The 123111-nt window shown below is 33.3% G+C and overlaps 6 protein-coding genes and 1 long non-coding RNA gene across 13 annotated transcripts; 4 read left to right on the top strand and 3 right to left on the bottom strand.

Moving 5' to 3' along the window:
• Window positions 1-5250: 5250 nt before the first annotated feature.
• LOC148623672 (uncharacterized) lies at window positions 5251-17376 on the bottom strand. Its single transcript, XR_015919471.1, has 3 exons — window positions 17211-17376; window positions 15762-15878; window positions 5251-8241 (listed from the first exon to the last, which is right to left on the bottom strand). It is a non-coding gene; the product is annotated as an uncharacterized LOC148623672 (long non-coding RNA).
• Window positions 17377-17984: 608 nt separating this feature from the next.
• On the top strand, window positions 17985-26397 carry LOC148623671 (acylphosphatase-2-like). 4 transcript variants are annotated; one of them, XM_088565678.1, is made up of 4 exons: window positions 17985-18279; window positions 20534-20550; window positions 24280-24373; window positions 25993-26397. In XM_088565678.1, the coding sequence occupies exons 1-4, from the start codon at window positions 18216-18218 to the stop codon at window positions 26067-26069; spliced, it is 252 nt and encodes an 83-aa protein (XP_088421804.1). In that variant the 5' UTR covers window positions 17985-18215; the 3' UTR covers window positions 26070-26397. The 4 variants fall into 4 exon arrangements, with proteins under 4 accessions (XP_088421804.1, XP_088421803.1, XP_088421802.1 ...); XM_088565677.1 differs by having other exon boundaries at window positions 18070-18291; XM_088565676.1 differs by having other exon boundaries at window positions 18104-18279; window positions 24280-24389.
• A 157-nt stretch (window positions 26398-26554) lies between these two features.
• LOC148623670 (T-complex protein 1 subunit delta-like) lies at window positions 26555-53320 on the bottom strand. Its single transcript, XM_088565672.1, has 14 exons — window positions 53072-53320; window positions 51555-51607; window positions 47003-47092; window positions 46600-46708; window positions 46137-46279; window positions 45369-45490; window positions 44152-44287; window positions 42128-42267; window positions 41115-41211; window positions 40220-40327; window positions 37673-37803; window positions 35606-35840; window positions 30143-30256; window positions 26555-26937 (listed from the first exon to the last, which is right to left on the bottom strand). Exons 1-14 carry the CDS (start codon window positions 53172-53174, stop codon window positions 26920-26922), a joined length of 1599 nt encoding a protein of 532 aa, XP_088421798.1. The 5' UTR covers window positions 53175-53320; the 3' UTR covers window positions 26555-26919.
• Window positions 53321-53404: 84 nt separating this feature from the next.
• Window positions 53405-64955, top strand: LOC148623669 (CST complex subunit STN1-like). Its single transcript, XM_088565674.1, has 2 exons — window positions 53405-53483; window positions 63696-64955. Exon 2 carries the CDS (start codon window positions 63743-63745, stop codon window positions 64832-64834), a length of 1092 nt encoding a protein of 363 aa, XP_088421800.1. The 5' UTR covers window positions 53405-53483; window positions 63696-63742; the 3' UTR covers window positions 64835-64955.
• Window positions 53414-88191, top strand: LOC148623668 (denticleless protein homolog). The gene is made up of 15 exons (XM_088565671.1): window positions 53414-53483; window positions 66527-66615; window positions 68711-68747; window positions 69964-70059; window positions 70624-70806; window positions 73337-73408; window positions 74249-74343; window positions 75057-75130; window positions 78102-78205; window positions 78626-78730; window positions 79369-79481; window positions 80413-80502; window positions 85099-85213; window positions 85725-86614; window positions 87745-88191. Exons 1-15 carry the CDS (start codon window positions 53441-53443, stop codon window positions 87793-87795), a joined length of 2157 nt encoding a protein of 718 aa, XP_088421797.1. The 5' UTR covers window positions 53414-53440; the 3' UTR covers window positions 87796-88191.
• A 944-nt stretch (window positions 88192-89135) lies between these two features.
• Window positions 89136-96071, top strand: LOC148623667 (tabkunin 2-like). The gene is made up of 4 exons (XM_088565666.1): window positions 89136-89191; window positions 89442-89522; window positions 95348-95434; window positions 95828-96071. Exons 2-4 carry the CDS (start codon window positions 89447-89449, stop codon window positions 95986-95988), a joined length of 324 nt encoding a protein of 107 aa, XP_088421792.1. The 5' UTR covers window positions 89136-89191; window positions 89442-89446; the 3' UTR covers window positions 95989-96071.
• Window positions 96072-100839: 4768 nt separating this feature from the next.
• LOC148623666 (ribonuclease Oy-like) lies at window positions 100840-122574 on the bottom strand. 4 transcript variants are annotated; one of them, XM_088565663.1, is made up of 11 exons: window positions 122434-122502; window positions 121448-121623; window positions 120872-120947; window positions 115753-115828; window positions 113480-113535; window positions 113161-113230; window positions 104485-104552; window positions 103394-103507; window positions 103111-103153; window positions 102148-102219; window positions 100840-101853 (listed from the first exon to the last, which is right to left on the bottom strand). In XM_088565663.1, the coding sequence occupies exons 3-11, from the start codon at window positions 120928-120930 to the stop codon at window positions 101662-101664; spliced, it is 750 nt and encodes a 249-aa protein (XP_088421789.1). In that variant the 5' UTR covers window positions 120931-120947; window positions 121448-121623; window positions 122434-122502; the 3' UTR covers window positions 100840-101661. The 4 variants fall into 4 exon arrangements, with proteins under 4 accessions (XP_088421789.1, XP_088421788.1, XP_088421790.1 ...); XM_088565662.1 differs by lacking the exon at window positions 121448-121623 and having other exon boundaries at window positions 122434-122573; XM_088565664.1 differs by lacking the exon at window positions 121448-121623 and having other exon boundaries at window positions 120872-120958; window positions 122435-122503.
• Between the last annotated feature and the right edge of the window lie 537 nt (window positions 122575-123111).

The raw sequence follows: 123111 nt of genomic DNA, 5'->3' as shown, positions 1-123111 counted from the left end.
CTAATAAGGATCATTTGGCAAATGAAAGAATTTGGCTTAACCTAACAGCCTTGGAGATATATGAGAAAAACTTCTAACTGACCTCCTTTGTTCGATTTTTAGTAAAAGCAGCCATGTTTTTTCACGGATCAAAATCCTCACATCAGATGTATAACAAATACCCTAAGGAATATTCATACCAAGTTTGGTTCTTATTAGTAACTATTCAAGCTGTGAGTAGCTCCAGAGAAGATTCTTGAAATAAAAATATGGATAAAATTTTGAAAAAGGACAATAACTTCAAGGTGGCTAAACAGATTAAAACAAAAATTTGATTACAGATAGATATCATGCTAAACACTTTACCCCTCAGAATTCTACTAAACCTAAGGGTTTTTGAAATATATGGAAAAAATCTTCTGTATGATCTCTATGTTCTATTTTTAGTAATGGTGGCCATGTTTTTCAATGGATAAAAAAAAGCACATCAGTACTAAGCAGGATACCACAGAGAACATGCATACCCAATTTGATTCTAATTGGTCCAGTAGTGTCAGAGGAGAAAATTTTTGAAAAATTGTTAATATGACAAACACCAAGTGATGGCAATAACTTATACAGCCTCCATCCAGGTGAGCTAAAAACGAAAAATACCAAAAATTGACACTATCACAATAGAAATGTTAACAGTAGACATGAAAACAACTGTTAAAGAATTACACCGGCTAATTCAGACAATCTGGAGAACAGGTATCAAATTTTGGTAACTGATGCGATATTACACTCATGGCAACGATATCAAAATCATGGGAAAAATCATCATTAAAAGAATAGCTCCAGTAATTGACAACATACTTCAGGATGATCAGGCAGGTTTCATAGCTAAAAGAAGAAAAACAGAGCAGCAGAGAAAATGTTCGTGTTTTACTATATCCTTTAGTAGGCCATTGAATGCAATGTAAGGTTGTATGTAGGCTTTGTCGACTTTGAGAAAGCTTTCTACAGTATTCAATTTGATATGTTAAGGAAGATGGTCTAGACTTTGCAAATGATACTGTCCTACTCTCAAGCACAAAAATCAGATGCAGAGAAAAGTCAACAGTCTTAACAGTCATGCAACATTAACAGGACTGAAAATTAATGATTCAAAAACAAAAGCACTTCATCTAAACGTAATTTAACCCTTCACAGTCATTGGAAAGGAGGTTGAAGACATTAACAATTTCATCTTTCTCAGAGCAACAGTCAGCAATACAGGAGACACAAATGAGAACATCCTGAGAAGACTTAGACAAACAAGAATGGCCTTCTTCAAGCTATAAGTATGATATAAAGCATGACCCAAATAAACAGAAAGACAAAGATAAAACCCTTCGAATTCAACTTAATATCCATCCTCTCGTCTGGCTGTAAAAACTAGATGATGATGAAAGGTTAGCTTTCCCATTCTTCTGAAATTTTGACTGATGAAAGGTCTTGTCTTCTTTATGATAATGCAACTAACCTTTTTAAACTAACATTGATACTTTCCACGTAAAAAGCAGGAAAAAAATTGAAAGGGGCAAATAGGATAATTGGATCAATTTGAAATCGAGAATATAGTAACCATTGAAATGAAGAGCATATAAGCCTTGGATTTCTTCTTTAAGTTAGTTTTTGAAATATAGGCAAAATAAAACAAAAAAGGTGGAAAACCAACATTCAAAACAGCTGTACAGACAGGATATGAGACAGGACAGACAAACACCAGTCAATAAAACAAATAAAGGGACATATAAGGGGATTGCAGTAAAGTCCCCCCCCCACACACACACACACTCTGAAATGGATATTAACTAGAGGTTCTAGAGAGCCTGACCCGCTCACCTAGTCAAAAAAAGTCTTTTTAGCTTTCTAAAGCTGGACTCCTGACCTTACTGTACTATTGTCACAAGAATCATTTGATCAATAAAAAGCACCTTACTTATCTACCCAGTTTGTATAAAATAAATCTCTCATAGTCATTTTTTTACTCTTCAAGGGCAACAACTCTGACTGGTCAAAAGATCTTTACGAAATATTTTGCCACCAGGCTGATCAATTTTATCCTGTCAGAATTTAGCTCAACACATTTTTTACAAGTTATTTCCCAAAAAAATGTAGTTTTCAATTTCCTTTCATTAAGGTTTTTACATTATACTGTTGACATAAATAATCAATTCTGACAAATAAATTGAAATCACTTGGGGCCCAGGTAACAAAATGGAGTAAGGAAACTACAACAGTTTATAATAAATGTATCAGATATATATATACGAACATAAGCTCTAACGAGAATGAAATCCAACATATAGCATCAAAATCCATATAACATACTAAGGTAAATATTAATCAGAACAAAAATAAATAAGACATATAAACACAGATAACCAAAGCACAAGTATGCAGACAACAAGCATAAAGTAACATGAATTGATAATAAAAATATAAAGCATGAAGACAAACAAGGATTTTTATAAAACAGGAAATAGAAAATAGGCCAAAGCAAAATTGAGAAACAACTCATGTCATAAATACATACATCATATCAAAGAAATCTGCCAAGCTGATACAAATATCAATTTAAAATATTTATGCTCAATATGCAATTTTTACGAAGTCAATATCCTGTAAAATCGTGTCTGTTGGAAATATAAATAGAAAAATAAACTTTTGATGTTGAAACACTACACTAAACAAGTATTCTGAGAATATTGCATGGCAATACAAAGTCTACTACTGGAAGACAAGTATGTTGAAAAGAACAAAGAGTAAACTAAACTTCATGCTTAATTTGCCAACGAAAAAAGTGCACAAAAACTTGATTTGTACCTTGTTATAACAAGAGGCTCCCAGGAGCCTGAATCACTTACAGTGAATCACCTGGTCAAATTTTGCCTTTCAAGGGCAATAAATTTAACAAGATGTCCAGCAATTTTGACTCAAGACTTTGGTAGGACTTATCATAAGGATCATTTCAGCAATTGAAAGTTTCTCTCTATCATAGTTTTCATAACATTGGCTGAAAACTATAAAAAAAAAAAAACAACAAAAAAAACAACAAAAAACAGTCATTTTTCACCTTTCAAAGGGCAATAACTCTCCCAAGGAGTCAACTGACAACTTTCATCCTTGGAGACTTTTGTAAGCATTATAATAAGGATCATTTCAGCAATTGAAAGACTTTGGCTATTTTAGTAACGATAGCCATGTTTTTCCACAGATAAAAAATCCTATGTCAGTTCTATGCAGGATACCTCAACAAATGTTCATACCAAGTTTGGTTCTAATTGGTCAAGTAGTGTCAGAGAGATTTTTGATAGAAATAACATTGAAAATAGCACAAAAATGTCGAAAAAGGACAATTACTCCAACATGGTTAACAGATTTAAACGAGAATTTGACCTCCGATATATCTCATCATGCTGCAAACTTTTACCTCTGTCAGAATTTAGCTGAACTTAACAGTTTTGGATATATATGCAAAAAACTACTGTATGACTCCAATGTTCTATTTTTAGTAACAGCAGCCATGTTTTTCGACAGATCAAAAATTCTCACATTATTTCTATGTAGAATACCCCAAGAAACACTCACACTAAGTTTCGTTCCAACTGATCCAGGAGTATCAAAGGAGAGGATGTAGGAAAGAAATAACATTAAAAATAGCAAAAAGCGTAAAAAAAGGGCAATAATTCCAACATGGCTTAATGGATTAAAACGAAAATTTGACCACAGATAGATCTCACCATGCTGACAGTGTTTTCACTAAGCTGAAATTAAAAATGAATAGAAAGAAACCCAAATTACGGTGAGGGGTATGAGGGCTGCTCAAGGCCCCCTGCCAGTTCAGGGCACCATCCTGGTAGGGGGTGCAGGGGGCAAAGCCCCAGCCGAAAACGAATTTAAGCATTTTCAGTTCATTTTTGTTCACCTCTCATTAACCATGGTGCCTCTATTCCAGCTTGTATTTTTTCTTAAAATGATAGGTATTGTAAAAGCCATAATGTTTATTCACAATAAACTGAAACATTGTATGTTTATAATATTTCTTGTGCTTTGTGCTTATTGTTGGACCTATATTCATTCTTAACTGTCATGTCTCTTCTTCAACTTTCCTTTCATCTATGGCAACATCCCTTTGGCTCTTGCATATGGAGTGTTCATATCACAACTCATACGTTATGCCAGAGCTTGCCGAAACTAGGCAGACTTTTTTGTATCGTGCCAGAAGTCTAACAAATAGGCTTCTGGAACAGGGATATGTTGCTACAAGATTGAAGTCATCACTACAGAAGTTTTATGGTCGTCATCATGAACTCGTGGATCGTTATGATGTATCCATCAGCACCATGAAAACTGATTTATTCAACGGGTCATAGTTTGCCTTTCCTCGTTTGTCTACCCCAGACATGACTTTTTATGAGCAACTCGGCAGGTGTTTCTAGAAAAGCAGAGGACGCTTACCCTACCAGTGCACCTGGTCCATGCTCCCAGTTTTTAGTGGAGTCCGAGTTGCTCCTTTACTTTTGTTACTTTGTATGTATGATTTTAGTTACTTTATGTTCTTTGTTGTGTGTGTCTGTTTTCCATGTCTGGTCTTTGTCCCTGGATTACATTCTTTTGATTACCGCTGTAACCTTGGTTCCCTTGATTACCGCTATAACCTTGGTTCCCTTGATTACTGCTATAACCTTGGTTCCCTTGATTATTCTTTGATTAGCACAATAACCTTGATTCCCTTGATTACTCTTTGATTACCGCTATAACCTTGATTCCCTTGATTACTTTTTGATTACCGCTATAACCCTGGTTCCCTTGATTACTCCTTCAAATTATAAACATAATGTTACTATTGTACTGTTCAAAGTAAAACAAAATCACTCTACCAAGATTCAATGAATAATCTTATTCATTTGTTATCTAATGCATTACTTGAACAAATTAATATTGAATTTTTATTTAATTTCTAAGGAGAATATAATTTTTAGTGCTTACAGGAACAAATTCTGGAATTACACTTTGTGTCTAATCTACACAGTCACAATATCTAATCTTGCATGTTTGTTGCATATGTACCTTTTGATCCTTAGTCACTCACTGCTTAATGCTAGTTGGCTTTGTAACATGTAAGCAAGGTGAACAGTTTTACACATATCAGTATGGATCATTAAGCACGTTCTGTAAGTGTAAGATAACCTGGGGGGGGGGGTTCCAACTAGTCCAACACTCTGTGCATTTATGTAGTAAGACTTTGACTGGATGGATACTTTATTGTTAAGTAATACAAAGGTAAAACACAAGTATAATGCAAAAAAAAGAAAATTTGTAAAAACTAATAAGAATATAGTTACCATACAAAAATATATTTACTAACTGAACAAACAAATCACAAAATGACTAGTAAAAACACTTACAGATAAAAAATAAATTAAAGAAAATAATATGACAAACAACATGACAATTAACATTCGATCTCACTGGTTATCACCTTCCATGCTGGACAAAATGTCTGAGACACATGACTGATTAAACACTGATCTGTATCCGGATTCAAATTCCGTTTTTACTAGCATCGAAAAAATTGCCCTTTAATGATGTTTAAAAATGTTTTTAGATCGGAAATTTCATAGCCAGAAAAAATTCAGCGATAGGAGGCTGATTTCACCAGCTGCCGGCTACTATTGACAACATTGGCTGAACACTTTAAACCCCATTAAAATTTAGCTAGATCTAACGGTTTTGGAGATATATGCAAAAAACTACTGTCTGACCCCTATGTTCTATTTTAATTAATGGCGGCCATGTTTTTAGACATATCAAAAATCCCCACATCTTTTCTATACAAGATATTCCAATGAGTATTCAAACCAAGTTAGGTTCCAATTGGTCAAGTAGTGTCAGAGAAGAAGAGTTTTGAAAAACTGTTAAAGTCAATGGATGCCAAGTGATAGCAATAGCTCACATGGCCTTCAGCCAGGTGGGCTAATAAAGCAATGTACAAAATATCAAATGTTTATCAGCAAGCATGACTAAACAAGAGGCTATAGAGAGCCTGAATCGCTCACCTGCTCAAAAACAGGTCTTTATAGCTTTCTAAAGCTGGACTCTTGACCATACTGTAATATTGTCACAAGAATTATTTAATCAATAAAAAAAATATTACTGATTTTTGCTAAATTTCACTAAAAGCAAATTAATATCCAGGGATTAATTGCAGTGCGTGTCTACTTAGATTTATAGATTAAAAAAAAATATCACAATTTTCCAGTAATAGAAAGAAACTCTCTGGAGTCACAGCTTTTGAATTCGTTTAAGTAATTCAAAGGAGTAAATTGAACATTTTTCTTTATGTTTATTGAACTTTTTAATTCCAAGGGCAAATCTCCTTCAATCTAATTTACTATAATCCAGCAGTCTTATTTGCTGCTTTCCTACAGTTGAATTTATTGTTTTCTTCAGCCTAAATCATTAGAGGGCAATTACTCCTACAGTCTAATACACATGTACATTCAACTCCTACAGTCCAGTTTACTTTTAACTCCTACACTAATTTAGACTCATTTAGACTCTTACACTCCTACAGTCTTATTTACTCAACTTCTACTGTTCAATTTTCTACTTCTAGTTTAGACATGAATCTGTAATGAACATTAAATAATTTCACCTTGAAGTCAATCTTTTAAGGTCAAAAGTCACCAACCCTAGATGTGATACATCATCTTGAGATTATCTGCCATCATGCCAAATATCAAAGACTAAAAAGTTACAGCTCAGACACAGCTTGTCATTGACAGAGGCATGGACAGACAGATTACAATAGGGTGTCTTTTTTTGGGGTGGGCCCTTATTTACTACACCACTACCATCTAATTTACCATTCTAAAGCCTAATTAACAAAATTATAGTCATATTCATTTAATTCCTTAAGTCTACTTTAATAAATTTCTCAAGACTAATATATTAAATTTCTTATTTTTACAACCTAATTTACCGTTCCTTCTGATTTATACTTAACTCCTACATTCTAATTTACTATGGGCAACAACTCTTTCAGGTAAACATCCATAAAACCCCATTGATCTATTTTTAGCTCACCTTGCCTAAAAGGCCATGTGAGCTTTTGTCATAAGTTGGAGTTGGTTGTCTATTATTAACTTTTCTTTCAAAATATTCTCCTCTGAAACCAATCAGTCAACTATTACCAAACTTGGTAAATGATCCTTATGATTAGGCCTGCTAATGTCTATATTGGGTCAAAGTTGATGAACAACTACTTGCTTTTGCCCTTGACAGATGAAAAATGACATTTTTTGCAATTTTCAACCAATATCTTTCAACATTAAATGATAGAAAATAACTTTCAATTGATGAAATGATCCTTATAATAAGGCCTACAAAGGTCCCTATTGGACCAAAGTTGTACGAAGACTCCTTGTTAGAGTTATTGTCCTCAACTGGCAGAAAAATGAGGCTTCTTATGATTAGACCTACTAAAGACTTCATAGGACAAAGTTGTTATACAACTCCTAAAGTAAATGCACTTGAAAAGTGAAAAATGATTTTGCTATCTTAAAAACTTTGCTAGATAGAAAATAAAAACTTCCAATTGATGAAATGATTCTTATGAAAAAGCCTACTCAGGGGCGGATCCAGGATTTTAAGAGGGGCGCACACCCGCCACGCCCCCGCCTGAATCCGCCCCTGCTACCAATGACTTCATGGGTCAAAGTAGTCAAATGACTCCTTGTTAAATTTATTGCCAATGGACTACAATGTAGGTGAGCCATTCAGGCTCCTGAGAGTCTCTTGTTAATCTTGCTCATCATCAGAGATGCTCAGCTGTTACTAGGTACCATCTTGAATGTCACCTTGTAGATAGATCAAAGAAAGAGTATGGAGGGCATACACTCTCCCTAAAATTTGCACACCATCTTCAATCTGCTCCAATTACAATCCATGTAAAGTTTGGTTACAATGGAACAAATTGTTTTTAAGGTTAAGTGAGAATTAGAAAAAGTTATAATCAATAATAACACTAGAATAAATTCATCCTCAGTGTTACCTAATAGTCTGTCTTCATGTCTTCATTCTTTCAGGTTACACCAAAGGGACATAAGAAACCAGTAGGAACTGTTCTTTGACAATCCTGGGCAGACACATGCAGATTTTTTATAATCATTATCAGGAGACTTTGGAGCTATAATTAGATGAGTAACAGAATACTACCAAAAGCAACAATATCTGAAAAAGAAAAAAACATCAATGACACCTTGAAATAAAATAAGCATGGGATGTATAAAATCTGCAACGATGGCAAGTTGATTATGAAATTTCTCACATCGAGAGAAATTAATTTGCAAGGCTTACCAAGATACTAAAAATATGAAAATTTATTTCTCCAGATGCAAGACGTTTCATAATAAGCTGAAAGTGTAGATTCTGTTTCTTTTAATCTTTTAAAATGAAAACATGGGTGTCATTCAACAAGTGTGTCATGGCAGAAATTCTAGCAACCGTCTGTCTATGACCTCACAAGTTCCTAACGGGAGAACAAAATAAGAAATGTCACAACTTTGCTTTCGATCAATGAGATTTCAAAGAAAATGTGACACAATCATACAACAACCAATGGCTCCTTTGTAATTCGACCAACCAGCATCCAAGAACTTGAATATCTCTAGAGATGAGAAATATTTTTCCCACATCAGTCAGGAGGTGTGAAAATCAATTAAAAATTAGAGAAATACATATACAGCTTGTATTGTAGCCATAAGTATCAAATGCTATTGGATTAATAATGTTCTCTTCCAAACAGTTGTATGAATGCTGTATCAGGACTTAACAAATATAAAATAAAATGGGATAAAATATTTGCTACATTGTGATTATTATTATAAAACTTCAAAAATGAATATATTAAGAAAACTTAGTGCTCAGCCCTTACTTTGTCTCTTTTGAGGGTTTTTCTGTCTATCTTCTATTGACATAACAATAAAAAAGAGGCTCCCAAGAGCCTGAATCGCTCATCTGGTTAGATTTTTGCTTTTCAAGGGCAAAAACTCTAGCAAGAAATTGTCTGACAGTCTAGACTCCATGAAGACTTTGGTAGGACTTATCATGAGGATCATTTCATCAATCAAAAGTTTCATTCTATCTATTATAATCTTCTAGATATTGACTGAAAACTGCAAAAAATGTAATTTTTTGCCTTTCAAGGGCAATAACTCTTATATGGAGTTGTGTGACAATTTTGATCCCTGGAGACATTTGTAGGCCATATAATAAGAATCATTTCAGCAAAGTTTCACTCTATCTATCATAGTTTTCAAGAAATAGGCTGAAAATGAAAAAAAAGTCATTTTTCACCTCTCAAGGGCAATAACCCTGACAAGGAGTTGTCTGACAACTTTAATCCCTGGAGATTTTTGAAGGCCTTATAATAAGGATATTTCAGCAATTAAAAGATATTGGCCAAACCTAATGGTTTTGGAGATATATGCAAAAAATTACTGTATGACCCCTATGTTCTATTTCTGGTAAAGGTGGCCATGTTTTTTAACTGATCATAAATCCAAAATGTCATTTTGTCAAGGATACCCTAAAACATAAAAATACCAACCTTCATTGAATTCTGTATAGTAGTTTTTGAGAAGAAGATTTTTGCAAAAAATAACATCAAAAACAGCAAAAAATGTCCAAAAAGGGCAATAACTCCAACATGGGTCAACAGATTTTCACAAAAAAATTGACCACAGATAAATCTCATCCATATCTGTCATATGAATCTTCAATGAGTACATGTGGTTTACATCAGGTGGACTTTCAATTTGAAATCTTCTCACAAAAAAGTCATAAGGCCACACCAATTTAATTTCTTGTTCCACAAATTTTTCCACCTTAAAAGTTGGGGCTAGTGAGCATTTAGAATTTTTTTTTTTAATTATTACTTTACAAATAATTTTGCCAAAACTCAAGAAGTAGAGGCGAGTGATTTATTATTTTTTTTTTTTTTTTTGCAAAACATAAAATTGTAGGCTATAAGAGTTTTTTATGAAAAAAGATTGTATGAATCTTCCTTTTACCATTTAAATTTGATTACTTTTAAGTTAAATATCATTTTTCTGAGGCATTTTATTTCAGTTCACAAAAAAAAAATAAAAATGTGACAACAAAACATAACGACTTTCATTTATTGATGTCCTTGCCATGTCTCTTTTGTTTTGGTATTCTCAGTTTTTGTGCTTTGTCCCTCGACTTCTACTCTTTCTGATATTGGATCCAAACAAAGAATGTAACAAAACTTTTAAAAGTCATTGAATGTAGGTCAAAGTGACTTGGAAGTTATTTAATTGTGGAACACCTCTCAAAGCCTCAATTGAAGACATATCATTGTTACACCATGGTGATACCAGGTCTGCTAAAAGAAATGGACCTAAATGAAAATCCACAGTGATTTAAAAACGTCAAATCAATCCAAATTATTTTATTAGTCAGTGGAACACTACAACATACGTTTAGCATCATTGATATACACATTGATAAAATGTCTACTTTCTTAGGTATAGGCTTACACCAAGAACTCGACTGCGATGAGGGGCTTTCTTTTATAGTTTTAAGCATTCCTCTTTATCATCAGAGGACAGACAAAGCTGTATTGTGTGAACACAAAATCGAAATAAATCTACAAAACTTCTACTGGCAAACGATATTGCCGTTGAAGGAATACTTTTCCAATTTGAGAGTCCTTAATTTTCACTACAAAAATCGGCATCTTCACAGTCAACAAACATCCTTGAGTTTGATTAAAATTAGTGTTAGTACTAAAACCAGTTTAAAGGACCATGATTTCTTGCTGAATCAAACAATCTGGTGATCATGAATTATATTTTTTTCAATCATAATAGAAAAAAACCAACGCAAGAAATGGACAAGATTTCTTTTCCGGATGTGGTAAGCTGGAACATTTAATTCTTTTTTTTTTTTTTTTTTTTGGGCCGAAAAAATTACATGCAGGTTCGTCAAACAAGAAATAAAATTGGTGTGGCCTAAGTATAAGTTATAACATCATTAGTAGTCCAGTTTTATGTTGACTTTTTTTGTTCATCTAATAAACCAAAGATAGCTCTAAATCAAACTTATATAATGGTATATATACTTAGGGTACACTTAAACTTTTAACCTTTTACATGGATTTTTGTTTGAAATAATAAGCAATTAGACAAATTAATAAGGTCCAGAATACTCCAATTCATCTTGTTCTGCTTTGTAAGGGTCCTACTAAAAAAGTTCAGAAGCACCTTGGGAGTTAAAAAAGTGTCCATGGAATACATATCTTGAAAAAAGACATGTTATCGTTTCCTATCCTAGCTTCAATGTAAGAAAAATGTTACATTGGTTGATCCATAACAAAAATATACCTCTGATAATCATGTTACGTCCGGTCAGCAAGAAAAAAACATGGTTAACAGGTTAGGGATTTGATATACAGTTCTTCAAAATATATATATATATCATAATTCATGCTTTACTAAAATCAAGAAATGTAATGAAACACAGTACTACTAGCCAAATATACACTCTTCAACACAATATCATACTGTACCGTAATGAGACTTAATTCCAGTCCCAATATACATTACTCCCCGTCATGTAAAATTGTCAGAAGCCGATCCACATATTCTCAAAAGAGGGGCCCCCTGATTGGCCTAAGAAGGGGTCCTGCTCTATCATGGCTCAGTGATTTTCTATATAATCAACTAAATTTTTCTGACCTAAGGGGAATGAGCACACTGGGGACCCTGGATCCGCCTATGATCATAGTTTACAGGTAAAAGATTTCTTGGAGAAGACAGCATGTTGTCTTATGAAGAAATTAAATAAAATGACTGTAATGAAATAGGATACATTTGTAATTCCAGGTCAATGGAGTTTGCATGGGGGTTGGAACACCTTTTGATTAAAAAAATTTTCATTGCAAACTAAAGTGCAAAATATGACCTCCCAGTATACACTGTACTCCATGACAATGTAATGTATTGACAGTTTCCACCAAATTGTGACTGTCCTTTTATTATATTAATTGCATAGTCTAAATAATCTTCCATAACGAGCACCAAAAATATATGGTGGCCTATTCCATTGCAAGTAATGGGAAAGAATCTTAACCCTAACATGGCACAGGATTATGTTATTGTAACTACAACCTTACTTCAATTTTCATATACCATTTCATCCTGAAAATAAGTTCTTCTTTTTTTTTAAATATGAAAACCACATATTTTCCAATTTTTACAGAAATAAATTAAGCTATGGCTATTGTCCATTATGACACTGTGTCAATATTGTGTTTAAGTTAATCTAATATGCACCTATGTTTCTAAAATCATCCAAATCTACTGTAGCAAAGGGCAGTATTTTGCGATTTGGAATCTACTTCACCATATTTTTCTTTTTTTTTATTTTATTTATTGTTTTTCCATTATATCCAACAGATTGCAAGTCAATTTGGCTCAAATATCTGACATTGATAAATGACCACTGCATGATTCTTAGGTGGACTGCTACTTAAAGATATTTCTTATTTCAACTTACATACATGTAACACATACATAAAGTGTATTTCAACAATGTGTTGCAAGAAGGAACTATTTGAAATTTATTGGTATGTAGTGCTAAAGCTAACTATATATGTGACACATATTTCCATGGGTATATTCTTAGTTTGAATAAAAAACGGAGTCAAACTGAAATTCATCATTGAACTGTATATCTTAAGGTACTAAATAATTGTACTAAGTTTGGAAAAGATCCTTTGATATCATAAGTTATCAGGGGCTGGACACTTAACTAGGATAGTTTTAGGGTATCATATTATATCTCACCACTTGGTGTGATGGGTATAAAAACTAAAGCACTTGCAATATAAACTCCAACGAAAAACAAGAGGCTCCAAGGAGCCTGAATCGCTCACCTGATTCCATTTTTGCCCTTCAAGGGCAATTAACAAGGAGTGTCCTACAACTTTGATGAGAATTATTTCATCAATTATCAGGTTTTTTTTTAACTACCATAGTTTTCAAGATATTCTGGCAAAAAAAGTCAGTTTTCACCTTTCAAGGGCAATAACTCTAGCAAATGAGTTGTGGTCTCACTAACCACTTCCGGGTCAAATGGCCACTCCCCCTATGTAGTACCAAAACACACTTAACCTAGACATATGCATTGTAAATGCATTATTTGTGTGTATTATGATTAAAGTAGTCAAAATAAAGCTGAGAATGTGTACGTAAAATCATATATATGTAATTAACTACAAAAGTGTATGAATATTGTTTACATGTGTGAGTAATTTGCCTCCATGCTGTCAGTTAGCAGGAAAGGAAAAAATGTGGATTTTCAGTATTATTTATTAAGTAAATTCTGTGAAGAATTTCCACAATTATCGTACCATTAGCATAATGATTTTGGAAGCCTTATTTTCCATGCTTCGCAATGGTATGCAACTTTAAGATGACATTTGTCCTGGGAATTCACAGTGAAACTTTGAAAATTACTTTTTTAACATGTAAAGTAATGGAAACGTTAGAAGTGGTTAGTGAGATCTGTCCAACAAATTCAACCCAAAAGACTTTTGTAGGCCTTATCATTAGGATCATTTCATCAAGTTTTTTTCTATTTATTAAAGTTTTCTAGATAGAGGGGTGAAAACTACAAAAAACGTCAGTTTTCACATTTCAAGGGCAATAACTCTAACAAAGATTCATCCATCACCTTTAAAACAATGAAGACATTAATAGGCCTTATCATAAGGATTTTCTTATCAATGAAAGTTTTTTCCTATCTATTATTGTTTCCAAGATATTGACTGAAAACTGCAAAAACTGTCATTTTTCCCCTGTCAAGGGCAATAACTCGAACTAGGAGTGGTCTAAAAATTTTAACTTGATGGAGACTTTAGTAAGACTTGTCATAAGAATCAGTTCATCCATTTAAATCTTTTTTTCTATCTATTATAGTTTTCAAAATAATGGCTGAAAACTGTAAAAACTCTTTTTGCTTTTCAAGGTCAATAACTCTAAAAAGGAGATGTCTGACAACTTTGAATTGATCAAAACTAAAGTAGAGCTCTTCAAACTGAAGAAGAAAAGACATATTTATTGTCAAATATCTTTTTCAGTCTTAGAGAAATTTGTGGAAATTGGTGACCTCACCCCTGTGGTCCAAAAATAGCAATGGTGCCCATGTTTCATGCTTGATCTAAATAATCAAAACAATTTTTAAAAGTTAATACCCTAAGGATGCGGCTGACCAAGTTTGGTAATGATCTATTGATTGAATGATTTCAGAGGAGAAGATTTTAAAAGAAAAGTTAATGACAGATGATGACCACAGACCCCAAGTGATGACAAAAAGGCCATGCGAGCTAGACAGGATTAACATAGCTACTCAGGAAGGATTTATATAAACCTGTCCTGCTCTGCAAACAGCATCCAAAGCATTGCAAGAGTGAAATCTAGCTGAGGATACACTGCATCTTGTTTAATCTGTGAATTAAAAACTTCACAACTTATAGTTAAACTTCTCTAGTGATAGTAACAACAAAAGCAAAACCCTACCAGGAGATGTTGGTATATTAGAACTAAGAAAGAGGAAGCTTTCCATTGGAAAGTCAAAATCCTCATTTTTGTCATAAAGTTTCAATTTCAAACCTTGTGTGTCATTTATGTATACATTAAGGTCTAGCTATGAAGCAAGCAGACAAAGGTGTATCAGTTGTCCCTGTAAATGTAAGTGAAGTCTGTAAATGTAAGTGAAGTCACTTCTATTTCTTGTATGTATGGCAAGCCAAAGTGGACAAAAAGTCATATTTTTTAATATTAAAAATGATTTTTTAATATTAGAAATTGATATTTTAATATTACGTGAGAGTGTATTGCAAGTAGCTAATACCTGGAACATAGTCCCGGGAAACAGGATACGATTAGATAGACTTTGAAATTATACCTGCTCTTACGGGAGGTAACTCTGCAAAAACAGGATAAAATATGGCTGTATCCCGAGCTCCGCAAGTAGGGAATATTAAAAATAGAATTTTTTATATTAAAAAATAGTTTTCTAATATTAGAATTTGATTTTTTAATATTTGAAATTGATTTTTTAATATTAAACATTCATTTTCTTATATTAAAAAGTCAATTTCTAATATAAAATCGTATTTTTTTGTTTTTTTTTATATCAAAATTTCTTTGATATTAGAAATTTGTACTTTTAATATTAGAAAATCATTTTTTAATACAAAAAAATAGGGCTTTTTGTCCACTTTGGCTGTGTATATGATGATTTGGCATTTGCTTAATTGGTAACTTTGGGGGGATTTTTGATCCATTGAAAAACATGGCCGCCATTACTAAAAATAGAACATGTATGAACACAGAAACAGATCGGTCTAATCTGGTTTCCTGGTCAATATCATAAGCGACAATAGGATCGCTAAAAATATGGACTCAGGTCACCAGCGACGGATGGACAATAGACAATTTTATTTGCACAAACACATTTACAGCAAATGGTTATGGCATGAACAAAAACAGAATAATGTAATATACATTACATATAAACTAAATTTATGACCATGGTGAGACAGTGGTGTAAATCTGATAGTTAATCTATAGTTTTAACGTTACATATTAATATAATTTCTATTAAATTAAATTGACCTTCGATTCCAACATTCACTCATGTAAGTACTTCTATGGAGCTACTGTTTAATATGTATGCTATGTCTCTTGGTGTGAGGTGAGGTTTTGATGAAGAAATTAAATTATGGTTGTCCAATTTCATTCTGTATTGATTTCTTTGTGGTGCGTAGTGGGTACACACTGAGAAGAAATTATATGTACAATATATGAGTAAATTGCCGCTTATGAAATAAAATGAAAAACAAAGAATAGACTATTTGAATTGACTTTACAATTGTGCATTTATATCTAATATAAAATGGGGTAGGCATTGCCTAAATCAGCGAGCACCGTAAGCTTTACCATACGTGTACCATCAGTGCGAGACTCATAAAAATAATAATGGACAATACATGGATGGGGGGGTCAACCTGGGTGAAAATTTTTGCTTCGCAAGTGCAATATTTGTATTTATACTTAAGCAGCAAGCAAAATCAATATTTCTATTTGAAAATCTGTCTTGTTTATTAATGGGGGAGTTTTTTTTTTAATAAATGAATAACTTCCAAAAATTCCAACTTCGCAATACTGTACATTTTTTATCCTTTAAGGGCATCTCTAGCAAAATCCATTTCAGTTTTGGCCTGTCAGATCAATCTGTACAGATGCGGGAAATATCACAGTTCTCCACGGACGGTGGGAATACTTCACACATATCATGTGACGTAAACAAAATGCAGACGACAGCTGCAAATTCCAAACAAGAAAATGATTGCCTTTCCTATCTTAGAAAAGCTATGCTTCGATTTTGATAATACAATCGGAAATATATTTTTTTCCAAGGCGGGTTAGGTTCTTGACAACAACAACGGTGAAACAGCGGAGATACACATACGTTCACATCCACGTGTTACCCAAAGTTTTTATAAACATAACATTCACTTCTTTAAATAAGTAAAAAAAAAATAGAAAAAGACTTGAAAACTATCAAAAAGATGAATTTATTTTTACTGAAACGTATTCTTAAGCTGTATTTTTTTATTTGTTTGATTTATTTGTCCGTAAGGACAGTCACTTTTTGTTACTTCTGCCAGTTCCGGGACATGACTTTTTTCGTCAGTATATTGGGGAACCTTAAGGGAAATTTAGAAAGTACATGACATAACTGTAGAGCTTACATCGCTTCACAGCGCTTGCTAATATCAGTAATTTGAAAAAAATTAAACGTATTTTTCTTTAAATTTGAATATTAGAACGTGTAAAAGTAAATAAAATAACGTCATATTCACTCAGTCAATAAGACAAAAGATATCACAGGTGACCCGGCCTTACATTTGAGAGAAACTTGTGGTAATGTGGAATGAAAATATTACCCGGGCTTCCAGCTTACAGATTGGCCATGAATGGCGTACAATTGTTCAAAACATGTCAGAAAATGTACCATGAAGAAAATCACAAAGGTAATATGGTTGTATTATTAACTTGGTTCTGTATACTTATGGCAAGAAAAAAGCATCAATATCCAGTTGGTACCTGCATTTTCAGGAGCTGAAAAACAGCATAATGGCAGCTTCATTTGCGTATACTTGTAAATGTTTGATTGAGAGCCAAACCAGTCTCGGAAAATATTTGCTAGTTTTGATAATTAAATACAAATCGAATCATAGATTTTCCAAGATAGGGTTGGCATAATAGTCTGCTGTATGGCGTCCAGATGTTTACAAAAATTACGTAATCAATATTACCCAGAATTCTCGGGTAATAAAAATTGCAAAACGAAAATGAACCAAAACGAAACAAAAATAATCGATAAAAGAAAGAATCGAAATGAATCAATTCGATAAAATGAATCAAATCGTTATAAAAACATAATTTAACTATACAAAATTGGAACAAAATTAAGCGAAACTAAATGCAACAAAAGAAATCTTTGAAATTTCGGACCATGACAACCAATAATTCCTTATGAATGCCGGACATTTCGCCCAATAGACATATCAGACCACGACAATCAGTATCATGCTTTAGGACAAATACATATCATTACAAAATTTGCCATACTTGAAGGTTATAAGTATAAAATATCTAATCAGAGCTGACAAAAATGATCAGTTGCTTTTCATTAATGTTTCTTCGGGAGCGTTAAAAGGTTTCACCTTCATCATATTATCAAAATAATGATAAGATGTTACCATTGTTGTACTTATAACCAATGTTATACTGTATACCTGACACATGAGTTTTAACACTCATATATATTTGCAACCAATAATCAAATTTCTGGGGAAAACAGGTTTATGCAAGAAAATGTGAAGCGTAATCATGTAACTGGTTGCAAATGTTACCATACCTATTATTGGGGTAACAAATGTTGATATATAGGATTTTGCCAGATTTTGCACACATTCGATGGATGTTCTATTAAAAAAAGAGGGAAACTGGTAATGCAAGACTGAAAAAGAGGACCAGTCGAACATTTTCTGATTAACACCAATCATAGAGGCCGTAACAACTCTAAGTCTGTCTCGATGTAAACAAATGGCCACCGGCAGCCGTGTTAAAACAGTAACTCGTTTGATATCTGTAGATTTTGAAGTGTTCGGTAAAGTACAAGGTATTATAAAAATAATATAGCCCACAGAGCAACTGGGTTCTGTGCCCCAGGTGGTGGAATGGGGTACCCCTGGCGTGTTTCATGCTGGGGTTGTCAGGCTATAATACGGAAAACCTGACCGCAAACCATAGTGGTGCACCGTGTTGGGAAAGATGCCACATTCCTTGCACGTTAAAGAACCCTGCAGTGGTATTCGATAGGAGTAGGAACTTATGCGCTCCGCCACAGGAGGATAAATTGCCCGACCTTACCCATCCCTCTCTCTCTCTAGTCACTAGTGGCAATCAAAATTTTTCGACCCTATTATCCTTGACCTTGTGTCCATCCCTTTTTTTTTTGTCAATATATCATCATTTCATGTTCATTATATCATCCATTTCATGTTCATTGTCTGAATATAGCTGAAATATTGCTGCTCGGACGTTAAACCCCAACAATCAATCAATCAATCATTGTTGTGATTGTCTGTTTTCCTTGTCTAGTCTTTGTCCCTCAATTACATTCTTTTGATTTCTGCTAGAACCTTGGTTCCCTTGATTACTCTTTCAGCAGTTTTTGTCAAACTTGGTAACACAGCATGATAGTCAGATACCTTTATTTACTTAGTTAATAGGGCATTGTTTGCCAGGTGAGTGATTCAGGCTCTTTGAGAGCCTCTTGTCATCAGAATTATTACATTTGTAATGAAAATCCCTGCCTGTGTTTTCAAACTGATTTCAGATATCTCTTAGGCTTTTTGAGTTATGAAGGGTCAAAGGGGACACTTCCAAAACATTCAACTGCTTTATTTTTTGTTGGATTTTGAAAAAAAAACAAATTATTGCTGTAGATTCCTTGTAAAAATGTCTGCTTTCCATTTGTCAATCAGATTTCAAATAACTTTTTTTTTTCATTTTTGGTCCAATTTTGATTTTTTTTTCCCTGCTTGTGATTTTAATCAGATTTTAGATATTTCTTACAGTTTTTGTGTTATTAGGGGGTCGAAGGGAACCAAGCCTTGAAAAATCACCTTTACATATTGGGTCTGATCTCGAAAAAAAATTGTTATTTGATTCCTTATGATTGTTTTAATAAATCAAATTTCAGATATCTTTTATAGGGATTTTAGGCAAAGATCTTAAGCAGAATGTCTTTCAACTTTAATTGAATTTCAATTTTATTCAATATTGTGTCCAAACCAGTTGTTGTGTCCATAAAGAACTGCAAGTCCCTATGCTATAGTGTGTCAAAAGCTAATATTGTGTCCACATTTGCCTCAAGTGAACAGAGTTTAACATACTGCAGTATTATCAATATGTGCTCAGTGAAGCTCTTTTTTAGCTCACCTGGCCAAAGGCCATGTGAGCTATTGCCATCACTTGGCATCCATCGTTGTTGTTATTGTTAACAATTTTTCAAAACTCTTCTCCTCGACACAACTTGACCAGTAGGAACCAAACTTGGTATGAATGTTTCTTCAGGTATCCTACATAGAACTGATTTTGGATTTTTGATCTGTTGAAAAACGTGACCACCGTTTCCAGAAATAGAACATAGGTGTCAGACAATAGTTTTTTGCATATTTCTCCAAAACGTTAGGTTTAGCCAAATTCTGACATGGATGAAAGTGTTCTGCATGATGAGATCTATCAGTCAAATTTTCATTTTAAATCCATTAAGCCATGTTGCAGTTATTGCCCTTTTTCAAAGGGTTTTTTTTTTGCTATTTTTAATGTTATTTTTTTTCAAAAATCTTCTCCTCTGACACTTCTTGATCAATTGGAACCAAACTTGGTATGAATGTTCCTTTGGATATCCTGCATAAAACTGACATAGGGATTTTTGATCCGTAGAAAAATATAAAAATATAGTTACTAAAAGTAGAACATAAGGGTCAGACAGTAGTTTTTCGCATATTATCTCCAAAACCGTAAGGTTTAGCCAAATTCTTTCAATTGCAGCAATAAACCTAATCATAAGGCCTACAAAAGTCTCCAGGGATAAAAGTTGTCAGATGACATCCTTGTAAGAGTTGTTGCCCTTGAAAGGTGAAGTGATCCTTATGATAAGTCTTACCAAAGTCATCTTGAGTCACAATTGTTGTACAACTTCTTGTTAAATTAATTGCCCATGGAAGGCAAGATTTAACCTGGTGACCGATTCAGGCTCCTGGGATCCTCTATTTTTTTACTTGAAAATTTTACCTTTATACTTTACAGTGAGTTGTTTAGAAGTTGATTCCATGTGTTTCATTGTTTTTCAGGTGTATTTTTCAGGAAGGTAAGCAATTTTTTATAATAATTTTCAGCCTGGTAGTAAATGCGAGTAATATGCATGTTGTTAATTTCTTCCCTTGATGTAAATCACTTGATGACAACTGACAATGACATTGACAAGTTTTGATTGAATGTAAGTCCCCGATAATTGTGAAGTAATGGTTATTCAATCAAGGCAAGTTCAATTTGATTCCCTGAAATTACTATACTATTGGCAGTAATTATACCCACGCAAATGAATTTTCGGAGTATATAAATTTCACCCTGTCTATCCATCTGTTTGTCCGTTTGCCAGTCTGTCCAAACTATTTTCTTAGCAGCTTGCAGCATTGTTATGAAACTTTATGGGATGTAATACAGCCACATGGAGATGTACATATTGTCAGGAATTATGTTTGGACAAAGATTTTAGAAATGAAGACTGTTGAACTTGCAAAACTTGGTATCATACGTTGTCCCAAACTCCTCCCTATCAACTAGCAGGATTGTAATGAAACTCAATGGAGTACATGTATTAGATTACCATAATGGGACGTGCATATTGCCTGGAATTTATGCTTAAATTTATGTTTAAACTAAATTTGCAGTTATTTTCTGTACTGAATGCAGTTTGAAGTTTGGTGTTTTAGAAATGGCAGCAAAAATGTGTCAAAAGTGCTCATTTATCCCCTATAAATATTGTGTACAATATGAATCTTGTGTCAACATTGGTCCTCAAGTGTACAGTGTTCAACTTGCTGAGGGGGTATTAGGGATATTGTCTAGTTCTTTATGCACAGATAACTGTTTTAATTAAGACTTGCTGGATTGGTGACTTGTAATTAGCATAGGTACTTAGTATAATTGATTGTAGGAAAAAAAGTCAAAGACGAAAAGTCCAAGATAAAAAGTGTCAGGATATAAAGTCACAGTTTATATATATGTAAAGTTTTACAGAAAAAATCAACTGTAAATGATTAAAATTGTATTTCATTATTCACATGTAATACTGAAAATAAATAATTTTATATCTTATTTTGTATATTGATGTCTGAGAAGTAATAAATTCATTAAAAATGAAATATGAAAACAAAAGTTTTAAAATAAACTTTTTTCAATTAGCATGGAAGCCATTTACATGTAGTTTCTTGATTCACATATTACATGTATTTAAAAGGGGGAAGCTACTAGAACCAGAGGCTCACGTGAGCCTGTATCGCTCACCTGGTTTAATTACTTGCTAAATATTTCATATAATTTTGTGTAAATTTACAAGGAATTTTCCTTAGATGAAGATTTTCTTGCAATTTAAAGCATTGGTAAACAGGAATTATTGCATGGGACAGGTTGGAAAGGGGACATAATGCATAGTTTGCAACCCCAACATACTAAAATCCGGAACCAGGCCTTTAAAAATGCAGAAATTGCCATTGTTTTGCGGAATCCATGAAATTTCTGCAAAACACAGCGTTTCTTAGCCTCCAACATGATTACTTTGCTAAAAAACTAATCTTATTAAATAAATTAATAGTATAAATGATAGACATAGCAAATATTTTTTTTTAATCTAACATAGCTTTTTGTATGGTCCTCCAATCTCGGAGCACCATCCTATAACTTTCTGAAAACTATGATTTTGTCAACGAACTTTCTAAACAAATGATAACTTACATTGAAGCATGTGTATGAGAATACAGCCATCCCATTGAGACCAACAAACATTGAATCAAATCTACAGGGAAGCTAGTTTTTATAGTTCCCAGTTAAGACCCTCTGATGCCTATAATAAATCAATGTTTATTGGTACATGACCAGCAATAGCAAGTACAGTCTTAACATTTAATCAAGTATACTTTGGACAAAAAAGTAAAACATAAGATGTAAATTCAACTTGTCTACAAGTATGGTTAGAGTTTTCCACCAATATAGTTCAGTACTATGAACATTCATTTAATTTTATGAACTGCAATAAATGCCCAGTCAGCATATAAAACCTGTCAAATTATTGTACCTACATAATACTACTAAGGACATACTTTCACTACATATTTCTATAAGGCAACTACCATTAAATTTTTATTTGTGTGTGTGTGGGGGGGGGGGGGGGGCTATTGCTTTTTTTTTACCCTTAGTAAACAATTGTTTGTTGTCAAGTTTGGTTTCATTTGGCCCAGTGGTTTCAGACATGTTTTTCCGATAGGCTCCAATGTTAAGTTAAGATCCACAGTGGCAGCCATTTTGAAATGGCAAAAGAATCACAAGCTTTCATCTCCTCATGCCAACGATCATTTGTCTAGTTTTGTTTCATTTGGTCAAGCGGTTTCCGAGAAAAAGATTTTTACATGTTTTTCTCATAGGGTCCAATGTTAAAGTAAGATCCTCGGTGGCGGCCATTTTGAATTTCCGATTGGCCCCAAAATCACAAACTTACATCCCTTCATAAAAGTGAACATTTGTGTCAAGTTTTGTTTAATTTGGTCAAGCGGTTTCCGAGAAGAAGATTTTTACATGTTTTTCCCATAGGGTCCAATGTTAAACTAAGATCCTCGGTGGCAGCCATCTTGAATTTCTGATCGCCACCAAAATCACAAACTTTCATCCCCTCATATCAGTGAACATTTAATAGTGTCAAGTTTTGTTTAATTTGGTCAAGTGGTTTCCGAGAAGAAGATTTTTACATGTTTCTCCCATAGGGTCCAATGTTAAACTAAGATCCTCGGTGGCGGCCATCTTGAATTTCCGATCGGCACCAAAATCACAAACTTTCATCCCCTCATACCAGTGAACATTTGTGTCAAGTTTGGTTTTATTTGGCCCTGTGGTTTCAGAGAAGAAGATTGAAATGTAAAAGTTTACGGACGGACGACGGACGCCAAGTGATGGCAAAAGCTCACATGGCCTTTGGCCAGGTGAGCTAAAAAAGGTGATTATACCCAGGGCTTGTTCTGCATTGTGAAATTTGTTTGTTTTAGAACTTGAACTAATGAATTATCATTACACACTACAATGAAAATAATTATGAGACAACATGGCTACAATTGATATGTGCATGGAACCATACCTACTAGGATATAAAGCCTATAGGTTGTTTTTGAGGATTATTTATGATTTCAAGAATTGTAGCACATCAATTAATTTTTGGTGACTTTTTCTTCCTGTGACTTTTGTTCCATTTACCTATAAATACCATCAGTAAAAGGAGATCAAAATGATCTGGAAGCAGAAGACAGAATAGGAATATAATACATCTTGTACAAAATTTACTCTCAACAATGTAATGATTTAAAAACATAAACTCCTTTTTCAAATTAATGCTCTGCAGGTTACAGCTTGATATGATCACACATGTTGGACCATGATCAGTTAGTAGTATTGGCACTATCCAGGCTTTATACTCAAACATTCATTTGGATTGTAGTTAAATATCGCTCACTGTACATTTATTTATTATAGATTGTGAAATTTATCATTATCTGTCAAAGTTTGAAATATACCAACTGAAATTTAACAATCAATAAATTCAGACTTCAACTTATTAAAGACTAATCTAATATCCATTCAATTTTAAGTCGATTGTTTCATTTCACTGTACAAAATAAAATGTAGACCAAATTGAGCCTCCAGTTTGTATTTATGAAGACTTTTTAAAAATGAAAACTAATTTACACTTTTTAAAACATTGCCTCAACATAGAATTAGTTCGGAAAAAATAATTCTGCTACTGTTTCTATAAGTAATGAATATTTGATTTCAGAATACTAAGAAAACAGCCTCTTCACATGGTCTTGTTGGATGGGTCAGAAATACACATAGGGGAACAGTGGAAGGGTCTTGCCAAGGGCCTGAAAGTAAGATTAAAATCATGTAAGTTATTCCTTTAGCTCGCCTGGAGCAATAATGACATTGCTGTGCATCCATCACCCATAAAATTTTCACATTTATCAACTACATGAATACTTTACCAATTTTAACAAATCTTTGCATAAATGATGTATGGAAAAGCCTCTATAAATAATCCACTTTTTCTGTTTGATTAAAGATGGCTGCCAGAAGCTATCTAAGCTTCTAAATGGCCAATTTTCAAAGTTCAACACCCACAGTTGCCAATGTTATGAAACTTGATAGGGTTGTTGACCTCAATGCCCTCTACAAACAATTCAGTTTTTGTAAGGCTTATTATGTGGCTGCAGCTAATGAAGTTAGCGTTGAAACAAACCCTAGGTTTTGGACTATATCTCTATAGCTGCTATAACTATGCCAACTGAAACAAACTTGGCAGAAATAACTTAATTAATTTTGGTTCTTCTCGATTAAGCAAGATGGCAGCCAGAGGATGGAAAGCTTCTGATTGGCGAATTTTTTAAGATAACTTCTCAGAAACCACAGGTGCTGAACTTGATAGGGTTGTTGACCTATATGTCCTATACTAAGTGTGATTCAGTTGGATGCATGAATGATGTATGTTTAGGGGCCTCTTAATTTCTTAAAATGACTTACTTTTTGCTTCATGGAAATCAAATAATACCTCATGATTTCAAATTTTCCATGTCTTTGAAGCTTCTAGTTAATTGTAATTACTATCTTAGTGCATATAGTCCTTAAGTAACTTAATTAGCCCAAGGTTACTAGTTCTGCTGAGGAAATCTATTGAATTAGAAACGTGAGGTCTGATCTATTTGGTCATTTTAATTGGCCCCATCACTGATACTGTAGATAAATTGAAGGAATATTTGTGTCTGAATGGAAAAAACTTCTCGTTGTCAACATCAAAGCATCAGAAACTATTACTAAATGTAACCCAAGAAACTATTCCATGTATAACCAAAGTTGATTTATCCACTCAAAAAGAATTTTCTGTTTGCCCTTGAAACATAGGGGTGCTTTCAGTCTTAAAAATGTGGAATCTCCATATAATAGTGCATTTTCAGACAAAAACTTGATGGACAGGTCACATTGCATTATTTTTTTTTCTGCATTGGCCATTATTCACTACAAATAAAGAAATTTTTAACACTTTGGCTTGGCTATAAACCTCTTTAGAAACTATTTCCAGGCATTTACATGTTACCCTCTACCATTGAATAATGAATATTGAGTAATGCAAATCAAAGTTGTGAAATTCAAATTTCAAAGACTGATTATAGAATTTACGTATTTGAAAAATGCTTGCAGATTTTTATATGACTACAAAATAATTGCTGATGTCATTTTGTATAATATAATAAAGAAAAGCAAGTATTTTTCATTGAATGTATTTCTCAGCTGAAATGGTCAATTATAACTTCGGCTATTTCAACACAAGAAGATTAGTTATCATGCATGAATCCTAAAAATAACATGAAATAACATGAGAAGTGTGCGCAAGACTGGATTCACTGGACAATGATGCATAAATTCTGAATCTCACTGGAAAAATAAACAATGTTATTTTATTTATACTAATGATCTGCTTTAATTTTCTTGATAGGAAGGAATGGCTGTCTAAGACTGGAAGTAAAAAATCTAGAATTGATAAATGTGACTTTAAAAATGAAAGAACTTTAGACTCGTTCGAGTACAATTCATTTGAAGTTATTGAAGATGCTTAGAAGGAAAGAAATCTCTTTATTGAAACCAAGTGCTATTGTGTTAGAGAGGACTAAATATGTGCCGGCTGGAGCTTCATTGTTATTTTATAGTTTTTATTTAATATTTATGTCGAGAAATGTGATACACTTTCATTCAAGCTGACTTAATGGTATATTAATGTTACTATAGTTTCACTAAATTACACTAATCAAAGTGCTGTCAGCACTGGAGGTTTTTGGTTCTTGTGAAAATTGTAGCATGAACAAAGAATACAAGATGTAAAATAAAACTGTATACATTTGCATCCCCCATATTATTCTTTAGAACTGTTTTTTTTCTAATATGTGTAAACTGAATGTGTTCAGAAATAGTAGGGAAGTTCCAGTGATGAACCGGTGACATACATTTTGTAAGGTATTTTAATCCTGAAAGATCAAAAACCCAAAAACTTGAAACCAGAATTTAGTACAAAATTTATTAATCACTCATTCATCCTCATAATACAATATAATATATATAAGGTCCTTTGAACAGAGATGAAGGCCTACTAAAATAACAGAAAAATCTAGAACATGAAAGCATCTCAACATAAATTAAATATGACATAAGAAAGTATGATTTAATTTTTTTTCTGTTCAGGTGATTAGCTTTGTTGCTGTAAATATTTATGTAGTTCAAGACATTTTAAAAATTCACACGAACATTTAGGGACATATTGATAAAGCTGGCTCTGAACACTTGAGTGGTCAATAGATTGTTATGACGATATATGTTTGATGTCTTTGTGTCACATGATCTTTTAACCACTTCAATGGTCCATTCACACTTATCTCATACACACAACCTGCAAAAAAAATTTGACACTATACTTTGATGTGTTACAGTGATGTCTGAAGTTTATCATGAGGACATTTAAACAATTTATCAAAATCAGCAGTTAGTCCAAACTATTTTTTATCCTGAGGGGGCTGTGATTTGATGTTGGATAAGCATTTATTTTTTGGGCAAGCACAAAATATTTATTTATATATTTCAGCAGCAACTGAAATCCATATTTGTCACTGAAAATCTGCTTTGTTAAGTAATGGGGAAAATATAGAATTATTTTCATTTTTTTAAATGGATGAGTAAAAAAACAAAATTTTCTCAAAATTTGGAACATTTTTATTTGTTTTCCCAAATGAACCCTAACACCCATTTGCTATTAAAATGGTGAAAGCTACAGTACTAATATCATGTCTGGACCTGCATCACCAACATATCTTTAATATATGCATTAACACTAAGCAAATTAAAAAAAAAAACAAAACCTATACTAATTAAATCATATACTGTTGAAAAAAAATGGCTATAAAGTTCCAACAAGTAAAGTTCATTTACACCATGTGAAATTTCTCAATATTAGGAACTATTCATCTTTAATATACATATAAACACTGTGCAAAGTTTGAATGTATTGGTTCAATGAGTAAAATAATACATGAAATAGGTTCCATCCTAAACTTTAAGTGTTGAAAAATGGCTAAGATCAAAAAGTTAAAAAAAGAAGAAAACATTTGTTAAATTTCTCTACTAAAGGATGTGCACATCTTCAATAAACACTGTGAATTGATTCAATATTCTTAATTAGATTGCACATAAAGTACCATCCAAAACAAAAAAGGATACAAAACAAGAGGCTCCCAGGAGCCTGAATCGCTCACCTGGATAAATATTTGCCTTTTAAGGGCAATAACTCAAGGAGTTGCCAGACAATTTTGAATCCATTTGATTCATTGAACACATTTGTAAAGGATCATTTCAGTAATTGATTTTTTTGTTTGTTGGGGTTTAACGCCCGAGCAGCAGTATTTCAGCTATATTCAGGCGATTCAGTAATTGAAAGCTATTGGCTAAACCTAACAGATTTGGAGATGTATGCAAAAATTGTGTCTGACCCATTCTTCTATTTTTAGAAATGACAGCCATGTTTTTTCAGAGATCGAAAATCAGTCATTTTATTAAGGATACCCTATAAAACAAAAATGCCAACTTTCATTGAATTTTGCAGAATAGTTTCTCAGAAGCAGATTTTTTAAAGTAATAACATCAAAAACAGCAAAAAAACATCCAAACAGGGCAATAACAACATGGGTCAACAAATTCTCACCAAAATTTTAACCACAGATAGATCTCTTCATGCTGAATAATTTTACCCCTGTCAGATTTTAGTTAAACCTGTTTTGGAGATATATGCAAAAATCTGCTGTCTGACCCCTATTTTCTATTTTTAGTAATAGTAGCCATGCTTTATAACAGATAAAAAATACAAATGGTCATTTTGTTAAGGATACCCTTTAAAACAAAAAATACCAACTTTCATTAAATTCTATAAAGTTGTTTCTGGATAGAAGAATTTTAAAATAGTAACATTAAAAATAGCACAAAACGTTCAAAAAGGGCAATAACGCCAACATGGGTCAACAGATTTTCACCAAATTTTGACCACAGATAGTTCTCATCACGCTGAACACTTTTAACCATGTCAGAATTTGGCTAAACCCATCACGCTGAACACTTTTAACCATGTCAGAATTTGGCTAAACCTAACGGTTTAGGAGATATATGCGAAAAACTACTGTCTGCCCCCATGTTCTATTTTTAGTAATGGCAGCCATGTTTTTCGACGGATCAAAAATCCCCACATCATTTCAATGAACGATACCCCAAGGAACATTCATACCAAGTTTAGTTCCAATTGGTCAAGTGGCGTCAGAGGAGAAGATTTTTGAAAGAAATAACATCCAAAGTAGCAAAAAAAAGTCGAAAAAGGGGAATAACTCCAACATGGCTTAACATATTAACATGATTTGACCACAGATAGATCTCATCATGCTAAACACTTTTACTCGGTGTCAGAATTTGACTAAACCCAACAGTTTTGGAGATAAATCCGAAAAAATACTGTCTGACCCCTATGTTCTATTTTTAGTAACGGTGGCCACGTTTTTCAATGGATCAAAAATCCTCACAACAGTTCTATGCACCAAATTTATTTCCAATTGGTCAGGTGGCGTCAGAGGAGAAGATTTTTGAAAGAAATAATATTCAAAATAGCAAAAAAACGTTGAAAAGGGGCAATAACTCAACATGGTTTAACATATCAAATTGAAAATTTTACCACAGATAGATCTCATCATGCTGAACACTTCAACCCCGTCAGAATTTGGCTAAACCTAACGATTTAGGAGATATATACAAAAAACTATTGTCTGACCCCTATGTTCTATTTTTAGTAATAGCGGCCATGTTTTTCAACTGATCAAAAATCCCCACATTAGTTCTATGCACAATACCCCAAGGAAAATTCAAAGTAAGTTTGGTTCCAATCAGTCAAATGGTCTCAGTTTTGAAAGCAAGAACATTAAAAATAGCAAAAAACGTTGAAAAAGGGCAATAACTCCAACATGGCTTAATAGATTAAAATGAAAATATGACCGCAGATAGATCTCATCATGCTGAACACTTTCACTTTCACGGTTTTGCAAATATATGCAAAAAACTACTGTCTGACCCCTATGTTCTAATTTTAGTAATGGCAGCCAGGTTTTTTGATGGATCAAAAATCCCCACATCAGTTCAATGCAGGATACCCCAAGGAATATTCATACCAAGTTTGGTTCTAATTGGTCGAGTAGTATTTTGAAAAATTGTTAATGAAGACGACGGACGTCAAGTGATGGCAATAGCTCACATGGCCTTCGGCCAGGTGAGCTTTAAAAAAAAATGGCTATGTTAAACATACTAATAATACAGGATGTTAATTTCCCAACAACATGTTTATTATGTACCTAAATACTGTGCAAAACATATAATATTGGTTACTACTCAAATAAGGTACAATGTACCTCTTAACATAATGGAGTCTAGCAACTACTGAATCTGCTTCATCATTGGTGATAAAATAATTAACTATGAAATGATTGACAACCTAGCATTCAAGTATAATGGTTTTAAACCAATAATATTTCTTATGGGAGAAATAAGAATGGTTCACAAATTTTACTTACAATATCATCAATTTTCATAATACTTCGAACAGTCTCTGATGCCAGATGTATAGCACTTGTTGATACCAACAGTGGCTGCAGAACATTTTCTTCTAAAATGTTGGTTATTGCACCCTGAAAAATGACAAGTCAGCCAGCTATATCTTATTAAATTAACTTAAAAATTCTATTACCTTGGTCACAAGTTAAAACCATTATATTCTAAACTTAAGGTTAAACTTAAGATTTGTCCTAAGTCACAATCTAGGATGACAATGTACATACACAAGAATGCTAATATATTCATTATTTCATTACAACATTAACTGATACATTTGGAAAGTTTTTATACTTTGCAAACTTCATACTGCATTTCTTTACTTTAAAAGTGATTTTGAATGCACATACATTTTATAGTATTTTTAGAATTTCTTTTAAAATATACAGACCAGGGAAATAAATATTTCATTCCAAAAATTTTTTTAACTGTTCCTCTGACATCTTGCAAAGGTCCTCTCAATCTTGGTTTTATGGGGTAATGCATTTAAAGTAAAATAAATGAGTTCTTGTGCAGGGAGTCCATATATCGGTCCCAGAAAAAACATAGAAAAATTAAAATATTTTCTATTTATATTCTATATTTTTATCAATCCAACATTGGGAGGATCTCAACATGATGTCAAAGGAGAATTTACATATATTTTGTAGTGAAATATGCATTTGCTTTACCTTTACATTTATAGGGGAGAAAAAATATCCAAATATAAACATGAAAAAAAATGTTCTCTAAAAACCATATTGTCATACACATTTTATTTCTAGTTAAAAGAAATATATTGAGAAGTAGGTATTACCTATGAACTTTTCAGAAGCTTTCCATCCATTATTGATTCGTTCAAATAATGAAAACATTGACAATTTTATTTTTATGTGTATATGTTTGCATCTGTAAACCTTAGTTTATTTTTATTTCAAATATTTTACCAATTATTCACTGCCTCTAAGTCATTTATCTTTTAGAAAACACCTCGTCTCTCCGATTTTTTAAATTTTGCTTTAAACTGAGAACAAAAAATCTGTAGGCAGATATCAACTAGTGATATCACTACCTTACCTTTAGTTAATGGTCAAAATACTAAACAGGTAGTTGTCATCATGGAAGTCCAAAATATGGCACAACTATATGCACTCATGTTAAAATATCAAATGACTTAGGCAAGTAGTTGTGAAAAAAAAAACTTTCACAAGATTTTTATTTTTAGGTCAACATTTTTATTTTTCAGTCAAGATATTAACCAAATCAGCAAACTAGAAGCTGTCGTTGCACATGTGCCAATAGGGTATGTAAGTCTTGTCATGTGACTCCTTGGTTTCATGAGAATGGGTCCTAAGCTACCATTCAAATGCATGCAGATTTGTCATAAATTTAGTATTAAAATCAAAACACTGTTTTGTGTAACAATACCAATAAAAGAACATTGTTCCAATATGACCCCTATTTCTATTTTTAGTAATGGCGGCCATGTTTCTTGACGGATCATAAAAAAAAAAAAACTTTACTGCAAGATACCAAAAGGAAAATTCATACCAAGTTTGGTTCCAATAGGTCTAGAAGGGTCAGAGGAGATTTTTGAAAGACATAACACTAAAAATAGCAAAAAAAAACGTCCAAAAATGGCAATAACTTATAAATGGCTTGACAGATTAAAATGAAAATTTGACCACAGATAGATCTCATCAAGCTGATCACTTTAACCCCATGTCAGAATCTGGCTAAGGTTGCATTATACAAAGGGGATTGAGGTGAACTGTTTCGTAGACAAAACTGACCCCATCTAATTTTGTAAGACTTTAAAATAAAAGATGAAACTTGGTGGAAATATTGATTGTGGGTAGTACTGCATTCGTACATAAAGATACAGTATTTGTGAAGGTCAAGAGGTGTAAAATGCATGCTTCAAGCTATCCGGAAAGATTCAACTCCTAACCAGATTTGGTTTTCTTCCCTGCACCAACTGACTGTTCTTTTCAAAAATGCAAAATTTCGCACAAACTTTAAGAATTAAAATCATGAACAAATGAGCAGAAAAAGGTACACTTCTTATTTGTTTTTTTTTATAATACCATGCCCACTTATTTTTTTCTGGCAGTTTTAAAGTGCCTGATATTTTAGAAAACCTGTTTTTTGACAATTAATTCTGGGAAAGCATCCAAAATTTGTTATGAAAACTGATATATTTTTTTTTTATGTTACCATGGCTACAGATTTTCATAACAAAATAGAAAATAAAATCTATCATTTTTTTTCCCCCTGGATCTCCATAATGAAAGGTTTTGAAGAAGATATATTTTTTACAGGAAAAATTTTTTTGATTTGCTTTTTTAAAGAACTCAATTTAGCTTTATTTCCATAAGTTGTCATACGGTTATCTGCAGTTTGTTTGTTTGTTGGGGTTTAACGTCTGGGCAGCAATATTTCAGCTATATTCAGACGATGAACATGAAATTGATGAGAAAATGAACATGAAATGATGATGAAATGAAAAAGGGATGGGACACAAGGACAATGGGGGTCGACAAATTTTGATTGCCACAGGAAATAGGGAAAGGTAGGTAGGGTCGGGCAATTTAGCCTCCAGTGGCGGAGCCCTATGGTTCCTACTCTGGGAGAATACAACAGTAGGGTTCTTTAACGTGCGAGGAAGGTGGCATCTTTCCCAACACGGTGCACCACTATGGTTTGCGGTCAAGTTTTCCGTATTATAGCCTGACAACCCCAGCATGTAACACGCCAGGGGTACCCCATTCCACCACCTGAGGCACACATCCCAGTTGCTCTGTGGGCAGAGCGCCCTAGCCCCTGGCTAGGTTTCTGAGCACTATTTAGTCGCCTTTTACGACCAGCTTAGCGCTGCTGCAGGCCTATTCTTTTAACACCCGGACATGCATGGGGCTGGTTAACTGCAGTGACCTATCTATATAGTGGAACCTAAACCTAATGGTTTTGGAGATATATGCCTGCGTTCTATTTTAAGTAACAGCGGCCATGTTTTTTAACAGATCAAAAATAAAATATATAAATAAACATAACTTTTGAGCAAATACCCAAAAAAACATACATACCAAGTTTGATTCCAATTTGTCAAGTAGAGTCTGAGTAGAAGATTTTTGAAAGAAATAACATTAAAAATAGTAAAAAAAAAAAAAAAAAAAAAAACATCGAAAAAGGGCAAAACTCCTAAATGGCTCGACAGATTAAAATAAAAATCTGACTACATATAGATCTCATTATGCTGAACACTTTAACCCATACAGAATTTGGTTAAACCTAACAGTTTTGAAGATATATGCGAAAAACTACAGTCTGACCCCCTATGTTCTATTTAGCCAGATGAGCTAAAAAGTGCGGAAAACAGAAAATTCACTGAAATTTTCTAAGTCCAAGGGCCGTAACTTCTGTAAAAATAATTCAACCGTAACCCAAATTTAATCTGTACCTCTTCATAATAAGGCCACATACCAAAAACAAACTTATTTGATAAATGCATTACAAAAAAAAAAGTGAAAACACAGACAGAGGCCCTGCATTTCCATGTCCCCTCGTGACGTGTCGCGGGGGACAATAACAAATGACACATTTACATTTTTACATGGTATTAGTGTTAAAAAAAAAAAGCATAAAATAAAAGATTTTGCCTAGTAATACAATGTTCCAAGAAGCTGAAAGTAAACAATAAAATGCAGATCAGACTTTGGATTTCAATACGTTCTACATTGGAAATTTCCTGTTAGGAAAATTAAACTGGGCCAGTCTTCACAACTAACTTTCCAGTTCACAGGCCAAAAATACATCTTTTAGAAATTTTTATAGTTGGCCTGAAGTAGTTAATTCTACAGGTCCACCTCCATTTTGACAACCCTTGGGCTTCAGACTACTACTTAACCATGAAGACTGATGGGCTAATCGTAATCAGTTGTAATATATATTTTCAATAGTAATCACATGCTATCAGTAATCACAGTATTTCATGATTACACATAATCATATGTAATCAATTACTGGGTTATCAAGTGGTGTAATTTTAACTACTTTTAGATTACATTTTTATTACAAAATTAGATTATTAAGGAGTATATTATTTATCAAACTAAACATTTTTACTTATTGTAGGTTCTGAAAATTGAGATTGACTTGAGTATTATACATTTTAATTAATATATAATAGTGGTGTACCACTCCAATTAGATTTTACCTCCCTTTTGTGTTGTTTCCTTCTAATTATTTACAAAATCAATAGTCATATACAATTGAAAATGATTTTTCAAAAAGTTCATTCAATAACTTATTTGCAAAATCCTCTATGACATAATGTTGACATAAAAAATTATGAAACACTTAGTGAATACACAGCATTTTGTCTTTATTTCTAAATCATTCGGATGTGGTTTGATCCAATGTTTATGAGAAAGGAATTCCATATTTAAAAGTATAATCATAATTATTTTTATTTTGCTTCAGAGAAACAAGCTTTTTGCTATTAAACCTAAAATATAGGTACTATGTTATATCTGTGTAAATCATAATTTAATAAAATGATGGAAATAGCCTCAAGAAAGAGTAAATTAATGTATATAACACAAACATATTACTCAATGCTATTGTATGTAATTAACTTTCCTTTGTGGCTTTCATTGTTTCTCAAATTTTGTCACCTCACTAAAGCAGACAGTCTACTAATTAGAGTGAAAAACACATGGTCTATTAATTAGAGTAACAAAAAAATTTTCAATTGTTACTTTCCATCGACAATTTTCGAATGTTGCATTTACCACGGCTTTGAAATTATGTATATACAATAATTATTTCTTTTGCTTTAAAGTTATATTACATTACCCATGCCATGGAAATAAATATATTTTCTTTTATATATGTGTGGGAATATCTGAAGTTATTTTGATTACTTTGAGAAAAGTAATCATATGCAATAAATTACTTTTGAAATTATGAGTAACCGTGATGTAATTGATTATATTGTTTACCCTATGTATTCATGCTAAAATTTATTACACATGAAAGTGATCAGCCTTGACCCTGCCAATATGACATTGTGTCCAAATATCAAGTAACTGTGACTTAAAATGGAAAGAAAACTGTTAAGAGATAGTGTGACGTAGAGACAGACAAGTCTTAAACAGTATACCACCCACCTATGGAATGGGGTATACAAATATAGTTTAACAGTAGGTTAAATGACAAAATCTACTTTTGAAAGTATTATTTGATTTCAGCTCTGCAATTTATAATCTCAGTTTGATAAAAATCAATCTACATGAAAAAATGAAATTTTCCTATTACCAAGTGAATGTGTTTTAAAAAATATTAAATTTTTAAGGTATTACATTTCAGCTAAATGCGATTTATCCTGAACAAAATTGAAAAAATGTTAGTGGTTACATTTAAAATTTATTAGCATCTCCTCTTACTTTTCTAACGTTAATGCCAGCCGTTGTCTCCCCTTGAGCATGTCTGTTTCTAAGTTCTGTTACTGTAGCTATTGGATTTAATCCTGCATTTTCTGCTAGAGTAAATGGTATGATTTCCAAGGCTTCTGCAAAAGCTCTGAAGCAATACTGTTCTGTTCCTGCAAGGGTGTTGGCATAATCCATCAACCTGAGAGACAGTTCTACTTCAGGTGCACCACCTCCAGCGATCAAAGACCTAAAATGATCCATTAAATTCTGAATTGTACAACTTAACAAACTATGGTGTCATCCAGAATATATAGAAAACAAGATTTTGATCATCATTAATGACAAATAGTCTGCACTACAAGATTCAAATAATCCCCTTTCAAAATAACGTTTTGATTAGGAATCAATTATTAATATTTGGACAGCCATCCATTAAATTAAATTATAAGGAATGTTTCCAATTTTTTAACAGGTTATGCTCAATTTCCTGGTTTAGGCCAGTTTACACTTTTTATAAACTGTTTCGTGGTTTATAAGTGAAAACTGCCACAAACAAAGTTATTTCGTATAACCAGTTCAAGAATTTGAAACATTCCTTAAATATTATGGACAATTATACTATCCATACAACCATTTGACACCACCTAAGTGGACAGATTCCTCAGGCTCAGGTAAAGTTTATTGTTTGCATACATGGAACTATGACGATTGTTTCAGTAATCTATAATTCCAAAGTTAATAGACTTTGACTGTGAGAGCATATGAATCAAAGAAATATGGAACTGTGAAGTAGTGATGTTACTGCAACTACATAACAAATACAACAGACCCAGTACAAGTGAATCATGTTTAAATGACCTTATCAGAAACTGAACATCGAAATCTAAACAAAAAATTTCAAAGTCAATAGACAGTGAAATATGCATGAAACAGTTACAGAACTGTGATAAAGTGATGCTAATGCCACTGCATACCAAAAACAATTGACAAACACACATGATTCCTTTAAAATGGACATGAATAGATAACATAAAATCTATATGTGAAAGTGGATAGACATGAAAACATGAAAACCGATGCCAGAAATGTAAAACTTTAGTCTTGCCTTACATTTGTTGCAGGCAAGTCAAAAACTATATTTGGGATTTTGCTGAAAATTGAACTTAGTCAGTATTTATGGTACTTAACAACTACAATGTCTATAAAATATCATTGATCCATTCTGAAAACCATCATTGATCCATTCTGGAAACCATCGAAAGATGGACATGCAAACTGAACTTGGCCTGTATTTTTGGTATTTAACAACTACAATGTTTCCAGAATACCATTGATCCATTCTGGAAACCATCAAAAGATGGACATGCAACTTTTTGGAGGGTATCATATAATACTTCACCACTTCTTTGTGGTGGGGTATAAAAACTAAAACCACTCTGAGCAAGCTCACAAAAAGAATACTCCCACTTCAAATGGATTTAATATTACACCCTTCAGTTGATTTATCTCCCTTAGGAGTCACCAGATTATAATATTATATTCCTTCATGCAAATTTACATATGATGTGAAACCTTCCTGTAAAATACCATCAAAATCCCTTGACCAGTTTAGGAGGAGTTGCACTTCATAGAAATGTGGAGACAGACAGTTATTCCTATATAACCCTAAACTTTGCTTTCCAAAGATATAAAGCATAATATTCAATTGATATTTACTCCTACATGATTTTACTACAAAATTAGTTTATATCACTCAGTGAATTTGATATTCTGGCTGGTAATATTTTGCATATCACAGTATTACCCAAAAATACATGTATTATAAGCTATCTACCTACTCACGAGTAAAAGGCTTAACTTGGATTATCTTTATAGTAAGCACCCAACAGCAAATGCTTTCATTGTGCACATCAATACTTGATTTTAGACCTTCGAGTATAAATATCTTTCAAAATTGAATGAATGAGTTGTCCTTCAGCTTCTGAAAACAGCTTGACAGACTAGTTCAAAGAATAGTTTGATAATAGCACAAAAATATTTCAAAATTTTTTCTAAGAGTTTTCTACTGACAGAACCAACCTTTCTTTCACTAGACATCTAATGACACAGAGAGCATCATGGAGAGATCTGTCTGCTTCCTCTAGCACTAATTTATTTGATCCCCTCATTAAAACTGTAACTGTTTTCCCTGGACATGACATCCCAGTTATCTTTATATATATTAAAAAAAAATGAAATCAGGATTGTGAAACATACACCTCATATATTATATAATAGTTCTATTTTGTTTCAATATACTTCTGTTAAAAAGACACAATATACTATTCAATCTATGCATAATTCATTTACTGTCATTAGTGATTAGACATCTCTAAACCAAAGAAACATAATTTGGGCAAAATAAACTGTGGCACAAAAGCATCTGGTGCGCCACCTTCGATCTAAAACAAAAAAAAAGAGGGAGGTAAACAAGTTTCTTCCTTCCAGATGGACAACCTAGAGGTATTGTGTTCATAAGACAAGAGGCTCTCAAGATTCTTAATCACTCACCTGGTTCAATTTAGCCTTTCAAGTGTAACACATATTAAACAAAAAGTTGTCCAACATATTTGACTTGAGAAGACTTTGATAGGACTTATCATAAGGATCATTTCAGCAATTGAAAGTTTCTATCTATCAAAGTTTTCAAGACATTGGCTGAAAATTGTAAAAAAAAAAAAAAATAACTCATTTTTCCCCTTTCATGGGCAAGAACTCTTACAAGGAGTCGTCTGACAACTTTTATCCTGCACACTTTTGTAGTTCTAATAATAAGGATCATTTTAGCTATTGGAAGGATTTGGCTAAACCTTACATGTTTGGATCCATATGTTCTATTTTTAGTAACAGCGGCAATAATTTTTGACAGATCAAAAATCCTCACATCAATTCTATGCACGATACCCTAAGGAACATTCATACCAAGTTTGGTTCCAATTGGTCAAGTAGTGTCAGAGGAGATGACTTTTGAAAGAAATAACATTAAAAATAGCAAAAAAAGGCAAGAACTCCAACATGGCTTAACAGATTAAAATGAAAATTTGACCAGTTAGATCTCATCATGCTGAACACTTTTATCCCATGTCAGAATTTGGCTAAACCTAACGGTTTTGGAGATATATGCGAAACACTACTGTCTGACCCCCATCTTCTATTTTTAGTAATGGCAGCCATGTTTTTCAACGGATCAAAAATACCCACTTCAGTTCTATGCAAAATATACCGAGGAACATTAATACGAAATATGGATCAAATTGGTCAAGTAGTGTCAGAGGAGAAGTTTTTTGAAAAAATTGCTAACGACGACGGATGACGAAGGATGCCAAGTGATGGCAATAGCTCATATGGCCTTTCAGCCAGGTGAGCTAAAAAACAGAGGCCCCCAGCCCACAAACTTTAAAATTCAGCAGAACATGGAATAGGAAGTGGATGTTCCACTCTGCTTAAAAGTCTACATAAATAATACAAAACTTTCCAAAGAATTATCTTTTTAATTCCAAATCATTACCATTCAAAACTGTACCAGCATACACAAAATTGATGGGCAAAGGAGCCATAAAATTTACAAACTTTACGCTGCATCACTTAAGAAACATAGAAACTTTAAATTTTTCCCATGAAAGGCTGCCAATGAATTCATACAACCCTCAAAATGTGACAAACTGAATCAAGGAACAGAAGGTGGAAGTCAATGTTCTTCAGAGCTGAAACATTTAAAATTGGTACAACCAGAGTTTCTGAGCTTTGAGGAATAAACATTTATAGCACCCTAAAATAGCAACATAAGCCTTCAAGCAAGCAGAAAATTAAGACATGGCTGAGCTCAAAAGTTAACATATCCAGTTAAAGCTGAATCCCAAAGTTCATACATTTTCATGATGGATTGCTTTTAACAAAAATTCACAAAACCACAAATAGTCAACAGAAACATTAAGGCAAACAGGACATGGAAGCACAACTAAGCTGATAAAATGCTTTGCAGGGCACACCTTCACATAACCAAAGAAGTTAAATTCTGAAAAGTAGGGATAATGATTAAATGTTTGACAGGGTTCTGACCAGAAAGAAAGTGCATATGAAACTTAACCACTCGCAGCAATTTGTCCCTAGCCATCATCAAAAAAGTTGGAAGTGGAAAAGTCACATAACTCTTGCAAAATTTGTCATCTAAAAATGGCGGTGCAATATGATCAACTACAAATTGTGTAAACAATCCTAAAAAATTCGAACAAATTCTGTCACACATTTTCGAACGAGTTGTGTCCACCAGTGTGACAAAATGGGCGCAGAGACAGACAGACACCAGTATTTTTATGCCCCTTCCCGCAGTTAGAGATTTTTTCACATAAGTAATGAAAATGTTTATTTTTTACTCCTTCTCTACCCATACAGGTAAGGGACATAGTACTTTAAATCCAACAAAACCTTTTGGCGAGTTAAGAAATCTAGTAGTATACAATTTCAGAGAGATATTTACATATCAAATCTGATAAAATATTTCTTTCACTTTAATATAAAGTGGAAGATTTAATGTTGATTGGGTACCATTTTTTGTTGTCCCAGATGAAATATTTACAGGACACTAACCTTGACAATTTTACTACTTCCTGTCTGGACTTCTTCTACCAACTCAGCACTTCCTAAATTCTCAGGTAGGAAATGGTCAACACTTGCAATAGGTTTACATCCTACAGACTGTGATAAAAAAAAATAGGTCTTTTTGTGTTAAATATGTACAAATACAAAAAGTGTGGCAGTAAGGCATGATTCTTTCACCAGAAACAAAATGACCTGTAATATCAAGTCTTGCAAATAACTTAATATAAAATGACATGTAAGGAGTGCTCTCAACTGCACTAGGTTTCATAAATAAGCTCAAATAGGTTTTCCCATTATTTTCTTAACAATCCATGCTTAACTGACTAAGGTCCATCACTGCTCATACAAAATGTATTTTAAAAGTATCATTAGCAACTTAAATAACACATACTGTGGATTCATTTTTAAAGTGAAAAGGTACGAAAAAAGTGATGTTTAGTAAACTTGGGCTTTACCACTGTTTACCATATAAGTAGCAATGGCCAGTGCATTTTTCTTTCACAAGAATTTTGAGTTATCAGAACTTTCACTCACAATTTGGAAAATGAAAATGTAGGCCTTGATTCACAAACAGATGCATCACATATGAAACTTCATTCCAAATAAACACATTTTAAATGTCTAATGTGAAACACATATCAATGCTATGTACGTAAAAACTAAATGCTTACGATATTTTTGTTTTAAATCTTAAGCAAAATTATGTTTGCTTTAGTGATAATTCTGCTGGAATGGCTGACTTATTTGTTATTTTTTACAAGAACTCCATTGACCCACAAACCAAGAAATGCCTTTTTCCTATGACCATAAAAATTGATATCCACTTAAACAAAACCACAGTATGCTGACAAGTTTTCATCAGTGATTGGTTTTTGTTACTTACCTTGCATACAAACTCAATATCGTCTCTCTCGATATCTTTTACCACTAAAATTTTCATTTTTGCAAGGAAATGAAGTGCTAGGTCACTAACAGCATCTCTGTAATTAATAAAGAATCAGTATATATAATGCTTGATAGAAAATTTTAACTTCTGATCTCTTTTTGCCCCCAAATTCTTGAAACATGAGGTCTTTAACACTTCAAATCTAACAAAATCTTCCCTTTGTGGTTTCAGACCAAATAAAGGATTTCATAGAAATCTTTCACTTTAACAAGTTTATAATCAGAAACCATTAAAATGTTTGTGAAACAACTTCAATGAGATCAATATACTTACATTAAAGTTCCTATTTAGACATCAATAAAATGCTTATTTCTGGCCCCTAATTCATAAGTCACACCTCCAAAATCAATCCAAGCCTTAACTTTGGGGGCATGACACATAATGGTACAATTTCCTAGAGATCCATTCCCTTTTATGTCAGTTGTAGTCAAGACATCGGGTAAATGCTTATTTCTGGCCTCTTTTACCCTGCTATTCCAAAACATTTAAATTCCCAAATCAATCCCAGTTTTCCTTTTGAGTTATGGCACATTCCCATTTCTGTTACAATTTTGAAGAGATCCATACACTTTAACCTAAGTTATTGTCATTGCAATAGGAAAATGCCTTGTTTCTGGCCCCTTTTTCCTTAATGGTTTATATCCCAACCCTCAAAATTAATCCAAGTCATATTATTGTGGTACAGAACACTGCGATCAAATTTCAAAGAAAATCATTGTATTGTTACTTGTAACAATTTTAATTTTTGTCACATAGAAATCTTCACTTTCAAAATCATCCAGTAATACCAAATCTACACAGTTCAATTACAAGCATGCTCAATAATGCCATGAGTAGACAAGTAACAATATAATATGTCCCACCAAGAATTGCCATCATCTGTGTATTGTAGAGGTAACCAGTTCTAGGGGGGAAACTGAAATTTATCATTTGTTAGTCATCGAACTAACCTTAAGACAGACTTCTGAATAAGTAAGACATTACAGCCTGCTTTCTTAATTTTCTTTACTATATCCAAGATGTACTGTCTTTCTTCTCTGAGAACCCTGTCCATCTGAGTATAATCAGAAACAATAACACTGTTGTCCATCTGTCAACGAAAAAAAAATGATGAACAGATTTTCTTAATTGATGAAAATTAAATTAGCAAGAAATGTCTTAGCAAGATATTTCTATATGCAAGTGTGCTAAATGGTTAGGTTGTCAAAAGAAACTAGGTGCTAGAATGATATGGAAAAGAAAAATATACACTGAATTAAAGTGATCCACTTGCAATATCAATCACATCCACAGAACAGCTTCATAAAATTCTGCTGAGAGGTTTCAGAGAAGTTGCTCTAACTGGTTCAGAAGTTCTGGAGAATTTGAACTGATAAGGTTATCATTAAGTTAAATTTCAAATGGCACACAAATTTCTAAATTCAAAGGGGCATAACTCACACAAAAATTAAGGGATCAAAAGTTCCTGGTAATATGCACAACTGCATATGATGCTCTTGCAACATTTACTTTGTAAAATTGGGTTAAATAGTTTCAGAGGAGTTGCACTTACAATGTAATTTATGAGAATTTTTGGCAAATTTTGAAGTTCAAAGGAGCATAACACCAACAAAAAATGGGGGATCAAAATTTCCTGGTAATGTGCACAACTACATATGATGTTCTTGCTACATACAAAGTTTTGTAAAATTCGGTTCAGTAGTTTCAGAGGAGTTGCACTGACAAACTTTGTGATGGACACACAGACAAGCTAAAAACAATATGTCTCCCCACCAAAGAGGTGGGAGACATAATTGATCAAAGTGCTGTCAGCACTGGAGGTTTTTGATTCTTGTGAAAATTGTAGCATGAACTAAATTTCGAAGATTACATGATGTAAAATAAAATTGTGATCATACATTTGCATTTTTCATATTCAATATCAAGAACTAAATTTTTTTTTCCCTAATATGTATAAACTGAATGTCAATCCATACTTCTGTTCCAACTTCTCAAACAAATACAAATTTGGTTCCATTTCACTTTTTTCCTAATTTTTTGAAATTCTCCAAAAGTTAATTTACATTAACATTAATAAACTCTGGTACCAGGTTATCTATTATTCTAAAAAAAACAATTTCAGCTTAAGAAAATAATTTTCTTGATTGACATAAGATTTCAAAAAACTTTTATCAATTTGAATTTTCCCACCAATTTCACTTGGTTAAAATCACTGCTCTTCACTTCCTATTTATAAATGGTAAACCATCGATAAAAGGATAGAGAATTTGACTGATAAATGTGTCAAATGGAACATGCTTAAATCATTTATACTTCTTGACACATTAGTGACAGAAATAAATGTCCTAAATATCTTTTCAAGGCCAAAAAACTCCCTCAAATCTTCAGTTGATATGAAGACTAGATCTCAATTCTATTTGCAGAAATAAAAGAATATTATTGAGCTGAATAATTGCAAGAAACAAATTCACTGGTAATAAAAGAGGTATTGAATGCTATAAAAGGAATTACATTTGGACTATATTTTTGTGTAGTGTTCAGAAATAGTAGGGAAGTTCCAGTGATAGACCAGCGACATAAGGTGTTTTGATAAATCAAAAACCTAAATGTCGAAGAAATATGGCCCTTTTTATCATCCAGAGATCTTCACAATAGTCCTGTAGACTAGATCCAGAGGGGCGATAACAACTGAGGGCTTATCATACTATGGCTTGTGGATAAAACGTGTGCTCTATTCTGTTGATTCTTTCATTTCCGTTGCATTTAACTTTTCTCTGCACTTATAGCAGCATAGATCTACATTATGACAGCAGATGAATATTTTTAAGCTCACAAGAGGTCTGACAAGTTATTTGCCCTTGAGGGGGGGATAGCATTCAAAAAGCAATGCTTTTGTTACATATGCAAAATCAGTGTTATTTCAATAAAATATATGATAAAATGTATCCATGAATGATCAAAGTTCTAAGCTTACATCTGTTTTTGGAGGTGATATACAGAATTGGATAAGACCAATTTTGGCTTTTTCTACTTTATTTGGACCACCTGCTCCTGTTGTTTTCTGAGAGAAAACCAAACCATCAATTAATTCTGTGTCCTCAACAGTGCCTCTGAAAAAAATATTAATGCTTTTTCAAAGGATGTTTGTTACCAAAAACAATTAACTTATAATTTTCTCTGTTTCCTATAAAAGGACATTTACTACATGTCAGAACCCATTTCCGTATTCTTGACTAAATCTTGGTCCAAAATTAATGTTCAGCTTAGATTTCATGTTAATTCCATAATTGTCACTACTGTTCACTGACATTTTGAGAGAGGTATTAGATGTACATAAATGTATGTGCTTAAGATGTGGTCCATGTTCTACAAAAATATACTATAAGTGATGATTTTAGTTCAGTTCGCAATATTGAGAAATCAGATATGTAGCCAGTAAGAAACACACCTGGTCAACATGCTGAATGTTATAGCTATTTTGAGGCAGACGTACTAATAATTAAAAAAAAGTTGTTTTTCTTTAGATCTGAAAGTTCAAGGTCAGTTAATTCATAACAATTCAGTGGAATAAAATGTAAACTTGATTTCAAACCAATCAAGATATACTCAATGCATACCATAAGGCCGAAAAAAATAAATGTTGTGTTTCTAATCATCCCTCTAAAATTTTGTAGGGTGGACAGATACAAATTTTATTTATTTATTTATACATTTTTTTAATGAAATAAATGTGACTCAAAACTAAGAATATGATATAAACCAAATCTGCAAGAATTAAACATGTAATGGATTTAGTCCATGACCAAGAACACACTCATATGTGTTTACAATCGATTCTAAATATAAACAACCAGTATTTCTAACTTTGTTGTCCCATCTTGGATTGAAAAAAAATATCTTTGGCTTCATTTTTTTTAATTCTTTTCCTGCAGACTTTGAATTTTTTTTCAAAATAACAGATAAAAACTTTTGGGTTAGGCAGAGGGGTCTGAAGGAGAGTTGGCAGGGTGACCGGAAACATAATTTTCTTAGGACTAAATCAGCTCAATCATCAAGGGTTTAGCTGCAGAATGGCAAAAGGACAAACAAGGTTAAAACTGTAAGTCCCAGCCACTCTGTGATGTGAGGAAGGCAGAAAAAAAAAACATTACTATAAAAGGAAAATGTTTCAAAAACTACTACAGTCCTTACCCAATCCTCTTCACCATTTTGATGTCTCTTAAGTCCACATTATTAGCTGTGGCAGGGTCTATAACTTTCATAACAGCATCTACAGCTATAGGTGACAACAAGCTAGAATACTGAGAGACAACCTGAAATTCATAATATGATGTTCAATTTTAGTAGAAATGGTCAACAGGGCATAGCTTGAAACAACTGCCAATGGGGCAAGTATGAACACTATAACCAAGATCTATACATCACTTCATATAAGGATTTTGAATTAATACTCTACTACAGTAAGCACAGATTTCTGAAACAAGAATTAATTTGATTTATCTTAAAATTTTATTTTTATTTGTTAATAACAGGAAGATGCATTCAAAGTAAGGACAGACTTTAAGCTCAGACAGAAAATATCACAGCAAGTCTGACAGGTATAAATAGCCTGAACTTTATTCTCAACACTCCAGTTTTATTTATTCAAACTTTTTGACTTTTGGATTTTACTGAATTCATCATAAAACCAATTAAGAATATCAAATGATATTGTAGTCAACAAATTGTAGAGAATTCATTTAATTCAAGCATGGGGTATATTGAAACCAATTTAGATGGAAGGCAATTGTCACATTCCACATTCGCCATTATTATCAAATGCTAATATAGCAATAATCTGCATTGGTGGCCACATGTTCAGGTTCAATTAATGCCACAATCTGCACTGATTTAGTCTTGTGATCTAACTACAATGAATAAAAGTTGACTACTGTTTATGATAGTAAGTTTTATGATTACTTTTGAATTAAGTGATGTAGAAGCACTTTTGAGCAATGATTCTCTGTCAGACAGCTTAACTGGAGTCGCTATACTCTTCAGGATATCTATTGCTTTGTCTGATGCCTTCTGGAATGCCTCTGATATACTTGTTGGATGAATTCCTAGGGAAAGTAAAGCATCAAGACATGTTTTACATTCTATACATCGTACTAAGAACGTTTCTCATATCATTATTTTTCACCAATAACTCATGGCTGAACAAACATAAATTACTTCTATTTTTCTACATTCTGTATTGTAAGACTGGATAAATTTGTGATTGTATAAAAAAAACTTTGAAGGTTTTTAACTCAATTTTCATCCTTTTCCTTTCATATTAGTATACATAAAAAAAATTAAAACATTGCATAACTGTATCAAAGTGAAAATATGCATAGACTGTAAAACAACAAGTAAAAAAAAAAACATTGTAAGTAATTACCTTTTGCTAACAATTTATAGCATGCATCAAGAAGGCTGCCAGCTATAACACAAACTGATGTAGTTCCATCTCCAGCTTCTACATCTTGAGCTTTTGATAATTCAACCAGCTTAAAAAAAAAAAGAAAAACGAAACTGTTCACAACAATACAATATTCACACGATTCTGCAATATATAAAAGTCACAACCATCTTCTTCATTTGCAAATCAAAATTGCCAACAGATAAAAAAACAAAACATCTCAACACCAAAGTCGCATATCCACGATTTTAGATGTCTCAAATAAAATAGACCTCAAATATTTCAAATTTTCAGAACAGTCTCATTAAAGTATGAAACACACTAAACCTAAGTTGATCTGATAACAATAAAACATTTCATCCTTTTGAACCTCGGTACATACCATTTTGGCAGCTGGATGTAGCACCTGCATTTGTTTGAGGATTGTTGCTCCATCATTGGTTATTGTTACATCACCGTTAGCTGTTTGTATCTGAAAATAGCCAAAAATAGATGTTACAGCCATTTTCAGGTTTTTTTAAAGAGAAACATTATTGCTAATATGGCTAAGTTAACAGATAAAAGTTCATAAATATTCGTCAATTTTTTCCAAAATATGAGGTACACATTTTCAACATGTATATAAACACTGTACATAGTTTGCATAATACTATAATCAATAAATTTTGAGTTATAGATTTCACGAAGTAGGTACTGTCCACAACAATTGCTAAGTTAAGAGGATTTGGATTGACTGAATGTGGTTTTACATCCTGTGGTAGGGAAATAATAAAGCAAATTTCTCCATTATATAAGGTGTATGTCTTCAATATTTATAGAGATAGCCTGCAAAGTTCCATATCAAGATGCATTTTTCACTAATTTAAGTGCAAATGACCTAGACTTTGTCAAGGTAAACATCAGTTACTGATGACATTTATGTGATGGAAACTGCAGGCCCTGACACAGGGGGCAATCTAACCCCCTACTTTCTGAAAGAGTAATCAAGGGAACCAAGATTAGAACGTGTATTACTGTCAAGAGGACCTCTTGCCAACCCCACCATCATTCCCCCTTTTTGCAACTTTCTGTAATGAACACTGGTTTTTTATTCTAAAACCAAATATTCATACAGTACTGTATGTGCATTCTGAATACAAATTCAGAAATTCAGAATAGTTCACATTATGCATATTGAAAGTAAAGATGATGACCCAATTAAGCAAATTTTATTAAGGTGCAGTTTTCAATCAACCAGTGAAAAAGCAATCTTATCCTAAATAATATGCTCTCAACAGCCTGAACTGCTCACCTTATTTAATAGCTTAAAAAAGTTGAATACATACAAAATATAATTAAAGAATCTTAGTGAGCACGCTCACATACCCCATGCGTCCCCCATGTTGGATACTCAAGTAAATTTGCTCGTAAGAGAAATACATGTAGAAGGACCCCAATAAAAAAAAGGAATAAGAGTGTTTTTTAGGCTTTAGACCTTTATCTTCTAACTAAATTCTGTTACTCAGAATGGGAATGGTAGTTTCAAACTCCAGACTGAGATTTCTTCGAGTTTTAATGTAATCCAAAGTAAATATCATCATAGCGGAACAAAACTTATACTTGACCTGTAACTTATCATGGCCAACTTATATACCAAAAATCATGTCATAATCTGCAAGCATTGAGAAAAGAAAGTCCGAAAAACTGTCATTTCTGCAAATTTAGCTAAGTTCAAGGCCCGTAATTTGGGTAAAAAATCATCCAAGCAGAACCAATACAAACTTGTCCTGTAACTTGTAATAGTGAATTTCTATATTAAAAATCATGTCAATATCTGCAAACATTTGGGAAAAAATCCTGAAAACTGCTATTTCTGTGAATTTTGCTAAGTTCAAAGCCTGTAATTTCTATAAAAATCATCAGAGCAGAACAAAAATTAAACTTGACCTGTAACTTGTCATGGTGAATTATATACCAAAAATCATTTCAATATCTGCCAGCATTTAGAAAAAAAATTAGAAAAAAAAAAGTTCAACCCCGTAATTTCTGTAAAAATCATCGGAGCGAAATGAAAGTTAAACTTGACCTATAACTTATCAAGGTGAACTTATTTACCAAAAATCATGTCAATACCTGCAAGCGTTTAGAAAATAAGTCCAGAAAACTGAAGATGGACTGGCGGACGGGTCAAAAACATTACACCCTTCGCAACTTTGTTGCGTGGGGTATAAAAATGGTCATACACTTTTGACTAAACTTGCACTAATGATACTTGTCATGAAACTGAACATTTAAACATTAATCATCAATCTGCTATTGGTGTGTTAACAGGCAAGAACAGGGGAAATGGTCAAAATGACACTTTCTTGGGCCATACATAATTCCAAGAAGGGTTAACAGATTTTTCTTAAATTTGCACCAAAAATAAATATTCAAATACTGAACATTTGATCAATTTAAATCAATCATCAACCTGCTTTTGTTTTCTTAATAAAAGGCAAAAACTGATAAAAACAAAAACAAAAAAAAACAAAACAAACGTCAAAAACGACACTTTCAATGGTTATAATTCCGAGAGGGTCAATAGTTTTTACCTCAATTTGCTTCCGTTTTCTAAATAATAGGCAAAAACTGCTAAAAAAGGTAAAATTAGCAAACAAGAAGCTCCCAGGAGCCTGAATTGCTCACCTGGTTAAATTTTGCCTTTCAAATGCAATAAATTTAACAAGATGTCCAACAATCTGGACTCAAGAAGACTTTGATAGGATAAGGATCATTTCAGTAAACTGAAAGAAATTGGCTAAACCTAACGGTTTTGGAGATATATGTGAAAAACTACTGTCTCAATCCTATGTTCTACTTAAACTAATGGCAGCCATGTTTTTTGATGGATCAAAAATCCCCACATCATTTCTATGCAGGATACCCCCAAGGAACATTCATACCAAGTTTGTTGTTTGATTCTAATAGTGAGTAGAGTCAGAGAAGATTTTTAAAAGAAATATTACTTAAATAGCAAAAAAACATTGAAAAAGGGCAATAACTCCATCATGGCATAGGTCTCACTAACCACTTCCAGGTCAAATGGCCACCCCCTCTATGTAGTACCAAAACACACTGAACCTAGACCTATGCATTGTAAGTGCATTATTTTTGTGTATTCTGACCAAAAGTAGTCTAAATAAAGCTGAGAATGTGTACTTAAAAATTATATTTGTGATTTACTACAAAAGTGTATGAATATTGTTGACATGTGTGAGTAATTTGCCTCCATGCTGTCAGTTAGCAGAAAAGGTAAAAGTGTGGATTTTCAGTATTATTTATTCAAGCAAATTTTGTGAAGAATTTCTACAATCATCCTATCATTAGCATAATGATTTTTAAAGCAAGCTTCACAATTGCATGCATTTGTCCTGGGAATTCACAGTGAAACTTTGAAAATTATTTTTTAACATGTAAAGTAATGGAAACGTTAGAAGTGGTTAGTGAGACCATCAGCTTAATTATGGCATATTTCAGAGAAATGCATAATTTGATGAAAATAGCCTTTCCTGGTCATTATTTCCATTTTCACATAATATCAGTATAGTGATATTAGTAATCTGGCTATAGTTTAAGAGGTGCATTGTGCAATATATTGTGAAAAACAACATAGCAACAAGATTTTTATCACCACAAGCTTTCATAAAATGTTAAAAAAAAAGAAAAACATAAGAACTAATAAAAAGTTCTTAAGGTCTCACTAACCACTTCCAGGTCAAATGGCCACCCCTCTATGTAGTACCAAAACACACTGAACCTAGATCTATGCATTGCAAGTGCATTACTTTTGTGTATTCTGATCAAAAGTAGTCAAAATAAAGCTGAGAGTGTGTACTTTAAAATCATATTTGTAATTTACTACAAAAGTGTATGAATATAGTTTACATGTGTGAGCAATTTGCCTCCATGCAAAAAAGAAAAGGTAAAAGTATGGATTTTCAATATTATTTATTCAAGTAAATTTTGTGAAGAATTTCTATGCACATCGTACCATTAGAGTAATGATTTTGAAAGCCTTATTTTTCAAGCTTTGCAATGGTATGCAACTTTAAGGTGTCATTTGTCCTGGAAATTCACAGTGAAACATTGAAAATTACTTGTTTAAAATGTAAAGTAATGGAAACATTAAAAGTGGTCAGTGAGACTATAACAGATTAAAAGGAAAATTTGAACACTGATAGATCTCATCATGCTGAACACTTACCCTGTCAGAATTAGGCTTAACCTTACGATTTTGGAGATATATGGAAAAAACTACTGTCTGACCCCTATCTTCTATTTTTAGTAACGGAGGCCATGTTTTTCGACAGATCGAAAATCTCCACATCAGTTCTATGCAGGATACCCCAAGGAACATTACTACAAAGTTTGGTTCAAATTGGTCAAGTATTGTCATAGGAGAAGATTTTTGAAAGAAATAACATTAAAAATTATTGAAAAAGGGCAATAACTCCAACATGGCTTAATGGATTAAAACCAAAATTTGACCAGAGATAGATCTCATCATGCTCAACACTTTTATCCGATGTCAGACTTCAGCTAAACTGAACAGATTAGGAGATATATGTGAAAAACTGCTTTCTGAACCCTATGTTCTATTTTTAGCAATGGTGGCCATGTTTTTTGACGAATCAAAAATCCCCACATCAGTTCTATGCAAGATACCCCAAGGAACATTTATACAAGGTTTGGTTCTAATTAGTAAAGTTGTTTCAGAGGAGAAGAGTTTTGTATAATTGTTAACAACGACGACGGAAGCCAAGTGATGGCTTTGGCCAAGTGAGCTAAAAAGGGGAGGATAATGTGTCCATATATCTACGGCTAACTGAGGACCTTCTAGGGGATAACTATGAGATTCCAAATGAGCAAAATATATTATACATGAATGTAAATTAACTTAAAACTTGACTCACCATCTTGTCCATACCTCTTGGACCAAGACTTGTTCTAATGGCATCAGCTACAGCTGAAATGATACAATAAAAAAATCTTATTATGCCAACTAAATGGCTAGATTTTCATCCCAGGGTCCACAAAAAAGTGGGACAGGTGGGAGGATCTTATTTTTAATTTGTCCTGTGACTTGTCTAGAATTACAAGATGCAGATGGAATTGTCAATTTAAAACACTAAACACATATATAGAGATATCTTCTCCCGTTCATACTGATATTAAACTGTACATCTTGTTGCATACCATCCTCTTTTCTCTGTATTTAGACCAGTAACAAAGTGAAGTATAGTAAGCACCATTTTTGTTACAAGGAAGTGTAATAAACACTCTAAAATCCATACCGTACCAGATGCAGACTCGAAATCCGTAAATCGTAAATTTTAAGAAACATATATATCATCTGGGCAGGATTTTAATTGGCTTTATTTCACACCAGAGAAGGATGAACTGACTCTACAGGTTAAAGCATGATATTCATTAATGTGAATTACATGTAAAATGTCAAGAGGGCATTACCATAAGCAGAAATGCTCATTTCATATTGCAGAATGACAAAGGACTTTTTTTTTTAATTTCAAAGGCCCTATAGGGTACATGTACATGGCTATTTTATAAATCAAACAAAAGATAAATGTAGTTTCTGAATATCATACTTAAATAACTAAAAATGGTAAACTTATCTGCTTTTTTACATTAGAATCCAACCCAATACCCTTTATCGGTAATTTTAGTGAAATAGTTCATTGTATATATTTGAAAACAGGTGACATCCAGTGTAAACAAATTACAAAAAGCACAAAAGAACTCAGTTTACTGTTTTATTACTCCAAAAATAATGAACTATATAGAAGGTGGCATTTTAGTCCATTTTCAGTAAAAAGAAATAAGAGGGGTGGCTCACTAGTGATACCCCACGCTTTCAAGCAGCTGCACCATATAAGTAACAGCAACAAACCCCCAAAATAATACCAATTATATCGAAGTATTGTGTATAGAATAAGAAACAAAATAAACACAACCTTCTCGTTTTGATATGCTATGAGATGAGTCCAAGCTAAAGATGGTAATTTTCATTTAAAAAATGCTTCATAATCATATTAACGACCAGTAAGGTCCAACCCATAAAACAGTAGGAACAAGCTTGATACAGCTCTGAATTTTGATTGTGATTAAATAGTCAACACAGGAAAAGAATTTGTGTTCCCATAGAAAAATCAAAAGGTAGCTAACAAGGAGATTGAGTTTGAACTAGAGTATATATATATATATTAGCAACGTTTAGATTTTTCTACAGGTGCATGTGGATAGTAAAACTAGACTCGGAGACCTCCAATTTAAAATATAAATGGGTGAATCATACTTCGAAGGAAAGAAGAATACTGTCAACTCAAATTTACACATAAGGGTATTACTCAAAACTGCGATGACAGATACTATTTCGATCACTACAAGATAAATGTAACTAATGTAAACAAACCCTTTGCTGCAGTTATGTTACTGTATCTAATTTGAGTAGGCTTTTCTTTATCCTTATACTGAGCCTTGGGGGCACTGAATCCTGGCCCTGTCTTGCCTTTCATCTTAAAATCGATAGACGTATTTTTCACGATACAAATTAATATTACGAACTCGGATGTTGTTCGATTTAGCAGGTAGGGTCACGTTGATTCTCGATCTTTCTGACCACCGGAAGTTTCTTCGTTCAGTCCGGAATTAAAATCCATTGTAGATCGGGTATTTATAAATTGTTAATTCTTTGTTATAAAAACGCTTTTACCAAAAATGAGCAATTTTTTAAACACTAATATGACCAGGACTAATCTCGCGGGAAATACATCAAGTCATAATGTTTAAAGAGTTGCAAACTAGCAGAAATTTGGGTAGAAAATGTAAGGAAGCACTTATTAAACAGCACCACTTTTCTTTTTGCCAATGGTTCGGTTCATGTAAAAATAGGTAATCGCACCCAAGTGACTGAGATTTATCGTACAACTACAAGTAAAAGCAGTGAAGAAATCATAGTCCGAAATTCCTCTGACCCTGCAACCCTCCTCTTTTTTTATTGGATATTGATATGTCGGGTTGGGGTCAGAACGATGTGCCATACAAAAAGTTGGAGATTTAGCGGTACCGCGCAGTATCGCCCTTCAACCCCTATAACGACTTTCAAGTTGAAATTGTGCTTGTCACACCTACCTAGTTTGATTCCGGAATCATTTTCCTGTATGCTGATACCAAATTTGCTACAAAAATTACATTTATTAGTGAAGTTTTGATAATTTTCCACGAGCGACCCTGTTTTGTTGACATTTTGAACCGTAATAGATAGTAGGCGGAGCTTGTTACCTTTGGAAGGGAACGGAGCAGAAACGATTTTTAAAATAGGAATCTAACAGAATATTTCAAAATTCCGCTGACAAATTACATGCCCGCTACCCTTCCATTACCACTAAATCTCCAACTTTTTGTATGGCACATCGTTCTAACCCCAACCTGACATATCAATATCCAAATAAAAAAGAGGAGGGTTGCAGGGTCAGAGGAAATTCGGACTAAAGAAATCAATGGCTGAATCAACTTCAAGTGAATGAGGGTGGCCAATGCCGGTGGGGTGACATGCAGTAGTTCGGGCAATGGCAATCGCCTTTGTGCACCAGTTAGGTGGGAGGGGCATGTGGTTTCTTTCAAATACCTTTCAGACTTAATATGGGGAAGGCATTACTTATAGCATTACAGTTTCATCTTTCAAAAGGGGTCACATGAACTGATTTTCTTTAGGAATTTTGAATATTTTAATCAAAAAGAGGGTGCAAATGCACCCACGGCACCCCTCTGGCTACAGCAATGGGCAATATCCTTTAGTGTGAGAGAAGCATTAAGTACTATGTTCTCTTTCGAACAAAGTACACTTCATGTCATTAACCAAATACAAATACTTTTATCGCCTAATCACAAGGCCTTATCTGACATATCAAATTGCAAACATTAAGCATACACCCAACAAAGTTCACAAATAACAACATACGCAACCATTCATACCTGATTTGCATTGATTTGATACATATAATTAAGAAAAGAGAGAAAAAAATTTTGTAAGAGTTTACATGGCAGAGCCAATTAAGATGCTTGTACCTGTAGATACGGTTTCAGGGTTTTCATTTTTTTTTTTTTTTTTTTTTTTTTTTTGCAATGCAGGTACCTTTGGTTTTGTAGGAGGTACTTTTCATCATTTTGTTTAATAAAAATGTATGAATTTTGAAATTCTGGAGGTACCTTTTCAGTAGTTCAGAAGGGTAAAAGTACCTGGTACCACCTCTAAATGAAAGGCCTGTGGTTTACATAAAATGTTAGTCAAGCATTATAGCATGTTCTTTCATGTACAATGCATGTTAAAATTTGACTCCAAATAATTAGCTAGCTTAGGAAAGTTAAAAACTTCCTATATTTTCATCTGGTTCATCTGGTCCCGAGATCGGTTGACTGGTAACTACGTTTCATAGTGTCTCAGATCCATATTGATAAGGTTTTCTCTTCTAATGCCTACGTCCAGCCCATAGGAATTCAGCACAAACTTTACTGGATAGTTTTTCCAGGGAACTTTTAAAACTATTGACAGTTTTGGATTTTATAACATTGTCGGGTAATCCGTTCCAATTATCAACCACTCTTTGTTAGAAGCTTGCCTTCCTTTTATTTGTTCGACAGTGTTGCTTATATATTTTTTGCTGGTGACCTCAGGTGTTTGATTCACACCTTGGTAATAGATTTTCGCATTCAACTTGGTCAATGTTATTGAGGATCTTGTATGTTTCTACTAGGTCTGATCTCTCCCTCCTATACTGTAGTGTTGGTAATCCTAGATACACCAGTCTCTCCCCATAACTTAGATGTTGGATGTATTTGAGTAGTCATGTAGCCCTTCTCTGTACGTTTTCTATTTGTACCGCTTCTTTTTTGTGTATGACCAACCATACTGAGCTCCCATACTCTAGATGGGGATGCACTATACTCTTGTAAAGCACAAGAAACATACTTTTATTTTTATCTATATACTTGAATGTTCTGTTGATCATTCCTAATTTTTGGTTGGCTTCTTTAACTTGTAAATATGATTCTGGAAATTTAATTTGCTGTCTATAGTTATGCCAAGGTCTTTTTCTTGTATAGAAGTTTCAATTATTTCTTGGTTCATGGTGTATTGTGCTCCATTTTCTTGACCTAGATGGAGATGTTTACATTTTGATTTGTTGAATTTGAGAAGCCATTTATCTGACCAGTTTGTTTGGCTATCAGTATCCCTTTGCAAGCTCTTCTGATTGTCGTTTGTATTCACTTTTGTGTAAAAAATTTTTATCATCCGCAAATAGCTTTGCCATATTTTCAATTGCAACTAGTAGGTCATTAATGTAGATCTTAAACAGGATAGGCCGAGCACATTCCCCTGTGGCATGCCACTTGTGACCTGAGTCCATTTCTGAGTGTTCACCATTGAGTACGGCTTGTTGTTTTCTATCTGACAGAAAATTTTCTGTCCATTTCAATAGTTGACAGAAACACCATAACTCTGTAATTTGTGAATAAGACGCTTGTGCAGAACTGTATCAAAAGCCTTCTGGAAATCGAGGTATATACAATCGATAGCATTTTGTTTATCTAGCTCTTCCGTCCATTTTTCCATAAGTTCTTTAAGTTGGGTGACACAGGATCGACCTTTTCTGAAACCATGTTGGTGCTTGGTGAAAAGTTCGCTGGTTTCCATATATTCTACCAATTGGTCCCTCACTATTCTCTCCAAGGTTTTACAGATGATTGAAGTTCAGCTTATTGGTCTACAGTTGGAGGCTTGATGTTTTGGACCCTTCTTGTGTATCGGTGTGATGTTGATGGTTTTCCAAACTTCAGGCAGTTCACCAGTTTCTGAAGACTTTTTTAATATGTTTGTTACTGATTTGGTAATGCTGTCTACTGTCTATTAGTTTTGGGTGTAGTGCATCTGCACCTTGCGATTTATTTTCGTTTACTTTGTTAAGATGCTTTTTTACCATGTCTTCTGTAACCACAATTTCTTTTATTTTTTCTTCTGTTCTGGCATTGAAGGGTGGCAGATTGTCCAGGTTTGTTTCATTTGTGAAGACACTTGGGAGAAATGTATTCAGGAGTTCAGCTTTTGTACTGTTATTTGTATGTATCTCCCCTTTCTCATCCATGATACATTCTATGTTTTCTTCAACCTTGGTTTTTGATTGGACATATTTCCAGAAGGCTTGGGTCGCTTTTGGTTTTTTTCAGCTATTGATTTCTCATATTTTATCTGAGCTTTACTTACTTTGGCACTTGCTACTCTTTTTGCTTGATCATAATTTTGTTTGTTTTGCAGATTCCTGCAGTGAATGTATTTCATCCATAGTTTAGGTTTTTCTTGGACTATTGACAATGTTTCCTTGTCCATCCATGGCATGTTATATGACTTTGGTGTAGATTTGCACACTGGTATATTCTCTTTACATATAATTGATAACTTATCATCAAAGCTATTCCATAGGTCATTCACAATGATGGTATCTGGAAACTTTTTCCAATTTACACTAGATAGCATCCTATTTATGGAATCATAGTCGCCCTTAAGATATTGTAGCTTTTCTTGTCTATGTACATTTGGTAATCTATTTCAATTATACACAGATTTAAACTCCTAAGTATCTTGGTCACTATTTCTTAAGGGGGCAGAGTGTTCGATGTCAGCAATCATTCCTTTTTCATTACTGAAGAATGCTTGGTACATTGTCCCCTTTATATCTATGTTGGTTTAACAACATATTGTATTAAGAATGTATCCATTATACTCTGTCAAGGAATTTTGTTGCTAGATGTTCACAATTTGTAAGTAATGTATAGGTCCCCCAGTTTATTATTGGAATCACCCATATGTAGTATGTATTCATAGTTGATATTGTTCACTTGTCTTTTGGATAAAAGTTGGTATAGTTCTTACACACATTGTATGTCCGTTGTACTTGGGCTTCTATATATACATGTGACTAATATGTTGGTACCTTCAGTGTTAATTCCTATTTGGATATGTTCAATAAATTTCATAGTTAGCCTGTCAATTACATAAACCTTCTATGAATTTTTAGTATATTTTATGACACCTCCGCTTGTAAATGTTTTTTACTTGGACATTGAAGTGTGTATCCTGGATTGTTCCATATGTTATCATTGTATTCTAAGGAGTGGTTTTTAGGAAATATTTCCGTTATTGCTATGACATCATATTTTCTCTCTGTGACCAACACTACGAGTTTACCCATTTTGTTTAACAGGCTATCTGCATTTGTGTACACTCAGCCAAAATTTCTATGCTAGACAAATTTGCTCCCTCTGTCATATTCACATTGGCTGGACATTGAGGCGGATGTAGTATTGGCTGTGATAGGTATTGAGTAAATGTTAATTGATCTTATTGTTTATTTTCTTGCATGTCTACATTTTGGACAGTTGCAACTGCTTTAAATTCATTTTGACCAAGGTTTTTGGGGTTTTTTTTGTGATACCTTTGATCTTCCGATCCATTCTTCCTGTGGTTTGAACTGCTCTTTTTTTGTACATTTCTTCGTTGTTTGTTTTCATCTCTCTAACTGTCAAATCTTTAACGATAAGACACTTCTCATATATTGTGCCTTCTGACTGTTTGATTTTTGGTGTACTGTCTGTTATACTCTTTCTCTGTTTTTTGTTGTCTAACACAATTTTCAGCGGTCTATCTACATTTTCCTTTCTATCACCTAGCCTGAATGACACTGAAATTTCTGCCTCTGGTAACCCAAATGCTTTACACAGTTCTTTGAAATGTGAAATATCATACTTTTTCCTTTCCGGCTGTTACTAATGGTGCTGTACGGTATGTTAAAGCATATTAAGTTTATGCTCAACGTTTTTGGTCTTCAATTTCTTTTCTCTTTTCAAACATCATTTTGCAAGGATTTCTGAATTTCTGATTTCACCTCATTAGCTAAATCAACTTGTAGTGAGTCTACATCTTTCCTAACTCTACAACTCTACTCTAAAACAAGACTTTCCCATTTTTAGGTGATCTTTGATGTACATGTATGCATATACTGTTGAGCAGTCTATAAATACATGTATGTATTTTCAATCAAAGCGAAACGAGGCTTCCCCGCTTCAGTTTATAAAAGTAAACAAAATATATCATGTGCATGTATATACAGTAATACTAACATAAAAGTTAATTTACACTTTGCAGTTTAATTTAAAGAAAACAAAAATTTCCCGTTTTTAGATGTGTGATGCTCTGCACAGTTTGTTGATAATTACACTAATGCAAAACGAAGTTTCCCCGCTTTGATATATAAAAGTAACAAAATATATACACACAGGTAAATTAAAACTTACAATTTTCTGGTTACTGGTGATTCAGTGTGTTTGTTAGTCTGAGAATTTTGAACATCCACAGCTTTGAGAGATGTCTAACTGGGTGTACACTGTCGTAAAGGAGGCCGTAATTCTTCTTCAATTTGTTTCTTTTGTTCGCTGTACCAGGATTTTTTATCTTTTTCTTGTCTACTATTAGGTCCTGTGAAAGTCTGTCAACCTTGACCTTTCAATTTAACCACGGCAGTTTGTTATTGTAATAGTCTGCAGCTATACTTAATTCTTCTTCGTCATAGAGAGGTTCAGTTTGTTCTCTGTGTTTTACTGTTATTCTAATACATGAATAACATGATTATATAGAACCGATGATTCTTTGCCCGAGAGTGATTTGCAGCAAAATGACACCTACAGAAAAAAGTAGCAATGGATAGATAAAATGCTGAAATTGATATGACACTTGGTTTATTGGTCAAATGTTAAATGCTTAATATTTGAATGTTATATCAAATTAATATATCATTACCTTCCTTAGATATGATTAAAAAGACCTAATTGTGTCATTGAAAGTACTGTATTGACTGTCCTGTATTGAGTAATTATAATTAATTGCAGTCCATGTGATGACCAGACACACATTGGAGACATTGTAAACAATGTGTTCATTTAAATTTCTAAAAATAGACAAATCTATATATGCAAGGTTCGTCAAGGGATTATTTTTATACAGGAGTAAACATCGGTTGGCATCAATGAAAGTTTGAAACCGTTAAACAAAACTTATAATTAAAATAAAGCTATATGTTAAAATATCAAAAGATTACATTATTACTCGATAAAAATACCAAGTAATATTTCTACATGATATCTCCCACTCATTGGACGTAACAGCTACAGTAGCAGTAAAAAAAAAAAAAAAAACCAACACCAACAAAGGATAAACATGTACAAAATAATTTAAGAAGAGAAAGAAAGATGATGGCGAATTTTTAATGACATGACTAATTTTTTATCTTAACTGGAGTGTTTCGAATTACCAGAGAAACAGAAACACAATATATCATATAATGGATTCCCTGTTATGCCTCATGGAATTTTACGACTATTGCAATATACAAACAGTCTGTGTTAATGGCTCACGCTACTGGGCGATTCGGGCAAAATAGTTGCCCTGGAGTCGTTCACTTCGCCCTCAGACAACACCAAAATCAAAGTGAAGTCACTCTCTCACTTTCGTACATCGCCCCTGAGCAGTACTGTATTCCGTCTTTAAGCAGTATTTTGACCAGAGTTATCTCTCTTCCAATAATAATTCAAACAAAAATGACGCCCATTCAAGAAAATAAATTTTCGAAATCTATCATCGGTTACAAGTAAGTATTGTAATCAGCATTTTGTTTCAAACATTTAAGACAGGAAATGGAATGAACATTCTTCACTTCAGCTTATGATAATTAATGTTTTACCGATCCCATTTCGTTACGAAACATGCCAATTTGTCGAGCTGGTTCTTTTGACTTAGGTTATATTTACCTCAGTTAATAATTCGGCAGAAAACCAGAATCATTTCTTTTTATCTTCAGAAAATTCTCCATTTTGATGGAACATTTCTTAAGCATGAGACAAGTTCTTACCGACTGCTACAATATGTGTCAATAAAGTTTGTTTTGATGTGTCAGTAATAAATTTTAACATGATTATTGATACTCTTCATCAACTTATATTAAGAGACTCGATATTTGGAAGAAGAAATCATTATGGATTAAGTGGGATTAGGAATAAAACATAACAAAATGAAAATTCCAGCACAATGTTACTGCCTGAAATTTTCTATTCCAGTGCTGCCAAAAAAGACAAAATTAATAGGGCAATGCATTATTGCAAGCTTTGCTTTGCTCAATCGTATATTTACTTTGCTGTAATTAATTTGGTAAGGGATAGAGGTATAGATAAGAAATTCAATTTCATGAATATATGATACAGTCAATCTTTCAGTTAGCAGGTTGACATCATTTTGTCCAAAATATATAGGTGCTGTAGCTAAAAGGAAAAGTAACATTTATCTCAATAAAAGAAAATGAATATATGGAAATGCTTATATTGTGTGCATATAAGTAATATATAACACATATAATTTTAAAAAGCATTAGGAAAGGATGCGCATTCAATTCTCCCAGGTGTCTCTCTGAAAGAGAAGTCGCTTCTCCCTGTTTTTCTCAAGTAGCTTGAGCCCTGGGTGTTGGCTGGGTGGTAAACACTCAAAATGTCGGTGTCACTCAGGTCGGACTTGAGTGTTGGAGAAACAAATGTCGCTGAGTATAGAGTATATCCAAAATGTTAGGTTTAGCCATATAATGACATGGGTAAAAGTGTTCAGCATGATGAAATCTATCTGTTGTTAAATTTTCAATGATAAGCTGTATTGAGTTATTGCCCTCTTTTCAACTTTTTTTTGTTGTGTTATTTTTAATGTTATTTCTTTGAAGAAAATTTTCTTTCAAAACAAAACATACAAATAACTTTTTAGACCCTTGTTTTAGATACATATCAATTACACATTTAAGCACAAATATAAGATCTGAAGTTGGAGACTTTTGTGAAAAGCCCATTTGACCGTAACATTACTATGAGCCAAAAAGTTATCAAATCTATTGCATAAGATAATGTTCAACAATTTCCCAATGCTATATAAAGTGTAAGTCAAACGTCATAATTAATTACCCACCAATGATGGTGTAATATGAATCAATATTAAAGTAGAACCTATTTTAGCCAAAAATAAAATAAGAATAAAGTATGTCGTTTTATTTTTTGTAAATTCTGCTGACTCCTGGAATATTTGCGAGAAAATTCCATGCTAAAAAGAAAAGAAAATATGTCGTGAGTTTTCATTGGAGGAGTAAAAGAGAAGCGACAAATCAGCGATCGTTTATTTTAGTAAGCTATCAGAAGTTCTCAGTATTTATCTTAAGTTAATAAAAACACTGAAGGTCAGTGGCTGACCACAACAACAATGTGGTGAAGGGCCAGCCTACGATTATCATTATTATTGGGGAATACAGAAAGGTGAATCTTTCTCCATCTGTCAATGAAATAATTGATGAGATTGTCGGTGAGAAGGCTGCGGTGGTCATAACAAAGGTGTCCTGCCATTGTCTCATGAACATTTTTATTATGCAAACAGCTGCACAAGGATTTATATATTTAACTTCATGAGCTGCATGATAATACAATAAATGTTAATAAACCAAACAACATTCTCACATACTGCCCAACACACCAGCGGTTAATATCACACTAAAAGTTATGTCTAAATCTCAACATACCTTGTAACACATGATTTGCATTCCACCTCCATGATTGATACTGATGTAACCACTATTTCAATACCAATTGCAAATTCAAAATAACCATCTTATCCCAGAAATGCTCCTTTCTAACCATCAAGAGATCAGATTATTGTCAATGGATAAATTAAAGGAATCACATTTATATACTGTCGAGGGTACACATCTTGCCTATAATTACCATTTTATCTGGTTTGGACGGCTGATGATTACTAGTCATTATAATAAATGTACATGTCATAACTGTAACCAACATAGACCTCTGTAAATTACATAAACCAAAGATAGACAACACTGTACATCTCAGCTGCAGCTTTTTATCAAGAACATTTCACCTACCAATAAAACCATTATCAAAACATTATATCAATAAGATGCTAACATTCAGTCATACCTATGAGACAATAAAAATGTGATTCTCCAATCAGAACTGATTCAAATGCGGCATTGGTTCTGATGCATTTACCTAGACAAAAATATATTGAAGGGTTGAAATGTTCACAAATGACTGGAAATACATATTCAAAACATTTCGGAAATGTAGCCAAAATCTGGGAAAAGGGTACAAATGTATCTACAAATCGAAAATATTTAATACACCTTTTCAAAAGCAATTAATCCTGAAAATAGGGGAGTCAAAATTCGTGAATATTCTCTGTTTCGTTGTGAAAACAGTAATATGAATTAATACCTGTAGAAGTGAAATGTATATTAAAATTGGGTATCAAAAGCTTTACTTTTCACACATTAAGAATACATGTATAGCAAAAAAAATAAAAACGGAAAATAATTACTTTTATTTTTATTTGTCCCCTCAACCCAATTTTTTTTTTTTTTTAAATCCTGTAAAACAGATTATAAAAATATGTTGGCCTTAGCTTTTATAAAATGTCAACAGATGTCTTTGGAAGGTTTTGTATAGGCAGCATGTTTAACTATCTCTAAAGCTTCAAAAGATCATGCGATGTAGTGTGTTTTGCTTTGATAAATGTTTCTCAATATAATGAATTTTTAGACCAATTTTTATACATTTTTAAAATGCAAGCTTTTTCAACAATATTCAACAAATATTCTTTAAACATACACTGATTTAACGACTTGTTCTAGGAAAGAATTTTGACACATAATAACCATTGTTCATTCTTTCTTTCACTATTCCATTCTGTTTCTGCCATTTGGTACCACACCTCATTTAGAAAACTTTCCACTCATGACCATCTTGCATAAAACTACAGATCATTCATATTGCTTTTTATAGTAAGTTTGTTATATTTGTTGTCGTGGTTTTGCTGTTAAAATTAAGAATACCAAATGCAAATCTATTTCAAAGGTTACTTGGTTCTATTTGTGACTTTGATATTTCAGGCTATCAATGATGCAGTCTCAAGGTATTTCTTGATATTGTCAGAAATATGGATAGTGAGTCTCTGGATAAAACAAGTTCTACAATGTGTAATTTTGAATTCTATCCAGAGGATAACATGGGATTAGATTTTTATTTTCAAACATACAATAAATTATACATTTGTGATGTACTTTCAATGACTGAACATTCAATGTTCCCTGGGGCATATATGTACAGAAATCACCCCATATATAAGGCTGATGTGATAGGAGTTGTTGTTAGTGTTGATCAAAATTCAAAATGCTTCATATACGAGATAGATGATGGTACTGGTGTTATAGCCTGCAGTTGTTGGAAGATGTCATTCTCTGATCAGTTCTGTGGTGATGTAAGACAGAGTGTAAAATGTCTACCTAATCAATTAATTAACAAATTCAAGTCCATTGACAAGTCTGACTGTTTTGAGGGATATGCTTTAGGCAGTGTCTTACATGTACGTGGGAAAATTAATGTATTTCGTAATAAAAAACAAATTGTTGCCACATATCATGATTTAGTCAAAGATCCTAATATGGAGGTTTTCCGCTTGATTGAAATGCCTAAATTATGCAGAATGAAATATGATAAGCCATTCGAACTGCCTTGGAAGATAAGAAAGTATTTAAAGAAAGTGGAAACTGTGGTTAGTCCAAAAGATGTGAATGAGGTGAAGAGTAAATTAATTAGTTATTTAAAAACTTCTGGAATTATGGACATAAACGTGTGTATTGTGCTGAAGTTAGAATTCATTAAACAGTATTTGGAGGATGAAACTACAGATGAAAAAAGAATACATATTGAAAAAATCCTGAATTCTCTTGAGGAGGATGGTCTCTTATGTCTAAAGGTAGATAATCCAAACTCTTATGAAGTATTGTGTAGAGATTGTGATTTGGACAAAGTGATTCTCAAGATCTTGTTCACGGAATGTCAGAAAGAGAGATATTTTGATAAAGGTTGTCATTACATGCATGTATTGGACATGTTACATAAAACTTATCAGTATTCACATGTGAAGAAGTCGTGTGTCATTTACTGTTTAGAGAAATTGGAGCTCCAAAGTGATGTCATAACATTTACCAAATGTCATTTTATGCCCATTAATCACTTGTACATGTAGTTTGTTTCCACTGAGCTAATTATTGCTAAAAAATCTGAAATGATGTACATTTTGTATTTTCTGTTTAATTCATGTACATGTTTCCATTTTTTATGAGTAAATATATACTGTATGTTTCTTTCAGTCATTGTGTATTTTGTGCATTGTATGTGATGCGTCAAATGAATAGAGAACTTCATGCACAGGGGCTTGTTAGACAGGTTGCACTATCAATGGGAGGTACTATCCAACTCAAAGGGGTATATTCGTTTATAATTGCATTTACTATGCATATCATTGAAATATGGCACGGTTGATTCCTATTATATGCCCTGGATTATTACAAATAGCTTTAGTAAGAGTAGAATAGTGGTTATACCTTTTTCCTGGGTGCGACATTGTTTTTGCGCCAATTAGAATTTCACTTGCACCAAAAATAAATGATTTGATTTACACCAATTACAGGAGAATTTGATATAATAAAGTCAAACTTTCTGTACCCTTGCTCACCATGGGGAAGTGAAGGTTGGATTTCTAGCAGGATAAGTCATTTAATTTTAAAAGTTAAAACTCTGAAATTACATGCACAAAAGCATGACATCCCCTGGGTGTTAATTGTTATAACTTCACCTCCCCACAACCTAGACCATAAAAATGGCTTGAAGGGAAGAGGTAAAAATAATACATTTTTAAAATCCTTTTAAGGTATATCTAAAATTGAAATATAAAAAAAAGAGAAACATGAAATGTTATTATAAGAATTGAATATCTCATTTTTGATGCATCATGAGTGTGTTAAAGCATTGACCAGTCACACATTTTGGACATGAAGCGCTTCATTAAAAATGTGTTGCAGTAAAAACTTTTACAGGCCGTTGAAGCATCAAAAATGAAACATTCAATAACATTCAAATGATAAATACCAGTTTCCAGCCCTGTAATGATGAATCCTTTGGCAAGAACAAAACAGTTCATAATATTGTCTTTTCCTCAGCTATAAAATCTTAGAAATTAAATATTATTTTGGCTAAAAAATGATTTGTAGGTGTTTATAATTAACAAAATAAAAGAAAAATGAAGTGCCACTGTGCAATACACAATACACATTAAACATTAATTCACCCATTTAAGGAACCGCTGTTCATATGTAGCCTTTCTTAATATCCAGTATGTCAGTAATGACTGGTAGAAAACAGTATTGGTTCAGTATGTCTGACTATTACAAGACAGGGTTTATCAAACATTCTCAACCTGAAATGGATGAGATTTTTGCCTTATGACGTTAAACCTACAATTACCATTTTTTTTCCAATTTGCCAAAATTTAGTTCAGAACAGAAGTGTTAGTAAAACTTAATATTAAAAGCCTACAAACTTAGAAAAAATTGGAATTCAGCAACAATGTGTAATTGAGAATATATCAATGATAAAGTCATTTTGTGTGACATGTACATTGTACAAGTTTTAGAAATATAATTCATGTTTAAAGCATTGAAATCTGACTATCAAAATGTTTTAGGTTTTCAGAGAGTTTAAGTAGGCTACACAGTTGAAAGTTATTTAGCACCAAACAATTCCTTAACTTACAGTTATGTTTATGATTAAAAAAAATTACCTGGGAAAAAATAAATAAAATAAATTATTCCTTTATATTTTCTATAATATAAGAATACTCAAAAACTAAAACCTTGTAGCATTTGATTTATTTTTACAGGGTATTCTCAGCAGCTGTTTTTTGATCTGTTAGAACAATTTGAGTCTTCTGTTTATGATGAATATGGAATAGAAGGGGAAGATGAAGGTGTAAGTTTATAAAATTTCAAAGTGATTTGATATACTGCAAGTGTACTTATTTTCGTGTGATTCTTTTTTTCATGAATTTCTCAGTCATGCACTATCAACAAAAATAAGTACAAATTTATGATTGTCGCAGAAAATAGGTACCTGGGAATATAATTATAGACAAATAATTGCTAAATTAAGTACTCCTGAAAACAAGTACAATTACTGTTATACCAATTCTCTTGTTTAGATAGAGTTCTATAATCCAAGGTAAAATTAATCCCCAACCGACGGAAACTAAGTTTTCTTGTTCAAAAAATTGCATTAAGTTTGCATTCTGTTCTCCTCAACAGATTTTTTTTCTGGTAGTGCACTTTGTGGTGCATTGCAATACTTTCAGAATGCTTTTCGAGCCTTAAAATAGCAGAAAATTAAGTGTTTACACTGGTTTATGATTTTTAGAGTAAACAATAACAAAAGCATATGTAAAAGTAATATTGAAAATGGCCATTTTACCATATCAAGTGAAAACTACTCAGAAAACTTGTGGTACATGAAACATTGTATAGTTATTGAGTAGTAAGATAGTCACTGCATGTATACTATACAATTATGGCAGCATGCAATGTCATGTTTTATGGAGTGCTGAACAGAGGCCAAGGTTGATGTCTCTTATGTGTTCAATAAAACATGATATCGCATGCACCTACCGACATAATTGTTTTATTTCATTTATCTATAGAAATATAAAGAATTTCCCACTGAGTGAGTTTCTCTTCATCACATTTTTTAAAACAAATATTTTGGTATACATTTATTTTGGTCGATTGAAGTATTATCAATTTTTTTTGTGTATTTGATTTTGGATGTTCTTTTTTTTTTTAAGTGAGCAAATTTAGGTAAATAAACATGTAGATATTTTATAAATAGATATTAACTGATAATTTTGCCACATGTAATACTTTTATTTTGATTGTAAACCATCATTTTGCTATTTAGTAGTTCGATGCCATATATGTATCTGTTACTCTTGATAGGCTGTACAACATACAGATATAAATTAACTAAGATAGTATTATGTCTGTTAATTCATATTTCATGCTTTCCTTTTTTATACGCCTGTCTAAGACAGGATGTATTGTGGTATACTGTTGTCCATCCATCGTCCACACTTTGGCCAATAACTCAAAAGCACTTTCACCAACTTTTATTAAACTTTGGTGAATTGTTCATGACTATTTACATAAGCTCCCTTTCGATTTTTATAAACTACAGATTTTCCTTTCCATGTTATGAATATTTTTACTTATAAAAAGGGGGTGTTCAAGTTTCCTTAGAGTATTCTGCATAGAATTGAGGGGAGATTTTTGATCTGTCAAAAACATGGCAGTCGTTACTTAAAATAGAACATAGGCTCAATCAGAAGTTTAACCATTCGCTTTAGCCAAATTATGATGTGGTGAAGGGTTCTGCATGAGGAGATCTATCTGTGGTCTAATATGCAAGTTCATCTGTTAAGCCATGTTGGAGTTATAATCCTTTTTAAACTTTTTTTCCTATTTTTGATGTTGTTTCTTTCAAAAATCTTCTATGACACTACTGAACCAATTAGAATCAAACTTGGTATGAATATTCCCTTGGATATTCTGCATAGAATTAATGTGGGGAATTTTGTTCTTTGTAAAACATAGCCCCTATTACTAAAAATAGAATATAAGTTGTCAGACATGAGTTTTTCTCACAAAATTCCAAAACCATAAGTTAAGCAAAATTCTGAAAGGTATAAAAGTATTCAGCTTGATGAGATCTATCTGTGGTCAAATTTTCGTGTTGATCTGTTAAGACATGTTAGAGTTCTTGCCTTTTTTTTACATTTTTAATGTCATTACTTACCAAAATTTTCTCCTCACTTGCTACTGGATAGAATTAAATGAAAGCAGATATATTTGTTCCTTAGTATGAAGGTTTGGAATTTTAATCTAAAGAAATACATGGCCGCTTTCACAAAAATAGAATGTTGCTTATTAAGACAGGTGAGTAGTTCAGGCTCTTTAGAGCCACTTAGTTCCTCATTGTGAATTTTTGTAATCTGCTGATATTTCGTTCTTTGTTTCAGTCTTTGGTACCTCCATTGGCGTGTGAATTTTCAAAAGGTAAAAAACAATTAATCTTATAGTTTAAACTAAAGTGATTCAGCTACATGAAGATGATGTAAAAAATGTAGGCAGAAGAAATGTGACTATTGTTAACTGGATTTTCCAGGGGAAAAAATTGCTATTAATTTAGTGATGAATGGTGGGCTTCTACAAAACTTGTCAAGGCTGTTATTCTAATAGCCGTTGGCTGAACTTTTTCAAATTCAGGTATGTTGTTTTTTTAAAAAATCAGGAAATGGAGTATTTATTGATTTTCTTCATTTTCACTAACCCTGTTTTTGAGTTTTGGACCTGTTTATAACAAAAAATGTGACTTTGCAGGAACATCCTTTTTTTGTTATCATTGTAATGTTATATTTCTTCTGTACATCTTAAGATTTTTAACTGCATTACCAACAGTGAAAGCAGATCTAGTAACCACTTCTCTGTCAGTTTGTGATGCTAGGGGGCCTGAGGGTACCTACTTTATGGAAGTTACAAGTCCCTCAAATATTTTTCAAACATTGCACAGTGTTTATATCCATATTGAAGATGTAAGCTTCCTTTTTTGAGAAATGTTATTTATTTTTTCCTACATTTAAAGCATGTTGAACTTGTCCCATTTCAACTGTATATGCTATTATTAGCACATTGCAACCCACTCTGTAGATAGTGTTTATATATGTATTGAAGATATTTACCCTACTAATAAATGTATGATGATGATGCAGTGTGTCCTTCCTTCTGTCCACATTTCTTGTAAGTGCAACTCCTCTAACCATTCAAGGAATTTCGGTGAAATTTCATAGTAAGGTTTATCATATTTACATATACAGGAAGGAATATAATTACTGTTGGATGATAACAAAAGGAGATAATCTTATTAGCGTTAACATTTACGTCCATTTAAAACATGGGATATTCTCTTTGTGAGGTTGCTCACAGTATTTCTAGTTACTCTTAATTTTGAAGTTTTATCTCTGGACAGTTTGTAGTTATAGTGAAGACAGTTGGTTTTACTACAGTAATATTCTGATAAATTGTATATTTAATTAGACCTTGCCGTGTATAACTATTAAAATTATGTTATAATGTAGTTGGTGCAAACCAACTTACTTTCCAGTTATGAAAAAAATTGAAAACTCACAAAAGGTAACTTTGAAATTCTACTGTTAGTTATATCCACCTGAAAATTCTTCCAAAATTAAAATTGTGTTACAAAATAATGTTTCAGAAAAGTCATTTTCACACATTCTTGGGCTGGTAGATGAGAATGGCTATGTTGTCATATACGATACAAACAGATGTGGACCCAATGCCATTATTAAAGGTTTGTTACAATGTATATCAGTCATCACAATTTACCATAGTACTGCCACAACATTGTTATCACCTGTCGTTTAAATCACATTTATAAATCCAGCTGTATAATGGCACGAAGATGCTTTCAGGAACCTGAAAAATAATTTTTCATCTTTTATGGAAGGAATTATAACTTTGTGTCTCTTTCTTCTTTTTTTATTATTTCATTTACTTATTTTTTTTTTATTTATTTTTTTTTTAAAGTTACAAGACTGAACCCCCCACCCCTACCCCCCAATTAAAACAAAGAAAAAAAGAACTTGGTAACTTTTTTAATGCTTACGTGTACATGTATATTCATATTATGATATAAAACTGGCCATCTGAAGAACTTGTGTATTTGAGTTGCAACATTAAGTTATCCAAGATGTCATCTGAACCAGTTGTTATTTTACCCCAGGGCCTGCTCAAAACTAGAGGGTACCTATACTGTTTTATCCTTGTCTGTCATACTTTCTTTCAGCTTTCTCTGCTTGTCACTATCACTTGATATTTTGCTGTTTCAATTGAAGTTATGGTATTTCTTGTACAGATTGGCGAGCACATAACAATGCTATATTTGACTTATCCTGGATTGAAGGAGAGAACAAATTACTAACAGCTGCAGGCGATCAAAGTATTGGATTATGGGATGTATTAACAGCAAAGAAAATAAATACATTTCAAGGACATACCAGTAGTGTAAGGTCTGTCAGTGTCAAGAAGGATGATCCTGGTAAACAAATATTTTAGTATTTTTTTGTCCCCTGCTGCTACAAGGTGTCCATAGGTTCACTTGTCACATTTGTGGACACAACTCCTCAAAAAAACACTCGATTATTTTGTTCAGTCTTTGTAGGATTGTTACAGGCACTTGAAACATTTTTAGCTCACCTGACTGAAAGACCATGTGAGCTATTGTCATCAATTTGTGTCCGTTGTCGTCTGTCCTTGTTAGCTTTTTTCAAACATTTTCTCCTCTAAAACTGCTTGACCAATTGGAATTGCATGGTTGTTTCTTAGGGTATCCTGCACAAACTGATTGTTTAAAATTTTGAAATATAAAAAAACATGGCCCCTGTTACTGAAAATAGAACATAGGTGTGAAAATGCAGTTTTTTGCAAAAAACCTATAAAAAACTTCTGAATTTAGAGGAATTCTGACATGGGTAAAATTTTTCACTAACAGAAGACGGACCTATGCCCAAATTTCAAAAATGAATTGTCACCTGATGTAGAAGCTAGGCCCTAGAACTGATTTTTTGGTCATTTTTCATGTGTACACCTTCGAAAATCTTCTCTCAAACTATGTGACAAAATTTAATGAAATTCGGCATAATCATTCTGTAGGGTATCCTGCACAAACTGATCATTTAAAAGTTTTCATCGATTGAAAAACATGGCCGTTGTTACCATTTCTTTCATGAATCTTCTCCTCTGACACTACTGGACCAACTGGAACCAAACTTGGTCTGAATGTTCCTTGGGGTATCTTGCATAGAATTGATGTGGGAATTTTTGATTCATCAAAAACGTGGCCATCTTTACTGAAAATAGGACATCGGGGTCATACAGTAGTTTTTCGCATATATCTCCAAAACCGTTTCAAAAAAGGTTTAGCCAAAATCTGACGAGGGTAAAAGTGTTTGGCATGATGAGATCTATATTTGGTCAAATTTACATGTTAATCTGTTTGGCCATGTTGGTAACATTGTCCTTTTGGACTATTTTTTGCTATTTTTAATGTTATTTCTTTTTAAAATCTCCTCTGACACTACTTGACCAACTGGAACCAAACTTGGTTTGAATGTCCGTGGGGTATCCTGCATAGAACTGATGTGGGGATTTTTGATTCATCGAAAAACATGGCTGTTGTTACAATAATGAGAACAGATGGGTCAGACAGAAGTTTTTAGCACATATCTTCAAAACCGTTAGGTGTAGCCAAATACTTTTTATTGCTGAAATTATCCTACAAAAGTCTGCAGGGATCATGGTTGTCAGACGACTCCTTGTCGGAGTTATTGCCTTTGAGCGGTGAAAACTATGATTGACGGAATGAAATTTTAAATTGCTGAAATGATCCTTATGATACAACCTACAAAAGTTTGTGGGGATCAAACTTGTCAGACAGCTCCTTGTTAGAGTTATTATCCTTGAAAGGCAAAAAATTATGTTTTTTATTAGTTTTCAGCCAAAATCTTGAAAACAATAATAGATAGAATGAAACTTTCAATGGATGATATGATCCTTATGATAAGTCCTACCAAAGTGTTCATTGTCGGACAGCTCCTTGTTAGAGTTGTTGTAATTGAAAGACAAAAAAAATACCAGGTGAGCATTTTAGGCTCCTGGGAGCCTCTTGTTTACTGTTGTATAGCCATAATTTAACTTCATTTTATGTTACTATGCAGTGTATGCATAGCGGGCTAATGTCCCCACTTTGACTCAATGGGATAACAGGGCTAAGAAGACACTTGAATAAATTTTTTCCAGAGATTCTTAAAACATTTTGAAGGTATTTTCAGCATTTTACAGTGCCTGAAGTACTCAGTTAAAATTACAGCATTCATCAAAATATGCTCTTTTTCTGCAAATTTTTGGTCAAGTATGGTAACAAAGCATGGTATCTTTACTTAGTTAATATGGCATGGTTTGCCAGGTGAGCCATTCAGGCTCTTTGAGGGTCTATTGTTGGGGGCTGTGAGGAACATGCATGTATTTCAAAATATCAAAGCAAGTTTTCATGCAATTAAGATACCTTGTTTGTGATATCAATTTTGCAGAAAACTGTGTTAATTTTAGACATACATTGTACAAAAAAAATCTTGAAATCCATGAAAAACTTTCATTACTGTACTGCATGTACATTCTCAAGCATTAAATTAAAGTTCATTTAACATGATAATGACATTGAATACTACTGCTAAAAGCATTTGATACTGTCACTTATCTTGACAAGCAAGTTCTATATCAGCTTCCTATTGATCAGAATTAAGCATAATTACAGCTGATTGACCAGTTCCAATTTCAATACTAATTTATGTAGTCTAGTGAGTCATTTAAATAGCTCTGTATGTAGAAATCTGCCCTACATTATACCAATGTGTCCTACTTAACTACTTCAGAACACCTGTGTGATCTTTTTCTGTTTTTAAAACCAGAAACTTTTCTATCAACTTCAAGAGTGAAGCATTTTAATTTATTTATATTAAGTTACTGTTCAGAGTTAAGGGAATGTTAAATGACTTATCATTATATTTTAGCTGTTTTTGCTACTGGTTCACGAGATGGTCATATAATGGTTTGGGATACTAGATGTAGTAGGAAAGGAAAAGGTAATAATGTTACAGTTAATCTAATAAACCTTTATGTGTATGTAGATTATCTTATCATTTTGCTTCCTAATTGTATTGTATGCTTGCTTCTACCATTATGTCTTTTTTGAGATAAACTTCATGAACTAGAATCTTTTATTTTGTGAAAAAAAGAAATTATAGTACCCGTTAACCTAGTGATTAGGTAAGTAAAGGCTAATTTATGTTTTTAGCTGCATCCCCAATGGTGAAACAGACATAGCAGCTGTTCCAACTGTCCACCTGTCACACTACCTCTGCTCCAACTGTCCACCTGTCACACTTAGCGGGTACCTCATACCCAATCTATATTATTGAACCAAAATAAATTTATTCAAACTTTACACAGTGTATACACCTATTATATACATAGTACAGTTGTGCCTCTCCTTGTATGAAGGTATATAAAAAAGTTTTTTTCTAAATATGCATCATTTTGAACTTTGCAATTTTTGTTACTTAGATATGTTCTGGGTGGTATTTACTTTGTTTAATCTGCAGCTTAGAAAGTATTGAATCAATATTTTCAAACTTTACAGTGTTTTTATACATATAGAGAAGATGTGCACCTCTTATCATGGACATCTTCAACAAATAATATAAATATGAATTTTTGCTTGTTGAACTTACCCATTTTGTAGGAATATATGCTATCATTAGTAAATACATTTAATATGTTACCAACTGTGCAGTTTTTCAACTTGCTTAGTGTTATATGTAATTAACGTATTGAAAATGTGGTGATGACACAGGTGCAGACATGTTATGGGTTTTAGTGGAGGAATTGATAAATTTTTCATTTCTTTTCTTCTTTATCTATAGGATTGTTTACTTCACCAGTACAAATAATAAAGAATGCTCACTCTGTGCCACAAATGCTGAAGACAAAGAGGAAATCCAAACTAGGTCCATCCAGAGTAGGTATCAGAGTAGGTACCAGAGTAGGTACCTGAGTAGGTATCAGAGCACTATTTGAAGCAAGTTTCCATTGCTTTAAAAAGTTGTTTGTGACAGAATTATCCAATACATTTGTAATTTAACTTATTGTATTAAAAGTGTAAGACACATTTACTGAAGACTTACCTTATAGTTATATGTTATTTGTATTACAAATTAATTTTTAAAATATTAACTAAAAGATAACTGCTTCTGGTAGTGGTACCAAGTTTGTTCCAAAATCTATATATAGCTTGTAATCAGTTCAGGTCTGGGTTTGCTTGATCAACAAAATGGCTGCCTCTTGTAGCAGGAGTACGAGTACAGGAGCTAGCCCATTACATTTAGGAGTGTATATGTTATACTTGAAAGAAGAATTCATCAAGAGGAATAAATCTTAAGTACATTTTAGTACATGTTTTTTATATAATAGTACATTAATTAAAATATTTTAAGTGAGACCTACTGACAGGGAATTTTTTGCCTTGGTAATAGGAAACAGACATTTATTTTGCCCTAAGTCATACTGTACACATGTTTTGCAGAAGCAGTTGAAACAATCACCTTTTAGTAATCTTTGTTGGTTAATTAAATTTTTAGTTCTTTTCTTCATTTGTTGACTTTGCCTTGTAATGAATGCTTTTTCTTTCATTTGTTTACGTAGGTGAATCAGTATACATGATTCTTTTTACAGGATAGCCAACAGAGTGTTACTATTGTTGTTTATCAGACAGACATGACATTGCTTTCAGCTGGAGCTGTAGATGGGTAGGTACCATATATATTCGAGTATAAGTCAGACCCCCCCTTTTCAGTCCAAAATTTCTGAAATCTAGCCTTGACCCACTTATAAGTTGGACTGATTTCTGACAGCTGGACTGCTAAGATTCCTTAATTACAATGTGTATACCTGTTTTGATAACATCAATAAATGTTGAAATAAATAATTACAAGCCAGAGTTGTTTCCATAGCATTAAGTAATGAAATTCTTGACAAGCCATGTATAATGTTTTGATGCAGCCATTTTTTCATTCATGCTAATTTTGGTACAACCAATAACCCAAATTAAAATCATAAATATAGTGAACAATAAAGAATAAAACAAGAAGTTTATGATACTCTGACATCTTATATTTGAAGATATTTCAGTAAGTTAAGCAGTTGTATCTTAAAGAAAAAGATACAAAAAAAAAAAAAAAATCATTACCAACAAAAATATTTTGTCACAAATTATTGTATGTTATTTGGTCCTGTTTCTGTAACACCTTTGGATTTTTGGCTATATGAGTGTAAACAGGTAAAATTAATACACAAAATGGGTGAGAGGGAAATACGAATTAATCATTTAAGGCCAGTCATTATTGCAAAATAAAGACTAAACACTTAATATTCTTTTACTGCATCATGTTTTAGCTGTAAAATGTAGAAGATGAAGACAGTCTTTCTAAAACTGACATTTACATTTAACATTTTGGAAACAGCGCCGGTCTGGCTGTTTGATGTTGGTTTCACACTCATGTCAGTTATCAAGCTTTTGACATTTTCAAACTGAAAATTTTAGTTCATAAGCTAGATCTCGTCTGTAAGTCGGAACCCTTTCCAGCAGTTAAAAATTTAGTCTTGTAGGCAAGTATATACTGTATTCAAGTTCTGTCAGATTGCATTTTTATATAGAATTTGAAAGGAAAAAATAGGAGCTTCAAAAAGAATTTTTAAATTTAAAAATTGTTATTATCAAATGTTTAAGTTCCAATTGTTTTAGGTAGATTTATTTCAGCACTATTTGATAGAAATCTTGTTATATAACAAATCTGATTTTCTTCTACTGTTATACATATTTTACTGTATATTTATATCCCACCCAACAAAGTTGAGGGGATATAATGTTTTTGACCTATATATCCATCTGTCACTCTTTGTCACCTAGATAGCACATCCATTTTTAACTGATTTACTTCTAACTTTGATGAATGTTTTTTTCTTAGAAATCAGTCAAGGTCAAATTAGACCATGTTTTGGCGAGGTGGATGTAGAAAAAATTAACGTTTATACCCCTGCAAACAAAGTTTGGGGGGTATATAGGTTTCACCCTGTCTGTCTGTCCCTCTGTCCACACTGTTTTTTAAGTAGCTTGAAGTATAGTTATGAAACCTCGTGGGATCTAATACAACCACATGGAGATGTGCATACTACCAGGAATTTATATTTAGACAAAAATTGTAGAAATGATAACTGTTTAACTTAAGCATTTTTTTCAGCAAAAGTTGGTCTCATGCATTGTCCACAACTCCTCCTCAACCACTTGCAGGATTGTTATGAAACTCAATGTGGTGTAAATTACCATATGGAATGTGCTTTTTGTCAGGAATTGATGTTGGGTCAAAAATTATAGAAATGACAGCTGTTGAACTTAGGCATTTTTCAGTAATACTTGGTCTCGTGTGTTGTCCACAATTCCTTTTCAACTACTTGCAGGATTGTTATGAAACTTAAGTGGAATGTAAGATTACCATACTGGGATGTGCATAGTGTCAGGAAAATATGTTGGGTAAAAAATTGTAGAAATGATGGCTGTTGGAACCGACACATTTTTCAGTGAAATTTGGTCTAATGCTTTGTCCACAACTCCTTTTTAATGACTTGCAGGATTGTTATGAAACTCAATGGAGAGTTAGATTACCATATGGAGATGTGCATTTTGTCAGGAATTTATAGTACCGGGTAATATTTGTTATTGTGTTGTCAAAAAAAATGTACTGATTTTTGTTTGGAGTTGGGTGTTTTAGAAATGGCAGCAAATTGTTTGTCAAAAGCACTTAGCCTGCCCACCATAAAAATGTGTATAATATGAATCATATTTCCATATTGGTCTCACATGTGCAGGGTTCATTTTAGCTTCCTGTCTGGATAGCACCTCTTTTTTGTATGGATTTCATTCAAACTTAGGTGAATGATTAGAAGCAATAAAAACTTGAATAGGATTGATTTTAATAGATACCAATCAAGGGTGACCACTTTTTAGCTCACCTGGCTGGGGGCCATGTGAGCTATTGCCATTAACAATTTTTCAAAACTCTTCTCCTCTGACATTACTCGTCCAATTGGAACCAAACTTGATACGAATGTTCCTTGTCGTATTCTGCATAGAATTGGTATGGGGATTTTTTGATCTGTCAAAAAATATGGCTGCCTTTACTAAAAACATAACATAGGGATCAGACAGTAGTTTTTCGCATATATCTCCAAAACCGTTGGGTTTAGCCAACTATTTCAATTGCTGAAATGATCATTTTTATAAGATCTTCAAAAATCTTTAGGGATCAAAGTTGTCAGGCGACTCCTTGTAAGAGATATTGCCTTTGAAAGATGAAAAATAACGTTTTTTGTTGTTCTTAGTTTTTGGGTTTTTTTTAACAGTTTTCAGCCAATATCTTGAAGACTATAATATATTTTGAAAGAAACTTTCAATTGCTGAAAAGTCCTACTAAAGTCTTTTTGAGTCAAAATTGTTTGAAAACTCCTTGTTAAATTTATTGCCCTTGAAAGACACACTTTAACTGGGTGGGCAATTCAGGCTCCTTGGAGCCGCTTGTTCATAGGGTATAGAGACTAAAGCTTTTCTTCAAAGTGCAAAGATGTGGGCATGGGGTATTGTGATCATGCTCACTTAGGATCCTAATTGCTTCTGATATGAGATAGTACTTTCAGTTAATCTAGCCTCCCTTTTTTATGTTTTAGCTGTGTGAAGATGTGGGATTTAAGGAAAAACTATACAGTTAACACAAATGATCCTGTTTCAAAACACACATTTCATTATAGTGGAACTAACAAGAGATCTCATGGTAATTTAGTTAGGCATTTTTTGTAATATGAGAATCAGATATTTAAACTATTGTTATTTTAAACATAATAGGTAAAATGATTTGTTACTATTACATTGAGCATCATAAGGGCATCATATAAAAAATGAATGCATAAAGGCAGATTATTTTTGTCCAAAACCAACAAAAAGTAGTTAATCCATTACAAAGCTTTAACATGTCAAAACATAATAAGTGTAGTCTCACCAAAACAACTCAAGGGATTTGGATGAATTCAGCATAAAGGGTAGGCTTCATACTTAGATGCATATGAAGAAGATAATTATTGACTAATGCCTGAAAAGGGAGATGACCCAACTGAAGGGCTGAACATGATTGAAGCCCACTTGAAGCTAGTATTGCTATTGCTAGTCTTTAAATAATTTGATGTTGTATCTTCAGGCTATTCTAGTTTGGTGTTAGACTCCTACTCAACAAAGTTGTATGCCAGCTGTACAGATGATATAATATACCAATATGATCTAGTTTCTCATAATCAAAAACCTGGTAAGAATTTTTACTTTACCCGTATCTACTATCTGTTGACAGTAGTCATGATTATTTAGGCATTTACAGAAGATCCAATCTTGGTTCTTCTTGACAGATCAAAATCGAAGCCCTTTGGCCTCTGACTGGCCAACTGCAGGCTCAAATGGTTCAATTGTTATTGGAAAGAACTGCTAAAAGACATTGGTATCAAGACAATGTAGTTGGCTTCCTTTGAAGGAGTGGTCTTACGACTTGGTTGATATCTTATGAAATTCTGTTTGAAGCTGTCCTGTTGAAATTGATTGAATGAACAGGGCTCAAGCTACTTGAGAAAATCAGAAAGACAAAGTGAGAATGATGGAGATAAATGGGATTTCTTTAAAGCTACTTGTGTAATTAATAGCTAAATATTTTGAATGATAGTTATGAAAAAAGCCTATTAAGGACCATGGGATGCTGAATCATGATTGGCTGTATATACATGAAAGTAACTATAGCTCTACCCTCCTGTGATCTGAGTGACATTGGGACAACTAGTTCACCCAAGTCACCTGATACACAAGCCCTGACAAATTCCACTTTTGCTGATTAATTAGAATTACAAAATGTTTTAGATCTTGTTTTAAATATTTAATGTACTTTCAATTGTATTTCAGAAGCCTGCTTTAAAGGACATCAGAATAAATCATTCTATGTCAAAGCAGCCATTAGTCCAGATAACCAGTTTTTACTCAGTGGATCAAGTAATGACCTAGCTTATATATGGAAGGTAAGAAATCCCGTCAAGACATGGTTTACACATGTAAGGTAAGATATCCCGTCAAGACATGGTTTACACATGTAAGGTAAGATATCCCGTCAAGACATGGTTTACACGTGTATGGCTAGAAATCCAGTAAAGACAAGGTTTACACATGAATGGTAAGATATCCCGTGTATGGCTAGAAATCCAGTAAAGACAAGGTTTACTTGTGTATGGCAAGATATCCTGTCAAGACATGGTTTACACGTGTATGGTAAGATATCCCGTCAAGACATGGTTTACACATGTATGGTAAGATATTGTTAAGACATGGTTTACACATGTATGGTAATATATCAAGTAAAGACATGGTTTACTTGTGTATGGCAAGATATCCTGTCAAGACATGGTTTACACGTGTATGGTAAGATATCCCGTCAAGACATGGTTTACACATGTATGGTAAGATATCAAGTAAAGACATGGTTTACACGTGTATGGTAAGATATCCCGTCAAGACATGGTTTACACGTGTATGGCTAGAGATCCAGTAAAGACAAGGTTTACACATATATGGTAAGATATCCCGTCAAGACATGGTTTACACGTGTATGGTAAGATATCCCGTCAAGACATGGTTTACACATGTATGGTAAGATATCATGTAATGGAATTGATTACATATGTAAGATAAGATATCCTGTAATGACATTGATAACACATTAGTAATTATATGTACTATACATCTGTTCTCCAACCAGGGTATAGTTTTACCATTTGCCATCATTTCTCAGAAAAAGTTTTTATGATTATTATTGTTTATATTAGATTTTTTTAGTTTTTGATTATAGTTTTATAGGTTACAGTTCAAGTGAATGTTTGGTCTGACTATACCAATTTTTTTACAAAATAAGTTTGAACTAATGTCATAGAAATTCTTTCTTTTTTATATTGATAGATCGATAAACCAAATGAAAGCCCTATTGTTCTAAAAGGACACAATGCTGAAGTTACAGATGTTTCTTGGAGCAGGAATGATTTTACAAAAGTAAGGGTTATATTGGTATATATTTGCGTTAATTAACTTATTTCCAGAAATGCGTACTCCACATTATTTCTGTCCAGTGTTTCAAGAAGTTTTAATGGTTGTCAAAATCTTTTCTGTTATTCATTTGTTATTTCATGTTGAAGATATCAACAGGATATAGTTGGCTATTTTTATTCACGTAGACAAAGAGTCTGTGCTGATTTATTGTCATTCCTTGGTACTGGCTTATCTTTTAATTATTAACAAAATAAATTTTACAGAAAATTGAAACTATAATTTGACACAACTAACTTAGTGGTATTTACTTCATATATTGAGTATTTCGATGAATAAGACTAAAAGATGGCTGTCATTGCTTTTTATACTACAGCAATAAAAAAAATTTTGCCATTTAGTGCAATTTCTGCCTGTGTTTTTTCAGCCAGATTCGGATGTCACTTACCATTTCAAGTATTAAGGTGTCAACGGGGGGTGGGGGGCCACATCTAAAAAAAATCGACTATTTAGCTTACCTGACCTAAAAGGCCAAGTAAGCTTCTGTCATCACTTGGCTTCCGTCAACATTAACTTTTCTTTAAAACTCTGAAACCACTTAATGAATTAAACTTGGTCACTAGCATTCTTGGTGTTTCTACTTTATATATTGTATCCTTTATATAGATCAAGTGTAAAACATGGCCGCCATTGCTATTTTTATACCACAGGGGTCATGTTACCAATTTCTACATGCATCTCAAAAACTATAGGTGTTGAAAAAGAAATGTGATCGTCCTTCTTCAGCCTGAAGAGCTCTACTATTGTCTGTAGTGGGTGAAAGTTATAAGGCGACTTCTTGTTGAGTTTGAAAGGTGAAAAATTATGTTTTTTACAGTTTTCAGCCAATATTATGAATACTACTATAGAAATTAAAACTTTCAATTGATGAAACAATCCTTATGATAAGGCCTTCAAAAGTTTCCATTGGGTCAAAATTGTCAGACGGCTCTGTGTTAGAGTTATTGCCCTTGAAAAGCAGAAAATTATATTCTGGCAATTTTCAGCCAATATCATATCTTATAAGTTTTAAGAGATGGAAAAATTCCAGCGATGAAATTATCATTCTGACAATACCTACTAAAGTCTTCATTGGGTCAATGTTATAGGACTACTTGTTAGAGTTATTGCCCTTTAAAGAATTGAAAAATGTTCAGTATAATATGATCTATCTTCGGTGCAAAATTCGGAACAAAATTTCATGGAGTAGTATCTCCTAAAAATTGACGATTTTTCCAGTTTTTTCCTGTTATCCAGAACACCAAAGTGCGTTTGAATTTTTATTTATTGCACAGATATTTTGATAATGAATACATAAAGATATAAAAAGTTAAATATTGCAATACTTTCAATACTGAACAGGTGAGGATTCCATTTCTTGTGAGCCTCTTGTTTACTTTTGGTCCAATTTTGAAAATTTTAATTAAATATCAAATTTTGTGCTAAATTGTGTCCAAATTAATTGTTGTGTCCGTAATGAACCGCAAGTCGCTATGCTTAATTTTGTCGAAAAGTAACATTTTTTTCACACTTGCCCCAACTGTTTGGGGTTCAGTCACTGCAATCATATCATGCTGCACTCCTTGAAGCTCTTTAATTACACATATTTCTGTGAGTGTAAAAAGTGCTAAACATAATAATGTGGTTTTCTTGTCTAAGTGTATGATTAATAATATACTCTTTTTTTCATTTTTCCGACTGCAAAAAGTTTCCAACAACAAAAGGAAGGTTGCTTTTGGTTTTTGGAGTTTTGGCTCCAACCATTTTGGAAATAGGGGCCAAAACAAGTTTTTGAAAGAATTTAACTTAATAACTTCAGTAACAAAAGGCATATGGACGTCTAGGATATTGTTTCACATTATTTTATATCATTATGGTTATACTGGGATTGATTTTAGGGTTTAAGATTTGAACCATTTAGGAATGAGGAGCCAGAACCAGCATCATGAATATACTACTTGGTGTCATACCACAAAAGGAAGCCTGGGATTGATTTTATGGGTTGTGTCTTGAGCTGATTAGAATAAGGGAAAACAAAGGGACCAGGAACAAGCATTTTTCTGATTTCTAAATAGATGGAGTAAAAAGGGTTGGATCTCTTTGAAATTGTACATCAAAGTGCCATATCCCAAAAGGAAGTATGGGATTGATTTTGGATGTTATGACTGAAACAGGTTAGGAAGTAGGGACCTAAAAGGGGCAACTTAAATTCTTGTCAAAATTCTTTTACTGTGTCAAATGTTTGATTGCAATAAAATTTTAAAGCTGTATCAAATCCATACTAGTCCTGACTGTTCAGAGCTCTCTTTTGTTTTTTATGTATTTCGGTTCATACATTTTTTAGTTGAAGCGACTCAATGTAGTCAAAATTGAGTAATTTTCCTTTTCCGACTGTTACTCAAAAACACATCCCCTTATTGCCGTGGTATTGTGAATTGATTATTGTCCCTGCGGCACATCGCAAGGGGACATAGAAATGCCGGGCGTCCGTCCACCCACGTTTTCCACACTTTTTTTTTGTAATGCTTTTACCAAATAAGTTTGTTTTTGGTATGTGGCCTTATTATGAAGAGTTACAGATTAAGTTTCACTTTGGTTACGGTTGAATGATTTTTATGGAAGTTACGGCCCTTGGACTTTCAGTGAATTTAAAGTTTTTTGCTTTTGTGTCTTGCAGGGGACATTGGAACGATGTTCTTTTATTTCCATTGATTTTGGCTTTAGATTTTTATGGTATATGGATGTTGCCTCTGAGCAACATCTTTTCATTACTAATTTCCATATCATGTTCCAGAATTGCTGTTATTCTACATAATTTTAGGGAACTTATAGCTTGATCTGAGATGAAAGTTATTAGCATGTGATGCCTTATCTCAATATTCCATGGGAAAATTAAAATATTAAAACCACAATATCTTTTGCATGAATTTCATGTAGATATTGTCAGCTGACAATGTATTTTTAATAATTTTTTACTTTTACATTACTTTATAAGCCCTTCTTGCATAGTGAATCATTCAAACATCATTGCAGTACTTTGCAAGTTTCTTAATAACTGCTAATTCTTAGAAACGGAGATGAGATTTCCCAATTTCTTTATATAGAAAATGTTTGTTTTCATATTTGTCGGTCATTTTTTGATGTTGTTCGAAGTTGCAAAATATCTTGTAATATAGGGTTTTTAAGTATTGCTTAAGTATTTAGAAAGGATTATAATGGTTATTCATGATCAGTTTTACAAAAATTGTTTTGTGATAAGTTATCTCTTTTGTACTATAATGGAACTATCCATGAACTATTTCTTTGCAGATGACCCTATACTTTTAACTACTCTCAGTTTTGAATTGATGTCATCCAAAGGCTTTTTTAGTTAAATCATTGAAGTATGGTGCATTAAGGGAATCATTTAATTCAAAATTTTATACTGAATCTTCTAGTATATTATGAGCCAGGATTTATTTTGTATTTATAAAGTTAAACGCCCCAAAAGGTATCATGAGCCAGCGTATGATTTTATCGGGCCATACAAATACGGCTCAGGTGCACTCATGGCATCATTTAATTTCAACTGTTTCATAAACTGACATGAACTAAGTCTTTGCCAGGATATAACGTAAATACATAGGTACAATGCATTATGAACTTGACCTTGAATTAATGAATAAGGAAAATCAAAAGTAGTGCAAAGTTTTATTTTTTACCCAGTATGAAATGATACAACGAAATATAGTGTAGTGCACAATACAAATACGGGGAGCAATATTTTAGTTTGCACAAGTTGATATATGTTTTCTGTTAATGCTATCACTTCATAAAGAAAGTGGATATAATCAACCATATACAATAAACAGATAGTGCTCACTAACATATGTGACAGCTCGCCTACCTGTGACAATACTTTACAAAAGTACTCAAAAATGCTGTCACCAGCTGAAACTGGATTGTTTCTATCAATTTGAGCACCCATTCAATTTTGATCAGTTTTCTATTTTTTGTTTTTGAGTTTAATATGGGACTTGATTCTTCCAAAAATAAGAAAAGTCTCAGTTTTTTTTTTTTTTTTTGTTTTTGTTTTTTTTTTTTTTTTTTTTTTGATAACTATTACTCAAAAACACTTTCTACAATGTCCATAAAACTTAAATGCATTGTTTATATTTCAATGTATATTATTGATGTGTGCTCCCTTTCATTTTTTTCTCTAATTTTATGATTTAGAGTTTTTGAACTAAGACTTAAAAGTGCTTGCATCCATTTTATTGAAACAAAAAAAGCATTTAAATTATTTAACCAAATCCATTCTGGTCAAAATATTAACCTGTCAAACATTTTATCACTATCAAAACTCCAAGCTGTACCAGGCTTGAATTTTTAGTCCATATTTACCTCATTTTTCAGGGTTTGACCTTTGTGGGTGTATCTAGCTACTACCTGCAAAGAGTTTTATTCCAAATCAGTATTTTATCAGACTACCACAATATGCCAAAAGCATTCAAGAAGCTTTATTTATTGTCAAGTTAGGAGCTTAACAAAAATAATTCTGAATGTAATTGTATATAATTTAAGTTGACAACCCTATCAGATGACAATACCATGAGAATATGGAGAATAAACAGGCGTCAGTCTGTGAGAGAGCCGAGAGAAGTTACAGGATATGCAGAGAGGACTCACAGAGAAATTGGTATGTAGTTGTTTCCTAACGGATAAATAGATTTTCACTACTTGACAATTGTCAGTTTTCATAACGAGTGTCATCTCGTCCAACTCTGTGATATCTCATTCCACTCTGTGTTACCAGCCAGTTGCCATCAGTGTGACACCTCAATCCAATCAGTGTTACCTGTCAGTTACCACCAGTGTGACACCTCATTCCCCTTTGTGTTACCTGCCAGTTACCACTAGTGTGACACCTCAATCCATTGTGTTAAAAGTCAGTTACCACCAGTGACACCTTATCCCACTTTGTGTTACATGCCAGTTACCATCAGTGTGACACCTCAATCCATTCGTTGTTACCTGTCAATTACCACCAGTGTGACACTTTAAAAATTAATGAAATTAAGAATAAACTGACTATACACAATATTGTGACAGAGACAGGAAGGATATTGTTCAGAATCTATATAACCAATTGAGTACTAGTACTTAACATTTTAAAACTGAATGACATGGTAAATATTAATATTTTTTAGGAATATCTGCTAGTCGGCAAGTTGAGGATACACCTAATAAGGTTCCAAGCACTCCTAAAACTGTGTCACCATCTATATTACATTTCCTTAGCAAAAGTGCACAGAAAAATGCTATTTGTGATCGACCGTCTTCAGAACAAGAAATAAAGAAGTGCAAAGAAGATAGTTCTGAAACCAATGAAACACCTAGTATTCTACAAAGTGCTATGTACTTAACAGGTAGAGTTAGTTGTAAACGGAAGCTTGTCTGTGATGAAATTGATGACAATCCTTTGAAGAGACAAAATACAGGAGATGTTGACATTGCTTTGACAAGTCCTATAAAACCGTCAACCTCTAATGCAACCATAAGGAGTCCATGGAAGTGTGATGAAAATCCTGAGAAATGGTTGTTACCTTGTACAAGTAAATCACCTATTGGAAGTCCTCATAAGAAATGTGTCCTAAATGAAGTACCTTCCACTATTAACTCCCCTCGTAAGTCAGAATCTGTTCCAACATCTGTGCCATCACATGTTAAGACAAAACTGTTTAGTCCACCACTAACTGTGAATCTGCCTAATCTTGTTTTAGAAGGAACTATAAGGGACAGAAATGTCAACTTGAAGAACTGTGATAAAGAAAATAGTCCAAAATGTAGAAAAATTGACTGGTTAACACAGAAACGCTTGGAAAAGGAGTATGAGATAGCCTGTACAATCAAAGATTTCAGTTCTCCTAAAGCTGTCAAGTCACTGAATGACCAAACTGATGGTGGTAGACACAAAAAGGAGTACAATTCACCAAAAGTTAACAAGAAGACCAAACTAAAGGATATCAGTAGTGATTTTAGCTCCTCACAAGAAACTGATTCCCAGGACACCGATAGTACACCAAAGAAAGCCATTGAGGTAATATTTTGTGATATTGTTGATGGCCATAAATCTGCTCTATCTAAAAATTCAGAAATGTTGCCATGTTACCATCATGCATAATTTAAGTGTTTTTTTGTTGGGTTTTTTTTTTTTTTTTTTTTGGGGGGGGGGGGGGGTTGTGTTAACTGCAATTATAACTTGGTAAGTGCAAGTAATATATGTACATATCCTATTTGTCTGGGGAAAATGCAGTTAACAGTCATTTCAAGGGAAAATACCAGATGTTTTCTATGTTTAAGTGGGATACATTCTTTCCTTATGTCTAATTAGTTTCCTGCTTTAATGTCTAGTTAAAAGAAAGAGAAAATATTGTTGTGAAAACAAGTCACTTAGAAAAACCAAGGTACCGGTATTTCACTAATGATGCATTGTTGTTTTATAAAAACTGAGGTATCTCACTAATGATGTTTATCCATTAAGGTAAATTTTTTAGTAAATTTTGAAAAATTCATTTTTGGCCTTGTTATGCAAATAAGAGGATTTTTTTACATGGATGAGATGGGGAAATATTTTTGTTCCTGGAGTTTTTATGCAATTAATTGGTATATGATCAAGTGGAGTCCCCTGTACTGGCTTTAATTGTCGTGATATCTTACTGCAGGTTATAACTGTTTGAACCTGTACATTTTTACAAAGAACTTTTATAACTTAAAATAAAATGTTTAAATTTAAATAAGTTTGTTTTACCTTATATCTTTGCTGGACGTAAATTTTGGCAACTGGAAAAACAGTAAAAATTTATCTTTTGTGGTATTCCCCAAATATGGAGCAGTTTTGACAGAGTTTTCTCTCTTATGGAATATTTCTTTTTATGGTAAATTTTGGGTAATGGCATTCATTTCATCAGAGAATTTGTTTTAACAAATTCCTGGACATTTCCTATAACAGAAAATATATTTCGTTGGTGACAATTAGTTTACGGTTATGGTAATTTTTTTTGTCAGATCGGCTGCACTACATACATATTAAAGGTATTTGTAAAAGTTTCAGTCTGGCTAAGACGGATTGTTTTGACAAAAATAACTTTTTAACACTCACAATTCACTACACAATAACTGCAATTTTGATAATAGAACTCCTTTATAGTTAGTAGTACTATCTTTCAGACTCCACCAAGAGGTATGAGATCCCTGAAGCACTATTTCACAGTCAAGTGAAAAAAATCCTTCAACTAGCATCAGTGCAAGGTTAAAAGGACTTGGACCATATATATTGGAAAGTGTGATCAAAAGCACAGAATTTATTGTAAATTGTTGTTGAAAAGTTTAGTTAGGGCATACCACATCAAGTAATAGAACCCTATGGTGATCTGTCTGTATCACAGTAGTTGTCTTTTACTATAGAAGTTCAAAATTTAGCATGTGGATTAAAACCAGCCTGTCTTTCACTAGAATTTATTTACAGCTGTACCTACAGAGATTTTTTCCATCTAAAGATATCTTGCAATATTTTTACACTTTTGGTGAGAAAGTAAAGAGTATATATTAATATCATAGATAATATGAATTGTACACAATTACATGAACTTAGATCAAATAAAGTATTGAAAATAATTAATTGTAAACTTGTGATATATCTCGCCTGAAGCAAACATTAAGTTGAGAGATTATCCCTTGTCCATCTTTAAAAAAAAACAGCCAGCCCTTTTGTTATCTCACCTAGGCCAAATGTCCAAGTGAATTTTGCCATTTATTTGAGTCTGTCATAAACTGCATTATGCCTAAATGCAGGTAAACCAGATTATCCCCTATCAAAGATGACTGTAGAAGCAAATTATCCTTCTTCTGATAAGGAATATACTTGCTGAATCCAACAAGATTTTGATATGCTGAACCTACTCGTGCTTTAACAAGCAGTCCTTTCCTTCATAATTCTCAATGACTAGCCCAAAACAGGAAATATATACATAATTTCACTAGCCCGAATCAGGTTTTTTTTTAGCTTTAATTTTTCATCTCATTTTAATGATTTTTTTTTTTGTAAATTGTTCCTCTTTACATGGGTTTTTTAAGTCTGCTAATATGCTTTACTCTTTTTGGAACTGTTTTTGAGATAATGTGATACACAGTGATCGATGAAAGCAGAACTTTTTGCTGAAATTTCATTTCAAAATATTGTGCAATATTGTATCCAAACCAGTGATCTGTGAGTCCCTATGCTTAAATTTGTCAAAAACTAATATTGCGTCTACACTTGCCCCAAATGCACAGAGTTCAAAAGCTTTGTTTGTATCGTGCTGCATTCATCGAAGCTCTTTACTTGATATAGTTCTTATATATTCAGCTATGACAGATAAATGGTGAATTTTGTTTTTCTGTAAATTACATTGGCTCTATGTCTGAAAGTTAAATTGTGTCAACATTTTCCGTAATAATAATCCAGATTAAGACGTGTCAAGCAGGAAAAGAAGTGTCCATACTTTCCCCTGTTCAATATTTGCGGTTGCATTAAGCTACGACCCGCAGGAACATTTGAATAAACTATGGCCTAAATATTTTCAATGCCACGTGATAAACTATGAGATTAATCGAAGCACTACAGATTTAGCTGGCGGTAGGTTTTATAATGTGCACGATACTTAAGTGACCCAAAATAAGAAGTAAGCATATGTTAGAACTAGGAGTTTGAGTTCCCTCTTTGTTAAAGAAATATTGTACACGGCCATAGAGCATTTGACTTGTACTTTGATTAATAATGAAATAAGGACTGAGTTCAACTGAAGGTTCTGCTATTTTGTGTGAAGGAGCAACCAACAATGGTTTTCATATCAGTGTTGATTATGTCTGATTTATGATGTTTTCAGCTAATATGGTAAGGATATTGGTCTTGGTTTTGGCGACATTGATCGCTGTCATATCAGGAGAAACGACAACACAACTGGATGGTATGATTTTTGTTTTTTTTTTTCCATTCTTGAGGTTAATCAATTCATTATGTTAATGTTCAACTCAGTCGGAACCAAAACGGTCGTTCTTCGTTGTACTGAGGATAGAAAAAAACCAACAAAAACAGTCTGTGTTCATTGTACTAAAGATAGAATACAAAAACAAAAACATCAAAATGTCATATATTCTATTTGTTTTAAATGAGGAATCCATCATCTATATCCTGGACTATTTGTACAGACGTCGGACCAGTGATAGAATGCCCATTAGTTTCAGTATCTGGTGCTCTTCTAACGGACGATATAATATATAATTCGATTTGTCTTATTTTTTACTACAGTTGGAGCAATACATAGCTAATATACACAATGAGAAATTCATAATATTTATGCAAGGTTGAATAACTTGAGAAAATTGCGTGACATCAACATGATAAAAACCCGAAAAAAACTCCGACTCCATTAAAAATTGTGTATTTGATTTATGACCATTTTAAAGTTACTGTTGTCTTTCAGAATGCATGCTGCCGACGAAACCAGGGCCGTGCTTTGGTTTTTTCCGGCGTTATTCATTTCGTCAAAATGAATGCAAATCTTTCATTTATGGTGGCTGTCAAGGAAACGCAAATAATTTTTTGACACTTGATGAATGCTTGCAACGATGTGTCAGTGTATAAAATACATAGAAAAAAATACTGTTTTCACTGATCCCTGTGTATATAAAGAAAATGATGAAAACCAGGAGACACTTCAGACACTATACCTAGCTTTTCCCACTATTTCAGTCTGTTCAATGAGATAACAGATTTCCTTAAAATCTGCATCGCAATGTGTACAGATAAAACATGCATAAAGATGATATTTCACCGCAAAATAACACCCAACATTATATCGGTTTTGCAATCAGCTTGTCTAATTGGTAATTATATGCGAGTGATAATTCTATGTAGAAGAATTGCGGAAGAACAGATTATCATTTTTTTTTCTCTAAAATTTTCAAGGAGAAAATATGTGGAAATTTGACAATCTGTTTTCGTTTCATCTATGTACTTCCGGGGTGTGGCCGTTCATGTATTAACTGCAAAACATATTGATAGTCAAATTTTAATATATTTTCACATAGGCGCTTTTGAGGAAGCATCTATATGAAGATTGAAAGTATCTAGATATTTAGTGGTATATATAGAATATAGATGCTTTAGGAACCATTGCAATTTAGATCTGAACCGTCAATCATACTTGTACTAACTTATATATTTATTGGCATAGTTATTTAAAGTTTATAAAAATTACTACTTAATTATACAATATAACCTCAACTAATAAATAAACAATTGGGCTGTGCTAGTTCTGAAAATGATGAAATCATTCATTCCTAATAACGAGAAAAATGTGAAATAATCGAAAAGATGTTGTACATGTTCAATCAAATAATTTAGATATAAATTGCTATGCATGAAAAGCAGGTTTTTTTTTATGTGGCCAAATTACGGATATTGTTTTTTTTTTTTTATTTTCAATAAATGTCAATAATACCTACAGAATATTGTGAATACAACGTTTTTTTAATTAGAGAAGATCAATAGCTCTGGTCCAATTATTTTTCACCATTACTTCCGGAGATTGCCGACAGGACATACAACTGGGTTAAAAATACTTTAACCTCGGGGAAAAAAATAGCAATAACGGATACACAGATGAGCACGTGTCTTGTTTCCATTTCACTTCATCTATTTTTTGATTAGTTTTCAAATAAATAATGACTTATTTGAGCCACATTATATCACAATACGTAAAATTCAAATGGAATCTTGCAATATATTCGAACTTTATTTAATCTTTTACGACTTGTGTCCGTCGGTCTTCCTTGCCGTTGAATAACCACTTTCGTTTTGCAATCAGATTTGTTACTGAAGAAGCGACCCCTTACAGCACATGCGCGGATTAAAATCACCAGAAAGTCGCATGCATATGAATTTATCTAGGTCGATATTTTGTCTTGCAAGACAATAAATATATAGACACCTATTTCATGTAATTAATGCATTTTATTTGTGGATATTAAATGAAAATATACAGGAAAAGTACAATTTAGTAGAAATAATTCAAAGTTAAGGCATTTTTCAACAGAAACAAAAAAAAATATGAAAATGACAGCTAATGCAGCTTTAAGGATTGACCATTTCACTTTATGTACATTAGCTTGGTAAAATTCTGGACTCTCAGTTTTTTTTATGAATTCATTCTTTCCTAATAACGAGAAAAATGTGAAATAATCGAAAAGAAGTTGTACATTCAAATAATTTAGATATAAATTGTTATGCATGAAAAGCAGTTTTTTTATGTGGCCAAATTACGGATATTGTTTTTTTTTTATTTTCATTACAAGTGTGGACACAGACTGGTATTACCCGAGGGGCAAGTATGGACGCAGACTGGTATTGCCCGAAGAGCAAATTTTAACATACATACGTTTTGTCTTGAATGTGTTGGCATTGTCTAGATAATTCCTCCATTTATTGATATCAATAATTGAATTATGCGCATGTTGATAAATATCCATTAACATGTGTTACCAAATATCTACTGACATCAATAAATGGGGAACAAATTCCACAATGGCTTGCCATAACCATAAGACAAATCATATACACATAACAATGCTTCTTTCTTGAAGGTGTACTTGCATGGATGTGTTGAACTTGATATGTCATGTTAAGGATTGACCATTTCACTTTTCTGTACGTTAGCTTGGTAAAATTCTGGACTCAGTTTTTTTTTTAAATTAATAGAAACCAACAGACTGTTCTCTGACATGTCCGCTTGCTATTTATTGCTGTTTATACTATGCCTAGTTTTCATCTATATACAGAGATGAAAACTAGTCATAGTATAAACAGCAATAAATAGCAAGCGGACATGTCAGAAAACACACATAATAACTCAAATCTGGAAACAAAATGATTTAATGATATTTTTAAGGGAAAAAAATCCTGGTCCCAAGTGCCTATGCTCGGGGTCCCATCTTATCATTTAAAAGAAAAAAATGTTGACTAATGTGTTGTTAATGGTACACAGATGTATAACATTGAAAACGTGTCAATTACTGTTAAAGGTAAATTAATCGCATCGAAGTCATGTTTAACTAAGCAATTGAAACTCAATTATAAAAAAAATCTAGAAGTCACCTTTTTGTACCCCTTTTACTTGCACAAGCTCCCTTCTAAATATTGCTTTACAACATTGAGTGAGGGTACTGTGGGGTACCTACATTTCATCCATATTTTAAATTATTACTGTGATTATTATATATAAGGTTTCATTTACTTTTAAAAGCTTTATGAAAACGCTGTCGACTAAGGTATTTAAACAACAAAACGTCGCCATTATATTAACCACTCTTGCGAATACTACTTTAAAGAAACCCCTTAGTCGGTCATGATCAATAGCAAAGAATTGAGTATATATTCTTAGCACGAAAACGGCTTTAACACTATAGGTGCAGTGAGCTGATCGTCAGCGTCACCCATTATATGTTTCTTTGTTAATTGAAGATAGATCTATGTTTGATCTTTATTTCAATAGAACTTACTTACTTACTCATATCGTGCGTTTGATTGGTTAACACTGCGTTACGAAAGATTTTGGGGGATTTTTGTGGTTTATATCTACCAAGACAGTCAAATTATATCCTCGTAGCTACGTTTGGTTAGCTTTATAATAAACGAAATGAAGGGTGTAACGGATATAACGGAAAGTGCTATCGTTTTCAACTTTATTGTTATAGTGTAAATTCCTATGCTGTCATCTATGCAAAGTTTCATTTTTATTTGTCATCTCCGGGCTTCCGATGTCCCGAAGCAGAAACCATAATAAAAATACACGATACAGTGGGAGTTACGTCAGGATGTTTTTGGGGGTTATGCTACCCCTTTGTAAAAAATGTCCAAAATGTTAGTGGCAAATAATACCCTGAACCCATTTTCTTTATACAAGTTCCTTGATCGGAACCACATGCACCCCTTTTATCCGCCAGGGCCTGCATGAAATATCTGAGGACAGCTATTTCAATTGGTACTCAGCATTCCTCCTTATATTTCAATTCTATGATTGATGACTATTTACAATCTCGCACGGTTTCATTTCTCGCTCTCTACACGTTGACTTACTCCCAAACAGTTAGAGTGGGAAAACGCTCTCGGACCCACGTGGTGTCTGGGAGTAGACCAGAGCGTCAACATAGCAGTCCAGTCGCTAGGACATACTTTGACTGAGTTCTTCGGTCAGGTATCCCGAAGGCTGGGCTCCGCTACCCTCTACTACTAACTGGCATTACTAACAGAAACCCCGTAAAGGGCGGTCGTGCGAGATTCGTAAGGATAGTCAAGACCGTAAAAAAACCCAATCGTCATCATTTCTCGCTAAGAATCAAATGGATTATTATGCGTCTTAAAATAAAGAGGCAACGTTAATACATCGACACCGAACGACTGGTTTAATCGGGTAAATGCATAGAAATAAAAAAGGTAATGATGAAGTTAGATGTCAAGTATTTTTAATTGGATCGTTGTTAACGTAAACCAAATTAATAGGCATATTTAGTTGGCAGTAAAAGTTGTTTATTGGCGTAAATAACAGAATTGAATTTGATATATAATAAATACCAATAAAGGTGACCTAAATTTCTGCATTTGAACCTTAATGGGGTGTGCCAATATGGGACTACTTTCCTGCGGTAGTGTAAGATAATTGCAGATGCTATCAAACTTAACAAATTTAAAGGCTCTGGTGACTGCTATATCAATTCTTATCTTCGATCTTCGACATAATAAAAGCTGATGTTTTTGTGTAGCTTCTTCTGCAGTACTTGTCACAGTCTACATGAGGGAAAAATGGACTCGTCACTGGTCATATGTTGACGTTTTTATAAACTTGGGTGGACATATCTTGATATCACAAATAAAATTGTACATTAGCAAAATATTAATATCTGGAAACCAAAGAACCCAAATTAGCTGTACCGAATTCTTTATCATAAACTAGCACACAAAAAATCGAAAAAAAGGTTATTCAGTATTCAGATCCGAATAAACAATGATTGGAATTGCAGTCAATGGATAAGGAAGACACGGAAACCGACAGGAAGCATAAACTTATGTGGCAAATGAACAACGTAAATCCGGTCTCCACCGCAAAACATTGGCATTGTAACCAATGTGCATAAACACTGCAAGCGTCTACTGCATCCGAATTGCCCTTTTTTTGTCTGGTGGTCCATGAAATGAAGAATCATAACAAAGGAAGTAACGATCGACAAGTTTATAATGGTGACCGTAGAACTTTTGAACCGATTGCCTTTTATCTTGATATATTAAAGATACACTGCTCCAAATGTATATTGTCAACCTATCAACAGGTTGCGCCTATAAATCGAAATGAGATTTGTTTGGTTTGTCTGGGCTTTGACTGAAAGAGGTTGAAGTTATCCAGGATTTTCGTGCTCCGATTTAGTTATTGTTTGTTAAATTAAGTATTTCGTCGGTCATACATTCATTATTTTGAAACTTCATAATAGAGTGGTCGCCTTTATCTAATGGGCTTGTCTCAGAACTAGAACACAAGATTACAAGTATCATCTGTTGATTCGCACATTTAGTTCAAAAAGACGACAGAATAAAGGTAGGTTATAAGCTGCAATCATTGTTTTCATTACACCAGTTGAAACGTAGAAAAATAGTTAATAAACCCGCGAATGGATCACCTGATAAGTCTTTTTCACTCACTATAATGATATGATTATTATTATTATTATTTGTTGTTTTCAGTGAAAATGAAGAAGTCGTTGGTTTTTATTTTGGTAATCTTTGTTGCTGACACGTTTGGAGCGACGACGACGCTGCCTAGTGTTGATGGTATCATCTGCAATAATAAACATAGTTACAATTGCTAAGTACAATGAACTTGACAACTCTCGGTATCTTTTTAGCAGAAATAAATAAATTCGGATTTGCTGAATTTCATATAATCATACAAGTAGGTTGTATTTATGACCTTGAAATTAGACGGAGTGCATATACATGTTATGGTCACATATGTATACACTGTAGCACATACATATTATACCATTAATATTTAGACTACTTTTTAAAGAAGTGTTCTTTAGGGAGCACCCGTTTGATTTTTATCTGCATATCAGGCTTGAGTATCATTCAAAAATGGATTCGTGATGTCCGACTGCATCATTGTACAGCACAAGTTTATGCCGGTGCTTGGAGATTTGTTCAACGTTTTCTTTTTTTTTTCAGTTTGTTCCATGTTGACTCAACCAGGACGGTGTAAAGGATTTTTTCCACGATATTCATTTCAACAAACAGAATGCAAACCCTTTATTTATGGAGGTTGTGGGGGAAATGCCAATAATTTTTTGACTCTAGAAGAATGTCAGCAACATTGTCAAAACGTGTAATATATATGACAGCATCATACTGTGAAGTAAATGATGACAGTAAAGGCTGTTACCAAATTTTAAATGTAATTTTATAGAAGTTGTTTGAATGTTTTGTTCTGTCTTTGTCCTTGCTTGTTTTGTTTGTTTCTTAGGTTTGAATATTTTTTTGTGGTAATAAAAACATGGACAGGTGTTTGGGGATTTCGGCTGGTTACAAATTTATTATTTTTTAGTGCAAATCTTTTTGTCGAAGTTCAATGTAGGTGGAAATTTCGTAACTCCTGGAGTCGAGCGATAATCAAAAGAATATATCCCAAGATAAAAACTAGAGTGGGAAAACGGACACAGACAACAAAGAACACGAAATAACCAAAATAACACGTACAAGGAAACAAAAGTAAATGAGCACTATGACCGATATTCGTGTTGTGGCGTTTTGTGACATTTTGATGAGAGAAAGTGCGAGAGCGTGATTACTGAATGTTTACACTGGGAACATTCAGTAAATCACCGCTATCGCAATATGATAAAGCAAATTATTCTTTCGATTTTAATACAAATTAATCATTATATATAAGGACAAGTGACATACGTTGTGTTGCTAATGTCGCCACAAGGGCGAATACTGTTCGAAACTGCATACGACCTCCAGCACTGTAAAGGCTACAAACCATTAATGTCACTTCCCATAGGCTCCAATGCTAATTTCACTAAGTTCAATGTGTTATGGAGATTCTACCTTAAGTTTAACCTGAAGAAGACTATACATCACCTAAAAGCTGCATGTGTACACTAATAGCTTTGAAAATATTATGTGGGGTTTACTAGCTTGCCGAAACTACCTTTGTATCGCGCTAGAATTCTAACAAATAGGCTTCTGGAACAGGGTTATGTTGCTACAAGATTAAAGTCATCACTACAGAAGATTGTTTACGGTCTTTATCATGAACTACGGTGTATCAATCTGCCCCATGAAAACTGATTTGTTCAACCTGTCATAGTTTTCCTTTCCTCTTTCGTCTACCACGGACTTGACTTTTTATGAGCAACCCGGCTGGTGTTTCTAGAAAAGCAGAGGACGCTTACCCTACCGATGCACCTGGTCCATGCTCACAGTTTTTAGTGGAGTCCGAGTTGCTCATTTGTTTTGTTACTTTGTATGTATGATTTTAGTTACTTTATGTTCTTTGTTGTGTATGTCTGTTTTCCATGTCTGGTCTTTGTTCCTGGATTACATTCTTTTGATTACCGCTATAACCTTGATTCCCTTCATTACTATTGCAGTGTTTTGTGAGCAACTCGGCGAATTCATTTGATGACTAGATCTTAATTTTATTTGTGCAGAAATAATAAAATGCTATTGAGATGGATATTTGCCAGAAATATATATTTACCGGTGATAAAAGAGGTATTGAATGGTATAAAAGGAATTTTATTTTGACTATATTTTTGTGTAGAATTCAGAAATAGTAGGGAAGTTCCAGGCATGAACCGTTGACATAATGTATTTTTGATCTTGAAGAATCAAAAACCCCGAAGTGCTCTTCAATACTGACTTAGTATTAAGATTGTCATGAGGACAATATTCGATGTGCCATCACTGTAGGAAGAACGTGCGTATGTCATGCAGAGGTCACGCTAAACAAAAACAAAACTCAATTTATTATGAATTGACTTCAACTGAGCAGTGTCGTTTTCTTTTTCACATTCATGGCTTTTTCTTTTGTATAAAATATCGTTTTAATAAAAAAAAATAACCATTTTCCGAGTTTTATGATTGAAATGAAAGCGGTTGCTCCACTCGCTACAAACTTCTAAAATCCCACAACTACCTCTGTAATATTTAATACTTATTGACTGGGTATGAGGGGAATAGTAAGTTTTATTGCCCAAGGCGTAGCCGAGTGCAATAGTTCTAACCGATGGGAAAATAAACTTACAATTCCCCGAAAATAGTCAGTGTTTTATTATACCGAAACAGACAATAGACACAAATTTGTACCAAAGACTGAAAGAGACAACACACTAGAACTCAGGAAATTAGGAACTCCAAATACCTATTCTAGCAGTCAAATACAGTCATATTTTTTTATCTTGATGAGTCAACAGACAGGCAAACCGACCTGCCGACTTGGCACCGTCCAGCTTCTGTCGTCTGACTGAGAATTGATCTTTGAATTTTAATGAATGTTGAGAATTCTGAATGGAACCTAGCCAATCCCGAAACAGCAATGAAATTCTGCGAAAAATAATTAAGCTTTCAGGGATGGCAAACAGTTTAGAGTCTAGTGACCGGTCAATTGTCTTATGACGCGAAACTCATCAGAATAGTTAAACTATTCACATTATTTTGTAAAGAAAAAGTTTATTGAGGAATAACAATTTAAGATATTGGAAACCTATATGATTACGTCACAGTTGACTTTAGGAGGCTGCTCTCCGACAAATATAGGAAAAAGTACCGAGACCTTTATGAGGGGCCTGATTTTTTTTTTTTGGGGGGGGGGTCCTCACCATGATCACGGATCACGAAAATATAAAAAAGAGTATCCCAATCAATCTCGATAATAGAGATTCAGATGCTGGTTGTTTGTGTTGTAGATTGGTTCAATTAAGCTAAATCAAATACATTACTGGCTCATTACTTGTTCACGTGTTGAATTCTCCCAGGTTCTTAATTTTCTTAATTAAATCGCGCCACTTCAACTTTTTAAGCCAAGAAAGACAACTCAATGGAATTCTTTATTTCCGTAATGGAAAAAAAATCACGAGAACGAAATATATGTCTCAATCACGAAGAACGAACATTAAACTTCAATGAAAACGTTTCACGAACAATGCTTTCATCACGAATCACGAAAAATAAATCTGTAGAAAAACGGATCACGATAGCGAAAATGCGAAAATAACCCATCAGCCCCCTCCTTCATTGGCAATGCAATTTACTTTGTATATTTCGTTATAACAAATTACTAATTTGATATAAATAGTTGATAATTTCATATAACAAATTACTAATCTGATATAACAAATTAATAATTTGACATACATATAATAGATTACTAATTTAATATGAAAATTACTAATTTGTTAAAAAGTAAAAAGTTAGTAATTCGTTATTTCAAGTTAATCGTAATATAGGGGCAAGTAACATACGTTGTGTCGCTTGTATCGCCACAAGACGAATACTGATTGGAACTGTATTCGACCGCCGGCACTGTAGATGTATGGTGGCCAACATTTAACGCCATATTATTGAATGACTTCCCAAAGGTAATGTTGTTTGAATTAAATGTGAGTTTCGCAAGGTTTGTTTGTTTGTTTGTTTGTTTGTTGGGGTTTAATGTCCGAGCAGCAATATTTCAGATATATTCAGACGATGAACATGAAATTGATGAGTTAATGATCATGAAATGATGAAATGAAAAGGGAATGGGACAAAAGGACAATGGGGTCGACAAATTTTAATTGCCACTGGAAATAGGGAGAGGTGGGTAGGGTCGGGCAATTTAGCCTCCTGTGGCGGAGCCCTATGGTTCCTACTCCGGGAGAATACCACAGTAGGGTTCTTTAACGTGCGAGGAACGTGGCACCTTTCCCAACACGATGCACCACTATGGTTTGCGGTCAGGTTTTCCGTATTATAGCCTGACAACCCCAGCATGTAACACGCCAGGGGTACTTCATTCCACCACCTGAGTCACACATCCCAGTTGCTCTGTGGGCAGAGCGCCCTAGCCCCCGGCTAGGGTTCTGAGCACTATTTAGTCGCCTTTTACGACAAGCTTAGTGCTGCTGCAGGCCTATTCTTTTAACACCCGGACCTGCACAGGGCGAGTTTCGCAAGGTAAAAAACTGTTACATTGTCCCATAGGATGAACACCATCATACCCCGATATGCTAATATGATTGCTGAATACTTAACGGTCGGTAACCTACAAATTTGACAATACAATTTGCCGGGAAGTTGTTAAGGATGAATGCCCCTTTTCAGAGTCCGATCTTATAAGATAGCAATTCCTGATAATTTTCAAACAAAAATATAATTTTATGACGAAAGCTTAGATTTTTATTGTCTACAATTGGTAGATGATAGATACATAAGCGTGCGGCGCATTGCAAAAAATATGCACTATTATTCACGACTTTACTCACTTTATAGAAAAACCTCATGACATTAAAAACTTTGATATATTACAAGTTAATAATTTATAATATAAAAAATATAAACTTTATTCATAAATTGATATTGTTGTTTGAAATTTATTGGCAAGTGATATCCTACAAAACCGGGCTCCAAAAAGGGAACCTTCATCCTCAACAATTTTACGGAAAAATTTATTGTCAAAGGGGGTCGGTGTGTTCAGCATCCAGCAATCATGGGGGTAAATCGGGGTACGGTAGAATTAATCTTTTAGGAAAGAGTAATCAAGGGAACCAAGGTTATAGCGGTAATCAAAAGAATGTAATCCAGGGACAAAGACCAGACATGGAAAACAGACATACACAACAAAGAACATAAAGCAACTAAAATCATACATACAAGGTAACAAAGGCAAATGAGCAACTCTGACTCCACTACAAAATGGGAGCATGGACCAGGTGCACCGGTAGGGTAAGCGTCCTCTGCTTTTCTAGAAACACCTGCCGAGTTGCTCATAAAAAGTCAAGTCCGGGGTAGACAAACGAGGAAAGGAAAACTATGACCCGTTGAATAAATCAGGACAATGTAATAGTTTTTTTTCTTGCAAAACTCTCATCTAATTTTATACAGCACGACCTTTTAGTACGGGGTGCCGAAAGGGACTTGATCTTTTTGTAATCAAATTCATATTGTGAAATAGGTATGCAAAAATTAACTCATTTGCATAGAAAAGTGACATTTATTACCAGATATAGAAATTAAATAACGAAAGTCATTTCTGTGAGACAAAATTCAATTTTGTGTCACAAAAATCAATTTTGTGAGCCAAAGTATTTTGTGTCACAAAAGTCAATTTTATTTGCAAATTAGTTTACAGACTCCTTTGGATATGCAAATGAACTGAAGATTTGAGGGACTCCTTTTTGGCCCTGAAAGGTGTTTGGGAATGAAATTGCAATTAGGGAATTTAGTTCTTGCTGTAATGTGTCAAGAAACATTAAATGTGTTAAGCTTTTTTCATTTAACACAATCTTCATCCTATCATTAATATTTTATAATTAATAAAAAGGAAATGAAGAGCAGTGATTTTAACCAGAAAAAAAGGGTCTAGTTTTGGAAAATCTTATGTTCATCAAGGAAATTATTTTCATATACTAAAATTGGTTTTATTTGAGTAAAATTACTGAGTAGGATAAATACTCTATTAAAAATGTTTTTGAAGGTAAATGTAAATTAACTTTTGGATAGGTTTAAAAATACGGGGAAAGGTGAAATGGAACAAAATTTGTATATGTGTGTGAAGTTGGATGCTGTTTTACAATTGATTACATTTTAAACTTTAAAAAAATTAGTAGTAAAGATTGAGATTCAGTTTATACATATTAGAAGAAAACAGTTTTTAACACATGTTATATTCGAAATACTCTAGTATAATTACAGTTTTATTTTACATCATGTAATCTTTGAAAGTTTCTTCATGCTACAATTTATACTAGATTCGAAAACCGCCAGTGCTAACAACACTTTGATTTTGCTAGTGGAGAAGATCACTTCCTCACAATTTTTGGAAAGAGAAAAGGAGATGATTTGGGACAAGGGTTTGTGTTTGTTGATCTTTTCATTTTGTTTGACTTAAAATAGAGTGTTGTCTGTATTTTCCGGCAGTCTTTAAGGCGGAAAGTTTTGTCCATGCAAAGTCTTATTTCTGCCAGCATTACTATGCGTTTTCCATTCTCAGACTGAAACAAATAGAAACCGACTTGAACTGAATGCATCAATCCTGAAAGTTACACTATTGAGAGTTTTACAGAATGTTTTTATAATTCACTCTTTAGGTTAACAATCACTTCTCATTCACAATAAGAAGGTGTCTGAAAACTTATTCACTCGTGTAAGAAATAAATTCTAGAATATAACAATGACGGATATGAATTTTTACACGGTGTTTAATGAAAGGTAAAATGAGAGATAATTCCTGCATTATTTTGCTGAGACCAATTTCTACGCTTTTTATCATTTCACACCTGCCTTACCTTGCCGGAATAACAGGATAAACTTGGCTGCACTTTGAGTTTCTTTTTGATAGCATTTGCGATCTCACTATACTGAAAAAAAACATATATTGAAAAACTCGTTAAAAGAACTTCATATCTGCTTCCTACTTCACGTCTCGTATTTTTTTAATAAAAAAAACTTGGATATAAAGACCACGTACAAAATCAAGTATGTCGTTTCTTCGAGGGTTAAACAACAGTTAATGTTGATTTAGTGTAGGTTCCAAGTAGGATGTTACAACACTTGGTGTAGGATTCTGGATGAATATACCACATTTAGTATATGTTCCTAAGAAGATAAAACAACATGTATTGTAGGTTCCTAATAAAATTACAACTTTAAATGTTGGTTCCTAGAAGGATATCACAACACTTAGCAAAGGGTCCTAGGAGGCTATAGCTATCATAACACTTACAGTAATTAAATAAAACATGTAGTGTAGGCTCCTTACAATTAAAATTACAACATTTAGTGTAGGTAGGTTCCTAGGAGGATAAACAGTACTTAGTGTTGGATCGTAAGAAGAAATACAACTCTTAGTGTAAGGTTCTAGAAAGGTAAACTATATTTAGTGTGGGGTCTAAACAACACTTGAGGTTCTTATTATTATACCAAGTGTAAGTTCTTAGGAGTATATTACAACACTTAGCTAGGTTCCTAGGAGGATATAATTACACTTAGTGTAGGTTCCTAGGAGGATATTACAACACTTAGTAATGAAGTACTAGAAGGATAACGCAATCTTAGGATGCTATCACAGCACTTAGTGAAGGGTCGTAGGTAAATTATAAGACGTTAAGTGTGGGGTTTAAGGAGGAAAACAGAACCAATTATTGGTGTGTCTTGTATGAGGATTAATACAATGTATTAACCTTAGTGAAGGTAGGGTTCTATATGAGAATATGATTCCCGAATTTCAGTAAGTGTCAAGATGTACTTACATTGTATTTTTTATTTGGTAAGATGTTAAATTCATTCAGGTACCTATAGGAAATAAAACAATATTTTGTATGTATTACACTGCTTATAATACTACATAGCTTGATCGAAGAAGTAACAAAATAAAAATGTCCATGACAGAAATCTTAGAATTTCTTTGTTTAAAGAAAATAACTGACTGTTTGGTGTAGCATTAAATGAAAGAAGATGAATAAGTGGTGATAAAACAGGAAACTTACTTTTTACCCATTTCTTTCCAGTGAATGTGATAAGTGTTTAACTGACCTTGAAGCATTCCATTCTCTCATCAAATCTAATGTCTTCCTGAAGTAGAAGTATTCCGATCCAGTTTCTGGTAAACTTAGTGCGCATTTCCCATGCGTCATCCACTCATGTTCCCTGTCAACAAAGAATTTAGTTAACGTAATATAAGTTCATATACTTCCTCCCCCAAATTCATCTATGATACTACATTAAATGTGATTTAATGTTAAAAAAAAAAACGGGTAAAATATTATTTTTAGACAATGTCATTTCAAAAAGTTTAAAATCACACTATTGATAACAGGGGGTCCAAAGAATAATTTAGCGGCGCTTCGGTTTCCAACGGTACATATAATCCATCATCGATATTTGTAACTTGTGAAAAGAAAAACTCAAACAAAAAAATCCCAAATCCCCATAAGTATCAGAAACGCCCATTTATAATAAGCAACATGAGAAAATAACCGTCCTGCTGATGACGTTTGTTGCTTCTTGCATGTATACGCTTGCTTGTCATGATAAGTCTCATTATAAATATCCATTTATTGAGCTTAATTTGATTTTTTTGGGTTATGTTCTGATGAGTCCGCTAAAAAGTATCCTTATAATGGTAAATATATTAAGGTTTATTCAAATGCGATTGGCGTTGATTATCAACTTAATAATAATTCATATATAATTTACAATATATTAGACACACCTATTCATTACACAATTGGCATAGGACACGCGTGAACTTTTTTGTAAATTTAGAAGATAAGGTAAACGTTTTTTTTAATGAGAATATAAAATGTCCCGGGCACAACCCCACTCACCAATAAAAATCGACAGGTCCCTAACCCTTTGACGGAATCTATTTTATATGGTGGAACAATTAGACAAATAATTTTGCGATCTTGTAAGTTGAAACGAAGTCGTGAAAGTTGACGGCGACAAAATTTCGTCACCAGCAGTCCAGTTGGGAAACTATTTGAATGGGTAAAACTTCAGTACTATTATTAATATTAAAACCGCATACTAGTACATGTTCAAGAAATGATACTGATTCAAGGCGTATTTTTTGTTTCAGTTTCATATACTTGAAGTTCTTGTCACCATATATAATAACTAACCAGAAATCATCTCTTGGTGTATTGGTGAAAATATTGGGCCATGAAGTATCCAATTCTGATGTCAAATTCTGAAGAAAATAAAAACATAAGTTTTTTTTTTTTTTCTGGCAGACATATGTTAAACAAAATCCTAATCAAGTAGTAAAAGAGGGTGTCGGTTAATTTCATACCTTCTATAAGTCTAATATTAAAACCAAAGTCTGAATTCAAGTACAACATTTAAGTTATATTCAATCTGTACAAAAGTTTGTCCAAATTGTAGCTTGTTGACGATGAGTTCAGTGCAGTGACTGCAGATTTACGCATTGGAATATAAGAGCTATACTCCAGAACGTTAATGTAGCTTCACGCAGAGATGAGTGTTTAAAAAATAACAAGAAGCAGTCAGCGTTGTTACTGAAGAAGCCATCGACCAATCATTTTTTAATTTTTCTTAATTTTTTTTTAAATTTGCAAAACTTGATGAAATATAAAATAGTTGGTCATGACCCTTAACTCGCGCCATGTGTATCACAGTGAACACGTTTAAGTCATGTATTAACCATTTACCGGCCGTTATGTAATCGTTAGGACTACTAATTAGCTTGCCCAGGCCATTTCAACCATGGTTTGTTAGGTTTTTGTCAAGGAAGTCTATTTGTAGACTGAACTTGATTTAAAGATCGTCGGCAACCAAATTACGTAACCAAGGTAGACATTTCAACATATAACTACCAAAATAACACTCCGCGGTTTATTCTCCTTGCAAAGTTTGCATTAAGATATCGCTCCACCGCCGATCATACTCCATGTCAAATATGTGAAGTTAACTTCACGTACGACAAGGGCGTGTAACGATATTAAGGCTATTTAATATGTGTAGAACTGCAAGATTTCAATGATTACATGATATTAACTATTTTGACGCAGAGAGCTGGACTATTTTGTCAAATTGACCCGAACATTCGCAAGGAGGAAAGCTCAATCGAGATTTGCCAATTCATTTCTTTCGATCTTACCCTTGTAATGAAAATGTCGGGAGCTTCTAATGACGGATTTTCAGAGCTGCAATGTAACCTTTTTGTGTAGTAAGTATAGATTACAGTGGCGGATCCATGGGAGGGTGCATGGGGTTGACACCCCTCCCTTTATTTGAAAATTTAAGGGGTGATTTATTTGATTCCAGGAATTTAACTCCTGTACACAAAATGCAAGCACTGTGTACATATATGTTAATTACTACATGTACATGTACATAAATAATATAAAATGGTAAACACACATATCCATACATATAGCAAACAAAGAAGTATTTAAAATAGAAAATAGATTTGTTAAATTATTATGATTTCAAAGCAGAGACATAAACAATGTCTCTGTTTCAACGGTAAAGATGAAAGGAGGTCATGTGGCATATTCATCACATTCAGTAGGTAATCTTGAAATATCAAAAAGGAGGGGTATCCAGTGATATAAAGTAATGTCCTTGGGATGCGAGTAGACACATGAGCCATGACATCACACAAACACTTGTACATGTTCCTAAAATCCAAACTTCCACACCGACCATAGACCTTTATCGCATACCCTATATTACGCTCATAGACCTATATCGCATACCCTATTTTATACCGTTTATCACACTCCTAGACATATCTCATACTGTATATCACACCCCTAGACCTATATTGCATTCTATATCACACCCCTTGACCTATATTGCATTCTATATCACACACCTAGACCTTTATTGCCTTCTGTATATCACACCCCTAGACTTCTATCGTACACCCCTAGACCAATATTGCATACCATATATCACACCCCTAAACCCATTTCAAGTACCCTATATATCACACCCACAGACATATATTGCATACCTTATATCACACGCCTGGACCTATAAGACCTATATGGTATTCTCTAAATCACACCAATAGACCTATATGGCATACACCTAAACCCATTTCAAGTACTCTTTATTAACCAACTACCCAAAATATGTTAAAATATGTCAAAAGCTGACCAAATGATATGAATTCAAACCAGGCATCCATACGGGGCCAACATGGATGAAACCAGGACCAATACGGCATCATAACTTCCGGTCACTTGACACCGCCATTTTTTGTTAGAATTGGATTTCATGAATTTTGATCACCAGGACTAAAAGCTGCAGAAACACAAAAACAAATTCTTCAATTTTATACAAAAAGGATATTTAAGACTTTTATATGCAAATAAACCTACATTTTCTTGGTAAAACAACTGTTCTACAAATCATCTAACTGAGTTGGTTAATAAAATTGTCAATAGATATGTAATTTCATATTGGCCCTGTTATAGGTTTCGGTCAATCATATTGGCCTCGACAGCCGTATTGGCCCCCGGCGATGTCTTGGAACAAATACAATCGCCTCGACCAATATGACAGACCTCAAACCTGTAATAGGGCCAATATGAAATTACATATTTATTAACACATAATATATCACACCTACAGACATATATTGCATACCTTATATCACACGCCTAGACCTATATCGCATACTGTATATCACACCCATGGACTTATATCGCATTCTCTAAATACCATCCATAGACCTATATGGCATACCCTATATCACACTCCTAGACATATATATTGCATATCATATATCACACCTTGCACAGAATAAAAATGAAGTACCGGTACATTTTGTATAGATAAAATATAAGGAAGAATGAACATGACATGCAAAAATCTGCTTGATATACAGAATCAACCCTCGACCTATATCACCCGCGTGCCAGTGGCCCTTGAGTTGATATTGGAGTCTCCTGTTGATACTGCATGTGATACAGATTTTGGCATGCATTATTCAGTATACCTCAGCACTTTGATTTTTACTGTATCTTCTTCATCGCATAAGTTGTTACATTACACAGAACGGATTTTATTATCATCATTGTTCTTCTCGACTTCATCAAGTATAATTTGCACAGTATGTAAAATGTTCCCTCCTATTCTTATGAAGGCATAGCTTTTTGTAAGTTTAAACTGGTATGGAGCTGGCATGTCAGTTAACTGCTAGTAGTCCTTAGTTTGTACATTTGTGTAACGTATAATCAGTTTCATTATTTTTGTTTTAACAAGGGACTCTGAGCTTTTTGAACTGATTTTTAGGTATGTTTTAATTATGTAATATTTTTCCGCCGCATTTTCGCAGCCGTCCAAAGTCAGGAAATTCTGGCCTCTGTATGTTTTGTTTCGTTTGCACTTTCAGTTTACTTTCGTGTTTTTTTTTTGGAGTCTATAGGGGCAATTATTTCTCTATACCTGTGTATAATGTTGATTCGGGGATAGCTGCAACCTGCCCGGTAGTATGAGGATTTCCTCGTCGTTTACTGAAGACCAAAAGGTGGCCTTGAGCTGACAATTTTCATCCTGGTGGAGTGGTTGTCTTTTTACATACTCGTCATATTCATTCTCTTTATGTATGCACACCAAATCACTGAAGTTTTGTTCTTGTCAAACGTTTTTTATACATTTATAAGTGATTTATTTTATAACTAAAAAATCTAAACAGTGTGTTATCCAAGTTGTCATTAATTGTACTAATAAATTTATACTATTTTTTAAGAGTAATCAAGGGAATCAAAGTTATAGCCGTAATCAAAAGAATGTAATCCAGGAACAAAGGCCAGACATGGAAAACAGACATACACAAAAAAGAACACAAAGTAACTAAAATCATACATACAAAGTAACAAAAGTAAATGAGCAACTCGGACTCCACTAAAAACTGGGAGCATGGACCAGGTGCACCGGTAGGGTAAGCGTCCTCTGCTGCTTTTCTAGAAACACCCGCCGAGTTGCTCACAAAAAAAGTCAAGTCCGGGGTAGACGAAAGAGGAAAGGAAAACTATGACACGTTGAACAAATCATTTTTCATGGCGCAGATGGATACACCGTAACGATCCACGAGTTCATGATGACGACCATAAAACTTGTGATGACTTCAATCTTGTAGCAACATACACTGTTCGAAAGCCTATTTGATATAATTCTAGCGCGATACAAAAAGTCTGCGTAGTTTCGGTAAGCTCTGGTATAACGTATGAGTTGTTATATGAACACTCTTTACGCAGGTGCTGAAGGGATGTTACCACAGATGAAAGGAAAGTTGACAATTCTGAATGAAAAGTCATCACGTTTATCGTAAAGTTTGGTCAATAGTTTTCCTTTACCATCGATTTCTAAGTGTAGGTCAAGATATGAGGCTGACTTCACAGTGTCGTCTGTAGTATCCTTTATCTCAAGTTCTTTGGGGTAGATGCGATGTATCAAACCCCCAAAATTAGGATTGTTTAAAGATAATACGTCATCGTTATAGCGGAAACTGAGATTAAAGAATCTAGCTAAACGATATTCTTTCTTTCGGATCAGATCAGCTATAAAGTCAGCCTCATAAGAGTGAAGAAAGAGGTCAGCAAGTAGAGGATCACATTTTGTTCCAATTGGAATGCCGACTGTTTGTTGAAAAACGCGTCCACCACACTGAACACATATGTTGTCAATTAAAAATTCCAGCATTTTGTAAACGTCTTCTTCTGTATATTTGGAAGATGATTTGGAATTATGAGGAATCTCCACCAAGAACTATATATTTGTATCTAGGTGTACCATCTTTTTTGGGAAAAACAACGATGTATAACGGTGTATAATGTTTTTAAGTCGGGATTTTAACTGAGTATGGGGAATAGAAGTATACAGTGTTGAAAAATCATAGGTTTCAGTGTTATTATATTCTGATAATAGTCTTGAACTGATTGACTTTAAAAGATCTTTCGAATTTTTCAGGATCCACATTGAATTAATACCACTACTGGAGTAACAAGTGTTGTGGTAGGACTGCAGACCCTCTTTGGCAGCTGTGAGTATAGAAGTAAAAGTTTTGAAAGAGGTTTGGTGGTAAATTTTGCAGATCCAGCTATGTAACGTTGTTTGTATGGATTCTTGTGGAGTTTAGGAATCCATTACATAGACGGTAAATCACAATCACAAGAGAGACCAAAAGAGGATAGCACAAATTTATGGTTTTCCACAATCTCTTCTTTGGAGGGTGTGGTAGCAGTATACGTCTTAACGCTGCTGTAATTTTCTACGTCTATCTCTGATAATTAAAATTGGATGTAAAACGTTTTGCAGACAAAAACAATGTTGTTTTGGGCTTTGTCTGCTGGTACGACAATATATTTGTCATGTACAGTAGACAATGTTTTTGCTGCATCGGGGTCTTTGAAAACTGATGTAGCATTTGACACTCATTGACATACTTAAAACTTTCATTCGTTTAAAAATTAAAAGACTTCACGGCCTTTAACCACTCTGACAGAGAATCAATGTCTTCTTGTTCTCGTTTTATCCATTTTCTTGCGTAGTCCTCCACGGCATCCATATAAGAACTTTAAAGTTATAATTCCAATTTATGGAGCGTGGTTGATGGTACTTGGGACCTTTAGAAAGGATATTGCGCAGATATTCGTTTTCGATGATGGACAAATCTCCCGTAACGATGTGACCGGAAGGACCATATTTGAATGGAGAGTTTTTGCAAGAACAGTCAGGTAGTTTAGCCTTGAAGTCCTCAATCTCGAGGTTCTGCAATAGCCTTTTATAATTGAAAATTGGTGATGCAATAGGTGAAGTATAGGAATATGAAATAATCGTTATGGATTTGTCTTTGAAATATGGGGGGATTTTGTTGGTAACGTTTTTGTGATGGAGGATGTTAGCCAAATTAATTACATCTATACCTTTGTTGACAAACGGTAGTGGAAGAAATGATCGTTTTTCTTCAACTTGACTTTTCACACAAACTGGTTTAAAGAGTCTGCGGAAACCAATATCCAAAATGATGGCAACAAGTCTGTATAATGATGAGGTAGGGTCAGAAACAGGAGTGTCAAGACTTGTTTATAAAAGGAGTGTAGTAGAGTGAGAAGTATAGAATAGATTTTGGTTCTAATATGATGAAGTCCAAGACAAGAGGTTTTTGTATGAAAGGGAGGAGACCATCTACGGAGACATCATGTAACTTAGGAGACGTATAGTGGCGATGGCCATGACTCCTTTCCCGTCTTGGATTTTTGTCAAATAAATGCATCACATTTATGTGTTGTTATATTGGCTTGAAAGGTTTCCTATACTTTTGATGTTGTCATTGCATCCGTAAGGTATTACAGTACCAAGTCCTCCTCTTTTTCTCTACGATGGTTTTTCCTTAGAACGAGACTGTTCGTAGGATGGTAATTTTTTTCTTAAATACGAACTTTCATTGAGAGGACTGAATGACCTTTTTGATTAAAATGTCGATAAATTGTCGGGAATTTGGTGGTATTTATTCCCAAACGATGACCGCACATTCTTTTGTTAGGTTAGATTGCTTTTGTTGGGTTATGGGAACTACATCTATGACTTCTTTTTGTGTATAATATCTTATCATACTAACGTACCACGAGTACTTTAATCATATTATCTGATTAAAATATATAAATCAAGAGAATTGACTGTTATCTGAGGTACGCGGACTTCAATTCATGGTTAGAAGGTTTCCATTCTAAGGACTTGATTTTTCGAGTTGTTTTCTTGAATTTTTTAACTTATGCTTGGAATTATAACTTTTCATCACGGCATTTTACGTTTCAATTAACTATTTTGATTTTTCAAGAAACTAACATAAGAAAAAATGAATAGTCAATAGATATAGGCTTCCGTGGTTTTTAACGTTTTCGACAACTGATCTTATACAATTATTGTATCAACCTGAGGGATACTTCACAATGGATGTTGTCTTCCAGCAGGCTTCAGTCTGGACAATGGCAACATCCAACGGGTGATAACAGTGTATCAGTGGCCGTTCATGTCAAAATAGGGATATTTCTATCGGCTTACTTTTAACAAGTACCGGCTTACTTTTCAAAAGTATCGGCTTACTTGTTAAAAGTATCGGCATACTTATCAAAAGTATCGGCATACTTTTCAAAAGTAAGCCGATACAAAAACTTTATGCATAGTGAAAAAAGTATCGGCATACTTTTCAAAAGTATCGGCTTACTTTTCAAAAGTAACGGCTTACATTTTGTTTTAGATATTAACCAATCCAATGTTCCGTTACATCTGAGCATTTTCTCACCTAAACCACGCGATAGCTTGAACGCCAGGGATCTGCCTATAAACTGTGTCTGTCCCATCAGGAGGTCATTAATGATGCTTAGTGAAGACTTTAAAATTAGTAGCGTTTCCTTTTATTAAATAAACAATCTCTCTATATATTGTACATAAAATCGCTTGCCCACTTTGGGCATGTGACAGTTAAAAATTCAGCTGTAAATAATTAAAAAGATCAAATTAAAGAAGCAATAGCAAACAATAAACAATTAATTGTATAATTATGAATCAGTCAAGTAAGGCTGACATGTAATAATTAACTCATTTTATTAGTAGCAATAAGGGCTATAATAATTGGTGCCTACATGTATGATGTATTGCATTAATTCAATTAACCATAATGATATAAAATGTTGTCTCCTTTATTTAATCTATTATCCTGTTTATATCCTTATCCAAAAGTCTTAACATAGTCACCGCAAATTTCTTCTTTCTCTGAAAACCAACACAACTGATCTATGTGAGGCTTTCGTTCAAATTCAAGTAGCAGAGATGACGACGATAGGAGTTTAAAGACCTGTATATACCCCAGTGACTCTGTATGGTCGACCCTTTATCCCGCTTTAATATTGTAATTTATAGTTTAAATATATTATATAATTTAGAAGATTGAAATCGATAAACTAACAAAATAAAGAAAGAAAAAAATATGTATACTAATGAAACTATAACGAACTAAGTGATAATACAAAATATACAAAAATCATAAAAAAGTTAAAGAAAAATAAATGTTTAACGTACGAGGAAAAGCAAGACCAGGTGCAGTAAACCAAGTGAGAAATTTGGAAATAAAAAAAATACGCCAAAGGTTGATAGGGGGTCGTTTTGGGAAAAAAAAATAAACTGTAGATGCGCGTTATTGATATGGAAAGAAAAAAATAAAACCAAAGTATATGATCAGGGGGTTTGTGGAACGAAAAATTAAAAGTCCATAGGTAATGGACTGCTTGTAATTTTAAAGTTTGCTTAATATGTGTATGCAGTTTTGATGACAGAATACTTGATGAAGAAATCTTTCCCTTTCCGATCTAGGTCCAACGTCCGCCATGAGGTTTGTTTAATCTTAACTCTCGCATAGAAGAAAGCGCGCGTTTAATTATGGGTTCACACCTTTGATACGATCGATTTGATTGGCTACACATCTCTGTAAACTCTGTCAAAAGTATCGGCATACTTTTGAAAAGTAAGCCGATACTTTTGAAAAGTATGCCGTTACTTTTTTCACTATGCATAAAGTTTTTGTATCGGCTTACTTTTGAAAAGTGTGCCGATACTTTTGATAAGTATGCCGATACTTTTGACAAGTAAGCCGATACTTTTGAAAAGTAAGCCGGTACTTGTTGAAAGTAAGCCGATAGAAATATCCCTATTTTGACATGAACAGCCACTGATAACAGTGAGGCGGAGTCGTAGAAAAGATGTTGAGTTATTTAGTAATAAGCCATGTATACTCGTGACTGTATATATTCTATATAGATTGTTACCTTGATTAAAGACGGATCAAATTTAGGACCTTCACAATTAATTGGACCCTCTCCTTTACTACTAGATGGCCTGAAAAAGAAAACCTTTAAGGAATCTAGAAGATTTACATTAAAACATAAAATTAGTAAATGCTTTAATGCTAGTCGAGCTTTCAAAGCAGTATTTAGTCATCTTCACAAAAAATATAACAACCAGAAAGTCTTTGTAAAAATGCGTGAACGCCGATCTTCGATTATCATTTTTTATGATTATGTGCAAAATTAATACTCCTTTACAAATGACATCGTAGAACGATATCGAAAGAAATCGGAAACTTACCACAACCCATGGATGGTAAATGAATTTATGTATGATGGTATCTTACAGCCCTTCCTCTGAAAAGGAAAAAAAAGTTTCTTTTTCAATTTCAGGTACGAATGATTTAAAGCAATATGTAAACATCAAGCACAGAGTGTAACATATTCAGAGAAAAGACCATTTTGACTGTAGTTCTAGTGTTTGTGTACGATCAGAACTGAGAAACTTAAAAACAGCGAGCAAAGCTTACTTGAGAATATCTCCCCTCTCCATACACTACAGGGAAAACCCTAGAAGTCATCCAAATCGAAAAACACAATAGGTGTTCAATGGCTTCTTCTGATAAAGAAGTTTTGGAAGTTCATCGAATTTCTTTAACAGCGGTTTTAGAGGCGCTGTTGACAATGGAGGCCCGGTCGACCAATGACAAAGTCCATTTTTTGCATCAGGAAAACCTTCACAGTCGTTCAGTTATAAAAACGAAATACAAGCTGCACAACTGCATCATGTGATAAATATTTTGTAAAGTTTCATTAAACTCTATTTAGCGGTTTTAGAGGAGTTGCGGATTGTAAGATGCCCCCCCCTTTTAGTCGACCAAGTACGATGTAGATATCATTTAGATGGAATTCATCTCTGTGGTCCCCGCTGTAGGAAAAAAAGCTGTACATCAGACATGCATAACATCGTTAATTTGAACTTAAAGTCAAAGTTCAAGGTTAATGGTCAAAAACTAAGATACGAATTACAACGCTTTGGGCTGATCCAACCTCATGTCCCATATCAAAATATGATATAAAATGATAAAGATAAGATTCAAGACGTGTTCCTGACGAACTGACTTTGAACAAGACTGTCTATATTTTAAAACAGGAAAGTCGAACATATGGTAGATATAAACTTATATGCGAGATCTAACCATTCCCTATTTTACAGTAAGAAACTGTTGAAAGCAAAAGTGGAAACAATGATAAATGAATGATCTAAAAAGCTTGAATCGCTCACCTGGCCAAATGATCAACTTTCTATAGTTTTCTTTGTGAAAAACCGACGTTTTTGCTTGGATATTAATTCCAAACGCTCATACCGAAGGAACAATCATATCAACCTTCACTGATCTTTGTCAAGTAGTTTCACATGACAATATTTTTTAAAAGTATTAACATAAAATAGCAATAATAAAAAAAAATCAAAAAAAGGCATTAACTCCAGCATAGGTAAAGAGATTTTCACACAAATTTGACAAGAGATAGATTTCGCCATGCAGACTCAACACGGCCATGTTTTCCGATGGATAAAAAATCGCAACATCAGTTCTAATTGGCCCAGTAGTTTTAGAGGAGAAGAGCTTTGAAAAATTGTTAACGTAATAGCTTACATGACCCCTTTGGATCAGGTGAGATAAAAATTGGTACGAAAATGTGGGAAAAAAACAGAAAAATATCAAGTGAAATGGCGAGGAATTTTTTAAATTATGACTGGCTTAGACAATTAAGGGCTGAACTGTACTTAAATCATTTGAGGCAGATTTAACCCCAATCTCAATATAAAATTTCTTGTAATTTGGTCATGGGGCCAAATTTTTCTTCAAGACTTAGGTGAATATCATACTCGTTTGTGTTTACTAGTAATACATCAAAGTTCATGACTTGTTTCACTTTTCTGTAACTTAGAAATGCAAAAAAAAAAAAAAGATTTCTGGACCTTACAAATGTAAAAGGCTTCATTTTTAATTGAGATTCTCGGACTTTATCGCCTTTAAGATTAAATAATTCTAATAAGTTCTTGAATTTTGATAATTGCGTTTCAAATTCTTGGGTGACCAATATGCTGTCATTTTTTCTGTTATAATCTATCGATCGTATCTATGGCATGGTATTGGATGCAAAAAATAATAACTTTATTTGAATGTAATATTTTCTATTCAATTGGTATATCTTTCATTTAAATGCAATATTTTGTCATTAAATTGGTATAATTTTTCGTTTGAATGCAATATTTTATGTTCAACTGGTATAATTTTGTATTTGAATGCAAAATTTTTCATTCAAGTGTTGTTTTTTTTTTTAATTTGAATGCAATATTTTAACACATGCACTATTTCAAACAATGTCTCTAACAAATAAGTGAACACTGTTTCTTAATTAGTGTATTTGCTATGTTATATTTGTATTTATGTTTTGTTTCCACTCAGTGTATCGGATGTATTTTTTTTTGCCTCCGTGGGCACTTGATATTGTTAATATTTTATATCACTGTCATACGGACTTCATCCTCTTGTTAAAACTGAATACCTCTGATTTGCCCATTAAACAGGCCGTCTGTGGCCATTCTTGAGTCAACAGAAACTCAGACCATTTATCTTTTCCACTGAAATAAACCAGTATGTGTTACGGATATGTTTAAGGAAAACTTAAGACATTTTAAGTAACAGTCTATATAAATATTAGTCAGGAGTCATGCACGTAAAAAACCCCACATAATTCTTTTTTTATTTTTAATTCGGAAACAATTAAAGACACATAACCAATCTTAGTTGATCAATGTTGTATATTGTACACGAACTTGGCACTGATAAGTACAGATAAATGAGATATAAAATATGAGATAAAACACTTAAAAATTTAAGATCTGAAATTCTACCATTCATGTTTTAAGTGAAATTTTAACCTGTAGAAACAGGAAACTTTTAGATTAGAGGTTAATTTTTTTACTTTTTCTTTTTTTCTTCCTTTTTTTTTTAACAATAGTACATTGTAGTCAGACCAGTTAGTATAAACATTATTTATCTAGAACCAAACTGAACATGAAGTTCTTTCTTGAAAATTCACTCTTCGAGTGATTGTTATTTTTTTTCAAAAGATAATTCGTATAATCTTTCTCATATTGTCACTCACGAAGGGCATTCTGCATAGATATGTATGGAACGCCTAAACTGTCTAGTTAAATACACATTCGTTTACGTGTTGTCAATTTTATTTTACTTGCTGTGGTTTTATAATCTTTACATTATGTCGTTTTGTCTTTACGTTCTGCCATTTTGTCTTTAAGTTCTGTCATTTCGTCTTTGCGTTCTGTAATTTTGTCTTTACGTTCAGTCATTTTATGATTACGTTATGTCAACATATATATTTAGGTCTCACTAACCACTTCCGGGTCAAATGGCCATCCCCCTATGTAGTACCAAAAACACACTGAACCTAGACATATGCATTGTAAGTGCATTATTTGTGTGTATTATGATTAAAAGTAGTCAAAATAAAGCTGAGAATGTGTACTTTAAAATCATATATGTAATTAACTACAAAAGTGTATGAATATTGTTTACATGTGTGAATAATATGCCTCCATGCGGTCAGTTAGCAGAACAGGTAAAAATGTGGATTTTCAGTATTATTTATTCAAGTAAATTTTGTGAAGAATTTCTACTATCATCGTACCATTAGCATAATGATTTTGGAAGCCTTATTTTCCAAGCTTCGCAACGGTATGCAGCTTTAAGATGTCATTTGTCCTGGGAATTCATAGTGAGACTTTGAAAATTACTTTTTTAACATGTAAAGTAATGGAAACGTTAGAAGTGGTTAGTGAGACCTTACGCTATGTGGATATATCTTTACGTGCAGTGGTTTTCTTATACCGTGAGGTCGTTACATCTTTACGTTATGTCGATCTCTAAATACTTTATGTGCATTTTCTTTTCTTTACGTGCATTGATTTCTTCTTTACGCGGTGTGGGTTCTTCTTCACGAGATGTGGACAAAAAATTTCATGATGAAGTGTGACCCCGGAACTTTTCGATCCGGTGTAACTTCAAATCAGTCCGTAAAAGGCAAAATAGACGTCACAACGCCGATTAGAAAAATGCTGAACGAAATATACTTGGGTAGTCTATCCAGTCACCCTAGAGTGTTTATTCTATAGTAAAAATAGCTTATTTGTTATTTACGTTCAATATTATCACAATTGATACACCTGGCACTCTGTTGATGACTTGTGGCGATTTTCGTAGTCAGAATATATTTTTTTAATTCCAAAAACATGGGAATTTCGACTCCCGCGAAAATTTGCATTAATTCGAATCTACAAGTTATTGCGTGACTAAATTGATTTTCTAAATTAATAAATCACCAAAACTAATTTTCAAGAAAAAATTTTTAAAAAAAATTTAAAATATTACCCCTACCCCTAGAAAACTGGTCTCAGTATCAAACATAATTTTCATTCACAGCATACCGACACTGTGAAACTCATATTTTAGGCATTCATAATTAAGATAATGATTTACTCAACATATCTGATCAATTCAGGCGTTTGAATTTCTTTATGAATTTTCCCTTTTTACGAAAAAAACACATTATCGTCGCTTACGCTCTTGAAATTAGCAAATATGTTGGATGCATCGATAATGAAAGCAATCGCCCGCAAACATGCCAAGTGTACGCCGTTTATATGTTAAAAATTAACATTTTGGTTCATATTGAGGTTTTTTTATGGGTAGGGTGGTAATTTTTGCACCAACTGTACTTGGAAAAGTTCAAATGTTAATTATCTGGCCGATTTGAAAGCTTAGACACTATACAAATCTACTGTATCACACAAAAGCTTGTTTAAACTACGGTATTCTGAAAAAAGATAATAACGGGTGATATAGAAGAAATTCTGAAATTTTGTAAATTCTACTTTTTACGATTTTATAGTAATTGTAACCCTATAAAAAAATCACACGCCTGAATTGTTCAGATATTTTGGGCAAATAATTATCTTTTAAATTATGAATGCCTAAAATATGAGTTTCACAGTGTCGGTATGCTGTGAATGAGAATTATGCTTGATACTGATACCCGTTTTTTGGGGAAGGGGTTAAATTTCAAAACATTTTAAAAAAAAATCTTTCTTGAAAATCAGTTAATGGTGGTTTATTAATTCAGGAAATTTAATTTCTATCGAATGATTCAAAATTTGAGACTTTTCAGTCGAGTAATATCTTGTAGAGTCGAAGTTATGCGACTTTTTACGGGAATATTGAAATTCACATTTTTGCATTTTTTCTTTTTATTATTATTTTTTTGTTTTGTTTTTATAAATTCTGACTGCGAAAATCGCCAAAAGTCACCAACAGAATCCGAGAAGTATCAGTTGTGAATATCCAAAACATAAATAACAAATACTAGTAAGCCACTTTTTACTGAAGAATAAATACTCTAGGGGTTTTGACATTGAAAACTATGTCAATTTAAGCGACTTCTATGAGACAGAGTTCCATTGTATTCATTTTGATACAAAACCCAAGTGTTACCGCAACTTTCTTGGTATCATTGTAAAGCTGAGACATTTGGCAGCATATTGATACATACACATGTGAATTTACTTCGTTTTGCAGAAAAAAAAGAAGTTAGAAGTATAAAAAAAACGTAAACAAGATGCTCCAAGGACCCTAAATAGCTCACATAGTTAATATTTTTTTTCAAGGACAACAACTCTAACTTTAAGGAGCTGTCCAACAATTTTGACTCAATGAACACTTTGGTAGGACTTATCAGAAGGATCCCTTTATCAATTGAAAGTTTCATTCTATCTATTACAGTTTTCAAGGTATTGGCTGAAAACTGCTAAAAACAATTTTTTTTGTCTTTCAAGGGTAAAAAATTGAACGAGGAGTCATCCAACAAGTTTGATCCCCATAAACATTTGTAGGTGGTGTCATAAGGATCATTTCAACAATTTAAAGTTTTATTCTATCTTTCAAAGTTTTCAAGATATTGGCTAATCATTTTGCACCTTTCAAGAGCAATAACTCTAACAAGGAAACGTCTAACAACTTTTATTCCCTGGAGACTTTAGTAAGCCTTATAATAAGGATCATTTCAGCAATAAAAAGAGTTTGGCAAAACCTAACGGTTTTGGAGATATATGCAAAAAACTGTTGTCTGATCCATATGTACTATAATTAGTAACGGCGGCCATGTTTTTCGACGAAACAAAAATCCCCATCTCAATCTATGGAGGATACCACAAGAAACATTATATCAAGTTTGGTTCTAATTCGTTAAGTAGTTTCAGAGGAGAAGAGTTTTGAGTAATTGTTAACGACGACGGACGGCGACGGACACCAAGTGACATGGTCACATGGTCTTGTGACAGGTGAGCTAAAAATGATTTTTGCCTCAACGAGGTATAAAAAGTACCCAAAAATACAAAAAAGTATTGTTTTGAATTGATCAGATATGTTGAGTAAATCATTATCTTAATTGTGAATGCCTAAAATATGAGTTTCACAGTGTCGGTATGCTGTGAATGAAAATTATGTTTGATACTGGGACCAGTTTTCTAGGGGTAGGGGTAATATTTTAAACATTTTTTGACAATTCTTTTTTGAAAATTAGTTTTGGTGGTTTATTAATGTTGAAAATTAAATTTAGTCACGCAATAACTTGTAGATTCGAATTTATGCAAATTTTCGCGGAAGTCGAAATTCCAATGTTTGTGGAATTAAAAAAAATATATATTCTGACTATGGAAATCGCCACAAGTCATCAACAGTCCCAGGTGTATAAATTGTGATAATATTAAACGTAAATAACAAATAAGCTATTTTTTACTATAGAATAAACACTCTAGGGTGACTGGATAGACTACTCAAGTGTATTTCGTTCATTATTTTTCTAATCGGCGTTGTGACGTCTATTTTGCCTTTTACGGACTGATTTGAAGTTTACACCGGATCGAAAAGTTCCGGGGTCACACGTTATCATGAAATTTTTGTCCACTTCACATAAAGAAGAAATCAATGCACGTAAAGAAAAGAAAATGCACATAAAGTATTTAGAGATCGACATAACGTAAAGATGAAACGACCTCACGGTATAAGAAAACCACTGCACGTAAAGATAAATCCACATAACGTAAATATATGTTGACATAACGTAATCATAAAACGACAGAACGTAAAGACAAAATTACATAACGTAAAGACGAAATGACAGAACGTAAAGACAAAAAGGCAGAACGTAAAGACAAAACGACATAATGTAAAGATGTTCCTACATAACGTAAATACAAAATGACCACATGTAATTATAAAACCACATCAAGTAATATAAAATTGAAAACACGTAAACAAATGTGTATCTCATCAGACAGTTTAGGCGTTCCATAGATATGCTTTGTTTTCTTTCCAAAACACAATTAATGTAACATTAAATTAACACAGAAACTGTTGATTTCGGTTATTTTTATAGTTGGCCATATTCCTAAATGCGGCTTCTAGTAAAAAAGAGGAGCTGGTAGCGCCTCTCTGAATACCAATTAGGTGTAATTTTGCCTATAGTAATTTGGTACAAGTCTGTCTATACTGATATTGGTGTTCTTTTGTAATAACATTCCCCGCCTGAGATGGCGCTCAATTCTTACTTGATATCTGGCGTTCCTAGCAGTATGACAGCAAGTATCCAGTAAGTTCTAACATTCATCTTGTAAATTTCTCTTTCTTATAAAAACAAGAAGAAATATAGTTTAGACGTTGTTCTCATGTATAGATTTGTGCTGAAGGTTAATTAGTATTAATTTACTAACATCAGCAAAGAGTGTTTATAACCAGTCTAATTAAAATTGGACCTTGCGTTTTTTTTTGTTTTTTTTTGTTTTTTTTTTTTTTTGATGTGCGAAACAAATAAAAATCGGAGGGGCTAATTTTAATTAGACTGGTTTATAACAAGAAAACATTTACAAGTATCAGTTAAACTTGATGCTTTGATAATTGAGATATAAGCAAATTAAAGCATGTGTTCGAGCTCTCAATGCTATGTTATCATCAGAATATAATACAATAAAGATTTTTTTTTTTCAAGTGTTTATACCACTATTCTCCTTGCTCATTTGAAATCCCGACTTAATATATGACTCTAAAAAAAAAGATTCCAAATCATCTCCTAAATATGCCGAAGATGATGTTGTCAAAATGCTGGATTTTTTTTATCTTCAACTTACTTGTCAGTTGTGGCGGACGTTTTATCCAACTGACGATGGGCGTTGCAATGGAAACAAACTGTACTCCGCTATTAGCTGACCTATTCCTTCACTCTTATGGGGTGGACTTAATAGTTTATAGCAGATCTTAACCAAAAGAAGGAACATCTTCTAGTCGGATCACTTGTTCTCAGTTTCTGCTATATAGACGGTGATTTTAAACATTGGATCTACCCCCAAAATAATACTATACTACAAACACTAAGAAGTCAGTATCATATATATGTCTACTCTTAAAAATCGTTAGAAAGGGAAAATTTATGCATGATTAAACTACATGACATATGTGATGACTTCTCGTTTCGTATCGTCAACTTTCCTTTCATATGTGGCAACATCTTTTCAGCACCTGCGTATGGAGTTATCATATCACAACTCTTGCATTATACCAGAGCTCGCCGAAACAACGTGGACTTTTGCACCGTGTTAGACTTCTTATTATTAACTAGGCTTCTGGGACGGAATTATTCTGCTACAAGATTTAAGTCATTAACTCAAAAGTTTTATGGTTGTCACAATGAACGTGTGGATCGTTATGGTGTACCTATTTCTTCGCCGTGTCATAGTCTTCCTTTCCTCTTTCGTCTACCCCGGTCGTGACATTTTATGAGTAACTAGAATTGAAGAGGACGTTTACCCAACTAGTGCATCTGGTACATGCTCCAAGTTTTTAGTTGAGTCCAGATTGCTCATTTACGTTAGTTTTTATTTGCGTGATTGTTTAGGTCTCTCGTGTTCTTTGTTGTGTGTGTCTATTTTGTTTGACTGGTCGTTGTCTCTGAATTATTATCTTATTGGTTAAACTAAACTAATTGATGGACTTTACGAGGATACAAAGTATGAAGAAGTAAAATAAAATACGCTCGGAGCCTCCATAACGTTTTGTAAAGAACCGTCACATGACTATTTCATATTATTTACCCAATATCTATGAAAATCTCACTTACCTCGAATGTGTTCAGCTCATGTGATAACTGTGATGGTCAACTTCCTTGTCTGTGATTTCAACAGGAAATATTAAATAAACGACAAATCTATAAATAACATTTAAATAGACAAAAAGAAACTTTGACTTCCCGAGGAAGTGTACTTTGTTTGCCATACATTTACAGAAAATGTAATACGATAGCTAAAACTAGAATATGGGAAATAAGGTAACGTACTGAATTCCTCAACATTTTACAAAGACGACGATAAAATTGGCCTAAATAGTAAAATTATACTGTATTATAAGTGATGCAAATTCAAATCATAGTATTTAATGATCCTTAATTGATCTTGCAAACATTTTGTTTGATCTGTACGATTCATGTTCTTAAAAATTACCGGAATAACTTACTCAATACAAAAGATCTGTTAATATTTATTTTTTAAGTGCGTTCACTCAGTACTACGAATTTTTATAGAAGTCATTGGAAATGAAGAATAAATGACATTGTACACTGAATATCGGCAAAAATTCATAGACATCATAATCCAACTACATGACTAAAACGTGAAAACAGGCAATATAGACGAGCTAGCTATATACACAATGTAGCTAACGGAATGATATATAATAACATATAAAACTGAAGATAAAGAAAACAAGATATTAAACAAAAAAACGGAAGCACCTGCAGTAT

This window comes from Perna viridis, chromosome 2 (genome assembly GCF_037379345.1).
Source record: "Perna viridis isolate PV_CMFRI_1.1 ecotype Kerala chromosome 2, ASM3737934v1, whole genome shotgun sequence".
NCBI classification, from domain to species: Eukaryota; Metazoa; Mollusca; class Bivalvia; order Mytilida; family Mytilidae; genus Perna; species Perna viridis.
The sequence above is the reverse complement of the archived record's forward strand: the minus strand, read 5'-3'. Positions and strand labels throughout refer to the sequence as shown.

Bases quoted from the DNA above. Each gene is read 5' to 3' on its own strand.
- LOC148623667 (XM_088565666.1), top strand. From the start codon at position 89,447: ATGGTAAGGATATTGGTCTTGGTTTTGGCGACATTGATCGCTGTCATA. The intron at 89,523-95,347 runs GTATGATTTTTG...TGTTGTTTTCAG, and splicing joins AACGACAACACAACTGGATG to TGAAAATGAAGAAGTCGTTG. The intron at 95,435-95,827 runs GTATCATCTGCA...TTTTTTTTTCAG, and splicing joins GACGCTGCCTAGTGTTGATG to TTTGTTCCATGTTGACTCAA.
- LOC148623671 (XM_088565675.1), top strand. From the start codon at position 18,216: ATGGCCACCGGCAGCCGTGTTAAAACAGTAACTCGTTTGATATCTGTA. The intron at 24,390-25,992 runs GTAAGTTATTCC...TTTTCTTGATAG, and splicing joins GAAAGTAAGATTAAAATCAT to GAAGGAATGGCTGTCTAAGA.
- LOC148623669 (XM_088565674.1), top strand. From the start codon at position 63,743: ATGGATAGTGAGTCTCTGGATAAAACAAGTTCTACAATGTGTAATTTT.
- LOC148623666 (XM_088565662.1), bottom strand. From the start codon at position 120,930: ATGAATGTTAGAACTTACTGGATACTTGCTGTCATACTGCTAGGAACG. The intron at 113,231-113,479 runs GTAAGTTTCCGA...TTTCTTTTTCAG, and splicing joins TTTACCATCCATGGGTTGTG to GCCATCTAGTAGTAAAGGAG. The intron at 101,854-102,147 runs GTAAGGCAGGTG...TATTTGTTTCAG, and splicing joins TATCCTGTTATTCCGGCAAG to TCTGAGAATGGAAAACGCAT.
- LOC148623668 (XM_088565671.1), top strand. From the start codon at position 53,441: ATGTTTAAAGAGTTGCAAACTAGCAGAAATTTGGGTAGAAAAT. The intron at 68,748-69,963 runs GTAAAAAACAAT...ATAATGTTTCAG, and splicing joins GGCGTGTGAATTTTCAAAAG to AAAAGTCATTTTCACACATT. The intron at 75,131-78,101 runs GTAGGTACCATA...TTTATGTTTTAG, and splicing joins TCAGCTGGAGCTGTAGATGG to CTGTGTGAAGATGTGGGATT.
- LOC148623670 (XM_088565672.1), bottom strand. From the start codon at position 53,174: ATGAAAGGCAAGACAGGGCCAGGATTCAGTGCCCCCAAGGCTCAGTAT. The intron at 46,280-46,599 runs GTAATTACTTAC...TACTTTCCCTAG, and splicing joins CTATAAATTGTTAGCAAAAG to GAATTCATCCAACAAGTATA. The intron at 40,328-41,114 runs GTAAGTAACAAA...TTTTTATCACAG, and splicing joins ATATTGAGTTTGTATGCAAG to TCTGTAGGATGTAAACCTAT.